The sequence below is a fragment of the Bos indicus genome, chromosome X, assembly GCF_029378745.1.
Source record: "Bos indicus isolate NIAB-ARS_2022 breed Sahiwal x Tharparkar chromosome X, NIAB-ARS_B.indTharparkar_mat_pri_1.0, whole genome shotgun sequence".
Taxonomy (NCBI): Eukaryota; Metazoa; Chordata; class Mammalia; order Artiodactyla; family Bovidae; genus Bos; species Bos indicus.
The window spans coordinates 45307691-45451869 of NC_091789.1; the positions used below are offsets into that span (position 1 = coordinate 45307691).

Consider the following 144179-nt stretch of genomic DNA (forward strand, 5'->3'; position numbering starts at 1 on the left):
GTGATTATGGTTTCAGTGTGTTTGCTCTCTGATGACCTCTTACAATACCTACTGTCTTACTTGGGTTTCTCTTACCTTGCACGTGGGATATCTCTTCATGGCTGCTCCAGCAAAGCGTAGCTGCTGCTCCTTACCTTGGACGAGAGGTATCTCCTTACCACCACCCCTTCTGACCTTGAACGTGGAATAGCTCCTCTAGGCCCTCCTGTGCCCGCGCAGCCAGTGTTCCTTGGAGGTGGGGTTGCTCCTCCTGGAATGGTCATCATTACTATCTTTCTAAATTTCAAATATATGAATTAATATATGTATTGATGTTTTTCTTTCTGACTTAATTCACGCACTATAATAGGCCCCAATTTCATCCACCTCATTAAAACTGATTCAAATGCATTCCTTTTAATAGCCAAGTAATATTCCATTGTATGTATGTACCATGGCTTTCTTATCCATTTATCTGCCAATGGACATCCAGGTTGCTTCCATGTCCTGGCTATTGTAAACATGGCTGGGATGAACATTGGGGTACATGTGTCTCCTTCAGTTCTCATTTCCTTTGTGTGTATGCACAGCAGTGGGATTGCTAGGTCGTATAGAAGTTCTATTTCCAGATTTTTAAGGAATCTCCATACTGTTCTCCATGGTGGCTGTACTAGTTTGCATTCCAACCAACAGTGTAAGAAGATACTTTTTTCTCCACACCTTCTCCAGAATTTATTGTTTGTAGACTTTGTGATAGCAGCCATTCTGACAGGCATGAGATGATACCTAATTGTAGTTTTGATTTGCATTTCTCTAATAATGAGTGATGTTGAGCATTTTTTCCCATGAGTTTGTTAGCCATTTGTATATCTTCTTTAGAGAAATGTCTGTTAGTTCCTTAGCCCATTTTTGTATTGGGTTGTGTATTTTTCTTGAATTGAGCTTCATGAGTTTCTTGTATAATTTTGAGATTAATTCTTTGTCAGTTGCCCACTCCAGTATTCTTTCCTGGAGAATCCCATGGACAGAAGAGCCTGGTAGGCTATAGTTCACGGGGTTGCAAAGAGTCAGACACAACTGAAAGAAATCACTTTTTTTCCTTCTTTCTTTCATTTGCTATTTTTTCTCCCATTCTGAAGGCTGTCTTTTCACCTTGCTTATAGTTTCTTTTATTGTGCAAAAGCTTTTAAGTTTAATTAGGTCCCATTTCTTAATTTTTTATTTATACCCATTACTCTGGGAGGGTGGTCTAGAGAATCCTGCTGTGATTTATGTCAGAGAGTGTTTTGCCTATGTTTTCCTCTAGGGGTTTTATAGTTTCTGGTCTTACATTTAGATGTTCAATCCATTTTGAGTTTATTTTTGTGTATGGTGTTAGATAGTGTTCTAGTTTCATTCTTTTACAAGTAGTTGACCGGTTTTCCCAGGACACTTGGTAAAGAGATTGTCTTTTCTCCGTTGTATATTCTTGCCTCCTTTGTCAAAGATAAGGTGTCAATAGGTGCTTGGATTTATTTCTGTGCTTTCTATTTTGTTCCACTGATCTGTGTTTCTGTCTTTGTGCTAGTACCATACTGTCTTGATGACTGTTGCTTTACACTATAGCCTGAAGTCAGGCAGGTTGATTCCTCCAGTTCCACTCTTCTTTCTCAAGATTGCTTTGGGTATTTGAGGGTTTTTTTTTTTTTGTAATTCCATACAAATTGTGAAATTATTTGTTTCAATTCTCTGAAAAATACCGTTGGTAGCTTGATAGGGATGGCATTGAATCTATAGATTGCTTTGGGTAGTATACTCATTTTCACTATATTGATTCTTTCGATCCATGAGCATGGTATATTTCTCCATATATTAGTGTCCTCTTTGATTTCTTTCACCAGTGTTTTATAATTTTCTATATATAGGTCTGATATTTCTTTAGGTAGATTTATTCCTAAGTTTTTTTTTTTTCTCTCACGATGGTGAATGAAATTGTTTCCTTAATTTCTCATTTTGTTTTCTCATTGTTAGTGTATAGGAATGTAAGGGATTTCTGTGTGTTAATATTATATCCTGCAAGTTTATTATAGTCATTGATTAGCTGTAGTAATTTACTGGTGGAGTCATTAGGGTTTTCTATGTAAAGGATCATGTCATCTCCAAACAATGAGAATTTTACTTCTTCTTTTCCAGTCTGGATTATTTTTCTTTCTTTTTCTGTTCTGATTGCTGTGGCCAAAACTTTCAAAACTAAGTTGAATAGCAGTGTTGAGAGTCGGCGTCCTTGTCTTGTTCCTGATTTTAGGGCAAATGCTTTAAATTTTTCACCATTGAGGATAATGTTTGCTGTTGGTTTATTATATATAACTTTTATTATGTTGAGGTATGTTCCTTCTATGCTTGCTTTCTGGAGTTTTTTTTTTTTTTTTAATCATAAATGGATGTTGAATTTTGTCAAAGGCTTTCTCTGCATCTACTGAGACAATAATGTGGGTTTTATCTTTCAATTGGTTAATGTGGTGTATCACATTGATTGATTTAAGAATGTTGAAGAATACTTGCATCCCTGGTATAAAGCCCACTTGGTCATGATGTTTGGTCTTTTTAACATATTGTTGGATTTTGTTTGCTAGCATTTTGTTAAGGATTTTTGCATCTATGTTTTTCAGTGATTTTGGCCTGTGGTTTTCTTTCTTTGTGGCATCTCTGTCTGGTTTTGGTATTAGGGTGATGGCGGCCTCGTAGAATGAATTTGGAACTTTACCTTCCTGTGCAATTTTCTGGAAGAGTTTGAGTAGGATAGGTGTTAACTCTTCTCTAAATTTTTGGTAGAATTCAGCTGTGCAGCCATCTAGTTCTGAGCTTTTGTTTGTTGGAAGAATTCTGATTATGGTTTTGATTTCTGTGCTTGTGATGGGTCTATTAAGATTTTCTATTTCTTCCTGGTTCAGTTTTTGAAAGTTATACTTTTCTAAAAATTTGTCCATTTCTTCCAAGTTGTCCATTTTATTGGAATATCGTTGCTGATAGTAGTCTCTTATGATCCTTTGTATTTCTGTGTTGTCTCTTGCAATTTCTCCATTTTCATTTCTAATTTTGTTGATTTGATTGTTCTTCCTTTGTTTCTTGATGAGTATGGCTAATGGTTTGTGTATTTAGTTATCTTCTTGAAGAACCAGCTTTCAACTTTGTTGATTTTTGCTATGGTCTCTTTTCTTTCTTTTTCACTTATTTCTGCCCTAATTTTTGTTATTTCTTGCCTTCTACTCACCCTGGGGTTCTCCATTTCTTCCTTTTTTAGTTGCTGTAGGTGTAGAGTTAGGTTATTTATTTGATTTATCTCCTGTTTCTTGAGCTAACCTTCTACTGTTACGACCCTTCCCCTTAGCACTGCTTTTACTGAATCCCATAGGTTTTGGTTGTTGTGTTTTCATTTTCATTCATTTCTACGCATATTTTGATTTATTTTTTTATTTTTTCTGTGATTTGTTGGTTATTCAGGAGTGAGTTGTTTAGCTTCCATATACTTTTATATTAATATTTTTTCCTGTAGTTTACTTCTAATCTTACCTCATTGTGATCAGAAAAGATACTCAAGATGATTTCAATTTTTTTGAATTTATCAAGGCTAGATTTATGCCACAGGGTGTGATCTGTCCTGGAGAAGGTTCCATATGCACTTGAGAAAAAGGTAAAATTCATTTCTTTGAGGTGATATGTCCTATAGCTATCAATTAGGTCTAACTGGTCCATTGTATCTTTTAAAGTTTGTTTTTCCTTGCTAATTTTCTATTTAGTTGATCTATCCATAGGTGAGAGTTGGGTATTAAAGTCTCCCACTATTATTGTGTTATTGTTACTTTCCCCTTTCATATTTGTAAGCATTTGCCTTACATATCACAGTGCTCCTATGATGAGTGCATATATATTTATAATTGTTATATCTTCTTGGATTAATCCTTTGATCAATATGTAGTGTCCTTCTTTGTCTCTTTTCACGGCCTTTATTTCAAAGTCTATTTTACCTTATATGAGTATTGCCCCTCCTGCTATCTTTTGGGCTCCATTTGCATAAAATATCTTTTTCCAGCCCTTCACTTTCAGTCTGTATGTGTCCCTAGTTTTGACGAGGGTCTCTTGTGGACAACATATATAGGGGTCCTGTTTTTGTATTCATTCAGCTAGTATTTGTATTTTGGTTGGGGCATTCAACCCATTTACATTTAAGGTAATTATTGATAAGTATGATCCTGTTGCCATTTGCTTTGTTGTTTTGCATTCAAATTTATAAACCTTTTCTGTGTTTCCTGTCTAGAGAAGATCCTTTATCATTTGTTGGAGAGCTGGTTTGGTGATGCTGAATTCTCTCAGCTTTTGCTTGTCTGCATAGATTTGATTTCCCCTTCATATTTGAATGTGATCCTTGCTGGATACAGTAATATGGGTTGAAGGTTTTTCTCTTTCATCACTTTAAGTATGTCCTGCCATTCCCTTCTGGCTTGAAGAGTTTCTACTGAAAGATCAGCTGTTACCATTATGGGGATCCCCTTGTGTGTTGTTTGTTGTTTTTCCCTTGCTGCTTTTAATATTTATTCTTTGTGATTGATCTTTGCTAATTTGATTAATATGTGTTTTGGGTGTTTCACCTTGGGTTTAAGCCTCTTGGAACTCTCTGAGTTTCTTGAACTTGAGTGGCTATTTCCTTCCCCATTTTAGGGAAGTTTTCAACTATTATCTCCTCAAGTATAAAAGGAATCCAAATTGGAAAAGAAGAAGTAAAACTCTCACTGCAGATGACATGATCCTCTACATAGAAAACCCTAAAGTCTCCACCAGAAAATTACTAGAACTAATCAATGATTATAGTAAAGTTGCAGGATATAAAATCAACACACAAAAATCCCTTGCATTCCTATACACTAATAATGAGGAAACGGAAAGAGAAATTAAGGAAACAATTCCATTCACCATTGCAACGGAAAAAATAAAATACTTAGGAATATATCTACCTAAAGAAACTAAAGACCTATATATAGAAAACTATAACACTGGTGAAAGAAATCAAAGAGGACACTAGTAGATGGAGAAATATATCATGTTCATGGATTGGAAGAATCAATATTGTGAAAATGAGCATACTACCCAAAGCAATCTATAGATTCAATGCAATCCCTATCAAGCTACCAATGGTATTCTTCACAGAGCTAAAACAAATAACTTCACAATTTGTATGGAAATACAAAAAAAACTCAAATAGCCAAAGCTATCTGGAGAAAGAAGAATGGAACTGGAGGAATCAACCTACCCGACTTCAGGCTCTACTACAAAGCCACAGTCATCAAGACAGTATGGTACTGGCACAAAGACAGAAATGTGGATCAATGGAACAAAATAGACAGCCAGGATATTAATCCACACTCCTATGGACACCTTATCTTTGACAAAGGAGGCAAGAATATACAATGGATTAAAGACAATCTCTTTAACAAGTGGTGCTGGGAAAACTGGTCAACCACTTGTAAAAGAATGAAACTAGAGCACTTTCTAACACCATACACAAAAATAAACTCAAAATGGATTAAAGATCTAAATGTAAGACCAGAAAGTATACAACTCCTAGAGGAGAACATAGGCAAAACACTCTCCGACATACATCACAGCAGGATCCTCTATGACCCACCTCCCAGAATACTGGAAATAAAAGCAAAAATAAACAAATGGGACCTAATTAAACTTAAAAGCTTCTGCACAACAAAGGAAACTATAAGCAAGGTGAAAAGACAGCCTTCAGAATGGGAGAAAATAATAGCAAATGAAGCAACTGACAAACAACTAATCTCAAAAATATATTAGCAACTTCTACAGCTCAATTCCAGAAAAATAAATGACCCAATCAAAAAATGGGCCAAAGAACTCAATAGACATTTCTCCAAGGAAGACTTACAGATGGCTAACAAACACATTAAAATATGCTCAACATCACTCATTATCAGAGAAATGCAAATCAAAACCACTATGAGGTACCATTTCACGCCAGTCAGAATGGCTGTGATCCAAAAGTCTACAAGCAATAAATTCTGGAGAGGGTGTGGAGAAAAGGGAACACTCTTACACTGTTGGTGGGAATGCAAACTAGTACAGCCACTATGGAGAACAGTGTGGAGATTCCTTAAAAAACTGGAAATAGAACTGCCTTATGATCCAGCAATCCCACTGCTGGGCATACATACTGAGGAAACCAGCACTGAAAGAGATACGTGTACCCCAATGTTCATCGCAGCACTGTTTATAATAGCCAGGACATGGAAGCAACCTAGATGTCCATTAACAGATGAATGGATAATAAAGCAGTGGTACATATACACAGTGGAGTATTACTCAGCCATTAAAAAGAATACATTTGAATCAGTTCTAATGAGGTGGATGAAACTGGAGCCTATTATACAGAGTGAAGTAAGCCAGAAAGAAAAACACCAATACAGTATACTAAAGCATATATATGGAATTTAAAAAGATGGTAACAATAACCCTGTGTACAAGACAGCAAAAGAGACACTAATGTATAGAACAGTCTTTTGGACTCTGTGGGAGAGGGAGAGGGTGGGATGATTTGGGAGAATGGCATTGAAACATCTATAATACCATGTATGAAACGAGTCGCCAGTCCAGGTTCGATGCATGATACTGGATGCTTGGGGCTGGTGCCCTGGGACGACCTAGAGGGATGGTACGGGGAGGGAGGAGGGAGGAAGTTTCAGGATGGGGAACACACGTATACCTGTGCGGATTCGATATTAACAAAACCAATACAATATTGTAAAGTTTAAAAATAAAATAAAATTATAAAAAAATAACCCTTAACAATTAAAAAAAATTTTTTTCTCATGGCCTTTATTTTTGTCTTCTTCTGGGACTCCTATGACTAGAATGTTGTGGCATTTAACATTGTCTCAGAGGCCTCTGAGGTTGTCCTCATTTCTTTTAATTCTTTTTTTCTCTTTGTTTCATTCATTTCCACAATTCTCTCTTCCTCCTCACTTATTCTGTCTTCTACCTTAGTTATTCTACTTTTGCTTCCCTCCAGAGTGTTTTTGTTCTCAATTATTGCACTATTCATTATTGCTTTACTATTCTTTGTTTCTTCTAGGTCCTGTTTAAACTTTTCTTGCATCTTCTCAATCCTTGTCTCCAGACTATGTGTAACTCCATTTTATTTTCAAAAATTTGGATCATTTTTCTATCATTATTCTGAATTCTTTTTCAGGTAGACTCCCTATCTCCTCCTCGTGTTTGATTTGGTGTACTTTCATCATGTTCCTTTCAGTTCAGTCACACAGTCATGTCCAAGTCTTTGCGACCCCATGAATCACAGCACCCCAGGCCTCTCTGTCCATCACCAACTCCCGGAGTTTACCCAAACTCATGTCCATCGAGTCAGTGATGCCATCCAACCATTTCATCCTCTGTCGTCCCCTTCTCCTCCTACCCCCAATCCCTCCCAGCATCAGGGTCTTTTCCAATAAGTCAACTCTTCGCATAACAAAGTATTGGAGCTTCAGCTTCAACATCAGTCCTTCCAATGAACACCCAGGGCTGATCTCCTTCAGAATGGTCTGGTTGGATCTCCTTTCAGTCCAAGGGACTCTCAAGAATCTTCTCCGACACCACAGTTCGAAAGCATCAATTCTTCAGTGCTCAGCTTTCTTCACAGTCCAACTCTCACATCCATACAGGACCACTGGGAAAACCATAGCCTTGACTAGATGAACCTTTGTTGGCAAAGTAATGTCTCTGTTTTTTAATATGCTGTCTAGGTTGATCATAAATTTCCCTCCAAAGAGTAAGCATCTTTTAATTCCCTGGCTGCAGTCACCATATACAGTGATTTTGGAGCCCCCCAAAGTAAAGTCTGACACTGTTTCCCCATCTATTTCCCATAAAGTGATGGGATCAGAGGCCATGATGTTAGTTTTCTGAATGTTGAGCTTTAAGCCAACTTTTTCACTCTCCTCTTTACGTGCTGAATATTTCTCTGTCTTTTCACCTTTTTTATGTTGCTGTGTTTGGGGTGGTCTTTCTGTATGCTGTAAGTTTTTTGTTCCTCTTTATGGTGGTGGTTCCTCCTTGTGGGTAGGGTTGGACAAGTGCCTTGTCAAGGTTTCCTGGTTAGAGAAGCTAGCATCAATATTCTGGTGGGTGGAGCTGTATCTCTTCTCTCTGGAGTGCAACGAAGTGTCCATTAGTGAGTTTTGAGGTGTCTATGGATTTGGTGTGACTTTGGCCTGCCTGTATTTTTGTGCTCAGGGCTTTGTTCCTGCATTGTTGTAGAATTAGGTTGATGTGTCTTGTTGTTAAACATTTTGGCCCTTGGATGGAGCTTGGTTTCAGTGTAGGTATGGAGGCTTTTGGATGAACTTTTTTTGATTAATGGTTCCTGGAGTCAGGAGTTTTCTGGTGTTCTCAAGTTTTGGATTTAAGCCTCCTGCCTCTGGCTTTCAGTCTTATTCATACAGTATCCTCAATACTTCTCCATCCATACAACACCAATGATAAAACATCTAGGTTAATGGTGAAAAGACTCTCCACAGTAAGCGACACCCAGAGAGGTTCACAGAGTTACATGAAAAAGAGAAGAGGGAGGAGGGAGATAGAGGTGGCCAGGTGGAGAAGGGGGGGAATCAAAAGGGACGAGAGCAATCAAGCCAGTAATCACACTCCCTAAGTAAAAATGGATACCGAAGATTGGATTCTTAAAGGTACCAAATTGATAAAAATACCAAAAAGCAAAGATTAATAATCTAGAGTAGAGGTTATACTCTCAAAAATTCAACATTAAAAAAAAAACCAAAAAAATTGCAAAAATTATATGAAAAAAATGAAATTTTCTTTAAAAAGAGTGTCTTTTTTCAAGGAAACAGTATGTTTGAAAAATTAAATTGAAGTAATAAAGTATTCTTAAAATTAAAAAATTATAATAGTAAAGTATATCTAAGAAATTCTTTTTATTTTATTTTTAAACTTTACATAATTGTATTAGTATATCTAAGAATTTCTGTGGAGCTGTTGAGGAAAGTGTGTGGTCAATTCAGTTTCAGATAATTCCTTGTTCCACCTTATACTTCTTCTCAAGTTCTGTAGGTCAATTCCAGTGTAGCCATTGCTAACTACAGGGTTTTAATGTGTTGCACCTGTCACTTCCAAAGCCATTCCCTCTTTGTTTATTTTGGCTTCCTCTTTTTGCAAGTCTCTTCAGTATCTAACGTTCGCCTTGACACAAGGCGGTGAAGGTGATCATTTATTTAGGCTCACTTGTTCAATTGTGCTGCGAGGAGGGATGAACACTGCAAACAAATATCACTGGTGAGTCTGGGAAGTGCTCACTGTCTGGGCCACACTGGGTTTCTCCCACTCATGGTGTGTGTGCTTTCTTGGTCTACATTGCTCAGGCTCCAGGTTGGTATGCTGGAGAATTGTCTAAGGTGGGCCCTGGGTTGTGTGCACTTTCAAGATCTATGCCACTCAGGTTCAGGTTCTCGGTTACTTCACCAAGGCACAGACTTAGTTGGGCCTGCGAAAAATATTTCATTTTAAAAGTTTCCTCCATGTCAGTACTAGAATCTTAGAGAACTTTAATTGTGATAATACCCTAATTTATATGATTTGATCTCTTGTACGTAAATTATACATTGTTCTCCCTTCTCGTATACCTGTGGCGGATTCATTTCGATATATGGCAAAACCAATACAATATTGTAAAGTTAGAAAATAAAATTTAAAAAAATCATAGATGATATTTTCATTTTATGCCATCAGTTTTCATATTCACATAGATTATCTTCATATTTGTCATATTGTATTTGGGATCATTCCTTTTTTTGCCTAATTGAATCACTTAGAGTTTTCAATCAGAGAAGGCGATGGAACCCCACTCCAGTACTCTTGCCTGGAAAATCCCATGGATGGAGGAGCCTGGCAGGCTGCAGTCCATGGGGACACTCAGAGTTGGACACGACTGAGCGACTTCACTTTCACTTTTCACCTTCATGCACTGGAGAAGGAAATGGAAACCCACTCCAGTATTCTTGCCTAGAGAATCCCAGGGACAAGGGAGCCTGGTGGGCTGCCGTCTATGGGGTCGCACAGAGTCAGACACGACTGAAGCGACTTAGCAGGAACAGCAGCAGCAGAGTTTCCAATAGAGCCTCTTTTTTGAAAAAACCTTCTGTAAATATATTCAATTTACCCCTTGCTTCTGAAAGACTTTCACTTAACATGTAAATTTAATTTATAATTATATTCTCTCAGAATTTTGATATTATTCTTCAATATTCTGGCTTTCATATTTGTTCTTGAGAAGTCAGCTATATATCCTTTCTTTTAAAAAAAGATGATATTCTATGTTTTTTATGGCTGCCTTTAAGTGTGGGAGAGGTGGTTTTTCTTCAGTTTCATTCTCCTATGTCCAGTTTTACAATTATGCTTAATTTTTTTTATTTTGCATAATTTCCTAACATATGAAAAGCAGAGAAAATGGTTTAATTAACCTTTATGTATAAACATCATCCCCCGTCAATATATCTCAACTTATGTCTAATCTTGCTTCAGCTAGACCTGTAACAACCACCATCACCATTCAACACTATTATTTTGAAGCAAGTTCAAATTATCATTTTATAAAATAAAGTTAGCATATGTAGGTAAGTGCTCTTTTATAAAATCATAGTAACTTTTTCACAGATGCAAATTTTAATAATATTTTCTCAGTAATTTCTCAGTGAGTGCAAGAGCTTGGAGTTTCTCAGGTTGTCTTTGAAATGTGTTTTTCTTCTCTTAAACAATTTGAATCAGCATCAAACAACAACCATATATATAGCTGGTTGATAGTGTTTCTTAAGTCCATTTTAATATGTAGTTCCTTGTATCCTTTTCCCTACAATTCGCTTGTTGAATTAACCAGGTTCTTTGTACTTACATTTTTTTTAAATAGCCTGAATTGTATATTTTCTTTAATTATCATCTTTGGGACTCATTAGGCTGTCTGAATCTGTAGATGATTTTCTTTCATCAGTTTAGTGGATGTATCAGTCATATTCCCTTTAAGTATTTCCTTTGCCACATCCTCTCTTTTCTCAGCTTCTAAAACTCTGACATTTTGGTAATAATATTTGTGTCTTTTAGCCTCTCATTCTTCCAAAGAAGATTTGGACTTGATTCTGCCAAGCACCAGAATGAAAACATTACCCAGTCAGAAAAAAAAAAATTAAATTCCAAATTTTATTTTTTGAACCACCCAGGTAGTTCAAAATTTAGGTTACAAGGCCACATGATGATGGGCTTGCTGTTATAAATCATTAGAAGAAGCATAATTTTTCATTTCAGTTAGCATGCTGGTTCAAGACATGCAAGTTTCCTTTGTATTCCCTGGAAAGTAGAGGTTTATTTCTAGTATATATTTTATACTAAGGATGGAACATTTGGGAAACTCAATTTATTTAGAGTGGGAATAATTACTGTGTCAGACTCCAAGTTCTGGTGGTTCTAGGCTTTATTCCTGTACGCTTTTTCCCTTATAAGTCAGTAAAAATAGAAGTACAAGTTCTTCTGGTATAGCAAATATCCTGATAGCAGGCTTATTTCTATTATTTTAATTATTTTCTAGAATTCGAAAATTCCTAGTTTCTTATCAGCTTATGGATGATTTTAGGTTTTTTTTATAAGTGTATTTCATCTACTCTAGTTATTTTCAAAGAAAGGTAAGTCAGGTTGCACACATGTACAAAATGAATAGTGAATAGTGAATCGTGGTCTTGCATACCAGCCTTGGCTTTGAATGCCTTTTTTTTTTTTTCCTAAGGGATTGATATTTTCTTCTCCTTTCAGTTGCTGGCCTGGCCTTTAATAGGAATCTTGGATACAAAATATCACACAACTTTATCTATAGGGTTTTTAAAAAAATGTTAAAGTGTATTATCCCACTGGAAAAAAGAAAATCACTTCACTAATGTCAATTTACTCCCTACTGCTCTATTTTTGTGCCTGCTTTAATGCTGAATCATAAATATATATATATATATATATATATATATGTATATATATATACATATATATTTTTTTTCCTTTGGTGATGGCTTTTAAAATCATACAGGTGCAAAACCTAGCTCTCCAATTCTTCATGCTTTCTTGCTATCATCGTTAGTGACTGTTCATTTGGTTTGTCTATATTATCAAATCTGCCCAAAGGGATGTATAACTCTTTAAAAGAATACATATTTTAAAATTCTCACATTGCTTCATTAAACTTCTCATATTAATCAGTTACATGATCTTGTAAGTAACATAACCACTGTGCTTTATTTTTCTTTTGTGAAAAAGTGGAAACATTAATCTTAGCAGACAGCAGCACATCAGGCTAACCTGTCCACCATCTCCCGGAGCTTGCTCAGACTCATGTCTTTTGAGTTATTGGTGCCATCCAACCATCTCATCCTCCATCATCCCCTTCTCCTCCTGATGTCAATATTTGCCAGCATTGGGGTCTTTTCTAATGAGTCAGCTCTTCGCATTAGGTGACCAAAATACTGGAGCTTCTGCTTCAGCATCCGTCCTTCAACGAATATTCACAACTGATTTCCTTAAGGATTGACTGGTTTGATCTCCTTGCAGTCCAAGGGACTCTCAAGAGTCTTCTCCAACATCGCAGTTCAAAAGCATCAATCCTTTGGTGCTTAGCCTTCTTTATGCTCCAACTCTCTCATCCATACATGACAATTGGAAAAACCATAGCTTTGACTAGACGGACATTTGTCAGTAATGCCTCTGCTTTTTAATATGGTGTCTAGGTTTGTCATAGCTTTTCTTCCATGGCTGCAGTCACCATCTGCAGTGATTTTGAAACCCAAGAAAATAAAATCTGTCACTGTCTGCATTGTTTCCCAAACTATTTCCCATGAAGTGATGGAATTGGAAACCATGAGCCAACTTTTACACTCTCCTCTTTCACCTTCAGTAAGAGGCTTTTTATACAGAAATATCTCTAAGTCATGAAAGGTTAAAATGAATACAACAATAGAGATATAAAATGCCATTGGAGTATGGTGGAAAGAAAAATCAGTTCTGATTGAAATTAACTAGTTCTGACTGATATCAGCAGGGACTAATAATGCTACTTGTAAGCAATATAAATATTCTTAATAAAACAATAAAAATATATTTCAAACTGGAGATACAATTAACACTCTTGCAAATTATTTTTTCCTATTTAGTTGCTACATATATGTTTTAAACATTTTACATTATCTATAATACTTTTATATATCTCTGTGGGTAAAAAGTATAAAATAATGCTTGATCTCAGTAGTGAAATGCTAGATAAGAGCAACAAATATTTTTGACTATAGAAATTCAAGCATGTTGTCATTTCAAACAATAATATTCATATTTCTAGAAAATTAGGCATTGAAAGGCACTTAGAGGTCATTATTACATGAGAAACCAAGACCCAGAAAAGTGTACTGATTTAGTCAAATCTCACAATGGATTATTTGGCAAGAATTAGATTTAATATTTCCATCTGAGTGCTGTCCATCAAGCTGTTTTACATGAGGAAGGCAAGTTTGTTTAACGAACCATATTTCACAGCTAATGTTAAAAATCAATTATAAAATTTAAAAAGTTATTTTATACAAATGGATTGTCAACATTTAACTCATAATAAGGTTTGTGGAACTCAACACTGAAACTCTGAGACAGTATCAAAAAATTATCTGGATGTTCTTTTGACAAGTTATTTGTTAGAAAGCATTTTTGAAAAAAAAATTAGTAGCATTTTGTAATATGTGCTGGCAGCTTTCTGATTAAACTGTCAAAGTTGGTCAGGTGAAGAAGGTATATAGAACTTGAGTTTTGAAAAACTTTAAAAGGAATCCACACCTTTAAAATCATTTATCTTCACATTATCTCTGCAATTTAAAAACATATATTGATTTAAAAATCTAGGCATTCATAGTTTCCAAATAAGATTAGCTACTGCCTAGTAAAGTAGAAGAAAATATCATGTCTAAGGTCAGATTTGCAAAAGAAGATACTCTTGTGACTAAATTACTCAGAAGTAGTTATCAAAATAGCTAAGATCCATTTTCTTTGTGTATACATAGAATTAAAACAGGTTGGTTAAAAGTGTGGGTATGTTACTCTAGACAGTCAGATTATTTCTTTAAGAGTACTATTTGTATTGAGTTTTTAATGACAAGAAGGATATATATTGGCAAAAAATAAAGAAAAAATAATTAGCAAAGATAGAGGATATAGTTTTAGGAAACTTCTTGATAAGCTTCAAATAGAAAATGAATACAAATAGTGCAATATGGCTACAAATATAAATCTTAATATACATTATCTAATAATATGCTCTTTCTCTTCAAGCAGAATGTAATATAATGTGTCAACTGATGAATATTTGTAAAGTATCATCATTGGTCAACATGCCTTTTTGACTAAAAAATTATAATATATGAAATAACATTTACTGGAAGCAAGAGAAATTATTTGAAACTGGGACTTAGTTTTTTCAGAAAAAGTTTTAAAATATTTACTATACATATTCCTATACAATACTCATCCATTTTTATAATGGAAAATAATTATAGAAAGAGAAAATGCAATTTTCTTGTCCTGAATATCTCCACATTGAATTCATATTGGTTTATATGTGTGCTAAAGATATTAAAATACTCATGGATAAAAATGAAGTTGTTTTAAAAAACGAAGGACTGTTCAGAATCTTTTGTTATGATAGCTGCTGCTGCTGCTAAGTCACTTCAGTAGTGTCTGACTCTGTGCGACCCCATAGACAGCAGCCCACCAGGCTCTCCCGTCCCTGGGATTCTCCAGGCAAGAACACTGGAGTGGGTTGCCACTTCCTTCTCCAATGCATGAAAGTGAAAAGGGAAAGTGAAGTCACTCAGTCGTGTCTGACTCTTAGCGACCCAATGGACAGCAGCCTACCAGGCTCCTCCATCCATGGAATTCAGGCAAGAGTACTGGAATGGGGTGCCATCGCCTTCTCCGTTGTTATGATAGAGTTGCTAAATTTATTTGACCATTAGACACATATGGGTCTACCTTGGTGAGTCAGTGGTAAAGAACATGTCTACAATTCAGGAGATATAAGAGATGCTGGTTTGATCCCTGGGTCATGTAGATCCCGTACAGGAGGACACAGCAACCCACTCTGGTATTCTTGCCTGGAGAATCTCATGGACAGAGGAGCCTGGCAGACAAAGTCCATAGAGTCACAAAGGACATGACTGAAGTGACTGAGCACACATGCACAAACATATACATTTTCAAATTTGAGTCATTAACATCTCCCAGAATATTATTTCATGAAACACCTGATTAGCTGATAAAAATGCAGTCCAAGTAGTTCACCTAACAGGAGTGGAAATGGAGATCCACAGACCTTAACTCACTTCACCTCTCAGCAGCTATTAGATTTCTTCTGTAGCTGTAACACATGTATAAGCTTAAAATAGCACGCATTTATTATATCACAGTTTCTGTATATCAGAAATCCAGGTGGGTTCAATTGGAGTCTCTCCTTAGGGTCTTACAAGACTAAAATCAATATGCAGGCAGGTCTAGTCTCCTATCTAAAGCCTTAGGGGGGAAATATGCTTCCAAGTTTATTCAGGTCAATAATAAAATTCATTCTCTGTGATTGTAGAACTGAGGTCCTTGTTTCCTTCCTGACTGCCAACTGAGACTGGCTCTCCACTCAACAGGCTACACACCTTCTTTCTAACATCTTCACCATCTTCAAAGCAGAAGCAGAACATCAAGTTCTGTTTTTTCAACCTCTTCTTCTGTTAGAGAAAACTGTTTTAAAGGATGCATGTGATTACATTGGGCCTACCTAAACAATTAAAGATATTCCGCCTATCTTCAGGTCAACTGTGCCATGAGTTCATGCCTGTTAAGTTGCTTTAGTCATGTCTGACTCTTTGTGACCCTATAGACTATAGCCCACCAGGCTCCTCTGTCCATGTGATTCTCCAAGCAAGAATACTGGAGTGGGTGGCTGTGCCCTCCTCCAGGGGATCTTCCTGATACAGGAAATGAAACCATATCTCTTATGTCTCCTTCACTGGCAGGCAGCTACTATTACCATTAGCACCACCTGGAAAAAGCAGCTGTGCCATATAGCAAAATAATAACAAGGTTGAGCTCTCATAATATCAAAGTGCTTCAGGGATTAGAGAGAGGGAAAATCAGGCCATTTTAGAACCCTGCCTATCTAGAGCTAAAACTAGAACCAAAATCTCTTTACTGTGAACCCACTATTTTCTCTTATCTTGTTTGAAATCAGTAAATGGATTTTATAAATATTTGATTCATTGAATTAAATTATAGTTTATGTTATACTTAGGATTTGCATGTTTAATCTGAAGAAGGATTGTGATCAACATTTTCTCTCAGAGTCTTGCTCTTTCATTATAAATAGATTTCTAAACAGATTATCTGTTTGTTATTTTTAATAATCATATTTTGTTTTCTTTCTCATTTCAAAGAAAATGAAGTGGCATACTATTTGCATTATTGTAAGGAAAATAAATGTCAATAATGGCCACAATGCAATTCATTCATTTGTAGGCATGAAAATTTAAAGTAATTAGTTTCTTTAACTGCTCCAGTAGAATGACTAATGAATTAATTATAAAAAAGAAGTAACATAAGTGTTAATTAAGCAGCCAAATGCTGTTTCTATGATCATTTACATGACTGCAGTAATTTTTATGATTTTTTTAATTACTAGTATCATTTTTGGATATAGTATTACAGTTGTGACTTATTTCTTCTATTAAAATAATAATAATAAAGTTTTTATTATTAGTGTAACAATTTTCTAAAGTGGAAAATGTCTTCTACAAAGGAAACTGAAGGATAATTTTGTTAATACACAAGCATAATTCTCAATCTTAAAACAAGTTATAGTGAATGTCTCATAATTTTTAATCTGTTCAGCATTTCTTCCACTTTTTCTAGTAACCTCAACTTCATTCTGTGGGTAACTAGCCCTTACCCATGCTGTGGTTTCAACTGTGTTGACAAAATAGAACCTAATATCTTGATGATAATGATGACCATCTGACTTAGTCCTGATAATTTATAATAACCTATTTCCTTGGTCTCAATAATTTTCCCAAAGAAAGGCACCCAGAACAATCAAGTATTTTCCTCAAAGTTTTATGTAAATACAGGAAAATAATATTTTCTACTTTATCTGGGATTGCAGGCTAGAAACACATAATCCCAGATCTATGTGCAGATATATTATCTCCCAACTTCCATTACCACACAGAGAAACCTTGTTTTAATAAAAGAAGTGGGTTAACACAAAATGTAGAGCTATGAGTTAGAAATAAAAAATGAGCAAGTGGTAGACTGAGACAGTTGACAGCATGGTTTTATACCTTAAAATTTTATTCTTTGACTTCTCAGTTGCATGAGCCAATGAATTACTTTTTGTTTCTCTTACAGATTTGCAATGTGTAACCAAGAGATCACTGACTATCACCATTGGGTGCGTTTATCTTAGCAAATTGAATTGGATGACAGTTTGACTTGAAACCAAGAAGGACAATACCATTACTGTCGTGTCCTTTGTCCGATCCACCATCATTTCTCACTTTGATTACTACAGTAGGTTTCACATTGGTCTCTTTGCTTCTACACTTGCTCCTACAGACTATTTTCAACATGGAGACCATAAACCTTATTATGTCATTCCTCTGCTCAAACCTTGTTGATCGATGGTCATCACTATTGAAATCTAAATTAAGTATATTAAGGAAATATAGGTAAGTGTTGTTTCTTAAACTTTAGTATGTGTCAGAATCTTGAGAATTATTGGAATGTATATTCCTGGACCCTTACCAAGAAATTTTAAATCAAGAGATTTAACATGCTTTCCATATTCCATCCTTTATGTAACACTGAGCTATATGGATGGAGAGGCTAAAAAGTATTCTACCAGCAAAAGTGTGGTGACTTTACAAAAGCATTTGCTAGGTTTTGGAAATGATTTATTCCTTTCTAATAATTTATTCTTCATAACTCAATCTTTATTGTACACAGAAAAATATAATCCATTTTTAATTTTTATTTGTGATAGGTTACCTTGCAGTCAATGACCTTCCCAGATGGCTCAGTGGTAAAGAATCCACCTGCAATGCAGAAGACTCAGGTTTGATTCCTGGGTTGGGAAGATACCCTGGAGGAAGAAATGGCAACCCACTCCAGTATTCTTGCCATGATAATCCCATGGATAGAGCAGCCTTGAGGGCTACAGTCCATGGGGTTGCAAAGACTCAGACAAAACTGAGTGACTAAGCATGATATTCTTTCATCCTCACCTTCAGTATTTTTCAGTTTTATATGTAACTCTGTTATGTATCCTTTTAGCTTATCCTCACTAACTTGATCTTCTAAGTTAATTACATTTCTAATTAGTTTTGTCCTTAACTCTATCGTGATTTTGTATGTTCAAGACTGAATTGAACCAATTTGTTGACCAACTGTCGTCTTACAAGACTTTGTTTAAGGTATTCAGCTTCTACATTTGGGTTTCTTAGTCGCACTGCTTACTTTTTAATATATCTACTTATTTAACTAATTTTCTTGGCTTTTGACCCACTGATGTTCCATTTGTATCTAGATTCTGCACTAATAATTCTTCTTTTATTCTTGACTCTAAAAAAGCAATGCTTAAAAGTTAGGTTCTTTAGTCTCTTCAAAAACACACAAAAAAGTGACTTCTCTCGTGGTCCAGTAGTTAAGACTCTGTGCTTCCACTTAGGGGCATGGTTTCAATTTCTGGTAATGGATCTAAGATCCCACATGCTGCATGGCCCAAAGAAAACACACACACACACACATAAAATAATCGCTAACTTGCATCTTTAGTTTTATTTCATTGTTGATTTTATATAAATTTAAAACACAAATCTAGCTTTTTAGTGAATTTTAACTCATTTTCAGCTGAGTCATTTGAACAATTTATTTTTTGGTTGTAACCAAGATCATTCTGTTTTAGAATGCAAATAGCACACGTAATTTTATTTAAACAATTTTATAATTACTGTATTTAAAAATATAAAATTACACACCCCATGACTTTTGTGAAGTTTAGCCTCCAGTACACAAATAGGATATAAACCATTATACAACTAAATCATATGTATATGATGAAATTTACTAAAAGTGAAGCTGCATCTTAATTATTTATTCTTATTCCCCAAAAGTCATTCCAACAATTTTTGCTGAAATATGTTATAAGAGAGAATCCTTAATATAAAATACTGAAAAGAATTTGGTATATATAAACATAGTTCTGAGGAGAGTTTTTCCAAATACCTTCTTACCTGGGCATTGTATGGAAAAGTTGCTAAAGGTAAGGCAATATGGGAATAAGACTTATTGAAAACAAGTAAGGAGACTTATTCTGTGAGTAGATAAACACAAGGCATATGTCATTATCAGTTTATTATAATTCATAAAAATTTCCAGATATTAAAAACGGATCTGATCAAAGCCTGAAGATGTTGCTTTTCCAGGCAAAGAATTATATTGTGGTCAGAACTCTATTTAGAGTAGGGGATACTGTAAAATGAGTGTTTGTTTCTTTATAAACATTTAAACAATGTAAATTTTAACATCTTTCACTGCTGAAGATAGTTTAGAGAAACAGAGGCAAGTTAGAGCAAAGAAATTAGAACATGACCCAATACTGTGTAGTAGATGTAAGCATAAGTTCATAGATCACTGATGCTATGAATGTGACCCCAATTTCTGTGCTTTAATATTGCACATTTCCGTTTGGAGGATAGACCCATCAAACTGTAGAATCTCATTTTTGAGCGGTGGGAACAATGATACTGATAGATTAATGCCAGGGACCATACTAACTGCTTGCATTAGCTCTAAGAGTGAACCATAAAAGTCTTGGAATATTTTTATTTCCTACCTTTAAAATGGAGATTTTTTGTGAGTTTTGTGTTTAATGATGGGCACAGAACAAGATGGCAGTGATCAATGTCATTCCAAAGAAAAACAGTCTTTTGGACTCTGTGGGAGAGGGAGGCGGGGTGATTTGGGAGAATGGCATTGAAACATGTATATCATATGAGAAACGAATCGCCAGTCCAGGTTCAATGCAGGATACAGTCGGCTTGGGGCTGGTGCACTGGGATAATCCAGATGGATGGTATGTGGAGGGAGGTGGGAGGGGGGTTAAGGATTGGGAACACGTGTACACCCATGGTGGATTCATGTTGATGTATGGCAAAACCAGTACAATATTGTAAAGTAATTAGCATCTAACTAAAATAAATAAATTTAAATTTAAAAAAAAAGAAAAACAAATGCAAAAAGGCAAAATGGTTATCTGAGTAGGCCTTACAAATAGCTGAGAAGAGAAGAGAAGTTAAGGCAAAGGAGAAAAGAAAAGATATACCCATCTGGATGCAGAGTTCCAAAGAATAGTAAGGAGAGACGAGAAAGCCTTCCTCAGTGATCAATGCAAAGAGATAGAGGAAAACAATAAATGGGAAAGACTACAGATCTCTTCAAAGAAACTAGAGATACCAAGGGAATATTTCATGCAAAGATGGGCACAATAAAGGACAGAAATAGCAAGGACCTAACAGAAGCAGAAGATATTTTTATTTTTATAATTTATTTATTTTTATTGGAGGCTAATTACTTTACAATATTGTATTGGTTTTGCCATACATCATCATGAATGCATCACGGGTGTACATGTGTTCCCAATCCTGAACCCCCCTCACACCTCCCTCCCCATACCATCCCTCTGGGTCATCCCAGTCACCAGCCCCAAGTATCCTGTATCCTGCATCGAACCTGGACTGGCAATTCCTTTCTTATATGATATTAAACATGCATCAATGCCATTCTCCCAAATCATCCCACCCTCTACCTCTCCCACAGAGTCCAAAAGACTGTTCTACACATCTGTGTCTCTTTTGCTGACTCACATACAGGGTTATCCTTACCATCTTACTAAATTCCATATATATGCGTTAGTATACTGTATTGGTGTTTTTCTTTCTGGCTTACTTCACTCTGTATAATAGGCTTCAGTTTCATCCACCTCATTAGAACTGATTCAAATGTATTCTTTTTAATGGCTGAGTAATACTCCATTGTGTATATGTACCACAGCTTTCTTATCCATTCGTTGCTGATGGACATCTAGGATGCCTCCGTGTCCTGGTTATTATAAATAGTGCTTGTAATGAACACTGGGGTACACGTATCTCTTTCAATTCTGGTTTCCTCGGTGTGTATGCCCAGCAGTGGGATTGCTGGGTCATAAGCATAAGATATTTTTAAAAGGTGGCAAGAATACACAGAAGAACTATACAAAAACGATCTTAATGACCCAGATAACTACAATTGTATGATCATTCACCTAGAGCCAGACATGCTTGAGTCTGAAGTCAAATGGACTCTAGGAAGGATGACTAGAGACAAAGTTAGCAGAGGTGATGGAATTACAGCTGAGTTATTTTGAGTCCTGAAAGATGATGCCATTAAACTATTGTAGTAGATATGCCAGCAAATTTGGAAAACTCAGCAGTGGCCACAGGACAGGAAAAGGTTAGTTTTCATTCCAACCTCAAAGAAAGGCCATGCCAAACTATGTTCAAACCACTGCATTCATCTCACACACTAACTAAGTAGTGCTCAAAATTGTCCAGGTGAGTCTTCAACAGTATATGAACCGAAAACCTCCAAATATTCAGACTGGTTTTAGAAAAGGCAGAGGAACCAGAGATTAAATTGCCAACATCTGTTGGATCATGGAAAAATCAAGAGAGTTCCAAAAAAAACATATGCTTCTGCTTTACTGACAATGCCAGATAGCTCAGTTGGTAAAGAACCAGCCCTCAGTGCAGGACATCCTGGCAAGATTCCTGGGTCGGGAAGATCTGCTGGATGAGGGATAGGCTGCCCACTCCAATATTCTTGGACTTCCTCTTTTGGCTTAGCTAGTAAAGAATCTGGAGAAGGCAATGGCAACCCACTCCAGTACTCTTGACAGGCAAATCCCATGGACCAAGGAGCCTGGTAGGCTGCAGTCCATTGGGTCGCTAAGAGTTGGACACGACTGAGTGCCTTCAGTTTCACTTTTCACTTTCATGCATTGGAGAAGGAAATGGCAACCCACTCCAGTGTTCTTGTCTGGAGAATCCCAGGGACAGCGGAGCCTGGTGGGCTGCTGTCTATGGGGTTGCACAGTCAGAGACAACTGAAGCGACTTAGCAGTAAAGAATCCACCTGCAATGTGGGAGACCTGGGTTTGATCCTGAGTTGGGAAGATCCCCTGGAGAAGGGAAACACTACCCACTCCAGTATTCTTCCCTGGAGAAATCCATGGACTGTATGGGGTTGCAAACAGTCAGACACAACTGAGCGACTTTCACTTTCACTTGCTTTCAACGCTATTGTTTGTGTGGATCACAAGAAACGGTGGAAAATTCTTCATGAGATGGAAATACCAGACCGCTTTCCTGTCTCCTGAGCAATCTGTATGCAGGTCAAGAAGCAAAAGTTAGAACCGGCCATGGAACAATGGACTGGTTCCAAACTAGGAAAGGAGTACATCAAGACTCTATATTGTCACCCTGCTTATTTAACTTATATGCAGAGTACATCATGAGAAACGCTGGGCTAGAGGAAGCACACACTGGAATCAAGATTGCCGGGAGAAATACCAATAACCTCAGATAGGCAGATGACACCACCCTGATGGCAGTAAGTGAAGAACTAAAGAACCCCTTGATGAAAGTGAAAGAGAAGAGTGAAAAAGTTGGCTTAAAGCTCAACGTTCAGAAAACTAAGAGCATGGCATCTGGTCCCATCACTTCATGGCAAATAGATGGGGAAACAGTGGAAACAGTGGCTGAATTTATTTTCTGGGATCCAAAATCACTGCAGATGGTGATTGCAGCCATGAAATTAAAAGACTTACTCCTTGGAAGGAAAGTTATTGCCGGGGTCCAGCCCCGGTGGATCCAGGGAATTCGAAGCTGGGATGGCGTCAGCGAGGATCAGGAAACAATTGCTTAATTAAATGTTAATTAAGGATATAAAGAGTAATAGAATGAGGATAGCTCAGTGAGGAAACTCAGTGGAGAAAAGAGGCTGAATAATTCAGCCAGAAGGTAAGAGAAAGAACGACATGGTGAGACCAAGTTTCGGTGAACACGGCCCACACTTTATTTTCCAAAGTAGTTTTTATACCTTAAGTTATGCATAGAGGATAATGGGGGAAGGGGTAGAGTCATGCAGTAAGCCAGGCTTTCTTCCTGCAAACTTATCATATGCAAAAGCTTAGGTGATTTGCATCATCTTCTGGCCCAGAGGCCTTTTTCTCTAAAGGTGATTATTCTAAAGTCAGGTGCCAGCCTCCAAAAAGCATTAGATAAAGTTGCATTCCTACAGAGCAAAGGTGTGGTGGGCTATAACAAGAAAAAGAATTAATTCAAGGGTCCCAGGTTACAAACATTAAAGCTACTATTTACACCAATTATATTAATCAATACACTGCCAGGGACACAGCAGATAAGGGATATGGAGTCTTAGCAGCAAACATTGGCCCAACAAGTGAAAATCCCTTCACCAATACAATTTCTATCAATCTTTTAACTGCTCAAAGGAATCTGTATTTAGACAGTTTAGAACATCTCATGCCTTTCACAGTTTGGAGGCTCTGAGCAATCACATGTGGCCGGAAAAACCTATTCAGGCAGGCTAGAGGACTTCCAAGGGAGTTTGTAGGTTGAAACACTGTCACACCCAGGAATTATTAACTGGAGCTGTAAGCTAACTCTTTTTTCAGAGAGGTAGTGGGGGACAGCCCCCCGTAAAGTCAGAGGTGTAGGTGAAAGCACAAAGCAGAAAGTAGGCAGACTCTGGTTTGGGGGGTAGATTGCTCGAGAATTTCCAGGGAGACTCCTGAGGCTTGATCCCACCTTTGCGTATGCCAAGCCTCCTTCCTCATGACCTTTGCCAGGGGCAGAGCTCGCTCCCCACAAGTTATGACCAACCTAGACAGCATATTAAAAAGCAGAGACATTACTTTGTCAACAAAGTTCCGTCTAGTCAAGGCTATGGTTTTTCCAGTGGTTATGTATGGGTGTGCGAGTTGGACTATAAATAAAGCTGAGTGCCAAAGAATTGATGCTTTTGAACTGTGGTGTTGGAGAAGACTGTTGTGATTCCCTTGGACTGCAAGGAGATCCAACCAGTCCATTCTGAAGGAGATCTGCCCTGGGATTTTTTTGGAAGGACTGATGCTAAAGCTGAAACTCCATAACTTTGGCCACCTCATGCAAAGAGTTGACTCATTGGAAAAGACTCTGATGCTGGGAGTGATTGGGGGCAGGAGGTGAAGGGGACGACAGGATGAGATGGCTGGATGGCATCACTGACTCGATAGACGTGAGTCTGAGTGAATTTTGGGAGTTGGTGATGGACAGGGAGGCCTGGCGTGCTGCGATTCATGGGGTTGCAAAGAGTCAGACACGACTGAGTGACTGAACTGAATTGTACTGAAGGAAACTCTTATGCTTTTAATTTTTTCGTTGCTGTAATCTTCTGATCTCATTACAATCAGTTTTCATTTCAGAGTCATAATCCACCTCATAATAATACACTGTTCATAATACTTTGCCTATTATACTCATTTTACTATTTATTTTGTTTTTAACAAGCAGCATGCAAATTATATTATTCATTGCAGTATTATATACTATCTTCTTCCATTTAGAGAAGAGTTAATTGTGTAGTTATTACTGGATCTCAGACTCTGGCATGGTATTTTATTAAATTCTCCTGTACTGAGAAGCCCCAGTTCTTCTGCAAGTAATAGTCATTCTTTCAGAAATCAGTTATATAAGCCACAGTAAACAAAAATTATTTTATTCATTAATCCAAGAATTAGTCAATATTTTTTACCAATTACTATATACTTAGTACTAAGTACTACTTATTAAAGATAAGATAAATGAAGTCTCTGCTTTTATCAGCTTTACATTCCAATTATCACTGTCCTGTCCCATTTTTTTAAATTTAATTTTATTTAACTTTACAATATTGTATTGGCTTTGCCATATATCAAAATGAATCTGCCACAGGTATATATGTATTCCCCATCCTGAACCCTCCTCCTTCATCCCTCCCCATACCATCCCTCTGGGTCATCCGAGTGCATGAGCCCCAGGCTTCCAGTATTGTGCATCAAAACTGGACTGGCGACTCGTTTCATATATGATATTATACATAACATACATAATTGTGAAAGTTTTATTTCATGTGGAATAAAGGCACATCATTTTTAGTTTATTTAATATGCAAACAAATACTGGACTTATGCATTTTCTTCCTCACACACCTCTAATTTTTCTCTACAAATAAGCAAAAATAATCTTTATACCATGTAAATAAAATTATATCATTCATCGTCTTCAAACTCAACACATCATTTAATGCACTTAGAATAAAGTCTAGTGGCTTACAGGAACTCCCCTAAGCTTTTAGCCACTGCTGCCTTTTCAACCTCATCTGATGTCACTCTCTTTTTTTAGTTTTATGTGCCTGAACCACAGCAGTTTTTCTGCTTCTTGAATATGTACATGTTGGTCCTTCTGGATGGAATGTTCATTCACAGGCTTTTAATATGGTTAATTTCTTTTAGAAATCATCTCCTATAAGAAGCCTTCTCTGGGACAGTCTAGCTTTTCTCCATTGTCTCTTTCAGCTCTTTTTGTTAAATAACAAATAGCAATTGACAATTCTACATTTATTTGTTTGCTTAATGTCTGCCTGCCCCATTAGACTAAGCCCCATGTGGGCAGGAATAAGGTCTGTTTCATTCATTACTGTATGGTTAGCACTTAGCATGGCACTGACATGGAAGAGATTGTTTAATAAGTAAATGACTGAATGATTGAATGAATGAGAACCCGTGGTTGGGGATGTGGCCCTTCATTATAGTATTTTTCCTCCCTATGAAAGAATTTTAGACTGATATCATTTCATCACCTTTTTCAGGAACCCAATTCAAAGTTCAAAAACAATACTTACTTCAAAATACACATATTTTTTATAAATGGTTTATGAGCTTAAATCCAAAATTTATGCTGATACAGTGAAAAATATTTTAGTCTGTAGATATTTTTCATATATGCTGAAAAACACAGAGTATGTCTTCAACAAACAGATTAAAATGAATCAGTAGTATTTTAAAAAATATTTTTATACATACAATCATTACGGTACCCATGAAGTTTCCAGAAATAACTTGTTCCATGTGATTTAAATTTCTTTGGATGTTTTGGGACATAAGGGTTGTCTGTAGAAAGAATAATATTAAACAATCATTGAAGAGAACTCCACCCCTATATTTCTAAAGATGTAACCAAGGTCTAAAGTAAATGTCTCCCAAAGTTTTGACCTTAAGACACATATCTTCCATGTAACAGTTCCTAACTAGCCACACTTTAAATCATATCCCTTTTGTCAAGAATTTATAATCTGCTCTGTGCATGATTAAGCACATGATTATGAGCTAGTTTACATTTTTATGTGTTGATCTCTTTGTGTATGCAGAGATCACTCTGCAACCAGTTTTCATTCTCTTTGGTAGAAAACTATGTTATATTTCTTTTGCATACTCCAAAGCTCTGGTATGGCACTGAGCACACAAAGAGTGCAAAACACTCTTAATTAATGTATGTGTTGGTTGTGAATCTTAATATTTTATGTGCAAATTAATATATGTACAAAGACTTGCACACTCTTTAAGATCTAAAGAATTCTACAGGAAGAAAAGTTATACACAGACATATAATATGCATTTTTATTTGTGTCAAATATAGTTTGTCTGTCTTATTTAAATAAAACCCTAATAGATGGCCCCTATTGAAATTTTAAACCAGTCAATCCTAAAGGAAATCAACCCTGAATACTGACTGGAAGAACTGACGCTGAAGCTGAAACTCCAATACTTTGGCCACCTGATGTGAACAGCTGACTCACTGGAAAAGACCCTGATGCTGGGAAAGATTGAAGGCAGAAGGAAAAGAGGTGACAGAGTATGATGTGGTTGGATGACATCACTGATGCAATGGACATGAACAAGGGCATACTCTAGGACATGATGAGGGACAGGGAAGCCTGGCATGCTGTGGTCCATGGGATCATGGAGAGTTGGACACAACTTGGCAACTGAACAACAATTGGAATTTCAAGCCCTGGCCGTTACAGGAAAAATTTTTTTCCCAGTCCATGTGATAATTGCAATTTCTTTGGTATATTAGGAATCCTATATGTTTGTTTCTTTAGGAAGAGGTCAGGGAAGTGAGTAGAAAAGTACATTGAGCCTCCTAGCAATTTTGACCTCATATTTTCAAGTCTTCATCTTGTCCAACAGAAAGGGATACAGTTAATACTAAACTATTTGCCTAAAAGAAGGAGTTTAAAAAATCAGACTAATTATTTCATGTGCTACTGTCAGGGATTAGACTGCAGAGACTATCAGCATTAAATCTTATGCTATTTCTGGTCAACAGACCCCCTGGAAGAGTGTAGCCAATGTTTCAATTTGGTTTTTGATTAAATGCACATTTTGTTGTTTCTTCACATATGCTATTTAATTTAGTCTTCACGTAAGCTCATGATTATATCTACTTAAAAAAAATGAAATTGCAGCTCAGAGAGCTTGAGTAACTTGCTACAGGTAATGCAGTAATCAAGCTTTTGGGATCCTATATTTACCCTTATTTTTTTCCCAAGACATGAGAGGTACGTAAGAAGAAGCAGCATTTTATAAAAGTATGCCCCAAATCAGCAAGATGTGGAAGAGAATAACACCACTGGTGAGAAAACTTCATCTAATCCCATTCTAAACACACAAAAGCAGGCCATGAATGGCTTTAGACAAAATTTTTAAGCATTACAAGGATCGTCAATACTGTTGGGCACTTAAAATGTCAGTAGTTAATGCCAACCTTGGGGAGGAAATTGATTGGTTTAATAGTTTCCCAAGGTGACAAGAGTCATCTGCAATCCAGTAGTGAATTCTAATGTGAACTGCCTGGAAGAGAAATAAAACAACATAATAGAGGTCATTTGTTAATTGCTTCCTAACTTAAAGTGACAGAAAACCATGTAAAGCATTTCTAAATCTCTTGCAACATAAACAGTCCTTTGAACTATTTAAGTTAATGTAGGACATAAGATATGTCAATTAGAAAGATATTGTGGAATTCAGAATTAAGAATTGCAAATAGTCACTTCTTCATATGTATTTTTAAGTGCAAAGCATAGCATATTAATCAGATGATGTCTAAGTGTAATCAATTAAATATTTGTTAGGACACTTGAAAGAAGTTTTCAGCAAGGAACTTATAGAAATCCCATTTCTAAATACTTGAGGGAATATATAGTTTTTCAGGAACTGAATGCTGTTTGTGTATTAATCCATCAGAAATTATTACCAAGTTTCAGTGTTACATTTAAGCTGACTTTAACCTGACAATTCCTTTGCCGTCCAGTAATTAGGACTCTATGCTTTCATTTCTGAGGCCAGGGTTCAATCCCTGGTCAGGGAACTAAAATCCTACAAGTTTATCTTGGAATAACAGAATATGGAAGCATGATGCTGTATAACATGACTTCTGTTAACCCTCTTCAAAAAATAGGCCTTGGAGTCAAATAAGTTAGGATTTTTTGGTTTCATTTGCAAAGGTTTTTAGCTTTGTGCTGGGCATTGTGTTAAGCAATTCATTTACTTTACCCTAATTTTCCTATCAAATTATAAAGCAAATTATTTTAAATTACTTATGTTCAATGTGGAAATAAAGGCTCAGGTGAATAAAAGAGTGGCCCAAGATCACCAAGCTGTTAACAAGTAAAGCCAGGGGCATTCCCTGACTTTCCAGTTGTTAGGACTTTGTGCTTTCACTGCTGAACGACTAGACTCAGTCCTTGTCCTGGTCAGGAATTAAGATCACACAAGCCACAGCATGGCTGAAAAACAAATGGACAAACAACAATGACCACAACAACAGAAAACAACAAATAAAGTCAGGATTCTAATCAAGATGTATTTGAACCTATTACTTATAATTTAATCTTTGACATTTGTAGCAGGTGCTGCTAGTGCCCTGACCCAAATCCTTGAAAATAATTTCTAGACACATTAAGGTCTTCCTGTAACTCTGTTTGAGGTGTTTTCTAACCACGGGAGCCATTCAGGGGGCAGCAGTCATATCACATTTATAAATTATGTGGATTATGAGCAATGTGAATAAAGAAAAGATTCTCCACTGAAAATGAGGTATATATGTCTGAACTGCCTTGCCAAGACATCAGTGAAGGAGTTAGAAGCCAAAAAATGATGGACATGCTAGAAGGGATTAACTATGGGAGACCATAAAACTTATCATCTGAACATCTTCCTCAGCAGGCTCCAGAGGGCACTCTCTCCACCAAAGTAGTGAGGAATCATTTGACTGATTACTGGAAGTCTGGAATGAGCAAGATTTGAAGATTGAAGATCATGAAGTCAGAGAGAGATAAATGTGACTGAGACTACAGGAGTAGGAACAAAGTGTGCAGATCATTGTCTCAAGTCAATGCTCACCTGACACCACTGTAGAGGAGGCATTGAGCAACCGAGTGGATTGAATGACTGTTTTAGTGGATTTCTTCTAGTTTGTCTTCTCTCCCACCCAATGGCTTAGAGAATAAAATTATGAATACAGTAATCATAGTATAGGTTTTTTAGGCCAGCCTTAAAAAATCACCTCGAATTTGGTGGCTAAAAACAGTGGAAATTTATTTTCTCACAATTAAGGAGATCAGCTGTCCAAAATCAAGATATCAACCAGGTTGTCCTCTCTCCCAAAGCTTTGGATAAGAATTGATTTTGTACCTCTTTCATGGCCTTTGGTGACTGCTGGCAATCTTTGGCTTTCATTGGTGTGTTGCTGCATTACTTCCATCTCTGCCTCCTTCACATTGCCTCCTCCTCCCCTGTCTATGTCTCTACTGTGTGTCTCATAACACACTTGTTAGTGAATTCAGAGCCCACACCGATAATTCACACTGATCTCAAGTTCCTTATCTTAATTGCATAGGCAAAGATAATTTTTCCAAATAATGTAACATTTACAGGTTCTAGGACTCTGATGTGGACATATATTTTGAGGGAGGGGTTGCTATACAACCATGACACATGGTAACAAAAGTGGCATTTATGCACAGGCTCAAAAGCATGGACTCAATCTCATCAAGGCTAATTTACCTATTTCCACTGCTAAATATCTGATCCGTAAACAGCAAAGACTGAGACTGGGCTCTTAATATAGCAAGCCCTTCTAAGAGAACAACAACCAGACACATGGTGGGAAGTTGATTACATACAACTCTTTCCACAAGAGAGGATGGTCCTTACTAAGAGTGACATGAATTCTTAGTATGGATGTTCATACTGTTTCTGTTAGCATTACTACTCAGGGACGCACAGAGTGTCAAATTTACCCACCCTGAGCTCCACATAATACAACCTTGGAACAAGGGGACAGTTTTGCTGTTGTTTGCTTGTTTATCTGTTTTTAGCAAAAATGCTGCCGCAATTAGCACATGATCAAAGAATTCATCGCTTATACCATATATTATATCACCCAGAAGCTTCCAGCCTTATGGAACATTAAAACAATCTCTTGATGGTGCGACTAAGGTACTGGCTTGGAAATAATCTCAGATGTTATACTCTTCTTAAGGATATAATTTATCCCTTAAGCTAATGTAAATTTTATCATGCTGTTCCCCTAAAGATAGAACACATGATTTAGGAACAAAGTGGTAGGAGTAGAAATGGTACACTCGCCAGCACTGAGGAATTTATTATTTCTTTTCCAGCAACTTTAGGTTCCATGGTCCCTGCTTCCCACAGAAGGAGCTTCCATTAGTGAACACAAGAAGAGGCCTATAAAATCAAAATCTATGGCTGAAATGGGTCTTTTTGGGTTTCTTCTACAAGTAGAACAGTAGCAAAAGAAAGTCTTACATACCAGTAGCGGTAATTGAAAGTTATTTCACAAAGAGCTATGATTACTGCACCAAAATGGGGATAGTCATTGAGATTCCATTTTGTGCTTCCATACTGGATATTAATAGGAAGAGAAAAATTGTAGCAATGACAGACTGATAAGAACAAGGTATCCAGAAGGCTTAAATCTTGTAGAGATGAAGGTCTACGTCTCTCAACTTGGCAGACAATTCAGATCAGGATTGTATTCTGAAGATAGGGAAAGAAAATCTAGAATTTATGGTAAAGCAAAAGAATAACATCAGGAAAATTATAGCATCAGGTACTAATGGTTATCCCATTTACCCTTCTGTTGTATTCCTTTTTTTTTTAATTTTATTTTATTTTTAAACTTTACAATATTGTATTAGTCTTGCCAAATATCGAAATGAATCCGCCACAGGTATACCTGTGTTCCCCATCCTGATCCCTCCTCCCTCCTCCCTCCCCATACCCTCCCTCTGGGTCGTCCCAGTGCACCAGCCCCAAGCATCCAGTATCGTGCATCGAACCTGGACTGGCGACTCGTTTCATACATGATATTATACATGTTTCAATGCCATTCTCCCAAATCTCCCCACCCTCTCCCTCTCCCACAGAGTCCATAAGACTGATCTATACATCAGTGTCTCTTTTGCAGTCTCATACACAGGGTTGTTGTTACCATCTTTCTAAATTCCATATATATGCGTTAGTATACTGTATTGGTGTTTTTCTTTCAGGCTTACTTTACTCTGTATAATAGGTTCCAGTTTCATCCATCTCATTAGAACTGATTCAAATGTATTCTTTTCAATGGCTGAGTAATACTCCATTGTGTATATGTACCACAGCTTTCTTATCCATTCATCTGCCGATGGACATCTAGGTTGCTTCCATGTCCTGGCTATTATAAACAGTGCTGCGATGAACATTGGGGTACACGTGTCTCTTTCCCTTCTGGTTTCCTCAGTGTGTATGCCCAGCAGTGGGATTGCTGGATCATCATCCAGTTTTTTAAGGAATCTCCACACTGTTCTCCATAGTGGCTGTACTAGTTTGCATTCCCACCAACCGTGTAAGAGAGTTCCCTTTTCTCCATACCCTCTCCAGCATTTATTGCTTGTAGACTTATGGATCGCAGCCATTCTGACTGGCATGAAATGGTACCTCATAGTGGTTTTGATTTGCATTTCTCTGATAATGAATGATGTTAAGCATCTTTTCATGTGTTTGTTAGCCATCTGTATGTCTTCTTTGGAGAAATGTCTATTTAGTTCTTTGGCGCATTTTTTGATTGGGTCATTTATTTTTCTGGAGTTGAGCTGTAGGAGTTGCTTGTATATTTTTGAGATTAGTTGTTTGTCAGTTGCTTCATTTGCTATTATTTTCTCCCATTCTGAAGGCTGTCTTTTCACCTTACTAATAGTTTCCTTTGTTGTGCAGAAGCTTTTTTTGTTAAGAAATTACAACTGGAAACTACTGTAAAGGATCTGTGATAAGACAGAGTGTACATTAAGTGAGACATGAGTGTATATGAGTGGTGTAAGGGTAAGACTGTAGCAAATGCTATCTTCCTCCTATTCATACAATTCTCGAGACTGTCTGAAGACAAAAGATGACTTCCTTCAATTCTATGACTTGGAATTATTTTTGGCATCACTCCAGGATTCTTGCCTGGAGAATTCCATGGAGAGAGGAGCCTGGTAGGCTACAGTTCATGGGAACACAAAGAGTCGAACATGAGTGAGTGACTATCACTTATTCACAGTAGTTTTCTTGCTCTCCACCACATCTGCCATTACTTCCTCCACTGATGTCTTGAATCCCTCAAAGTCATCCATGAGGGTTAGAATCAATTTCCAAATTCCCTTGAATGTAGCCATTTGAACCTCTTTGTGGAATAGAGTTAGGTGCTTGCTTAGGATTAGACTTTGGCTCAAGGGAATGTTGTGACTGGTTTGTTCTTCTAACTAGACTACTAAAACTTTCTCCATGTCAAGAATAAGGATATTCTGCTTTCTTATCCTTCGTGTATTCACTGGAATGTCATTTTTAGTTAGCTTCAAGAACTTTTCTTTGCATTCACAACTAGCTGAACTAGCTAGCTGTTTGGTTCAAGAGGTTTAGGTTTAAACCTATCCTGGCTTTTTACACGCCTTCTTCACCAAGCATATTTCTAGTTCTTGATTTAAAGTGAGAGCTGTACAACTCTTCTTTTTATTGTGAATATTTTGAGGTCATTGAGAAGCTCTATACAGTCAGCAAAAATAAGACCTCAAGCTGATTGTGGCTCAGATCATGAGATCTTTACTGCAAAATTCAGGCTTAAATTGAAGAAAGTATGGGTAAACACTAGACCATTCAGGTATGACCTAAATTAAATCCCTTAGGATTATACAGTAGAGGTGACAAATAGATTCAAGGAGCTACATCTAATAGACAGTGTGCTTGAAGAACTATGGACAGTTTGTAACGTTGTAAAGAAGGTGGTGAACAAAACCATCCCAAAGAAAAAGAAATATGATAAGGCAAAATGGTTGCCTAAGAAAGTCTTACAAATAACTGAGAAAAGAAAAGTGAAAGGCAAAGAGGAAAGTGAAATATATACCCAACTGAATGCAGAGCTGTAGAGAATAGCAAGGAGAGCTAAGAAAGCCTTTTTAAGTGAGAAATGCAAAAAAAAAAAAAAAAAATAGATGGAAACAATAGAATGGGAAAGACTAGAGATCTCTTCAAGAAAATTGGAGATATCAATAGAATATTACATTCAGAAACAGACAAAATAAAGACAAAAGTGGCAAAGACTTAACAGAAGGATAAGAGATTAAGAGGAAGTGGCAAGAATACACAGAAAAACTGTACAAAAATGTCTTAATGACCCAGATAACCACAATAGTGTGATCACTCACCTAGAGCCAGACATCCTGGAAGGTGAAATCAAGTGGGTTTTAGGAAGCATTACTACCAACAAAGCTGGTGCAGGTGATAGAATGCCAACTGAACAATTTCAAGTCCCAAAATATGACATTGTTAAAGTGCTGCATTCAATATACCAGCAAATTTGGAAAACTCAGTGATAGTTACAGGACTGGAAAAGGTCAAGTTTTGCTTACAATTTCAAAGAAATGGTAATGCCAAAGAATGTTCAAAATACCAGACAATTGTGGTCATTTCACATGCTATCAAGGTAATACTCAAAAATCTTCAAGCTAGGTTTCAAGAGTATGTGACCCAAGAACTTCCAGTTGTGCAAGCTGGGTTTAGAAAAGGAACCAGAGATCAAATTGCCAACGTCAATTGGGTCATAGAAAAAAACAAGTGAATTCCAAAAAATCTACTTCTACTTCATTGACTACATGAAGGCTGTTGACCGTGGATCACAGCAAACCGTGAAAAATTCTTAGAGATGAGAATACCAGACCACGTTACATTTCTATTGAGAAACCTGTATGCAGATCAAGAGGCAACAGCTAGAACCAGACATGAAACAATAGATTGGTTCAAAATTGGAAAAAGAGTACAGCAAGTTTGTATATTGCAACTCTGCTTATATAACCTATTTATAGAGTGCATGTGTGCTCAGTCGCCTCAGTTGTGTCTGACTCTTTGCAACCCTATTGACTGTAGCCCGCCAGGTTCCTCTATCCATGGGATTCTACAGGCAAGAATACTGGAGTGGGTTGCCATGTCCTCCTCTAGGGAATCTTCCAGACCCAGGGATCAAACCTGCATCCTCTGGAACTCCTGCATTGCAGGTGGATTCTTTACCTACCGAGCCACCTGGGAGACCCCTATATGTGGAGTACATTATGGGAAATGCTGACAGGATGGATAATTCTGAAGCTGGAATTAATATAGCTGGGAGAAATAACAATCTCAAATATGCAGATGATAACACTCTAATGGCAGAAAGTGAAGAGGGACTGAAGAGCCTTTTGATGAGGGCAAAAGACAGGATTGAAAAAGCTGGTTTAAAATTCAGCATTCAGAAAACTAAGATCATGGCATCTGGGCTCATCACTTCATGGCAAGTAGATGGGGAAAATGTGAAAACAATGGCATATTTTATTTTCTTGGGCCCCAAAATAACTGTGGATGGTGACTTAAGCTATGAAATTAAAAACCCCTTGCTCCTTGGAAGAAAGGCTATGACAAACCTAGATAGTGTATTTAAAAGTAGAGACATCACTTTGCCAACAAAGGTCTGTCTAGCCAAAGGTATGGTTTTTCCAGTAGTCAGGTACGGATGTGAAAGTTGGACTATAAACAAAGCTGAACACCATAGAATTTATGCTTTTGAACTGTTGTGTTGGAAAAGACTCTTGAGAGTCCCTTGGACTGCAAGGAGATCAAACCAGTCAATCCTAAAGAATATCAACACTGAATATTCATTGGAAAGACTGATGCTGAAGCTAAAGCTCCAATATTTTGGCCACCTGATGCGAAGAACTGACTCATTAAAAAAGGCCCTGATGCTGGGAAGGATTGGGGGTAGGAGGGTTCAAAGGTAACAGGGGGTGAGATAGTTGGATGGCATCATCAACTCAATGGATATTAATCTGAGCAAACTCAGGGAGTTAGTGAAGGACAGCAAAGCCTGAAGTGCTATAGTCTATTGGATTGCAAAGAGTTGGGCATGACTTAGTGACTGAACAGCAACAACACTGTGCTATTAATTGGTCTATTTTCAATATTTCTGTGTTTCAGAGAATATGGAGGCCGAGGAAAATGAGAGAGATGGGAGAATAGATAGTTGGTGGAGTAGTCAGAACACACACATTTATTAAGTTAGCTATCTTATGTGGGCACACTTTCTGACACCCTTAAAGTAATTAAAATAGTAACATCAAAGATCACTGATCATAAAATACCATTAAAATATGATAATAATAAATGTATATGTTGCAAAAATTACCACAATGTGACACAGAGATACAAAGTGAATAAATCTTGTTAGAAAAATGGTATCGATAGGATTGTTTAATGCAGGCTTGCCACAAGTCTTCAATTTGTAAAAACCATGATATCTGTGAAGTTCAATAAAAAGAAGTACAGTAAAATGAGGTATGCCTGTACCACGTAAACATTAATCAAAATAAAGCAGGAATGGCTATATTAGTATCAGATAAAGTAGACATTAGAGCAACAACAAAAATAATTACAGTCAAAGAAGAACATTACATAATGATAAAAATGATCAATATACCATACCAGAGAGAGGTACAATGATCTTAAATGTCTGTGCAACAAACAATGAAGGTTCAAAATAGATCAGTAAAAACTGATAGAACTGAAAGCAGAAATAGACATTCACAGTTGTAGATGATGACTTCAACACCACATTCTCTGCAATTAATAGAACTACTAAAGAGAAAAATCAACAAAAATATAAAATGACCCAGAAACACATCAAATAATAGAATCTTATTGATGTTTAAAGAACAGTCTACTCAACAACAGCAGAATACACATTTGTATATTATTTCTTAGTCCATAATGGTATCAAACTAGAAATCAAAAGCAGGAAAAAAAGGAAATTTTACAAAAACAACATAATCCTAAACAGTACATGGAAATACACTGTATTTCCTAAATATATGTTGGAAAATTCTTGAAGAATTAAAGAAACAATAGAGACAACAGGAGATATCAGTGAAAATAAAAACAGGAAAATAGTAGAGGAAATCAATGCAACAAAAAATTGACAAACCTCTAACAACAAGTGGTACATGAAAAGATACTCAACAATCTCTAATCATCAAGGAGATGCAAATCAAAATCACAATGAGATATAACCTTATACTTGTCAGAATAGTGATTATCAAAAGGACAGAGAATAATGTGTTGATGTAGATATAGAAAAAAGGAAACCCTTGTACACTCTTGATGCAAAGGTAATTAGTACAGCCATTATGGAAAACAATATGGAGGTGCCTCAAAAAAATTAAAATAGAGCTACTGTATGCTCTGGCAATTTCATTGCTGGGTATATATATGAAAATAACAAGAATACAAACTTGAACAGAAATATGCAATCCCAAATTCAATGCAGCATTATTTACAACAGCCACTGATAGATGAATGGATGAAGAAAATGTGATACACATATACATACACATGCACAGAGGAATATTATTCAGCTTTTAAAAAGAATTAAATCTTGCCACTTGCAACAACTTAGAAGGGCCTTGAGAGTGTTACACTAAGTGAAATAAGTCAAAACAAGAATCATAGGATCTCAACTATATGTGGAATCAAAACAAAACAGAACAATAAGCTCATATTTAAGGAAAACAAACTGGTGGTTGTCAGAAGTGAGAGGATAGGTGGACGGCCAAAATGGTTAAAGGGGGTAAAAAGTACAAATTTCCGGTTATAAAATAAGTAAATCATGGTGATGCACGGCACAGGATGGCAACTATAGTTAGTAATACTGTATTGCCTATTTGAAAGTTTCTCTAAGAATAAATCTTAAAATTGTCAGTACAAGAAAAAATTCTGTAATTATGCACAGTAATAGATGTTAACTCGACTTATTGTGGTGCAATATATACAAATATTGGTTGAATCATTATGTTGTATATCTGTAAATATTACAGTGTTGTATATCAATTATAAACTCAACACTAAACCAACTAAGATCATGGCATCCTGTCCCATCATTTCATGGCAAATAGAAGGGGAAAAAGTGGAAACAGTGCCAGATTTTATTTTCTCAGGCTCCAAAATCACTTCTGATGATGACTTCAGCCAGTAAATGAAAAGATGCTTGCTCCTTGGAATGAAAACTTTAACAAACCTACACAGTGTATTAAAAAGAAGAGACATCATTTTGACAACAAAGGTCTGTATAGTCAAAGCTATGGGTTATCCAATAGTCATGTATGGATATGAGACTTGAACCATAAAAAACACTGAGCACTGAAGAATGGGTGCTTTAGGACTATGGTGCTGGAGAAGGCTCTTGAGCATCTCTTGAACATCAAGGAGATCAAACCAGTCAATCCTAAAGGAAATCAACCCTAAATATTCATTGCAAGGACTGATGCTGAGGTTAAATCTCTAATGCTTTGGCCACCTGATGCCAAGAGTCAACTTATTGGAAAAGACCTGGATACTGGGAAAGATTGAAGGAAAAAGGAGAAAGGAGTCATAGAGAATTTAATGGTTAGATAGCATCAGAAATGGACATAAAATTGAGGAAACTCTGAGAGATAGTGGAAGATAGAGGAGACTGGTGTGCTGCAGTTCACAGGGTCACAAAAAGTCAGACTCGACTTAATGACTGAACAACATATAAATTATATCTCAATAAAAATTTCACCAAACTTTTCCCTAACTTATCATTAAAAATATGTCCACAATAAAGCACTACAGATGTGATATTACTTTATGTGGTATTTAACAATTAATGCAAATAAATCTATATACACAAACCAGAAACAGACTCACTAATAGATGTAGAAAACAAACATTCTTATCAATGGGGATAGGGAGGAAAAGAGGGACGTATTAGGAGTATAGGATTAACATAGTACGATACATATAACAGATAACAAATATTGTTTACTGTATAGCAGAGGGAATAATATTCAGTATCTTGTAATGACCTATAATGGAATACAATATGAACAAATATAACTGAATCACTTTGCTTTATACCTGAAACTAACACAATATTCAGTTCAGTTCAGTCGCTCAGTTATGTCCGACTCTGCAACCCCATGAACCGCAGCATGCCAGGCCTTCCTGTCCATCACAAACTCCAGAAGTTTACCCAAACCAAATCGAGTCGATTATTTCATCCAGCCATCTCATCCTCTGTCGTCTCCTTCTCTTCCTGCCCCCAATCCCTCCCAGCATCAAGGACTTTTCCAAAGAGTCAACTCTTCAGGTGAGGTGGCCAAAGTATGGGAGTTTCAGCTTCAACATCACTCCTTCCAATGAACACCCAGGACTGATTTCCTTTAGGATGGACTGGATGGATCTCCTTGCAATCCAAGGGACTCTCAAGAGTCTTCTCCAACACCACAGTTCAAAAGCATCAATTCTTTGGTGCTCAGCTTTCTTCACAGTCCAACTCTCACATCCATACATGACTACTGGAAGAACCATAGCCTTGACCAGACAGACCTTTGTTGACAAAGCAATATGTCTGCTTTTTAATATGCTATCTAGGTTCGTCATAACTTTCCTTCCAAGAAGTAAGTGTCTTTTAATTTCATGGCTCCAATCACCATCTGCAGTGATTTCGGAGCCCCAAAATATAAAGTCTGACAATGTTTCCACTGTTTCCCCATCTATTTGCCATGAAGTGATGGGACCAGATGCCATGAACTTCGTTTTCTGAATGTTGAGTTTTAAGCCAACTTTTTCACTCTCCACTTTCACTTTCATCAAGAGGCTTTTTAGTTCCTCTTCACTTTCTGCCATAAGGGTGGTGTCATCTGCATATCTGACGTTATTGATATTTCTCCTGGCAATCTTGATTCCAGCTTCTGCTTCTTCCAGCCCAGTGTTTCTCATGATGTACTCTGCATAGAAGTTAAATAAGCCGGGTGACAATATACAGCTTTGACATAGTCCTTTTCCTATTTGGAACCAGTCTCTTCCATGTCCAGTTCTAGCTGTTGCTTCCTGACCTGCATACAGGTTTCTCAAGAATTAGGTCAGGTGGTCTGGTATGCCCATCTCTTTCAAAATTTTCCACAGTTTATTGTGATCCACACAGTCAAAGGATTTGGAATAGTCAATAAAGCAGAAATAGATGTTTTTCTGGAACTCTCTTGCTTTTTCGATAATCCAGCAGATGTTGGCAATTTGATCTCTGGATCCTTTGCCTTTTCTAAAACCAGCTTGAACATCAGGAAGTTCATGGTTCACTTATTGTTGAAACCTGGCTTGGAGAATTTTGAGCATTACTTTACTACCTTGTGAGATGAGTGCAATTGTGTGGTAGGTTGACTATTCTTTGACAATCTGCTATAGTTCAATTTTTAAAAGATGTATTGCACCTCTTTACTCATTTTCTTTTCATTATCACTCTACCTAATTTCTGATTAAACAGGTAACATAGTTTAATGGAAAAAAATAAATACAGAATGCCACAAGCAATATCATTTTCATAAATTTGACATTGAATTTCTCAAAAACCACAAAATTACAAATTTCACAAAGATAAATTAGTCAACATAAACAGCTTTTAACCATTAATAAAATTGAAATTATAATTTTAATTTTCTCAAAAAAGAAATTTTTAAGTTGAGATGATTTCATTGGGGAATTATATCAAACATTTAAAGAAGTATCATATAATACACACTGAAATACTGAAAATGATAGATATAGATGAAAAAAAATCAAAGAAGGCCTAAATTAATTGAGAGACATGTATTGGAAACTTTAACATTGTAAAGATGCCAATTCTACCCATATCTATCTCTGCATTTATGCATTTCCTATCACAATAAGAAATTTTTTATAGTTATACACTACCTTATTATTATATTTGTATGGAAAATTGCTAAAATTATATTGACAAGGAAGAAGAAAGTGGGTAAAAGCATTTAACTTGATATTAAATTCTATTATATAGCTACAATATTTAAAATAGTGTGATATAACAAAGGGACAGATTCATAGATCAACAGAAGATAATGGAATATCCAGAAGTAGATCCACACAAATATGCTCAATCCAATCATCTTTAAAAAAAAAAAAGTTGCAAGAGCACTTCAATGGAATAAGGGTAGCCTTGTCAACAGATAGTACATAGAAACTGGACATCACTAAGAAAAAATGATCATGTATCTAAACTTCACATTTTATACAAGATGAAATTTTTAAAAATGGATCATGAACTCAAATAAAAAATATAAAACTATAAATATTTTAGGAAAAGAACTATGCAAAACATCTTCAGGATCTAGGGGTAATGAGGAATTCTTAGAATGGACACCAAAACACAACCTACAAAAAGAAAAATAATTATAAACTGTATCTCATAAAAATTAAAAACTGACATTTCTTCTAAGTAGATATAATGATTGCAAAGAAACACATTCAGTTCAGTTCAGTTCAGTTGCTCAGTCATGTCCGACTCTTTGTGACCCCATGAATCACAGCACACCAGGCCTCCCTGTCCATCACCAACTCCCGGAGGTCACTCAAACTCACGTCCATCGAGTCAGTGATGCCATCCAGCCATCTCATCCTCTGTCATCCCCTTTTCCTCCTGCCCCCAATCCCTCCCAGCATCAGAGTCTTTTCCAGTGAGTCAACTCTTCGCATGAGGCAGCCAAAGTACTGGAGTTTCAGCTTTAGCATCATTCCTTCCAAAGAACACCCAGGACTGATCTCCTTTAGAATGGACTGTTTGGATCTCCATTAAAAGATGGTAAATATCATCACCCACTAGGAAAATGCACATAAAATCACAATGAGATACAATGAAATACTAATAAGAAAGGCCAAAATTTTTTAAATAGTATTAACAAATGAAAGAGAAAAGATATATCATCCATAGAAGAATTGCAATTTTTTTTATGTTGATATTCTCCCATATATGTATTCTTAAGAATCTCTTAAAATACAAAATCACTATTGGAAACCCAATGGTGAGTAATCAAAAGAATTGAGTTTGTCAGGATCTGCCGGGGACCAGCCCCGGCTGATCCAGGGTATTTGAAGGAGAGACGGCGTAGGCGAAGATCAGGAAACAATTGCTTAATTAAATGTTAATTAAGGATATAAAGAGTAATAGAATGAGGATAGCTCAGTGAGGAAATTCAGTGGAGAAAAGAGGCTGAAATAAGGATAGCTCAGTGAGGAAATTTAGTGCAGAAAAGAGGCTAAATAATTCAGCCAGAAGGTAAGAGAAAGAACAACATGGTGAGACCAAGTTTCGGTGAACAAGGCCCGCACTTTATTTTCCAAAGTAGTTTTTATACCTTAAGTTATGCATAGAGGATAATGGGGGAAGGGGTAGAGTCTTGCAGCAAGCCAGGCTTTCTTCCTGCAAACTTATCATATGCAAAAGCTTAGGTGATTTGCATCATCTTCTAGCCCGGAGGCCTTTTTCTCTAAAGGTGATTATTCTAAAGTCAGGCGCCAGCCTCCAAAAAGCATTAGATAAAGTTGCATTCCTACAGAGCAAAGGTGTGGTGGGCTATAACAAGAAAAAGAATTAATTCAAGGGTCCCAGGTTACAAACATTAAAGCTACAACTTACACCAATTATATTAATCAATACACTGCCAGGGACACAGCAGATAAGGGATATGGAAAGTTAGCAGCAAACATTGGCCCAACAAGTGAAAATCCCTTCACCAATACAATTTCTAATCAATCTTTTAGCTACTCAAAAGAATCTGTGTTTAGACAGTTTAGAACATCTCATGCCTCTCACAGCTGGGAGGCTCTGAACAATTACATGTGGCCGGAAAAACCTATTCAGGCAGGCTAGAGGATTTCCAAAGGAGTTTGTAGGTTGAAACACTGTCACACCCAGGAATTATTAACTGGAGCTGCAAGCTAACTCTTTTTTCAGAGAGGTAGTGGGGGACAGCCCCCCGTAAAGTCAGAGGTGTAGGTGAAAGCAGAAAGTAGGCAGACTCTGGTTTTGGGGGTATATGCTGGAAAATTTCCAGGGGGATTCCTGAAGCTCGATCCCGCCTTTGCGTATGCCGAGCCTCCTTCCTCATGACCTTTGTCATGGGTGGAGTTCCTCACGCTGGCTACTGGCAGTGATAGAATTCCAGTTGAGCTATTCCAGATCCTGAAAAGTGCTGCACTCAATATGCAATATGCACTCAATATGTAATATGCCGACTCCCGGCAAGGATCAACATTTTTTTCAAAGGAAATTGAATAGACTAAAATATATCAGAGTGCCTTGTTCATAGCAAGTGTAAGAAATTTTTGGTATTTTTTTTACATATGTATATGTACACTGCTTGACATGTGTGATACGTTTTTCAATGAGAATTTAGGTCAACTAAGTTTAAAAGCTAGTTCTTGAAGATATTCTTCCATCACAGGATAGATATAAGTCCAAATGATGAGTACATATCATGTTCTCAGTTCAGTTCAGACGCTCAGTCTTGTCTGACTCTTTGTGACCCCATGGAATGCAGCAAGCCAGGCCTCCATGTCCATCACGAACTTGCAGAGTTTACCCAAATTCGTGTCCAATGTGTCGGTGATGCCATCCAACTATCTCATCCTCCGTCGTCCTTTCGCAGCATCAGGGTTTTTTTTTTTTTTTTTCTTCAAATGAGTCAGCTCTTTGCATCAGGTGGCCCAAGTATTGAAGTTTCAGCTTCAACATCAGTCCTCCCAATGAACACCCAGGACTGATCTCCTTTAGAAAGGACTGGGTGGATCTCCTTGCAGTCCAAGGGACTCTCAAGGGTCTTCTCCAAGTTCAAAAGCTTTAATTATTCTGTGCTCAGATTTCTTTTTTTTTAATTTTTATTTAATTTTTAAACTTTACATAATTGTATTAGTTTTGCCAAATATCAAAATGAATCCACCACAGGTATACACGTGTTCCCCATCCTGAACCCTCCTCCCTCCTCCCTCCCCATACCATCCCTCTGGGTCGTCCCAGTGCACTAGCCCCAAGCATCCAGTATCGTGCATCAAACCTGGACTGGCATCTCGATTTCTTTATAGTCCATCTCTCACATCCATACATGACAACTTGGAAAACCTTGGACTTGACTAGATGAACCTTTGTTGGCAAAGTAATGTCTCTGATTTTTAATATGCTGCCAAGGTTGGTCATGACTTTTCTTCAAAGGAGCAAGGGTCTTTTAATTTCATGGCTTCAGTCACCATCTGCAGTGATTTTGGAGTTCAAAAAAATAGTCTGCCACTGTTTCCACTATTTCCCCATCTATTTGCCATGAAGTGATGGTACCAGATCTCTGTTTTATGAATGTTGAGCTTTGAGCCAACCTTTTTACTCTCCTCTTTCACTTTCATCAAGAAGCTCTTTAGTTTTTCTTCACTTTCTGCCAAAAGGGTGGTGTCATGTGCATATCTGAGAAATATGTGCATATTTCTCCCAGCAATCTTGATTCCAGCTTGTGCTTCTTCCAGTCCAGCGTTTCTCATGATGTACTCTGCATATAAGTTAAATAAGCAGGGTGACAATATACAGTCTTGATGTACTCCTTTTCCTATTTGGAACCAGGCTGTTGTTCCATGTCCAGTTCTAACTGTTGCTTCCTGACCTGCATACAGGTTTCTCAAGAGGCAGGTCAGGTGGTCTGGTATTCCAATCTCTTTCAATATTTTCCACAGTTTATAGTGATCCACACAGTCAAAGGCTTTGGCATAGTCAATAAAGCAGAAATAGATGTTTTTTTGGAACTATCTTTCTTTTTTGATGATCCAGCGAATGCTGGCAATTTGATCTCTGGTTCCTCTGCCTTTTCTAAAACCAGCTTGAACATCTGGAAGGTCATGGTTCATGTATTGCTGAAGCCTGGCTTGGAGAATTTTGAGAATTACTTTACTAGCATCTGAGATGAGTGCAACTGTGGGGTACTTTAAGCATTCTTTGGCATTGCCTTTCTTTGGAATTGGAATGAAAACTGACAGTTTCCAGTCCTGTGCCCACTGCTGAGTTTTCCAATTTGCTGGCACATTGAGTGCAGCACTTTCACAGCATCTTTTTTAAGGATTTGGAATAGCTCAACTGGAATTCTATCACTTCCACTAGCTTTGTTTGTAGTGATGCTTCCTAAGGCCCATTTGACTTCACATTCCAGGATGCCTGGCTCTAGGTGAGTGATCACACCATCTTGATTATCTGGGTCATGAAGATCTTTTTTGTACAGTTCTTCTGTGTATTCTTGCCACATCTTCTTAATATCTTCTGCTTCTGTTAGGTCCCTACCATTTCTGTTCTTTATTGAGCCCATCTTCTGTGTATTCTTGCCACATCTTCTTAATATCTTCTGCTTCTGTTAGGTCCCTACCATTTCTGTCCTTTATTGAGCCCATCTTTGCATGAATTGTTCCCTTGGTATCTCTAATTTTCTTGAAGAAATCTCCAGTCTTTCCCATTCTATTGCTTTCTTCTATTTCTTTGCATTGATCTCCGAGGAAGTCTTTCTTATCTCTTGGCTATTCTTTGAAGCTCTGCATTCAAATGGGTATATTTTTCCTTTTCCACTTTGCCTTTCCCTTCTCTTCCTTTCACAGCTATTTGTAAGGCCTCCTCAGACAACCATTTTGCCTTTTTGCTTTTCTTGGAATGGTCTGGATCACTGCCTCCGATACAATGTCAGGAACCTCCCTCCATAGTTTTCAGGCACTCTGTCTATCACATCTAATCCTGTATCACTTCCGTTGTATAATTGAAAGGGATCCAATTTAAGTCATTCCTGAATGGTCTAGTGGTTTCCCTACTTTCTTCAATTTAAGTTTGAATTTGGCAATAAGGAGTTCATGATCTGAGACACAGTCAGCTCTCTTTCTTGTTTTTGCTTACTGTATAGAGCTTTTCCATCTTTGGCTGCGAAGAATATAATCAATCTGATTTCAGTGTTGACCATCTGGTGATGTCCATGTGTAGAGTCTTCTCTCGTGTTGTTGGAAGAGGGTGTTTGCTATGACCAGTGCATTCTCTTGGCAGAACTCTATTAGCCTTTGTCCTGCTTCATTCATTACTCCAAGAATAAATTTGCCTGTTACTCCAGGTGTTTCTTGACTTCCTACTTTTGCATTCCACTCCCCTATAATGAAAAGTACATCTTTGGCAGGGGATAATTCTAAGATATCTTCTTTATCTTCATAAAACTGTTCAACTTCAGCTTCTTCAGTGTTACTGGTCTGGGCATAGACTTGGAATATCGTGATATTGAATGGTTTGCCTTGGGAATGAACAGAAATCATTCTGTCACTTTTGAGACTGCATCCAAGTACTGCATTTCTGACTCTTTTGTTGAGTCTGATGGCTACTCCATTTCTTCTAAGGGATTCTTGCCCACAGTAGTAGATATAATGATCACCTGAGATAAATTCACCCATTCCAGTCCATTCTAGTTCACTGATTCCTAAAATCTCGACGTTCACTCTTGCCATCTCCTGTTTGATAACTTCCAATTTGTCTTGATTCATGGACCTAACATTCCAGGTTGCTATGCAATATTACTCTTTACAGCATTGGACCTTGCTTCTATCACCACTCACACCCACAACTGAGTGTTGTTTTTGCTTTGGCTCTGTCTCTTCATTCTTTCTGGAATTAGTTCCCCACTGATCTCCAGCAGCATATTTGGTACCTAATGACCTGGGGAGTTCATCTTTCAGTGCCCTATCTTTTCGCCTTTTCATACTGTTCATGGGGTTCTCAGTGGAGGAATACTGAAGTGGTTTGCCATTCCCTTTTCTAGTGACCACGTTTTGTCAGAACTCTCCACCATGACCCATCCTTCTTGGGTGGCCCTACACGGCATGGCTCCTAGTTTCATTGAGTTAGACAAGGCTGTGGTCCATGTGATTAGATTGGTTAGTTTTCTGTGATTGTGATTTTCATAATCTGTGAAAAAAATCTGAGGGCAGATTTTCTGTCTGCCCTCTGATGGAAAAGGATAAGAGGCTTATGAAAGCTTCCTGATGGGAGAGACAGACTGAGGTGGAAACTGGTTCTTGTTTTAAGGGGCAGGGTCATGCTCAGTAAATCTTTAATCCAATTTTCTTTTGATTGGTTGAGCTGTGTTCCGTCCCTACTATTTACCTGGGGCCAAACTAAGGTCCGTCTAGTCAAGCCTATGGTTTTTCCAGTAGTCGTGTATGGATGTGAGAGTTGGACTGTGAAGAAAGCTGAGCACTGAATTGGTGCTTTTGAACTGTGGTGTTGGAGAAGACTCTTGAGAGTCCCTTGGACTGCAAGGAGATCCACCCAGTCCATTCTAAAGGAGATCAGCCCTGGGATTTCTTTGGAAGGAATGATGCTAAAGCTGAAACTCCAGTACTTTGGCCACCTCATGCAAAGAGTTGACTCATTGGAAAAGACTCTGATGCTGATAGGGACTGGGGGCAGGAGGAGAAGGGGACGACAGAGGATGAGATGGCTGGATGGCATCACCGACTCGATGGATGTGAGTCTGAGTGAATTCCAAGAGTTGGTGATGGACAGGGAGGCCTGCAGCGCTGCAATTCATTGGGTCGCAAAGAGTTGGACACGACTGAGCGAGTGAACTGAACTGAAACTATTGTGGAGGTAATGAAGATAATGGTGACCTCCTTCAAAAGATCCCAAGCATTTAATGAAACAGTCCATGCCCCCAACCCTACAGCAGGCCACCACCAACCCACTTCTTCACTGGAGATTCCCAGACACCCACAGGTAAGTCTCCTGTGTGGTCATTGTTCCTTTCTCCTGTTTCCTGGTTCACAAGGCTCTGTTGTTCCCTCCAACAATTTATTTCCCATTACTATGTAAGTTCTGTCAGCTCTATTGTGGGGTTAATGGCAACCTCCTCCAAGAAGACTTATGTCATATCCAAGCCCAGAGTCCCTGTCCCTGCGGCAGACCACTGCCAACCAGTGCCTCCACAGGAGATGCGCAAACATAGTTCTGTCTCAGTCGCTGTGGAATCCCTGGGTCCTGGTGTGCACAAGGTTTATTTGAGCTCTCTCAGTGTCTCTGGTGGTAATGGGGTTTGATTCTCAACATGAATTTGCCCCTCCTACTTTCTCTCTGGGACTTCTCCTTTGCCCTTTGAACTGGGGTATCTCCTCACAGCTGTCTCAGTGCCATCCGTCTTACTGGGGTTTCTCTGACCTTGGACATGGTGTATCTCCACACAGCTGGTCCAGAGAAGTGCAGCCACTGCTCCTGACCTTGGACGTGGGGTATCTCCTCTCCGCCACTCACCACTCAAGCACTGCGCAGCTGCCACTTGCTGCGCCAGCACTGCATAGCTGCTGAAATCACGTAAAACTACCAAGAGAGATATCAAGCTAGCAGTTGATATAAGGATACTTATTTTAGTGCTGTTCATTGCAGAAACTGCTGGAAATTGCTGATGAATGTATAGAGCTCATCTATAGTGATTTCTCACTCATCGTCCAAACCTGCTGGTGACTGCATTTTTTCCATCTTTTATTTCTAGATACCTGAAAAGGATTATGTCAACAAACATTTACTGAAGCACTATCCATGATTACTTAGAACAATTTTGGCAGCATAATTCTTGCATTTCTATTTATTCTTCCCAAGAAACATGAGACTGCTCAGAAATGGAGATGGGAAACTTATATGCATGAAAATGTTGAAGATTGAATCTTAGGAGCCCATTGTTGAAGAGGGGAAGAAAAAGAGCCTATGCTGGGTGATTAAAAAATAAACTTCAATAGTCTTGTGACTATTCAACTTTAATATTCCACAAAAACTTCAATAGTTTGTATTCATTTATTATCCTCTTTGAAAACAAAATTTAAGATGTATATCTTAAATTTCATGATCAAATAGAATTAAGTTAAAAACGCTGAAGAGTCATCCATGTTGGCCTCCAATAACACACAATTTTATAATTTGAGAAAGCTAAAAAATATCATGAATATGGGACTTTTCTACTTTTTAGAGGAATGGAGCCAGCACTTCTAGGAAACTGGTGTTCCCAAGTACATAATGAGGAGTTTTGCAGACACTAAAGGCCTAATTAAACAGTTAAGAATCAGAAGTTAACAATCATCAGAAGATTGTAGTATGTACATGTAAAATATAGATGTTTTTAATATGAGTGGGATAAACTAAGTGACAGAATTTGGAGGGAAAAAAAATGAAGGAAAGACCAGAGACAGGGGGAAAATAACTTTACAAAATAGGCTCCACATGAGATGTCATTAAGGAATTGAAAGTTAAAACAACAATGAGATGCCACTATATAGCTGCTGCTACTGCTGCTGCTGCTGCTACATCACTACAGTCATGTCCAACTCCGTGCAACCCCATGGACAGCAGACAACCAGGATCCTCTGTCCATGGGATTCTCCAGGCAAGAATACTGGAGTGGTTTGACATTTCCTTTTCCACTATATAGCTATTAGAATGGCAAAATATCCAGAACACTGTCAGCCACAAATGCAGGTGAGGATGTGGAACTATAGGAACTCTCATTGATTTCTTATGGGACGACATAGCTACTTTGGAAGTCAGCTGGGCACTTACCATATGATCCAGCAATTTCACTCCTTGCTATTTACCAAATTAGCTGTAAACATATGTCCACACAAAAATCTTCACTTGGATTCTGACAGAAGCTTTATTTGTAATTCCCAAAACCTGAAAATAATCAAGATGTCCTTCAGTCAGTAAGTGTATACATAAACTGATTCGTCCAGAAAATTTTGGATGGATAAAAACATAGTCTTATTTCATCAAAAACATCACAATGCAGTGGAGTTGGCAAATGACATTCAATCTCAGTAGCTCTGGAAGAAGGTCTAATGTGTTTTTATTTGTGGGAAGGAGTGTCACTTCCCTTTGGTGTACTGGCAAACAACTTCAAATGTGTCATTAAAAATGACTCTTGAAGGTGTTGAAAGCATTTTTGGACTATGTAAGGAGAATCTATTTTAACGCACTGCATGCATATTAGTGTTACCTACACTTTGGATCATGTATATTCTCATATGTAGCAATAGTTTCATGGAATACCATTGTCCTTTGCCCTCTTACTACCTCAGGGCAACAACACATAAATGTATATATTAGCCTGTCAGAAATCCAGAAATACAAAATTAAAACCACCAAACCAATAAATAGTAAGAGTTTAGTGTGCATATAAGAACAGTTCACCAACCAGTAGCATTCAAATTTAAAACTGATATGAAGCTCAGGAGAATGATGTTACAGGATGACTTATGAAGTGAAAATGAGGAAGTTGTTTAACCTTTACTATGATTGGTTGTTACAGCGAGGGTTTCCAGACAGTAGGGAATTGGTTAAAAATCATCATCTTGGGACTTTCCTTGTGGTCCAGTGGCTAAGACTCCCTGCACCAATGCAGAAAGCTTGGGTTCCATCCCTCATCAGGGAACCAGATCCCACATGCTACAACTAAAATTTGCATGTGTGTGTGTGTGTGTGTGTATTATTAGCCACTCAATCATGTCTGACTCTTTGCAACCCCATGGACTGTAGCCCACCAGGCTCTTCTGTCCTTGGGACTTTCCAGGCAAGAATACCTGCGTGGGTTGCCATTTCCTTCTCCAGGGGATCTTCTCAACCCAGGGATTGAACTCAGGTATCACACATTGCTTGCAGATTCTTTACAGTCTGACCCACCAGGGAAGAGTTTGCATACCCTAAGTAAAGATCCTGCATGCTGCAACAGAGATCAAAGATCCTGTTTGCTGCAACTAAGACCCAGTGCAGCCAAATAAATAAATGATTTTTGAAAATTCAGGCTTCCTTCATAGCTCAGTTAAAGAATCCACCTGCAGGTTCGATGCAGGATACAGGATGCTTGGAGCTGGTGCACTGGGATGACCCAGAGGGATGGTATGGGGAGGGAGGTGGGAGCGGGGTTCAGGATGGGGAACACTTGTACACCCATGGCAGATGCATGTTGATGTATGGCAAAACCAATACAATATTGTAAAATAAAAAAAAAATAATAATAATAAAAAAAATCCACCTGCAGTGCAGGAGACCCTGGTTCAATTCCTGTGTGGGGAAGATCCGCTGGAGAAGGAATAGGTTACCCACTCCAGTATTTTTGGCCTTCCTTTGTGGTTCAGCTGGCAAAGAATCTACCTGCAATACAGGAGACCTGGGTTCAATCCTTGGGTTGGGAAGATTCCCTGGGGAAGGGAAAGGGTGCACACTCCAGTATTCTGACCATGGAAAAATCAATATCTTATACCATTTTTAGAAAGATGACTTAAGTTCCCTGCCTAAGTTTCACTTATATTCATGAAACAGGTTACCTTTAGTTTTGCTCATGTGGCTTAAATGGTTTTATCTGCTAAGGAAATTTCCAGGTCTGGTCTCTAATTTTAACAAGCTCAAACAATTCCATTTTGCTTTATCTTTGACATTAAGTCACTTTTTTTTAAGAGAACAATTTGCATGTGCAGCAGTAACATAATTATCACCTTAGCAAGAATATAGCTCAGGAATTTAAATATAACTTCTGGAGTGATGGAGTTAGACTCTCTCTCCAGCAAAACTGCAACCTATTTGGTAAAAATTATAGAAAACATTCATTTAAAATCTATGGAAACTGCCCTAAGGGCATATAGAAAATGGAAAACTTTCTTGTGAGAAAATTTACTAAATCTCAGTAAGAAAAAAACATGAAACTCTGACATTTGAGCCATGACCTTCTGCTCCATTACTCACCACCTACCAGGTGTTTAGGTGGTCTATTAGGACAAAGAGTCAAACTGAAAGTAATAATCAATCATTTATTCACTTACTGTAGTAGTGCAGGCAAGAGATAAAGGAAAAATGTGCTGCTTCCCTGATATTCCATTTTTTCCCCAGGGAAGTACACAGGGTGAGCATCAGTTAGATGGCATGCAGTGCAAGTAATGGGAATGATGGGAATCATTTCTCTTCCAAAGAGCCCTGAACCAAACATTCTTTTACTTTATGGACCTTGAGAACTATGGCTCAGAAGAAGGGGAAAGTCTAGAAATGAGTCAGATGTCAAAAGTACTGGGTCAGTGAAGGGAAAAAATATCTAAGTCAAAGAAGCCTTACAAGGAGGTCTTAGCAGAAGTGCCTGAAAAGAGCCTCAGTGGAGGTCCCCAGATATGAAAGTCTCTGAATGGAGGCACGTTAGCTAGGAAGGCATATATGTATATGAGCATGGCTGACCCAGGGGTTACCTTAGTCCTTGATTGAAACTGTCTCTACACTGTAATCTGTTGACAGTGCACAACATCTCAGGTGGAGAGGGTAGCTTTCCTCCCTTGTGGTCTGCCAAGCAAAGGCTTTGCATTGCCTGTAGTTGGGTCTGAAAGATTACACACTGAGTTTCATATACAGCTGTACTCTTCAACTCCCAGCAACTCTACAACACTACTCTGGGTGTGTGTGCCGTCAAGAAGACAAGCTCTCTCTTTGCCTACTTCCAGTATGGAGCTACAGTTCAACCCTGGGAAAGACAAGCAGTATGCACTATTCATTCTCTGTCCCCCAGCCACATACATATTGTACAAACTTACTTTCAAGTAAGCAGCTATAGCAAGCTGAGAATACTGTGGGCTTCTGTCCTAATGTTCTTATATGGTCGAGGTTCCATGTCAGAAGGGCAAGCCAAGTAGAAGAAGAATTTTCATTCACTCCCCACCGTACTTAATTGTAGAACTGGATTATCATCCCTAAAAGTGAGGGACCCCAATCTCTATTCCTGTGGAGTGGTATAGAATTTATGACTAGGACGAAAGTGGGTCATATGGACAAGAATCTCTAAGTCTCTGCCAAAAAGGATAGATCTTATTCAAAACATTGAGAACTCTTTGCCTAAGGGCAGTGTTTGGGAATGTGAATTGGTACAGTAACTGTGGAGAACAGTACGGATGTTCCCTAAAATCAGTGCCAACATATGATCCTGCAATCCCACTCCAGGGCATATATCTGGAGAAAATCATAAACTGAAAGGATACATGCATCCTGAGGTACATTGCAGCAGTGTTTACAATAGCCAAGACATGGAATCAATCTAAATATCTATCAATAGAGGAATGGATAAAGATGTGGTACATATATACAATGAAATATCACTTTGCCATAAAAAGAATGAAACAACACCATTTGCAGCAAAATGGATAGAACTAGAGATTATTATACTAAGTGAGGTAAGTCAGACAAAGACAAATATCATATGACAACCCTCATTTGTGGAATTGAATTCACAAAAAGAAAAGAAACAAATGAACTTATTTACAAAACAGAAACAGACTTACAGATGTTGAAAGCAAACTTAAGGTAACCAAATAGGAAACGTGGGGGAAGGGATAAATCAGAAGCTTCAGATACACACACACACACTACTGTATATAAGATAGATAACCAAAAAGGACCTACTCTATAACACAGGGAAGTCTTCTCAATATTCTGTGGTAATCTATATGAGAAAAAGAATCTAAAATGAGTAAATTACATGTATATATCTAGCTGAATCACTTTTCTCTATACGTGAAACTAACACAACACTTTAAATCAGATATATTACCTCCTCCAATTTTCTTTTTTATAACTCATCTCACACTCTAACAAAATAATGCTTAAAATTCTCTAAGCTAGGCTTCAACAGTACGTGAATCAAGAACTTCCAGATGTTCAAGCTGGATTTAGAAAAGGCAGAGGAACCAGAGATCAAATTGCAAACATCCGCTGGATCATAGAAAAGGCAAGGGAATTCCAGAAAAAAACATCTACTTCTGCTTCATTGACTACGCTAAAGCCTTTAACTGTGTGGGTCACAACAAACTGTGGAAAATGCTTCAGGAGCTGGGAACGCCAGGCCACCTACCTGCGTCCTGAGAAATCTGTATGCGGGTCAAGAAGCAACAATTAAAACTGGACATGGAACAATGGACTGGTTCTAAATTGAGAAAGGAGCATGTGAGGTATATATTGTCACCCTGCTTATTTAATTTATATACAGAGTACATCATGCAAAATGCCAGTCTGGATGAAGCACATGCTAGAATCAAGATTGCCAGAAGAAGTATAAATAACCTCAGATATGAAGATGACACCACGCTAATGGCAGAAAGTGAAGAGGAACTAAAGAGCCTCTTGATGAAAGTGAAAGAGGAGAGTGAAAATGTTGTATAAAAATCAACATTCCAAAAAATAAGATCATGGGATCCAGTCCATCATTTCATGGCAAATAGACAGGGAAACAATGGAAAGATTGACAGATTTTATTTCCTTGGGCTCCAAAATCACTGGAGATGGTGTCTGCAGTCTTGAAATTAAAAGACACTTGCTCTTTAGAAGAAAAGCTATGACAAACCTAGATATCATTTTAAAAATCAGAGACATTACTTTGCCAACAAATGTCAGTCTAGTCAAAGCTATAGTTTTTCCAGTAGTCACGTATGGATGTGAGAGTTGAACGATAAAGAAAGCTGAGCACCGAAGAATTGATGTTCTTGAGCTGTGGTGTTGGAGAAAACTCTTGAGAGTCCCTTGGACTGCAAGGAGATCAAACCAGTCAGTCCTAAAGGAAATCAACCCTGAGTATTCATTGGAAGGACTGATGCTGAAGGTGAACCTCCAATACTTTGATGCGAAGAACTGACTCATTGGAAAAGACCCTGATAGTGGGAAAGATTGAAGGCAAGAGGAAAAGGGGATGAGGATGAGATGGTTGGATGGTATCACTGAGTCCATGGACAGGAGTTTGATCAAGCTTTAGGAGTTGATGATGGACAGGGAAGCCTGGTGTGCTGCCTTTCATGGGGTCGCAAAGAATCAGATAAGACTGAGCAACAGAACTGAACTGAACTGTTTTTTTTTTTTTTAATTATAAAAATGAAACAGGGGAGTTTTTGGTGGAAAATCACCACTAACATAAAGGTCTGTTACTCCATTTTGTGAGCTAAATGATGGACAAGTCAGAACTTTAATGTTTAATATACCCTCTATTAGTCTTAAAGATGTCAAATTTTGGGAAATAAAGTATATGCTAACCTTAATTTAAAGGCTAATAAATAAATTTTAAAAATAGATAATAAATAATACAATAAAAAAATAAAGGCTAATAATTGTTTTATATACATGTTCTCTGGTGGCTTAGATGGTAAAGAATCTGCCTGCAATTCAGGAGGCCCAGGTTCGATCCCTGGGTTGAGAAGATCCCCTGGAGAATGGAAGGGCTATCCACTTCAGTATTCTTGTCTGGAGAATTCCATGGACAGAGGAGCCTGGTAAGCTACAGTCAGTTGCAAAGAGTCAGACATGACAGCAAATAACACTCTACAGGTTTCTGTCTTGTCTATTGTTATATCTCTGTATAAAGGTAGGTATTACAGGTTCAATACAGAAAACCTTGGTAGAATAGAAACATCTATACCTTGAACTTCCCTTAACCAAGGCTAATGCAGTCACATGAAATATGGAGTTTGCCATAGTTATCAAGGAGGATGATAAAAGATTAGAGACAATAGTCCTACAAAATTGTTCTTGGAGTCTGTGATAAATTCATAAAATCTAATAGTTGAAAGAACCACTGAGCTTTATATTAAAGCTTATGAAAATAAAATGTTTCATCACTGGCTAATGCATTTAAAATTCAGTGCTATGTCAATATCAAGCAAAATTGTTCCTGAAAATAACTTTGGCAGAGTTTTGTTTTAAAAATCTAGCTATACTATCATGACTATCATGACTTTTTCATATATTACTTAATATTATTCCAGGCAATCCTGATTGCAAAGTAGGTAGATGAGAAGTATTTGATTTATTTTGGATCATTCTAGCTGGCATTAAAAAACAAACAACAACAACAACAACAAAAAACTGCTATGATGTAGAAAATCTTTATCTGTGCAAGTACAATGATTTAGAAGCAATTTAAACAGGGTTTCTTTAGTTGCAAGACTTCTCAGTGTATTAACATGCTAATTTTACATATTATGAATCTCCAAGAGAAGGGTTTAATAAGCACCATTTCCCATTTAACAAAATGAACCTTTGCTCTTGTACTTCTTTGCCTTGAATAATAATATTCTGTCTGTTACAACTAAAAACTAAATCTCATACATGTATTTCTAATCCAGAATTGGCAAAACTGTGACAAAACCTAATTTCAAGAGTCAATGAAAATATATGACCAAGTAATTATAAACTCCATTACATTATTGGACTGTACTTGTCAAGTTTACCTCCTATAGCTAATGCTTTATCTGGCTTAATCTCACTTTTTAAAATATCTTACTCAACCAGTCATTACAATAATGTTTTAAGCATCTGGATTTTTATAAGATGCATAAAATATGTGCATATCTAATCATGCCTTAGAAGGAGCTGTTAAGGCTTTATGTTGGGGACCATTTTTCCTACTTTAGCCACTCACTGGTACAGTGCAAGTGAGTATTTGGTTTTCTGACTTGGGCAAAACATAGTGATAAGGAATTTAGGAGAGCAGACTATGATTAGAAGTCTAGTCAGGTTAACAGTTGAATTCAGGAAAGGTTGTCAATCTTTCAGACTAAATTCTAAAATCATTACCCTGGATGACCATGACTGCCCTATGTGCTGAATATTGATTTTCTTCAGCAGAGCTGCTTGTTAGTGTGACCTAATTTGCCACAGAAAGGACTTGCTTCCCTACACTTTTTAGCATTTCTTTTGTCTTTCTTCTTTTCAGCCATCCAACTTCATCCTCACTTTGAATAGAAGCCTGAGGATCATTCACTCTCTTAGAATGTACCTGTCAGAAAGTGTATTGATTCAGTATTTGCAGGTTGTCCTAGGCTGTTTTTTTTATTTGCTTGTTTGTTTGTTTTACCTTTGTTGTTTTTAAGCCTCAGGATTTACACCTCTTCCCTGATGATCAAGTCTTATTTGTTAAGATTAAGGAAGACTCACATGTATTATGGATTGGATTGCTCTTGAGCTTTAGTGGGATATATTTGTAAACCTATATTCAAATAAGAAAGAAGTAAGAAAACAGGACTGTATACTTGTTTGTTCTGGATAATGATGTGAAATTGCACCCATTCACTCTCTCTCTCTCTCTCTCTCTCTCTCTATATATATATATATATATATACACACACACACACATAAATAAAGCTGAAGAAATGTCAAATTCACGTAACTAAATGTTTTAATTACTATTGTAAATTTCCCTAAAGGGCCAATCTGCATGAATTTATTCTCCATTTCTTCTTGAAAATACAATAAAAACCTTATTATTTCCCCTGCATTTATGTACATTTTTACTGTACTTGTGTGTATTTATCTACTCTGTCATTCACTCTAAATCAAGCCATAAAAAATTGACTTCATAAAAATGTCTATTCAATCCTACCACAGAAATTTAAATGGGGGGAAAAAAATAACTTAAACTGTGATTTCTCATCGACTGGCATGTCATTGCAAAAGTACATGTTTAGAATATGCTGTCTTTTGAAATGCATTGATACATCTCTAACAGTTTTAGTGTCATATGAACTTCACTTTCAGCTCTAACACATTGAATTGTTTCAAATTGTAACAGGCAAATGAAATTCAAATACCTCTCAAGAGACATATTTTGAAGTTCTTTCATTCTGTACATTTAGTTTTCTTTGTAAGTTATTTGAATACAAATTATATGCTGCTGCTGCTGCTAAGTCGCTTCAGTCATGTCCAACTCTGTGCAACCCCTTAGATGGCAGCCTACCAGGCTCCTCTGTCCCTGTGATTCTCCAGGCAAGAATACTGGAGTGGGTTGCCATTTTCTTCTCCAACAAGTTATACGACTAAAGCATTAATTTATTTGATGTAACAATGATATCAATTTTTAGTGGAGCTATTAATTTGATTTACAAACTGTTGCTAATGTATTTGAATCAATTAAGCATCCAACTATAAAAAACCAATTAGGTAAAATGACTTTTTAAAGGAGTACCTTCAACAGTTCCATAATATTTGACAGAAGGATGCACAAATTGTTGGTTAAAAAGTCTGAAGCTGCAATCACCTGAAATGAATATTGTAAAGTAAAAATAAATAAATAAATAAATAAATAAAAGATATACTACTTTAAAAAGTACTATTTTGTCAAATTATACTTAAGAACACTTTTTAGAAATGACTGCTCAGGTCTTAAAATGTAAGCAAATTTCTAGCTAATATGGTAAAACATGCCCTTATGAAACATCACAATGAAGGTACAAAAAGTTTCAATTTACAAGGACAAATAAAATAGAAAAGGAGGAAATAGACAACAGCATTTTAGAAGTATTGACAGAGTTTTGGTGGATGGAATGGTAACTGACTCTGTTGAGGTAGAAAGCTGAGACCTAAGGACTACAGGAAAGAAAGTGACCAAAAACACACATACCCGTGCCTTATTGACCAATAATGCTGCTCTCTCACAGAAGCTTTTTCTATATATTGCCTCTTTGTTTAGTGTATTTAGCCAAAAATCCATGTCTACAAAATCATGAATATTATTATTTCAGCATTAAAAAGTATTTTTATTATTCACTCAATGAGAAGAGACCTTGCCTATTAAAAACAATCTTTTTAAATTATGTATTTCCTTAAGCTACCACCCTTTTTTCATCTATTAACAGCTAGTCTCCTCTATTCCTTAATTGAATATAATTGATTTTTGTCTTTATCATTCAATTTAAACTTCTGTTCTGTGGTCACTAGTGACTTTGTGTCTCTAATAAACATTTCTCAGTCTTCATCTTTCTTGACTTCTTAGCAGAATTTGATTCTCCTGACTACACTTTACATTATGAAATATTCTTGTCCCTTGTCTTCCAAACAAAAACCACACAGAGCAACCCCTCTTTTCTAACTTTAGAGAGTTTTCATTTCCCTAACAGTTCACTTCTTTTCTATCTTCATTGCAGGCTCATTTTCTCTATCCATTAAGTCAATATTGCAGTCCATCCACTTTGAATGGCAGGCCCTCTTATTCTCTCATTTTATATTCTCTCATGCAAACTCCCTAGGTCTGCAACTGTCCTAACTATTTATATGCTGTCCATTCTCAAATCTTTATCTTCATCATAGGACTTTCTTCTGTAATCCATATTTAAGAATGCTTTATCTAACTAGAATATCTTCTAGGTTGTTTCTAAGGAAATTCAAAATATTACAGGACCAAGATGAAACTGGGTGATCCTCCATGCCTGAACATGATCTTCTTTCATCATTCTCTTTTTGATTTAGTGGGTACCACCATAAACCTAGAAATATAGGAGTTAGCCCTGACAACTAATTTTCTCTCTCTGCTCCTTCTTCCACAATGTCATCAAATCCTGTTTACCTCCCAATATCTTTCAGACACATCCATGTCTCTCATTCTCCATTTCCATTTCTCTTCCTGATTCTAAACTACTAAAAAAATTTCTCTTGAGTTAGTACTGCAATCTTCTAACTCCTGACTTCTGTTCAAGACCTTTCTACACTTTTCATAACACTGAAGCCAAAATGATATTAAGAAAATGCAAATCTCCTTAGGTAACTCACTACTGAAAATCCCTAAATAGTTTCAAACTGCTATTACAATACAGACAAAACCTAACATAGTTTATATGGCCTTGTATGGTCTGGATTCTACCTATTCTTCCAGTCTTATCTCAAACCACAGTCTCCCTTGCTCTCCTCATCCCACATTTAAGCTATTTAAATGTGCTTTCACTGTGTCTCAAAACAAGGCATTTGTGTATGCTACTAGCTTGTTTCACAGCTTTTCACACATCCATCTGCTTCCAATAATCATTTATAGACATCTTTTCATTCTTCAGAGCTCAGCTCAAATACAACTTTGTCAAAAGTATTTCCCTAGTTAACCTCATTTGTACCCTCAAATCTACACCCCTCAAGTCTAGGTCAGATTACTTCACTATAGATTCTCATGGTGCTATATTTATTCGGATCTTTTCCCTCTGTTATTAGACATTCATTAGTATGATTATTTGATTTTCAGTTTATGTCACTAGATTTAAGCTCATTAGGGCAACAACTATGCCTCGTTAGTTCACTGATGTCTAACACCTTGCACCCTGATAGACACCTTGCCTGATAGACAGTAGGAGCTTAATAAATATTTGCTTAAAATTCTATTAAATACTGAATTGATGTGTTTGGAGAAAGAGTTTTGTGTCTCACACATAGGGATCCTGAGATCAATGAAGAATCATTCTATGGTAAGCCCCTATGGATAGCATTAGTAAACTTGAAAATGGGTTAATATAAATTACCCAATAAAACATAGAAAACAGATTGAAAAAGAGAGAGAATAGAGTGCCCAAGAGCTACGAGACAATAAATATCTGAGACATAATTATGAGACAAATTATCTGACATACAGATAATTAGAACACAAGAGGAGAATTGACAGTAAATAGGCTGGAAAGAAATATTTGGAGACATATTGGTCAAGATTTTTCTGAAAATAATGAAAATATTCAAACCACAGTTCCAGAGATCCCTTCTTCAAGAAGATACTTTACTGTTGTTGTTGTTGAGTTGCTAAGCCATATCTGACTCTTTGCCATGTGATGGACTGCAGCATGCCAGGCTTCTCTGTCCTCTATTATCTTCAGGAGTTTGCTCTAATCCATGTCCATTGAGTCAGTGATGATATCTAGCCATCTCATCCTCTGTCACCCCCTTCTCCTCCTGCCCTTAATCTTTCCCAGCAATGGGCTCTTTTCCAATGAGTGGGCTCTTCACATCAGTGGCCAAAGTATTAGATCATCAGTCCTTCAGCATCAGTCCTTCCCGTGAATATTCAGAGTTGATTTCCTTTAGGACTGACTGGTTTGATGTCCCTTCAGTCCAAGGGATTACCAAGAGTCTTCTCTAGCACCACAGTTCAAAAGCATCAATTCTTCAGCACTCAGCCTTCTTTATGGTCCAACTCTCACATCCATACATGATTACTGGAAAAACTGTAGTAGCAACCTGTTGTAGGTTCATGTGTCACATAAGGATAAAATGTGCAACAGTAAAATCACAAAATATAAGGGGGTGGTGTTAGAAGCATATTGTCAAAGGATCCATACAGTACATGTAAAACAGTATAATATTTTTGAAAGTATATGTGATTAAAGATATAGATTGCAAACATCAGAATAATTCTTCAAAATATTAAAAAACCTTACAAATAATGAGTCACTACTGGAGATAAGATGCAATAATAAAACACTCAATCCAAAAGCAGACATAAAAAGAGGGGAAAAAAAGAAATATAGAACAGATACAATGAAGAGAAAACATATAGGATCCTGTTGGTTTAATGTCAGCCATACTAATAAAAGGAAATAATGACATTAGGTGTAAATGTTCTAAATCAGGAGTTGGTAAGCTACAGCCCATAGGATAAATCTGTTTGTTGTCTATTTTGGTAAACAAAGTTTTATTAGAACACATCTATGATCACACCTTTACCTATTTTTGTGATTGCTTTCATGGAATAACAGTAGAATTAAGTATTTTGGAAAGTGGTATAAGAACTGCAAACTTTAAATATTTATTGTCTGTCCCTTTATTTAAAAAAATGCTTGCCAAACTATGGTTTAAACAAATAAATTAATGACATTGGCAAAGAGAATACTGTAAAGAAAAGATACAACTATATTCTGTCTATAAAGAAACTATTTTAAATATGAGGGGATTAAAAAAATCAATGCCACGCATGAATTAATCAAAAAAGAAAACTAACATTTCTATCTTAGACAAGTAAACTTCAGAAGAATAAAAATATCAGGGATGAAGAGAGACATGACCTCATGGTAAATAGATTGATTTTCCAAGATGACATAGCAATCCTAAATAGTCTGATTCACCAAGATGACATAGCAATCCTAAATGTATATGCATCTAACAGAATTTAAAAATACATGAAGAAAAATTTGATCAAACTAAAAGGGAGAAATAGGATAGTTCACCATTATGTTGGAAACAAATCCTTTTCTTTCAGTAATCATGGAACAAGACAAAAAAAAAAACCCAAAACATAATCTACCAATTTGATATTTACAAACACTACATCTTAGAATAGATCATTTTAAAATGCATATAGAAGATTCACCAAGATAGAGCAAAGTATGTTCTATAGTACAAAACTCAACAAATTTAGAGAATTGAAATCATATGAAGTATGTTCCTAACCACAGAGGAATTAAACTAGAAATTGCTTGCAATCATTCTGTACCTGTACAACCATTTTTTTTCACTTTCAGCACAACATTCAGCAGATTACAAGAGCTATTTAATGATTTATTGTAAAATAGTCTTTGTGCTAAATGATTTCACCCAACTGTAGGTCAGTTTAAGTGTTTTGAGTATGTTTAAGGAAGGTAGCTTGAACTAATGTTTGGTACCTTAGGCACATTAACTGTATTTTGCACTTTCTACTTACAACGTTTCTAATTTACAATAAATGTATTGGGATTTAGTCCCATCATAAGTCAAGGAAGATCTGTAGTAGAAAATAAGGAAGGTCTAAAATCAATGATCTAAACTTCCAACATAAGAAAGCAAAAGGAAAAGAGTATTTTGAACCCTAAGGAAACAGAGCAAGGGAAGTAATAATAATGAGGATAAATTTATGAAATTAAAAAATTGAAAACAGAAATGAATGGACAAAATAATGAAAACAAAAGTGGACTATTTCACCATATTAATAAAATTGAGAATTCTCTACCCAAACTGATCCACAAAAAGAGACAAATAACATTAACCCATAAATTTGACAAAATGATAAGAAATGTATAAATTGGTGAAAGATAACTACTGCATGAGAGAAGGCAGTGGCAACCCACTCCAGTACTCTTGCCTGGAAAATCCCATGGACGGAGGAGCCTGGTAGGCTGCAGTCCACGGGGTCGCTAAGAGTCGGACACGACTGAGTGACTTCACTTTCACTTTTCTGCATTGGAGAAGGAAATGGCAACCCACTCCAGTATTCTTGCCTGGAGAATCCCAGGGATGGGGGAGCCTGGTGGGCTGCAGTCTATGGGGTTGCACAGAGTCGCACACGACTGAAGCAACTTAGCAGCAGCAGCAACTACCACATGACAGTCAAGAAGAGATAGATAAATTGATGATTTAAATTTATAGTTAAAAATACTTCTGAATTAAAAAAAAAAGCTCACTTCTCATGTGTGTTTCTCATTTATTCTCACACTACTATCAAACAATGCTTCTGACATCTGATGTGTGGGTTTCATTCCCACAGCGAGCAATTCTCTGTGACATCAGTTGAATATTTTATGATTTAACTACATTCTGACGCTATCTACCCGAAGACAGTGTCAGATACCATAGGTTGAGAGTTCAGTGCTGTGAGACTGCACATCACTTCAGGTGCCAATGACAAGTAGTAGGTCTCCATGTTATCTACAACTTCTGTCTAATTTGGTTTCAAGTCAGAAGTTCCCATGACCTCCTTTTCTTCAGATTTGATTATTAGCTAGAAGAGCTCACAGAACTCAGGGAAGCATTCACTTACATCTAACAGTTCATTATATAGTAAAGGATAAAAGCACTACTATCACCCAGGGAATTCTAAGGGATTTAGGAACTCTGTGTCAAGAGTGAGAGTCAAAGACCAAAATATGAGAACAAAAGATGCTCCTAGTGCTTTTATAACTTAGGACATTACAAGGGTTTTGGCAGTTCTACTTCAGGTACCAGAGGTCTAGATCAATGCATGTATTTACTATTATCTCACATTTTCCAATAAAAAAAACTTTAGATAGAGGAGGCCTCACTAATGAAGTATACCCATCCTTGAAAAGATAGTAGTATCAACTCTAAAAATGTTCTGCACCACACAAGAGAGCAAAGATTTAAAGCTGCTTTCATGCAGACAACAGTTCAGTTCAGTCTCTCCGTAATGTCTGACACTTTGTGACCCCGTGGACTACAGCGCACCAGGCTTCCTTGTCCATCACCAAATCCCAGAGCTTGCTCAAACTCATGTCCATCAGATTGGTGAAGCCATCAACCATCTCATCGTCTGTCGTCCCCTTCTCCTCCTGCCTTCAATCTTTCCCAGCATCAGGGTTTTTGCAAGGAGTGAGTTTTTCACATCAGGTAGCCAAAGTATTGGAGTTTCACCTTCAGCATCAGACCTTCCAATGAATATTCAGGACGGATTTCCTTTAGGATGGACTGGTTTTATTTCCTTGCAGTCCAAGGGACTCTCAAGAGTCTTCTCCAACACCACAGTTCAAAAGCATCAATTCTTTGGCACTCAGCTTTGTTTATGGTCAAACGCTCACATCCATACATGAAGAATGGAAAAACCATAGCTTTGACTTTGTTGGCAAAGTAATGTCTCTGCTTTTTAATATGATCTCTAGGTTTGTCATAGCTTTTCTTCCAAGGAGCAAGTATCTTTTAGTTTCATTTTTGCAGTCATCATGGTTGCAGTCGTTTTGAAGCCAAAGAAAATAAATCTGTCACTCTTTCCACTGTTTCCCCATCTATTTGCAAGGAAGTGATGGGACAGGATGCCATGATCTTAGTTAAATAAGAAGGGTGGCAATACACAGCCTTGATGTAATCCTTTCCCAATTTGTAACCAGTCAGTTGGTCCATGTCCGTTTCTGTTGTTTCTTGACCTGCATACAAATTTCTCAGGACGAAGATAAGGTGGTCTGGTATTCCCATCTTTTTAAGAATTTTCCACAGTTTGTAGTGATCCACATAATCAAAGGCTTTGGCTTATTCAATAAAGCAGACTTTTTTCTGGAATTCTCTTGCTTCATCTATGAACAAATGGATGTTGGCAATTTGATCTCTAGTTCCTGTCTTTAAAAAATTCAGCTTGAACATCTGGAAGTTCTCAGTTTACATACTGTTGAATTCTTTCTTGGAGAGTTTTGAGCATTACTTTGCTAGAATGTGAGATGAGTGCAATTGTGCATAGTCTGGACATTCTTTGGCATTGCCTTTCTTTGGGATTGGAATGAAAACTGACCTTTTCCAGTCCTGTGGACACTGCTGAGTTTTCCAAATTTGCTGGCATACTGAGTGCAGGACTTTCATAGCATCATCTTTTAGGACTCGAAATAGCTCAACTGGAATTCTGTCACCTCCACTAGCTTTATTTGTAGTGATGCTTCATAAGGCCCACTTACACTCAAGGATGTTTGACTCTAGAGTGAGTGATCACTGACCTAGGTGAGTGACCACACAACCGTGGTTATCTGGGTCATTAAGTTTTTTTTTTTTTTTTGTATAGATCTTCTGTGTACTGTTGCCACCCTTTCTTAATATTTTATGCTTCTGTTAGGTCCATACAGTTTCTGTCCTTTATTGTGCCCATCTTTGCATGAAATTTTCCCTTGGTATCTCTAATTTTCTTGAAGTGATCTCTAGTCTTTTCCATTCTATTGTTTTCCTATATTTCTTTTTATGATCACTGTCAAAGGCTTTCTTATCTCTCCTTGCTATTCTTTGGAACTCTATTCACATGGGTATACCTTTTCTCCTTTGCCTTTAACTTCTCTTCTTTTCTCAGATATTTTCAAGGTCTCCTCAGACAACCACTTTGCCTTTTTGTATTTGTTTTTCTTGGGGATGATCTTGATCCCTGCCTCCTGTACAATGTCACAAACCTCCACCCATAGTTCTTCAAGCACTCTGTCTATCATATCCAATCCCTTGAATATATTTATCACTTCCACTATATAATCTTAAGGGATTCGATTTAGGTCATACCTGAATGTTCTAGTGGTTTTCTGTACTTTCTTCAATTTAACTCTAAATTTTGCAATAAGGAGTTCATGATCTGAGCCACAGTCAGCTCCCAACCTTGTTTTTGCTGAGTGCATTGAGCTTGTCCATCTTTGGCTGCAAATAATATAATCAATCTGATTTGGGTATTGACCATCTGGTGATGTCCATGTGTAGAGTTGTCTTTCGTGTTGTTGGAAGAGGGTGTTTGCTATGACCAGTGTGTTCTCTTGGCAAATTTCTGTTAGCCTTTGCCCTGCCTCATTTTGTACACCAAGGCCAAACTTGTCTGTTACTCTAGGTAACTCTTGACTTCCCACTTTTGCATTCCAATTCCCTATGATGAAAAGAACATCTTTTTTTTTTTTTTAATGTTAGTTCTAGAAGATCTTGTAGTTCTTCATAGAACCATTCAGCTTCAGCTTCTTTGGCATTTATGGTTGGGGCATAGACTTGGATTACTATGATAGTGAATGCTTTGCTTTGGAAATGAACAGAAATCATTCTGTCAGTTTTGAGATTGCAGCCAAGTAGTGCTTTTGTTGACTATGAAGGCTACTCAATTTCTTCTAAGGGATTCTTGCCCACAGTAGTAGACATAATGGTCATCTGAGTTGAATTCATCCATTCCAGTCCATTTTAAATCACTGATTCCTAAAGTGTTGATGTTCACTCTTGCCATTTCCTGTTTGGCCACTTCCAATTTACCAATTCACGGAGCTAACATTCCAGGTTCCTATGCAATAATGTTTTTTACATTATTGGACTTTACTTCCATCACTGTCACATCCACAACTGGGTGTTGTTTTCACTTTGGCTCCGTCTCTTCATTCTTTCTGGAGTTATTTCGCCACTGATCTCCAGTAGCATATTGGGCGCCTACTCACCTGGGGAGTTCATCTTTCAGTGTCATATCTTTTTGCCTTTTCATACTGTTTATGGTGTTCTCAAGGCAAAAATACTGAAGTGGTTTGCCCTTCCCTTCTCCAGTGGACCATGTTTTGTCAGAACTCTCCATCATGACCTGTTCATCTTGGGTGGCCCTACACAGCATCGCTCATAGTTTCATTGAGTTAGACAAGGCTGTGGTCCATGTGAACAGTTTGTTTAGTTTTCTGTGATTGTGGTTTTCATTCTGTCCGCCCTCTGATGAATAAGCTTAAGAGGTTTATGGAAGCTTCCTGATGAGAGATAATGACTGTGGTGGAACTTGGGTCTTGTTCTGATGGCGGCGGGGGGGGGGGGGGGCTCTGTAAATCTTTAATCCAATTTTCTGTTAATGGGTGGGGCTTTGTTCCTTCTCTATTATTTGGCCTGAGGCCAAACTGTGGACCCATGCCTCCACCTGAGACTCCTGGACACTCACAGGCAAGCCTGACTCAGTCTCTTGGGACACTGCTCCTTTCTCCTGGCTCCTGGTGTGCCCAAGGTTTTATTTGTGCTCTCCAAGATTCTTTATCCACAGTCCCGTGGAAGTTCTGTAATCAAATCCCACTGACCTCCAAAGTCAAATTCGCTGGGGGTTCTTAGTCCCTTTCCTGTATCCCCAGGTTTGGAAATCTGTTGTGGGTCCTAGAACTTTATGGTGGCTCTTTGGTAGGGCTCATGGCAACCTCCTCCAAGAGGATTTATACCACATGCTGTGTCACCCAGGTCTGCTACAACCAGAGCTCCTGTCCCTGTGGCAGGCCACTGCTGACCCTTGCCTCTTCCCTTAGACTATAACTAAACAAAAGCATTAAATCAAAGTTATAAGCAAATATATTTCACTAATACAGACACAGAAATACACAACAAATATTATGAAGTCACATTATTAATGCCGAAATAGGATGATAACTTAAGATGAACTGAAGTTTATCCCTGGAATACAAAGTTAGTTCAACATTCAAATATCAAACTGTATGAGATATCTCCTAAAAGGGAGAATAAGGAAGTCTGTGTATCCACTCTTCCCTAAAAGCAATGAAAATACTAGCATTGTGAAATCAGCTTTTTGAAAATTCTTTAAATTAACCAAATGCAACAGTTTCAAGTGTATTGAAGAAAAACTGTTGAACCTTGCTAAGAAAAGCAAGTTCTGTAATATTTTTACTTAATCTCTTCTCATCCCCTTGTATAGCTCTATCAGTTCAGTTCAGTCTCTAAGTCATGTCTATTTGAGACCCCATGGACTTCAGCACACCAGGCTTCCCTGTTCATCACCAACTCCCAGAGCTTGCTCAAACTCATGTCTGTTGAGTTCGTGATGCCATCCAACCGTTTCATCCTCTGTTGTCCCATTCTCTTCCTGCCTTCAATCTTTCCCAGCATTAAGGTCTTTCCCAATGAGTCAGTTCTTCACATAAGATGCCCAAAGTATTGGAGTTTCAGCTTCAGCATCAGTCCTTACAATGAATATTCAGGACTGATTTCCTTTAAGATTGACTGGTTTTATCTCCTTGCTGTCCAAGGGACTCTCAAACATCTTCTCCAACACGAGTTCAAAAACATCGATTCTTTGGTGTTCAGCTTTCTTTATAGTCCAATTCTGACATCTATACATGACTACTGGAAAAACCATAGCTTTAACTAGACTGACCTTTGTTGGTAAAGTAATGTCTGCTTTTTAATGTGCTCTCTAGGTTTGTCATAGCTTTCCTTCCAAGGAGCTAGCATCTTTTAATTTCATGTCTGCAGTCACCACCTGCAGTGATTTTGGAGCCCAAGAAATAAAGTCTCTCACTGTTTCCATTGTTTCCCCATCTATTTGCCATGAATAGATGGGACTGGATGCAACTCTAGCTCCATAGTTACCTTGAAACCCTTCAGTTTTTACAGTGTTAGCTATGAACGCTAGATATACTTCTCATAAAATAGGAATAGCATCTCATCAAATGCAGAATATCAATAAAGATATAGAAAATGTTTAAAAATTTCATTCTAGAGTTGAAATGAACAATAATTGCAATGAAAAATTCACGAAAGGAGTTCAACATCAGAAACAACTAAGAATAAGAAAGAATGAGACTCAGAGAAATGCAAGACAATGTTTATGTGTCAACTTATGGGTAATGAGAGTTCTAGAAGATAAATCAAAGGGACAGGAAAATATTTTAAGAAGTGATGTCTGAAAAATTCCTAAATTTGATGAAAAACATTTATATTTATTCACACATCCAGGAAACAAGTTTCAACTATGATAAACTAAAAGATAATCACACCTCTAAACATCACATTCAAGCATACTCAAGATTGACATATTGAAAGAGCTGAAAGAAAAAAGGATTGTTCTTTTAATCACACCTCTAAACATCACATTCAAGCATACTCAAGATTGACATATTGAAAGAGCTGAAAGAAAAAAGGATTGTGAACCAAGTATTCTATGTCTAGTATGACTGTATATCAGAAATTAAAAAAGAATAATGTATGAATAAAAGCTGAGAGAAAACATTCTTAGCAGATCTGCCCAGCCCACAGGAAAACTAAAGTGAATATCTCAGGCTGAAATTAAAGGACACAAGACAGTAATTCCAATTCATGTGAAGAAGTATAGAACACAACTGAAGGTAGTTATATATTAATAGGTAACTATAAAAAATAGCATAAATGTATTTTCATTCATAATTATTTTCTTCTCATATCTGAATTAAAATGTAATCCTTAAAGTCATAGTTATGTTAATACAACTATGTTGAAGGGCTTATAATGTATGAACATGTAACTTGTACAACAAAAATAATAACAATGAGGCTAAAGGATGAAGCCATAAAGGAATAAAATTTCAAAAATCAAGCCCTCATGTTTAAATCCAATTGATTAAAATCAGTTCAGTGGAGGTGTGGGGGAGGGATCATCTTTTTCAACAAACGGTGCTGACACTTTATACCTTACACAAAACTCACTTTAAAATGGATCAAAACCTAAATGTGAGTCCTGAAAATAGACAACTGCTAGAAAACAACCTTATGGGTTTTTGTGACTTTGGATAGAGCAGTGTACTCTTAGATATGACATCTAAAATACAAGCAACAAAGGAAACAATAAATTTGGCTTAATCAAAATTTAAAACTTTTACATAAATCAACTTCAATAAAAATTTAAACTTTCATGCTTCAAAGAACACGGTAAAGCAAAAATACAACTGAAAAATGAGAGAACAAATTTTCAAACCACATGTCTAACAAAAGTCTAGTATCTAGAATATGTTAAAAAAATTCACAACTGATAAAAAGCAACTCAGTTTTAAAAAGGACAAAGGATTTGAACAGACATTTATCAAAAGAAAATAAACAAATGGCCAATAAGCACATGAAAAGACAATGCCATTAATTATTTGGGAAATAACACTACAAATCACAATGAGATACTTCTTCACAACCATTTGGATGGTTGCAATCAAAAAGAGAAGCACTAACACATGTTGGCAAAGATGAAACCCTCATAAATTTTTTGGTGGCAATGTAGAGTTGTTATGCAGAAAACAATTTTGCAGTTTCTTCAAAAGCTAAACATATCATAACCATATAACTCAGAAAGTTTGCTCCTAGGTATATAAGCCAAGATAAATAAAAAACATGTGTTCATGAAAACACTTATATATCAATGTTTGTAGCAACATTAATCATAATAGCTAAAAGGTGAAAAAATATTCACATTTACCAACTGATGAATGAATAAGCAAATGTGTTATATGGGTCCAATTGAATGTTACACAGACATGAAAGGAAATGAAGTACTGATTCAAACTGCAACATGGATGAACCTTGGGAACATTATACTAAGTGAAAGAAGCCAGATACAGCAGACCATATGCTACATGATTACATTAATTTGAAATATCCAGACAAGTCAAATTCACAGATGAATGAAAATAGGGATTAATTTTAAATTGGCATCTGCAGTAACAAATGAAGTGCACCCTGCAGCACCTCCCAGCTCTTCAGGTTCAGTGCCATTTCCTCGCCTGGCCTAAAGGTCAGTCCAGTCCCAACACCCATCAGAAGGGCTAAATCTCCACCAATTAGAGGCCACAAATTCCAATCTCTTGCCTAGGCCTGGCCCAATCCAGGTGGTGGGCTCCACAGGCTCTCTTCAGAAGATTCGCAAAGTTCAGAAGCCACCGCTGGGCTTCCCCAGTAAGAAGTGGAAGAGGAGCTTCAGGAACCAAGACACAATGGAACACACAATCACAAGACTGTGATTCCAGGAATGCCTACATTTATCCCCCCTGTACTTACTTGGGAACAAGAAAAATCTTATATAGTGCAACTGCAGCTAGAAGCCCTGACTTGTAAACTGCGCACAGGAGACCTGGGCATCTCCTCTAACCTGGGGGACACGTCCCCTTCCCCAGAGCCCATCTACAATTGTGAGGGGAAAGAGGCTTAACACTCGTGACTTCCATACCCATAAGAAGCTTGAGGAGGAACAAAATAACATCGTTGCCAAAATGGCTTCCCTCAACCCTGATTTCAAGCCTCTTACAGATTAAAAACCTCCAGCAACATGTGTGTGCAATAAAGTAATGATCCCACAATATGAGTATCCAGAAATCAGCTTTGTGTGGCTCCTAAGTGGGCCCAGAAGGAATACCTTGAAGAACACAGAGAAGGAACGTAATGCCAAGATCTTGATTGCAGGGAAAGGCTCTGTGAAAGAAGGGAAAGTAAGGATTAAAGATAGCCAGATGCTGCCAGGAGAAGATGAGTCCCTTCACACCCTGGTGACTGCCAGGAGAATGTGAAAATAGCAGTGGAGAAGAAACATCCTGAAGCAAGATATAGATATCCCTGAGGACCAGAATGATCTACAGAAGGTGCAGCTTCGAGAGCAGGCTCGCTTGAACAGGACACTTTGCGAAGATGATAACAGAATCTTTAGACCCTGGCAGAGCTTGGAGACCCACAACATTACCACAGTGTGTATGAAGTGTGGAGGCTGGTGACCCTTAGTTAGCTCAGAGTAAAATTCAGATGATACCTGGAAAGTGCACTTGTGGACTCTGGGGTCTATTGCCTGCATCAAGGAAAATATATGATGACACTGCCCACTGCTGTTGCATCTCTCTGGTCCTCTTACCCCATGCCAACACCAGCTGCAGCTTCTGACACCCCCTCCATCCAGCAGCAGTATGGCTTTCAGAACCCCCTTGCCAGGGTGGCAAAATACAAGGACTACCACCACCAGCACTGTCCCACGGTGCATTCTTTCATGGAAACAGCAACATCCAGCTGCCACAGCTTCTCCAGGAGCCCCTCACATGCAAGGCAACCCCACTGTGGTGCCCCTGTCTCCAGGGATCCAGCCACCTGTGTTGCCTGGTGTCCCTCTGCCTCCACCGCATCCACCACCTGGTTACACATATATGTAAGGCATGATATATGAGCATGAAAATGTTTTAAAGCAGATATAGGATGATGGTCACACCACTTGGAAAAATTACTTAAAATCATTAAACTGTACACTAGAAAATAGTAGATTTTGTGATTCATAAACTATACCTCAATATATTTGTTAAAAATCAATTAATATAAATCAGCATATCAATGGATTAAACATAAAACCAAGAGCTCCACACAATTGGTTTAGGAAAATCACTTGAAAAAGTTCAAATGCATTCATGATATAAGTTTCAGGAAGCAAAATACAAAGAAAGATCTTTAAGGTGATAAAGGCATCTACAAAAACTTGTAACTAACATCAAATTTAATGTTCAAAAATGGAAAGTTTTCCCCCTTTTGGATATAGTACAAGAATGCCTATTTTCATCATTCCTACTCAACATTGTACTGGAAGTCTTATCCAGTTCAATAAGGATAAATAAAATAGATGGGAACAGAAGAAATAAATTGTGTTGCTTAACCAAAGTTGTGATTATTTACTTAGACAAGCCCACAGCTAACATTATGCTCGATAGTGAAAAGTTGAAATTTTTTCTCTAATATCAAGAACAATACAAAGATGCTTATATTCATCACTTATATTCAACATAGTATTTGAAAGCCTAGTCAGGGAAATTAGGCAAGAAAAAGAAATGAAAGTCATCCAAATTAAGAAGGAAGAAGTAAAATCTCTGCAGATTATATGATTAAATATATAGAAAGTCTACCAAAAAGCTATTAAATGTAATCAACAAATTAAATGAAGTTTCAGGATACAAAATCAACTTACAAAAATCAGTGACATTTCAATACACTCACACCAAATTATCTGCAAAAAAATTTTAAAAAGACCCATTTTGTTTACAATAGCATCAAAAAGAATGAAATATTTAGAAAGAAATTTAAATGAGAAGATAAAGGTCTGTACAGTGAAAACTCTTCAGGGTTGAAATCTTAGAAGACACAAATAAATGAAGTGATATCCCATTTTCATGGATTAAAGAATTAATACATTTAAAATATGCATATTACCCAGGACCATCTATAGATTCATTGCAATCTTTATCAAGATTCCAATGGGATCTTTTACAGAAGTAGAAAAACATCCTTAAAATGTGTTTGGAATCACAGAAAAACCCTGAATAACCAAAATAATCCTGAGGGATAAGAAAGTTGGAGGCATCACACTTCCTTATTTCAAACTATATTACAAAGCTATAGCAATCAAAATGGTACAGTACTGCATGAAATCTGATAGATTAACCAATAGAAGAAAACTGGGAACCCAGCAATATATATGTAGTCAACTAATATTTAACAGGGAGCTAAAACCACTCCATGGAGAAAAAATACAGTCTCTTCAATAAATAGTGTTGGGAAAAGTGGATATTCACATGCAAAAGAATGAAACTAGGCCCCTTTCTTATAACACAAGGGTTAACTTAAAATTTATAGTGTAAGTAAGACCTGACACTATAAAACTCTTAGAAGAAAAGTATAAGAAGAAAGCTCCTTGACATTGGTCATGGGAACAATTTTTTGGATATGACACAAGCAATAAAAACAAAATTCAACAAAACTATATCCTATCAAAAACCTTCTATATATCAAAAAGCAATATACAAAATGTAAAGATGACCTACAAAATTGGAGAAAGTATTTATATTTTCCAACCACAGACAAAAAGAACAAAAAATAAAAAAGCAAACAAACAAAAATAATCTGCCCAAAGGACCTGGGTAGAAACTTTTTCAAAGAAAATATTCAAATAATCAATAGGCATATGAAATAGTGCTCAAAATCACTAATCATGAGAGAAATATTAATAAAAGTCACAATACACAATAAGATATTAGCTCACAATTGTTAGGATGACTATTATCAAAATGACAAGAGAAAGCAATTGCTGGAGAGGATGTGGAGAACAGTAAACCCTTGTGCCTTGTTGGTAGGAATGTAAATTGATGCAGCCACTATAGAAAATAGTATGGAGGATTTAAAATTTTACAAGTAGAACTGCTATAAAATCTATCAATTCTACTTCTGGGTATATGAAGGAAATAAAAGAGCTATATTGAAGAGATATTTGCACTCCCATATTTACTGTAATATTATTTGCAATAGTTAAGACATGAAAACAACTTAAATGTTCACTGAGGAATGAATGGATAAGGAAAATGTGACTATATATATATATATATGCACATACATATATATATCATGTATACATATGATACACACATATATATACACATATATCATGTATACATATGATACATACATACATATATATGTATATATATACAAAAAAGAAGGAAATTATTTGCAGCAATACAGATGAAGCACAAGGGCATTATAGAGGAAGACAAGTACTATATGAGCTCACTTATATGTGGAATCTTAAAAAAACAAATTCACAGAAACAGAAAACATATGAGGTATTTGCCAGAGGCTGGGGTGTAGGAGAAAGATACAAGAATTCCATTATAAGATTAACAAATTCTGGGTATGTACTGTGCATCATGTTGACTACAGTTAACAGTACTATACTGCATATTTGAAAATTGACAGTACATCTCCTGACAAGAAAAAAGTATTTATAATGTACAAGATGATGGACATTAAACTAAAATTATTCTAGGAAACACTTCATAATGTATACAAGTATCAAATTATATTTTACACTTTAAACTTATACAATATATTATATGCTAATTATAACTCAATAAAACTAAAATAAAAGTGCCATTAAACTAACACATAAAAACAAAAAAACAAAATTCTAGGTATAGATTTTAAAAAATTATGTTCAAAGTATGTATGGTGAAATCTACAAGACACAGATTTTCAAAAATTTATATAAATACAAGTATAGCATTTTCATGGAAAATACTCAATAGTGATGTCTAGATGTTATGCAATTCTAATCAAATTCTAAGTAGAAAATTTAGTTGAATCACATTTGATTCAAAAATTGTATGGAAAACAGAGAAAGTAAAATGGCCAAAACAAAACAAAGATTAAGGGCTCATACTACCTGATTTTAGGTAACATAAATCTACAGTAATCAAGACAATGTGGTATTGAACAAATGATTAATGCATATATCAGTGGAAGAGATCAGAAAGCCAAAAAATAAATTCACACATATATGTATTAAAAAGATACAAAAACAATTTGATCAACATAGAATAGTGTTTTCACTAAAATGACAAATATTAGTAAATATCTCTAGTCAAAAAAAGAAATGCAACTAAAGCTAGACACACACCTCACATCATATACAAAATTTACCACAAAAATCGATCCTAGTTACCAAACATGTTAACACACACAGGTAAAAACATTTGAGGGCCTGACTTGGCAAAATTTTCTTAGTTAAAACATAATCTTTGATCAACATTAAAACTTCTTTTTTTTACTTATACAAAAGTGTAAAAGGGAATATTTGCAATTCACATATTAGACAAAGAATTAACAGAACAGAAAAGAACTCTCAACAGATAATAATTTTTTGAAAAGCCAATAAAAAATGTGTAAAAATTTGGATAGGCACTTCACCAGGTAAAGTATATGGATAGCAAATTGCCACATGAAAGGTATGCAGCACAATTAATCATTGTGTGCATGCTAAGTCACTTCAGTTGTGCCTGACTCTAGTTGTGTCTGGACTGTAGCCTGCCAGGTTCCTCTGTTCATGGGGATTCCCCAGGCAAGAATACTGGAGTAGGTTGCCATGCCTTTCTTATGTTTTACGACTTGTGTCTCTTGTGTCTCCTGCATTGGCAAGTGGGTTGTTTACCATTAGTGGTAACTGGGAAGCCCCAGTTAGGAAAATGCAAATTAAATCACAATGAGATATCATTCCAAACCTATTAGAATGTCTAATAAAAGTCTGAATACCAAACTGTAAAGACATGGAACAACCAGAAGTCTCTCTTTCCTAATGGGAATGAAAAAATGATATAGTCAGTTTGGAAAACTGATTGGCAGTTTCTTATATTGTTATATATGCATATTTTACATAATGTAATACATACATTACCTATGCTTACAATCTCACTTCTAGGTATTTGCCCAAGAGAAGTAAAAACTTATGTTCATACAAAAACTTGTATGTGAATATTTGTAGCAGCTTTAGTATCAATCAGTTAAAAGTGGAAACTGCATCAACTGATGACTATATAAACAGTGATAACTTCACATGATAGAAAGATTCTCAATAAAAAAGGAAAGAATTAATTATACACAAACATCACATAGAACTCTCAAATGCCTTATACTAAGTGAAAGAGTCTGACTCAGAAAGCTACATATTATAAATACAATTTATATAGCATTTTTGTAAAAGGTAAAACTGTAAGGATAGAACATTATCAGTGGTTGTCAGAGGCTGGCATGTTGGGAAGGGTTGACTAGAAAGGTATAGGATGGAATTGCTCTCCTTGATGAAGCTTCTGTATCTTGACTTTGCATGTCATATGCATTTTTCAAGTTCATAAAACTGCATACTAAAAAGGATGAATTTTACTCAATATAAGTTATGCCTCAGTAAATAAGACTTCAAAATGTAATGTGATATTACCAAAAAAAAAAAACCTCTGGCATTCAATCAGTGCAATGCAGTCATATCTCAAGTACTATTAAAGAACCTCTAGTAGGAAAGATTATTGTCTTTTACTCTACATATAAAAATATTTTCACCTTCTGCCTTTATCCTATTTTATTAGTTAGAATAGAAATAAAATTTTAAGAGCTATTTCAGGTTGTTTAAATATAAAGATGGTTTCTTCTCAAATACAAGTCAAATACAATGGATATCTGTATAATTGAAGAGGCAGCTATATCTTTAAGAATTTTTCTGGCAAATCATAGGCAACTTGTTAAAAGTGTATATGGAAATTCTAAGTGAGTGATTTGGTTTATAAAGCAAAGCAAGAAAAACTTGCAGTCCTTTCCCTCTGCATTTTGAAAGAATTTTGTATTGTTTGGATAAAAACACGTTTGCCTTTATAGGGTCATTTCTGTTTGGTCTCTAGGGACTATGGATTGAATATTTCCTTCTCTCAGAAAATCACTATTCTACAAACTGATCACACAAAACCATCTTAACTATCTCATAAGTCACAAACAAGGAACCAACTTCCACACAAATTATATTGTTTGACATTACTTTCTATTGAATTTCTTCTTTGCCTTATTTAAAAAAAACGGAAATCAATTAATGTCAGTTAAGGCAAGGCCATGGATCATAAGCAAATGGCCATAACTGAAGACTGAACTCTCACAAGGAAAAATATGCTCTTTGAACAATTAACATGGAATGCTATAAAACAAATATAACCGAGGCTTGTGACAAAATGTTTCTTATACACAAATGATCAAACAATTAAATTATGCAATATTTCCTATAGCTGAAACATTCAAGACCTTTAAAATAAAGTGCTTAAGTTAAAAATAAAATCCCACTAAGGATTTTAATCCTACAGGGAATATCCTGTGATAACCTATAATAGAAAAGAATCTGAAAAAGAATATATATAACTGAATCACTTTGCTGTAAACTAGAGTCTAACACAAAACTGTAAATCAACTACACTTCAATTTAAAAAAAACAATTCTAAGAAGGGAGTAAGCAAGAAGTCTTTATGGAGGAAGTGGCATTCAGTGTGAGGACTTAGATAGTAGGCAGGGGAAGCAGGAGTGGCTGGGCTGAGGAGCTGGTGGAGGTGAAGGGGAGGGGCAGTACATTGTCCCATGAATACTAGAAAAAAGAATTCTATTTATAAGAAAGTGGACTGGGACGACCCAGAGGGATGGTACGGGGAGGGAGAAGGGAGGAGGGTTCAGGATGGGGAACAGATGTATACCTGTGGTGGATTCATTTTGATATTTGGCAAAACTAATACAATTATGTAAAGTTTAAAAATGAAATAAAATTTAAAAAAAATATAAAAAAATAAAAAAGCTTCAAAAAAAAAAAAGAAAGTGGAATTATTTTTTAATTATCCAATAATCCTGCGAATATCCCTAAGACTGTGTTTTTCTAGCTGAATTTCTGATAATTATTTTATTCATTTAAACTCTGTAGGATTTAAACTTATACGCATTTCAACTAGTAGAATTAGACTAGTTGAACTAGTTTTCAACAAGTACAAAAACACAGTAAACCTATTAAAATCCTTACATAGATATTTCTAAAACAAAACAAACAAGCAAACAAACAAAAACTTAGTGTCTAAATCTGGTCACATTCTTTATATTTAATATATGAAACCTGAAATTCCGTGAACAAAGGCATAATTTGTAAAAAATTTTGTAAAGTCCAAGGAGATGAATTATCTGTATGTTACAGAATTTCCAAATGAGAATTATATACATATATATGTATATGTATATAATTTTATAGATATATGTGTGTGTGTGTGTGTGTATGTGTGTGTGTGATTTTTCACTGAAAGTTTTCAGAAACAAAGATAACTGGCATACTTCGTAATCTAATATACACTATTTTAACACACAGCAAACCTAACACAATTATTATGACAAAATGTCTCTTTTGTTTCAGTGAAAGTGAAAAGTGAAAGTTGAAAGTCGCTCAGTCGTGTCTGACTCTTTGTGACCCCATGGAATTCTACAGACTAGAACACCAGAGTGGGTAGCCTTTCCCTTCTCCAGGGGATCTTCCTAACCCAGGGATTGAACCCAGGTCTCCCACATTGCAGGCAGATTCTTTACCAGCTAAGCCCCAAAGGAAGCCCAAGAATACTGGAGTGGGCAACCTATCCCTTCTCCAGCAGATCTTCCTGACCCAGGAATTGAACTGTGGTCTCCTGCACTGCAGGCAGATTTTTTACCAGCTGAGCTATGAGGGAAGCCCCTGCACATATTATATTTTCTCTTGTGCTGTGTGTGCTGTGCTTGGTTGCTTAGTCAGTTCAACTCTTTTCAACCACAGGGACAGTCTCTAGCTCCTCTGTCCATGGAATTCTCCAGGCAAGATTATTGGAGTGGATTTTCATGCCCTTCTCCAGAGAATCTTCCCATTCCAGAGTTCGAACCCAGGTGTTCCACATTGTAAGCAGATTCTTTACCCACTGAGCCACCAGGGAAGCCCATATTTTCTATTAGTGCCCAATATTTCTCCTTCATCACATCATATTATAGCCATACTGAATATCTTTTAGTCTAACAAATGTTTTACTCTTTTTGACTTACAGCCTTCATATATGTGGTTCTCTCTGGCTAGAAGATCTCAACTCTCCACTCCCACCCCCAATACCAGCTCCATTTTGCTAAACCCTTTGGAACTTTTACTCCAACTCACTCTGCTAAAATACGGCTTCTTGCAGGAAAAATTTTATTGCTAGTGTGTTAGCTCCTTTGTTATACATTTTTATAGCTAATGTTTCCCTTTCTTTTAAACATGCATCACACTTGTAGTGATTTGTAAATGACTATATTTCCCATTTGAGTTTTTACTTTATGAAGAGTGTCTCTAGTGTTTACAGCAGAATTCTCACATAGTATTGTATATCAATATTTGTTGAATGAAAGAATAAATGGATGGTGCACAATAAAGAACATTTTACTAATTGCTGTGGAATCCGTAAGGAGTGGGACTATGTCAGTTAAAGAAAATGTATGAGATATAAGAAGTTTATTAACAAAAGCAAAAAAGCAATAAACACACATAAGAGACATCTGGAAAGCACTTATCAGAAAAAAAATGCCTATAGAAGAGGGTTTAAGTAGAAAAATGGTGATACCTAAGGGTGAAATTTAGATTTGAGGCAGAGTCTGTATCACATAGAATGCTGTGATAAACCAAAGAAGTTTGTCATTTAGTTTGAAAGAGATGGGAGGCCATATCATGAGGTAGGGAGTGACAAGATCATGGTTGCAAATTAGGAAACAATATTGTAGGATCATTTAGTCTGGGGAAATATCAAAGTTATATTAATGTTAATGTGTTAATGTTATGTTATGTTAATATTAATGTTATATTATGTTAATATTAATGTTAATGTTATGTTAATATTGTGTCATTCACTCTTACTCCATAACTCAGATTATCCCCAGTTTATAGAAATTAGGAATGGGCCATGGAATTAGTTACCTATTGAAGGTTCTGCTACTGCTGTTACTTTTAGCTAACATTCACTCAGCACTTACTTAGAGGTCCAGAACTATTTTATGACATAATGTGTATTATGTGTATTACAAAAGTAAATCTTTAAAACAATATTTTGAGATATGATCTCTTATTATTCTCACATTTCAGATGATGAAAATGAATCTCTGAGAGGCTATTTAACTTGTCCAAGGTATGCAGGAGATGTGAAGGTATATTGAAATCCTTTTTTTTTTTTTTTTTTTTTTGAAAGGGGACACATATGATTCAGTAAAGACTAATGTCTGATGGACATAAAATAAGCAAGTTTTGAAGAAGGGAATGGCAACTGAAGAAGGAAATGGCAACCCACTCCAGTGTTCTTGTCTGGAGAATTCCATGGACAGAGAAGCCTGGCAGGTTGCAAAGAGGGGTTGCAAAGAGTCGGACACAACTGAGTGACTAACACACTCATAAGCAAGCTTTATCCTGGGCATGGGTGGTAACTACCATTCCAAGCTACCAGAGTGACGGACACTTTGTGATTTACCTAATATTCTAATAAGATGTTATTGAATGCACATACTATTGATATTAAGGGCTTATTAACTGCTTCATTTTTACTCTGCTCCCTATATAATAGGCAGTACTAAACACAGTTTGTACTTTGTTCTTATGTTGCGCAATTACTACCATGCATCTCAGCATTACACAACCCTGATTGAATACCAATAATTAAGTACATGCTTATTTACAATGAATTATATTTAATAACCAAAAATTTATATTCACTTGCAGATAGGATAACTCTTAGATTAGTATTTCTGAAATGCACTGGGATATTAATGGGTCTCTGCTGCATGTTTGTACAAGAATCTCATCAGTTTAATGCACACTGGCTTGAATAAAAATGAATTAGATTTCTTTACATCATGCCTTTTCAGAAATATTTAGTATGTAAAGATGTAATACCACCAGGTAAGTCAATATATTGTATTTATGTGTGTATGTGTATGGGCTTCCCAGGTGGTGCTGGTAGTAGAGAACTCACCTGACAATGCAGGAGATGTAGGAGATGCGGGTTCAGTCCCCTGGGTCAAGAAAATCCCATGAATGAGGTCATGGAAACCCACTCCAGTATTCTTGCCTAGAGAATCCCATGGACAGAGGAGCCATACAGAGGACATGACTGAAGCAACTTAGCATGCACACACGCATGCATGTATGTATATGTACACAAATGAATAAAATGCTGATTTTTAAAGACACTAAAAAAGTCATGGAATTTGTTTTTTTCTATCATTGGTTATCTTTGAAAAAAAATACTTTCAAGAGATCAGTGAACATATAAACAAAACTGTAGTAAATAGAGATAGTAGTATAGCATGATTTGGAGAAATAACCAAAATCAGAAACAATAATATTTATTATTGTTACTATTGTAGCTGTTGTTCATATTGTTTTAAAGCTGAAGAGACATTATCATATTTGAAAATCATAAGGTACCACTTGAGGGACTAAAAACACAGTGAGTGAGTGAGTGGGTAGGCAGATAACTGGTGGATAAAAATTAGGAGATAATAAGAATGTGGTCAAGAGTACACAAGAATAAGTAGAGTTGCAGTTTCTAAAAGGAAAAGAAAGTGAAGTCACTCAGTCGGGTCTGACTCTTTGTGACCCCATGGACTATAGCCTACCAGGCTCTTCCATCCATGGGATTTTCCAAGCAAGAATACTGTACAAAAGAGGGCATACAACCTATATGTTCAACTTAATATTTATAAAGTGAAAACTGATATAACCATATTCTGGTCAAGAAACAGAATATTGCCAGTACTTAAAAGCTTCACATTCACCCTCACTCAACTAAATAAGCTTCTCCTACTTAGAGAAAACAAGAAGCCCAATTTTCATAATAATAATACACTTTCTTTCATTATAGTTTAATCATCTATGTAGGTATCACTATATAACCTAGATTATTTTTTCTATCTTTGAAATGTTTATAATGCGGATCATACATTATACACTGTTCTGTGTTTGTCTTACTTTGCTTAGCATTATGCTTGTCAAATTCACCCATATTCCACACAGTTTCAGTTCTTCTCTTTTCGTTGCTCTATAATGTTCTGTTTGCCAGTTATACTACTAACAAATACTTGGATTATTTCATTGTTGACTGGAAGAAAAATTCATTAGAGAGTTGCAAGTTCAGTTTTATCTAAGATCTTATCAAAGTCTATAGCCCAGAAAACAACCTCTCAAATAACTGAGAAAATGTTCCAGAGAAACATGGTTTTCAGGAAAATTTTATATTTTTTCAGAGCAAAGGACATCAAGCATGACAGGGATATATTTTTTTAAGATTTCAGAAGAAATAGATTAGCATGAACACAATGAGTTAGCATTACGTTGGCATTTGGGAAAGGAATCTTATCTTCCAAAGAGTACTAGAAAGGGCATCACAGGAAAGGAGTAGTTTAACTTCAAAGTGGACATTATCAGGATACTGCATTCTCTTGTTCCCACTAGGTGGAGCTAGTGGTAAAGAACCTGCCTGCTAATGCAGAAGACTTAAGAGACGCAGGTTCAACCCCTGAGTCGGCAAAATCCCCTGGAGAAGGGAATGGCAACCCATTCCAGTATTCTTGCCTGGAGGATTACATGGACAGGGGAGCCTGGTAGGCTACAAATCCATAAGGTCGTAGAGTCAGACATGACTTAGCATGAAAGTCAAGCTGCCTTAGCACACAATTTGACCTGCCTGTTCAGGTCAAATCATGCATAAGCCAGAATGGTTTCCTCTTACTGACCTCAATATGTGAAAATTTCTTCCATCATCATGTTGCTTATTGTGAAAAATGACACCATGTAGATACTAATATATTTCCCAGTGCATATGAGAGTTTTAAAAATATTTTCCTCTTAGTGAGATAACTGGATAATAGGATCTGCATATCTTGGGGAGATTAATAACCAATTATCTCACACAGTGTGCCAACTTAGATGCCAGTCAGTGTTATATGAAACATCTCTTTGCAGCACATCCCTGTTAGCATCTGATATAGACTGGCTTCATAGTTTTTGCCAGTCTAATGGAACTGCAGTGCTATTTTTTGTTATTTAGAATTTGTATTTGCCTGATCACTTATCTGTATGTAGGACAGTAAGCAGAAGTTAGAACTGGATATGGAACAGCAAACTGGTTCCAAATAGGGAAAGAAGTACGTCAAGGCTGTACATTGTCACCCCACTTATTTAACTTATATGCAGAGTACATCATGAGGAATGCTGGGCTGGATGAAGCACAAGCTGGAATCAAGAATTCTGGGAGAAATATCAATAACCTCAGATATGCAGATGAAACCGCCCTTATGACAGAAAGTGAAGAAGAACTAAAGAGCCTCTTGATGAAAGTGAAAGAGGAGAGTGAAAAAGTTGGCTTAAAACTCAACATTCAGAAAACGAAGATCGTGGCATCTGGTCCCATCACTTCATGGCAAATAGATGGGGAAACAGTGGAAACAGTGACAGACTTTATTTTTGGGGGCCCCAAAATCACTGCAGATGGTGACTTCAGCCATGAAATAAAAAGAACACTTACCCCTTGGAAGAAAAGTTCTGACCAATCTAGACAGCATATTCAAAAGCATTACTTTGCCATCAAAGGTCCATCTAGTCAAAGCTATGGTTTTTCCAGTAGCCATGTATGGATGTGAGAGTTTGAACCATAAAGAAAGCTGAACACCAAAGAATTGATGCTTTTGAGCTGTGTTGCTGGTAAAGACTCTTGAGAGTTCCTTGGACTGCAAGAAGATTTAATCCTAAAGGAAATAAGTCCTGAATATTCATTGGAAGGACTGGTACTGAAGCTGAAACTCCAATACTTTGGCATAGATGTGAAGAGCTGACTCATTTGAAAAAAGCCTGATGCTGGGAAAGATTGAAGGTGGAAGAAGGGGACAACAGAGGATGAGATGGTTGGATGGTATCAACAACTCTATGAACATGAATTTGAGTGAACTCCAGGAGTTGGTGATGGACAGAGTGGCCTGGTGTGCTGCCGTCCACAGGATTGCAAAGAGTCGGACATGACTGAGCAACTGAACTGAACTGATTGATCACTTATGAAGTTGAGTACATTTTCCCTAGTTTATTGGCTATTTGGGTTTTCTTTTTTATGAAACATTGATTCTAATAGTTTTGCCAATATTTCTACAGAGCTGTCTTTTTGTCTTTGTTGAAGTTACTTTCACGTTTTCCATATTAACCCTTTGTTAATTTTATATGTTACCAATAACTCTACCAAACTTGAGCTTGTACTTTACTCATTTTATGATATAACTTGATGAACAGATGTTCTTAACTTTTAGTGATGATGAGTCTAGCAACATTTTGTATTACATGTGTGTGTGTGTGTGTGTGTGTGTGTGTGTCTTGTTTAAGAAATCCTTGCCTGCCTTATGATCATTACAAAATTATGTTTTATCTCCTAAACTTTTCAAAATTTTACTTTTCAGATTTGAGATTTTAATCTACCTGCACTTCATTGCTGTGTCTGACTACATGTTGGAGTCCTTTTTATGTGTATATGAATTGCCCTGAAAGCATTTGCTGAAAAATACATTATTTTCCCCTAGTTTGTATTCAAAATGCACCATACATGTGTCCATATATGTAAGAATATGTTTCTGGATAGAGTTGTATTCCATCCTACTGGTCTATCTTTGTGTAATTATCACACTGTCTTAATTACTATAGTTTTGTAATGAGTCTTAGTATATAGCAAGATCACATCCTCCATATTGTTCTCCTTTTTTGATAAAGACTTGGCTATTCTTGACCCATGGCGTATCCTGTTAAATTTTAGAATAGTATTTTCACTTCTGCAAGGAAGTTTTATTGGAAGATATATGGTATTTCATGGAATTTATACATCAATTTGGGAAACAATTGACATTTTTATAGTACTGAGATTTCCTGGCAAATATATGATACAGCTCTCTATTGAGTTATATTTGACTTTTACTAATACGAGAAAAAATTCCTTCTAGAGGTTTACACTTTTAAAGACACCCATACATGATTGACATCTGAATGTTATTTTGAAGGCTTTCTTTTAAGTTGCATATTTTGTTTGTTGCTAGCAATTTTTCAATTTATACTTACATTGATTTTTATCCAACAACCTTGACAAAGTCTTAATTATAATAGAATTTATAAACACAAATTCTGTATCATCCTTTTTTCCAGTTCTCATGCCTTTCTTTTTCTTTGCCTACTTCAGTTGTTAGCACATCCAGTGCAATGTAGAATGGATACAGTGGCAGTAGCTCTCCTTGTATTGTTAAAAATAAGAAAGGTAGAACTTTCATTATATATTTACATTTATTAAGTTTATTGTATAATGATCTTGTATTTTGCAATCTTGTTCTAATATTAATAGATTTTTAGTTGATTCTTTAGGTTTTTCTATATAAAAATCATGTTATCTGCAAATATAGTTTTACCTCTTCTTTTCCAACTTGTATGTTTTTATTTCATTTTCTTGTCTAATTTTTCTGGCTACAACCTGCAGTACAGTGTTGAATGGAAGTAGCAAAAGCAAGCGTCTTGTTTAATTCCTGAACCTAAGAAGAAAACATTCAGTATTTTGACATTAAGTATAAAGTTTCTAGTGGAATTTTTGTTGATACCATATATCAGGATAAGTCCAACTTGATCATGGTAAAAATCCTTTTTATTTGCTGCTGGATTCAGTTGGTGAGTATTTCATTGAAAATTTTTGCACCTATTTTTCATAGGGAATATTTATCTGTAGTTTTCTTGTGATATATTTGTCTGGGTTTGGAATCATTATTTGACTCATATAATAAGTTAAGAAATATTCTGTACTATTTATCGTAAGATTTTGTGACAGATGGGTAGTATTCTTTTAAAGTTTTTGATGTGCTGTGCTTAGATGCCCAGTCATGTCTGACTCGTTGTGACCCCATGGATTGTAGCCCACCAGGCTCCTCTGTCCATAGGGATTCTCCAGGCAAGAATACTAGAGTGGGTTGCCATGCCCTTCTCCAGGGGAGAGAATTCAGCAATAAGGCCATCTTCTCCAAGGCTTTATTGGTAGGAATATTTTACATGACCAATTCAAGCTCTTTATTTATAAATCTGGTCAGATTTTCTATTTCTTCTCGAGTTAGGATCAGTAGTTTGTATCTTTCTGAAAAGTAGATTTTGTAATCTATGATATACATTTTTATTTTATAATAAAAATAAGTTCTCATCAAATTACTGTTTTAAAAATTTACAGTGTGTGCAATTCAGTGGATTTTAGTACATTAGAAATGATGTGCAACCTCTCACCACAATCTAATTCTGGAACTTCTACATCAAACAAAAAAGAACACTTGCACTTGATATTAATAGTAATCCCTCAAACCTACCTAAGTTATTAGAGTCTAAAGTTATCCAGTGCTTTTTCTTTCTTCTTGGAAAAACAAGTAACCCAGTGTAAATTAAACTCCATCAAAAACACCTCCCAGCTTGTAAGCTATTTCTTTTATGTCTTTCTTTCTCATTCTCTCTTTTCAAGATCAAAAATTACTATTATAAGTCAATGTTTATTTCATCTCACAAGTTTATGATATCCTTTAAGGTGCTTCTGATTCCTTTTATCTCAGACCTTCTACCCAGGTCACTTTCCTTTAGAATATCTTTTAATGTTAATTAGAAAACTATATCCTATAGTTTTATTTTTTTGAAATGTGTTTATGCCATTCTTATTGTTAAAACATATTCTTACTTGGTCAGAACTCAAGTATTAACTTTCTTTTTTCCAAACAATTTGGGAAAAGTATTCCATTGTTAGTAGCAGTGAATTAGCTTTCAGTAAAGCTTTTACTCATTTGAAAGTATTCTATCTGCTTTCAATTCTACTCAGCCAGACAACCAGGAACTTATTTATAGCTGAACAAGTGGTATCTATTACTCATTGCAGTGGGGGAAAATACGCACCATGGAGAATTATGGGGTATCTGAGTAAGCAGATGCAAAAAAAAAAAAAAATTACTGAATATATGAATTGGGCTTTGACTGGGTGATTTGGAGGAAATTCTAACAAAATGGAGGTTAATTATATACTGACTACTACTGTAATGTGAGATCATTTGTAAGATTGCATATATCAATAAATTTTATTTATAGGATAGAGACTAGAATGGGGTTAACATTATAATTGCTAAAGAAGTGGCACTCATTCATGTTGATCAAGAGAAGAATTTTTTGTTACTTATTAGTTTTATAGTGCCCCACCCCATTTTTTGTTGTTCTTTGTTTAGAAAAATTTATGAAGCAGTCTTATTTTATCTCATTTATCAAGGTCCCAAAGTAACCATGTCTGAGGTTAATATTTAGTGACATTATTTTTAATAGGAAAATGGCACGACCTAGTTGTGTGTGTCAGGGCATATCCTGAATGACATAATCTGCTGTCTGTTTTTTTTTTTTGTTGTTGTTTATTTACTATTATCTCTGGAAAATTTTAAATCTTTATTTTAATCCATAGTGTTCTATGGATTAAAGCTCAACATTCAAAAAACTAAGATCATGGCATCTGGTCCCATAACTTCATGGCAGATAGATGGGGAAACAGTGGAAACAGTGACTGACTTTATTTTCTTGGGCTCCAAAATGACTGCAGATGGTGACTGCAGCTATGAAATTAAAAGACACTTGCTTCCTGGAATAAAAGCTATGGCCAACCTAGACAACATATTAAAAAGCAGAGATGTTACTTTACCAACAATGGCCCATCTAGTCAAAACTATGTTTTTTCCAGTAGTCATATATGGATGTGAGAGTTATACCATAAAGCAAGCTGAGCACTGAAGAATTGATGTTTTTGAGTTGTGGTGCTGAAGAAGACTCTTGAGAGTCTCTTAGAAAGCAAGGTGATCAAACGAGTCAATCCTAAAGGAAATAAGTCCTGAAAAGTCATTGGAAGAACTGATGCTAAAGCTGAAGCTCTGATACTTTGGCCATCTGGTGAGAAGAACTGAATCTTTAGAAAAGACCCTGATGCTGGGAAAGATTGAAGACAGGAGAAGAGGGGACAATAGTGGATGTGATGGTTGGATGACATCACTGACTTGATGGACATGAGTTTGAGGCAAGCTCCAGGAGTTGGTGATGGACAGGGAAGCTTCATGTGGGCAGTCCATAAGGTTGCAAAGAGTCAGACATGACTGACTGACTGAACTGAACTAGAGGAAATGGAAAACAATAAAAAGTATATGAATAAATATACAATTACAACTTTTAGTAAGTGTCATTAATGAAACAAATAGGGTTCCATAATACAATGAAAAGAAACCACAGAATGTTTTAAACAGGGAAGTAACATGGTGTAATTTTTGTTTTTGTTTTTAAAAGGTCAAAGCATCAGATTGTTAGCTGTCTCACAATATCTATTCCTCCATTTTTTTAAATAACAAAGACTTGACTGGGCTACAGTCAACTAATGAAATTTTGATTTCCCAACTTCCACATTCATCTAGATGTGGCCATATGACTAAGTTCAGGCCCATGGAAATGGTAATATAATATAGGTCACTTTTAGGACTTCTTCTTAAAAGGAATGAGCATTCACTTTCCTGAGCTGTTTCTTTCCTCCCTATTCTCTGGCATCTGATAAAAACTTGGAGACACTGTTTTGAGCCCAGAGATGAAAGCTAAATATTGAGAACACAGAGCTGGTGTTCCAGTCTTGGACTGCTTATACCTGAAGTGTTACATGAAAGAGAAATACAGATACATCTTATTAAATCCACTGTACTTTGGAGTTTCTTTGTCATAGCAGCTTTGTGTAATGACTAATAGCTTCTTTGTGGAGAAGGAATTGTTCATGGCCAATAGTGGAATTGGGAAAATCCATTTGGAAGCTATTGCAGTAATTCAGAAGATAGATAGATGATGGTACTTGAAATAGGATGGTGGTAATAAATGTTGAGAGAAGTGGATGGAATGGTGATATGTTTGAGAGATAAAGGTAACATGAACTGCTGAAAGGTGGAATCTGGGATTGAGGGAGAATAATGAGTAAAGAATCAGTCTAAGTTTTCTAGCTATTGATTGAAATGAGGAAGTATAGATTGGGAGACCACAAAGTTGTGTGGGTGGTTTGAATAAGCAGTAAAATCAAAAGAAGCAAGGGAGAGAAAATTGATCAATAAGTTGTCCTCTCTTCTGTGAAACTTTCCCTAATTTCCTGGGCAGAATTAGTTATAAGCTTTATATATTTTCATGGCATTTTTGTGCATGATTTCATAAGAACATTTATCAAATTGAACTAAATTTTTCAGTTGTATATCTCCTTGAGTGCAACAGACCTTGTAAGCATTCATCTTGACACCTCTAGGTTCTATCAAAGTTTTCAAGGACATATTAGATACTCAACAATTTTATTTCCTTTTTTTTTTGAAGCAGTGTTAGTAGTAATGCTAAGGCTAATTTTTTTAAATTTTATGTCTATTTTTGTTAATTTTTCTTTGCTTTTCCTTTTTAATTTTTTGGAAGATTTGGCATACATAAAATAATAAGATTTTGGCACACATAAAAAATGATTATATGGTACAGATGATCATAAATGATACATTTCTTCATCTTTGCACTTTCTACTTTGAAAATAATATTTAATTAGAAGTATTGATAAGTAGTAAGGATTAATTTGGAAAATGGAAATAGCAGTCACTTCATATGTGTGGCTATAATGAAACAAAGCAAACCTAGAACTTGAAGTTATTATGAATATATATACAACTACATTAATTTGAATGAACTAGAAGGCATTTACGTAAGTTGTATAATTGAAAAAGCTCATGGAAAGCAGAAGGATGGCAAACTCTGGATTCTACTGAGTTTGAAGCTGATATTTTAAAAGACGACAATTTAGCAGTGGGTTTTCTGATAGACTTCAGTTATGAGAGGCCTGTGAAAAATGCTTGTGGAAGTAACTTCAGGCAAAAAGGGATAAAGTCTGAGGAGCCAAAATACAAGCTAAGAAGTACGAACTTGGTTATTTTAAACAAAAGTAAAATACTTCAGAAATACACTGAGACATAAATTCTAAAATCAGGTTCACAATGATTGTAGGTAAGTTGGTATCATGTGTTGAGTAATATTCCTGATTCTTTCACATGACTCTTCTGTAGGATAGTTTCCAATATATTCTGGAATTATGGTATTTAAATTCTTTTCTAAGTAACTGTTAGAAAAAATGAATGAGTTCTTTTATACATACATTTCCTTTTGAATATAAGTAGAATAAACCTTAGTATGTAACCTTAATTCTCTAAGACAAATCTGCAGTTTCCTCAAATACAGAGGAGAGTTCAGTTCAGTTCAGTCTTTCAGTTGTGTCTGACTCTTTAGGACCCCATGAATCACAGCACACCAGGCCTGCCAGTCTATCACCAACTTCCTGAGTTTATCCAAACTAAAGTGCATTGATTCGGTGATGTCATCCAACCATCTCATCCTCTGTCGTCCCCTTCTCTGGCTGCCCTCAAACTTTCCCAGCATCAGGGTCTTTGCAAATGAGTCAGCTCTTTGCATCAGGTGGCCAAAGTATTTGAGTTTCGGCTTCAACATCAGTCCTGACAATGAACACCCAGGACTGATCTCCCTTAGAATGGACTGGTTGGATCTCCTTGCAGTCCAAGGGACTCTCAAGAGTATTCTGCAACACCATAATTCAAAAGTGTCAATTCTTCAATGCTCAGCTTTCTTTATAGTTCAACTCTCACATCCATAAATGACCACTGGAAAAACCATAGCCTTGAACAGATGGACCTTTGTTGACAATGTCTCTGCTTTTTAATATGCTGTCTCAGTTCTGTTCAGTTCAGTCACTCAGTCGTGTCTGGCTGTTTGCGACCCCATGAATTGCAACATGCCAGGCCTCCCTGTCCATAACCAACTCCCGCAGTTCACCCAAACTCATGTCCATCGAGCCAGTGATGTCATCCAGCCATCTCATCCTGTCGTCCGCTTCTGCTCCTGCCCCCAATCTCTCCGAGAATCAGTCTTTTCCAATGAGTCAACTCTTTGCATGAGGTGGCCAAAGTACTGGAGTTTCAGCTTCAGCATCACTTCTTCCAATGAACACCCAGGACTGATCTCCTTTAGAATGGACTGGTTGGATCTCCTTGCAGTCCAAGGGACTCTCAAGAGTCTTCTCCAACACCACAGTTCAAAAGTATCAATTCTTCGGTGCTCAGCTTTCTTCATAGTCCAACTTTCACATCCATATATGACCACTGGAAAAAACATAGCCTTGACTAGACAGACCTTTGTGGGCAAAGTAATGTCTCTGCTTTTGAATATGCTATCTAGGTTGGTCATAACTTTCCTTCCAAGGAGTAAGCGTCTTTTAATTTCATGGCTTCAATCACCATCTGCAGTGATTTTGGAACCCCCCCAAAAATGAAGTCTGACACTGTTTCCTCTGTTTCCCCATCTATTTCCCATGGAGCGATGGGATCAGATGCCATGATCTTCGTTTTCTGAATGTTGAGCTTTAAGCCAACTTTTTCACTCTCCACTTTCACTTTCATCAAGAGGCTCTTTAGTTCTTCTTCACTTTCTGCCATAAGGGTGGTGTCATCTGCATATCTGAGGTTATTGATATTTCTCCTGGAAATCTTGATTCCAGCTTCTGCTTCTTCCAGCCCAGCGTTTCTCATGATGTACTCTGCATAGAAGTTAAATAAGGAGGGCGACAATATATAGCCTTGACATACTTCTTTTCCTATTTGGAACCTGTCTGTTGTTCCATGTCTGGTTCTAATTGTTGCTTCCTGACCCGCATACAGGTTTCTCAAGAATTAGGTCAGGTGGTCTGGTATTCCCATCTCTTTCAGAATTTTCCACAGTTTATTGTGATCCACACAGTCAAAAGCTTTGACATAGTCAATAAAGCAGAAATAATTGTTTTCTAGAACTCTTTTGCTTTTTTGATGATCCAGCTAATGTTGACAATTTGGTCTCTGGTTCCTCTGCCTTTTCTAAAACCAGCTCGAGCATCTGGAGTTTCATGGTTCACATATTGCTGAAGTCTGGCTTCACAATAAATTGCATTGTTAGGCTTCTCAGGTAGCTCAGTAGTAAACAATCTCCTGCCAATGCAGGAGACACAAGAGACACTGGTTTAATTCCTGGATTGGGAAGATTCCCTGGACTAGGAAATGGCAAACTGCTCTAGTATTCTTGCCTGGAAATTCCATAGATAGAGGAGCCTGGTATGTTACGATCCTTGGGGTTGCAAAGAGTCAGACAGGACTGAGCACACACAGATACACACACACACACACACACACAATTGCATTATTGTCTCCAAATGTTTACTCTCCTTTTTCCTAAAAGGATTATACATTTCTGCAAGCAACATTAATCATGAGCTAATATAATAATACACATTGTTTTTTACGCAACAAATATTGAGTTACTTGTTATTGTAGTATAACTAATAAAAACTAACTAAAAGAAAATGCATAGACTCAATTTAGAATGCAAGAAGAAAGATTACTTAATTTCATTACCCTTTTGTTGCTGTTCAGTCGCTAAGCTGTGTCTGATTTATTACCTTTATTAGCTTTTAAAAGTATGAACTAAAATATGAAAATATCAAATTAAACTGAAGGAAAGTTTTAGATGCTTTGAGATGGAATAACTGGAATCCAGAGATGACATGATGTTCCTCTGTTCAATTCAGTTCATTTCAGTCCCTCAGTCATGTCCAACTCTTTGTGATTCCATGGACTCCAGAATGTCAGGCTTCCCTGTCCATCATCAACTCCCAGAGTTTACTCAAACTCATGTCTATTGAGTTGGTGATGACATCCAACCATCTCATCCTCTGTCATCCCCTTCTCCTCCTGCCTCCAGTCTTTCCCAGCATCAGGGTCTTTTCATATGAGTCAGTTCTTCACATCAGGTGTCCAAACTATTGGAGTTACAGCTTCAGAACCCGTCCTTCCATTGAATATTCAGCTCTGATTTCCTTTAGAATGGACTGGTTGATGTCCCTAAGATGTTAATAAATTCCTGTTTATTAATACTGCTATTGTATATAATTTACATGATTAAAATATATAGAGAGTAGCTCTCTATAGCTTAAAACTTCTCACCATAAGAAAAAAAACGTATCTATGGTATGGTGACATATGTTAACTCGACTTATTGTGGTGGCCATTTCAAAATATATTCAAATACCAAATCATGCTGTGCACTTGAAACCAATATAATGTTATATGTAATTTAATGCATGTAAAAGACTATGATATGGTAGCATTAAACTAGAAATCAATAGTAGAAAGTGTGTATATTAGTCACCCAGTTGTGTTTGACTCTGCTACCCCATGGAATGTAGCCCACCAGGGTCCTATGTCCGTGGGATTCTCTACGCAAGAATACTGGGGTGGGTAGTCATTCAGGGGATCTTCCCAACCCAGGGATAAAACCTGGGTCTCTTGCATTGCAGGCAGATGCTTTATCTACCGAGCCACCAGGGAAGACCATCAACAATAGAAAGATAGCTGACATATCCCCAAATTCTTGTACATTAAATAAAGATTTCTAACTGACACATTGGTCATACCTGTATGTAGGTCAAACAGCAAAAGTTATAACCAGACAAGGAACAATAAACTGGCTCAGCACTGGGACAGGAGTACCTCAAGGCTGTATATTGTCACCTTGCTGATTTAATTTATATACAGAATACATCAGGCGAAATACTTGGCTGGATGAAGCACGAGCTAGAATGAAGATTGCTGAGAGAAATAGCAATAACCTCAGATATGCAGATGATACCACACTAATGGCAAAAAGGGAAAAGGAACTGAAGAGCGTCTTGATGAAAGTGAAAGAGGTGAGTGAAATAGCTGGCTTAGAACTCAACATTCAGAAAAGTAAGATCATGACATCTGGTCCCATCACTTCATGGCAAGTAGAGAAGAAACAGAAAAAGTGACAGACTTTATTTTCTTGGGCTCCAAAATCACTGCAGATGGTGACTGCAGCCATGAAATTAAAAGATGCTTGCTCCTTGGAAGAAAAGCTATAACAATCCTAGACAGCATATTAAAAAGCAGAGAAATTGTTTTGCTGTCAAACGTCCATATAGTAAAAGCTATGGTTTTTCCAGTAGCCATGTATGGATGTGAGAGTTTGAGCATAAAGAAGCCTGAACACCTAAGGATTAATACTTTCAAGCTATGTTGCTAGGGAAGACTTTTGAGAGTGCCTTGGACAGAAAGGAGATCAAGCCAGTCAATCCTGAAGGAAATCAGTCCTGAATACTCATTGGAAAGACTGACACTGAAGCTGAAGCTCCAATACTTTTGACCACCTGGTGTGAAGAGCCAACTCATTGGAAAAGACTCTGATGCTGGGGAAGATTGAGGGCAGGAAGAGATGCAGGCAACAGAAGATGAGATAGTTGGATGGCATCCTTGACTCAATGGGCATGATTTTGAACAAACTCTGTGTGATAGTGAAGGACAGGGGAGCCTGGCATGTTGCAGTCAATGGGGTCACAAAGAATTAGACACATGCCACTGAACAACAACAAATAAACATTTCTGACCAACACTTTGATCCAAGAAAAAATTTCAAGAGACTTTAAAAATATTTTGATAAATGATAAGGAAAATGCAATGAAAGTAGTAATGATAAGGAAAATGCAATGAAAGTAGTGATTATAAGGAGATATATAGCATTGATTTACTATATTAGTAAAAAATAAAGATCTAAAACCAATAATCTAAGCTCTCACTTTAGGAATCTAGATAAAGAAGAGAAATTTAAATCCAAAATAAGTAGAGAAAAATAAACTATAATAAAAATTTGTACAGTATCAATGGAATTGAGAAGATGAAATTAATAGACAATAGGGACTTCCTCAGCAGCTCAGTGCTTAAGACTCCCCAGTTCTACTGCAAGGAAAGTGGATTTGATCCCTGGTAGAGGAACTAAGATCTCACATCCCACATACCTTACAGTGTGATAAATAATAATAACAAGAAAACCAAATATGCTTCTTCAAAAAGATCAATTAAATTGATAAATTTCTTGTTTCAACAATAATACCTTTGAAGAAATATGGAAATATGGTGAAATTGGACACATTAAAAGAGAGATACCAATCGAGTTGGGACACTGACCCAAGAACACATTGGTATAACTTAGGTCAGAAAATGTTTTGCCTGTGTTTTCTTTTAGTTTTATGGTGCCATGTTTTGTAGTTGAGATTCTAAGTCATTTTGAGTTTGTTTTTGTGTATGGTAAGAGGGTGTATTCTAAGTTCATTGATTTACATGCAGCTAACCAACTTTCCTAGCATCACTTGCTGAAGAGACTGCAGTTTTCTCATTTTATATTCTTACATCCTTTGTTGAAGATTAATTGACTATAGGTGTTTGGTTTTATTTCTGGGCTCTCTATTCAGTTCCATTGACCCATATGTCTGTTTTTGTGGCAATATCAATACAAACAAAAGCAAAAAGAAACAAATGGGACCTAATCCAACTTACAAGCTCTTGTACAGAATAGGAAGCCATAAACAAAGTGAAAAGACATTGTACGGGATGGGAGAAAGTATTTGCAAATGATGCCACCGACAAGGCTTAATTTCCAAAATATACAAACAGTTTAACAGCAGCAGCAACAACAACAACAACAAAACAACTCAATATAAAACATAGACAGAAGACCTAAATAGATATCTCTTTAAAGGACATTCAGATGGCCAACAGGCACATGAAATGATGCTCAATATTGCTAATTATTAGAGAAATGAAAATCAAAACAACAGTGAGGTATCATCTCACACTGATCAGAATGGCCATCAATAACAAGGTTACAAATAACTAATGCTGGAGAGGTATGGAAGAAAGAACTTTCCTATACTGTTGGTGGGAATGTAAGTTTGTGAGGCTACTATGGAAAACAGTATGGAGGCTCTTCAAAAAATCATTTAAGAAAAGTCCATATAATCCAGCATTCCCATTCCTGAGCATATATAATTAAACAAGATACATCCACCTCTATGTTCATAACAGCACTATTTGTAGTAGCCAAGGCAAAGAAACTATGCAAATATCCATCAACAGTGTAATGGATAAAGAAAATGCAGTACATACATACAATGAGATAATATTCAGCCATAAAAAAAGAATAAAATAATGCCATTTGCAACAACATAGATGCAACTGGAGATTACCATACTAAGTGAAATAAGTCAGAAAAATAAAATACCATATGATATCACTTATATGTGGAATTTAAGATATTACATGAACTTATCTACAAAACAGACATGCACATAGAGAACAGACTTGTGGTTGCCAAAGTGGAGGTGGGGAAAGGGATGGATGGATTGGGAGTTTGGGATTGGATTAATAGATACAAACTATTATATATAGAAGGAATAAACAACAAGGTTCTACTCTATAGCACAGAGAATTATATTAAATATCCTGTGCAATATTGGAATATTGCAATAATGGAAAGCAATAATGGAAAGAGTATATATAAATGAATCACTTTTTTGTACAACAGAAATTAACACAACACTGTAAATAAACTATACTTGAATAAAATAAACAAACAGTCATACCTTCCTAAACAATGCATAAGTCAAAGAAAACAACTATTATTACTTTGAACTAAAAGAAAGTAAAAATACAATTTATTAAAATGTGTGGATGCAATGAAAGCTTAGAGAAAAGTTTACCTCACTGAATACATACTCTAGAAAATAATAAAGATCTAAAATTAATTATCTAAGCCTCTATCTTAGAAAATTTGAAAATGAAGAGAAAATTAAATTGAAAAGATTCAGAGGGAAAGAGAGAAAAATTAGAGCTGAACTGAATGAAATTGAAAACAGAAAATCAACAAGGAAAATCAATAAAAAACCAAAGCTGCACACTTTTAAAAAATATAAAATCAAGAAGGCTTTAGTAAAGCTAATTTAAAAAAAAAGAAAACACAAATTACTAATATCAGAAATGAAAGACAGTGTTGTCACTACTGAGCTCATTAACATTAAAAGGATAATGAAGAAATACTATGAACAACTCTATGTCTACACATTTGATAACTTTAGTTGAAAATTTTCTTGACAGATAAAATTTACCAAAACTCATAAGAAGTCATAGAGAATATGAATCAGCCTATATCTTTTTTTTTCAGCCTATATATTTTAAGAAATGTAATCAATAATCAATCAACTTCCAAAACTGAATGCACTAGGTCCAGATGGGTTCACTGGTGAGTTCTACCAAATTCTCTATAATATCTTTCAGAAAATAGAAGTGGAAAGAGTATGTCCAAACCTATTTTATGAGGCCAGCATTATCCTAAATTTAAAACCAGATAAAGACATTACAATAAAAGAAAACTATATACCAATATCTCTCATGAACATTGATGTAAAATTTCTCAGCATAATATTGGGAAATCAAATTGCATGTATAAAAAATTACACACTATGACCAAGGTGAATTTATCCCAGTTATGCAAGTGTGGTTCAACATTTGAACATCAATTAATGCGTTTCATCACATTAACAAGCTAAAGAAGAAAAATTGCATGATCATATCAATAGATACAGAATATACATTTGACAAAATATAACATCTATGATTAAAAACTCTCAGCAAACTAAGAGTACAAAATAATTTTCTAAACTTGGTAAAGAATATCTTCAAAAAACCTCCAGCTGACATAATACCTATGAATGAATTTTCTCACTAAGATCAAGAACAATAGAAGAATGTCCCCACTCACCACTCCTTTTCACTCCTGGATCTAATAAATGATTATAGCAAGGTTGCAGGATACAAAGTTAGTGTAAAGAAATCTGCTTTCCTATATATCATAAATGTACAAGTAAAAATTGAAATAAAAAGAGCAATAACATTTACATTAGCCCCCAGCACAGAACACTTATGTATAAATCAAACAAAATATTTCTAAGATCTATATGAAAGTGAAAGTGATATTTGCTCAGTCCTGTCCAATTCTTTGCAACCACATGGGCTACAGTCCATGGGATTCTCCAGGCCAGAATACTGGTTGGATAGCCATTCCCTTCTCCAAGGGATCCTCCCAACCCAGGGACTGAAGCCAGGTCTCCCACATTGCAGGCAGATTCTTTACCAGCTGAGCCACCAGGGAAGTCCAAGAATACAGGAGTGGGTAGCCTATAGCCTATCTTTTCTCCAGTGGATCTTTCCAACCGCAGTAAGTTATTTTTTAATATCAATAAACTGATTTTTAAGTTTATTTGCAGAGGCAAAATACAACATTGAAGGAGAAGAACAAAGTTGGAGGACTGACACCACCCAGCAAGACTTGCTATAGTGCTAGAGTAATCAAGACTGTGTGGTATTAGCAAAAAAAAAAAAAAAAAGAGAGAGAGAGAGAGAGAGAGAAATAGAATAGATAGCTCAAAAATAACTTCTTTAAATATAATTAACTGATCTTTGACACAGGATCAACATACAATGAAGAAAATATTAGTTATTTCAAAAACTGGGACTGGAAAAACTGGACATCCAATATAGCAAAAGAGTGAATCTAGTCACAGACCTTATATCTTTCAAAAGAGTAACTCTACATGATTACAACCTAAATGAAAAAACTGTAAAATTCCTAGAAGAGAACATAGGTGAAAACCTAGATCACTGGGTTTTGGTGATTAATATTTAGGTACAACATCAAAACTACAATTCATGAAGGAAAGAACTGATAAGCAGGACTTCTGTAAAAGTAAAATAATCTCTGCTCTTAAGGGGGGAAAAAATAAAACACTTTCAAGAGAATGAAAAACAAACAACAGACTAGAGAAAATGTTTGCAAAAGATATACCTGATAAAAGACTGCTACCCAAAACATACAAAGAACTCAAATCTCGACAATAAGAAAAAATGGGCCAAGGACCTTAACAGACACTTCACCAAATAATAAATACAGTGGGAAAATTAGCATATGAAAAGCTACTCCTCATCATATGTCTTCAAGGAAATGCAAATAAAAACAACAATGACATATCACTACACATGTATTGAAATTGTTAATACTTGAAAAGCTGACAATATCAAGTTCTAGTGAAGATGGTGGAGCAAGGGCTTCCCAGGTGGTGCAGTGATAAAGAATCCACTTGCCAATACAGGAAATACAAGAGATGTGGGTTCAATCCCTGGGTCAAGAAGATACCCTAGACTAGGAAATGGCAACTCCAGTATTCTTGCCTGGAAAATTCTGTGGACAGAGAAGCCTGGTGGGCTACATTACATGGGGTCACAAAGAGTTGGCTACAACTGAGCACTCATGGTGGAGCAAAGCGATTTAGGCATCATGGTAGCCTGAGTCATTCCTTTATTAAAAAGTGGGCATCCATAAATGAATTCACTCTGTACATTATACCAAAACACCCAGTTGGTTTCTACTCACAAGTGCATTTGGAAGTGGTGGGAAAGAACCTCAGTGAGGGTTGCACATCCAAAGGAGTCAGTAAGCCTATGCCACCCCCACTTGCCAAGATTAGGAAAATGTGCCAAACTGGTCAGATACCCATTGGTGAAATAATTTGTGAGAGTCCAGTCTCCCTAATGGGAAAATCTGGCATATTGTCAGAGTGGGAAGTAAATGAGTTTAGATAGAGAAGGGAATACTTTTTAAGGGAGCATCCTGTCTCAGGGTGACTCTGCAAGGTACTGGACTTTTGGTAGCATCAGTGGCAACCTCTCCATCAGATGAGGTAGAAAAAAAAGTGGTGAGTAACTTCCCAGCTACTCCAGTTGTGTAGGTTGTGGCTGGAGAAACTCATTTCTGTCCTGGCAACAACCAGGTTTCTGAGGAGGTTACATCCATGCCTGGGGGAACGGAAAGGAAAGGGAAGAAGGCAGGTAAGAATATCACAGGAAACTGAAGGAATGTGTTTCCTGGTGAATGCTTTGGGACTTCAGCAGAAGGTCTGCTCACAGACCTCTTTGGGTCTGTTCCACTTGGGGATCTCTCTCACTAAGTACATAGGCATCCATAAAGCCACAGATGCTGTCTATTTCCCACCTCCTACCCTCATACTGACTCCTTGTGAATTCTCCAAAGTGCATTCTTGAGAGCCAGCTCCAGTAGGAGAAACTATAGTATGGTTTCTTGAACTCCTGTCATATTTGCATTGAAATCAGCAGTATGCAGCAAAGATAGTCACACTCACTCCTTTCAGGAAGTGTCTAGAATTTGCACATATATCCACTTCCAGCTCTTTGACCAGAAATATATTATAAATATACCAATCCAGAAGGTAATCCATATATATTCAGAACAACCTTGTACTCAGCTTAAACTGGGGCCATTGTTAGATGGGAAGAATAGATAATAGGGAACGATTAGTCATTATTATTATTACTATCATAATTTATATAACAATTTACCATAGAAAATCCCTCTTGTGAATATACTCATACCCTATCAGAGAGGCTAAATGAGTAAATGGAAACATGAACTCTAAATACTTCAATCCTACAATTGAGCCTGCACTTAACAATGGTGAAACCAATTTAAATATTAAGTGGTTATCCAGATAATTTAACAAAAGCTTTCTATTTTATAGAAAGAAACTTTAATATTGTCTGTTTAATAAAATGCAAAAGAAAAATTGAATGATGGCTGCTTTTCCATGTAAAAACAAACTAAAACAAAAAACACTTTATTCTTAGTTATATTACTCATTGTTTAACATTAATTGAATATCGAGAATATGAAATATCTTTTTTCCTGATTAAAAGATATTAATGATAAAGAAATCCTGATACTTTGTATCACCTGAAAACAGATTCCAAACCAAGATTAGCTGTATAAGACATTTATTAGAAGAGGTAATAAGAATGGGTCTTCCCAGGTAGCTCTAGTGGTAAAGAACTTGTCTGCCAATGCAAGATTTATGAGACAAGGGTTCAATCCCTGGGTCAGGAAGAGCCCTTGGAGGAGTACATGGCAATCCATTCCAATATTCTTGCCTGGAGAATCCCATGGACAGAGGAGCCTGGTGGGCTACAGTCCACAGGGTCGCAAAGAATTGAGCATGACTGAAGCTACTTAGCACACAAGCATGTAAGCAGAATAGGTGGAAAGAGAGCATTTAAAGTGCAATGCAGGTCTGACAACTGTGGAAGGAGACTGGGAAGAAAGCAAGTTTGGGTAGAAAGTCTTCAAAAACTGTTTTAGAAAAGTTGATGAGGAGTTCTTCATCCAAAGTCACCTGTTAAAGAAATCTCATACACTGCCTTAGTACTCCAGTACCCTTTCATTCTCAGTCATTGGTTAGCAGCAGGCAATGGGAAATGCAGCTTTGGTGTGAACATGGTGGATTTGGTACAATAACAGGTTGGACCACTAGTCGATTATGCTCCGCATGTAGGAGATCTGAATGGTACATCTATATTATTGCCACATTTCACCCTTTGCACAACAATTTTCTGTTGCCACTCCATATCCAAGGGTTTCACAGCTGTCATTTCAACCAACTGTGGATTGAAACTATTTGAAAAGAAAATCCAGAAATTTCCAAAAAGCAAAACCTTAATTTGCTGTGTGCTGGCTGTCAACACTTTATGTAGCATTCACATTTCGTTAGGTGTTATAAGTAATTTAGAGACAATTTAAAGCACACAGGAGGATGCATATAGGTTATATGTAAATACTATGCCATTTTATATAAGGGGCTTAAAGATACTTGGATTTTGATAATTGATGATTTTCTTAGGACAGATCCACCATGAATACTGAGGAATGGTTTCTCCATGCACATTCAGGAAGGAGTTTCTCCATGGTTCCATGAGCCACTGTTACTTAGGAGAAAGTTAGAATACAGAGGGAAATGAGATGAACTACAATCACTGTAACCATAGTTTGTCTTGGTGCCATAACACTTCCTCTTTCATTCTCTGTTTTAAATTTTTCTCACTCTCAATTATCACCCTGGTAAGTCTTAGTGGCTCATCTGGTGGTGTGATCCAAACCCACATTGCTTAGAGTTACTAGTCTTTGGTAATTATACCATTCTCGGGCTTGGATGGCTACACCTCTACCTACAATCATAGTTACAATGGGGCAAGAAAGTGCCAAAGTCACCCAGATAGAGCACATAGGTTCTCCACATATTCCTCCCTGATGCTATTATGACTCCTCTTGTTTTCTGTGGGTTCCTAGACAAAAAGAGTTAGAAGTGCCTTGTAGTAGCTATAGCTTGTATTGACAATTATATCCTTGTCATGTTCAATGGCAGGAGCAGGACTAACTTTAGGGAATTATAGGTACAGCACAAAATCCTTCACTATTTCATTAAGATTGATAGTAAATGACTTCATCCTGCTTCAACTCCTTGGTTCCAAGACTCATAGAATTTTCCTGCTGGGGACACAGCATCATATAGTGGTGTGCTATTTAATGCATACACCACATTATTCCAGAGTTTTCTTTCCAAGCTTTAACTCAGATGTGCTTTAAAGTACTTTTATTACTCTATGTAGTTGGCTGCTTCTTGATGGTGCAGTATGTGATATGATCAGTAGAATCCATATTTGTGGGGCCACTCTCATACCTCGTTTGCTGTGAATTGGGTCTTCTTGATGGATGCTAAGTTATTTGGGATTGTATGGCTTTGGATAAGGAATTCTGTAAGTTTCCAGGTAGTACTGCTTGCTGAGCTTCTGCAGATAAGAAAGGCAGACTCAAACCCAGAATATATGTTTCTTCTCTGTGACAACTAGTCTCTGTTTCTTATAAGATAAAAAGGGTTTGGTCTAGTCAACTTGATACCAAGAGGTTGGTTGGTGTCTTTGAAGAACAGTGCCATATGGAGGACTCATCATTGCTCTCTTTTGCTACCAGATTAGACATTCAGAGGAAGTGGTATTTAAATCAGCCTTGGTAATTGAGAACTGATGTTGTTGGACCCATATGCATTCTCTATCTCTGCCCTTATGGCCATTCTGTTGGTAAGATCATTGTGCCAGTTCCAGGGTGACCATTGATAAAGGCTGATGAATACATGACTGAGCAACAAAACTGAACTGAACTGATGAATATCAATTGGCCAAAGCATTTTACTACTTTTTGCTCAGTATCTCTTCCATGGTAGGTGTTAATGTTTGTTATAAAAATATTCACATTTTGTTCCCATTCCCATATGTCCATCCACAGGCCTCTACCTATGATCCCCTTATTAGTAATCTTCCAATCCTTTTATTTCCAGGCCTCTGACCTTATGGCCAGTTCTTAATTTTATTTCAATCACCTCCAGAACAAATCAGGATAGAAAAATATATCCTTTTCCATGTCATCTAATGGAAATATATTTTACAGGTGTTTGGCATTAAAATCACATTGTTGTTATGTACTTCAGTTCTAGAAGAGGATGTGACTAATATATTGCTTTTATGTCAGTAGTAAATAAAATTTGATCATTGTGTCATTTTTACATATGTATCCAAGATAACATTTTTTAGGTAGTGGTCATTTGTGAGTCCATTTCGGCTCTGACATTGGCTCTATTTCTTTTGCAGCCATTATTCAAATGAGCACTCCCACAATAATTGCTACACATTGTTTCATCCTCAAATTAGTCCAAATGGAATGAGAAAATATAGCCCCTTTTCAAATTAATCTAGGTTCCAAGATATGACAGGATGAAATATATTCAACATTTTCTTATTTTTTGAAAAATTCTCTAATTGTATTTTGATATTTTTGACACTATTCACATGATATGATTCTAAAGTTGTGAAGCCAATTATAAACCAAATAAAAACAGTTCTTGATTTTTAATAAGCTTTCACAAATACTAACATTTTGAAAATACCCAAGTAGAAAATTGGGTATCAGACAGCAACAAGACTTTCACTTCACACAGTTATATTAACTAAAATTTCTTCTAAAAGTTTCCCTCAATAGATTAAACATTTTTCACATCTGTCAAAATTTGACATACCATATCAGGAAATATTCAGAGAAAATTTGCTTTATATTCTCTTTTGTGCAGTTCATCACTTCTTCTATTTATCTGGCATATGTTGAAATCTTTGAAATATATGCCATAGCATTTTTATTTTCCAGGAAAGGAATATCTACTTTATTTGAATAGATATAACATTTTACAGAGGCTAAATATTTATTTTATCTGTGCTAGTTTTAGACAAAATTATTTTAAGTTTTGTAACAATACAAAGACTTCTCACCTGCTTCCAAACTTATGTTAATTGTATTTGCATTTCTGATAATTACTTATCTCCCCACAATATCTCATGTATAAATTGATTATCTTAAACCCTGATATACAGTAACCTTATGTAACACACATAAACAAAATCTAGAAAATGAACTCAGAATTAATTAAGCCTCCTGAGGTTAAAAAAGAATTTTGACATATAATATCTGAACTACAAGCATAGTAATTGACATTCAGATAAAGGAGATAATACATCTGCATTTTCAAAAAGGCATCTAAGAACTTTCTTGAAAGTCTTAAACTTAAATTCTTTAGGTTTTGCTGATTTATTTCAAGCAAAACAAACTATGTTAAATCTCTGAAATAAGACACAATAGCCAGCAATTTACAATGTAAAGGCAATGATTTTTCCTTTAAAGATGCCAATCGATTCTCTAGTCATGTATTTAAATTATATACATGTATATTATATAAGCATGTGAGATGTGAATGTGTGCTACGTTACTACAGTTGTTTCCAACTCTGTGTGATGCCATGGACTGTAGCCCATGAGGCTCCTCTGTCCATAGGACTCTCCGGGCAAGAATACTGGAATGGGTTGCCATGCCCTCCTCTAGGAGATTTTCCCTACCCAGAGATCGAACCTGGGTTTCTTGCATTGCAGGTGGATCCTTTACCACTGAGCTATCAGGGAAGCTCTATATAAGTATATACAATCTATAATAATATATGTATATATAATATACATATTAACTAAATCAGCTGCATTTATTTTGAAAACATTTATTTTGAAACATTTTAAGTTTCTTTCTGCTAAATATATGTCAAATCAACAATCTAGCAAAATTAATAGTTAACAGCTTCTTAGAGTACTAGATTGGTCTTTTAAAAATATGGTGTTCTGTCACATGTATACTACATAGATTGTATATAACTACAATATATACTACCCTGATTTTCTTATGTTACATACATAATTTTGTTTTAAAGTAGAAAAATGTGCAATGCCCCCAAAAGGTGTAATATATTCTTATAGAAACAAATAAATACTCTCACTATTGTATTTAAAATAAGTGTGAAACATTCTGCGAGCTACAAATAATTAGTAAAAAAGACAGGGAGATCATTAGGAATAACATTAGTGTGTAGCAGTATAGTGGTCATTTGTAGTGAGAGGTGACCTCTTGGTCTATTTAGGAGTAAATAGTTCTTTTAAATCAATTTCTTTTGACAGGAGACTCTTAATGCCTACAGTAATTTCTGCCTCTAAATTGAGCAATTTCCACAGATATTTTAAATTTACCAATACACACTTATTTTGTAAAGATTCTTCCTTTGGTTATCTATGGAATAAATTCTAGATATCAACTCAAATGCCCTGCTCCTATCAATGTGAAATTAAATGAGGTAAGTTCTAATCCAACTAACAGAAACTATTTCTGCAACAAAGGACCAACATTCAAGTAGTTTCTCAGATATACACTGAAGGACTTCCAAGAAATAACATGAGTTGCATATGTGTGTGTGTTTGTGTGCTCAGTCACTCACTCATGTCTACCCCCTGGAATGTAGCTTACCAGGCTCCTCCACTCATGGAATTTTCTTGGAAAGAATACTGGAGTGAGTTGTCATTTCCTCTTCCAGGGTATCTGCCTGACCCAGGGACTAAACCCTAATATCTTATGTCTCCTGCATTGGCAGGTGGATTTTTTACCACTATACCACTTGCATAGCTAACAATAAAATATATATATATATATATTTAATGGTGGTTTAATACACTGCAAATCAAAACTACAATGAGGTATCACCTCACACCAATCAGAATGGTCATTATAAAAAAAAATCTACAACAATAAGTGCCAAAGAGGTTGTAGAGAAGAGGGAGCCCTCCCTGAACTGTTGGTGAAAATGTAAATTGGTACAACCACTATCGAGAATGCTTCCTAGTGGCTCAGTGATAAAGAATCCATCTGCCAATGCAGGAGATATGGGTTCGATCCCTGGATAGGAAAGATCCCCTGGAGGAGGAAATGTCAACTCACTCCCTGGGAAACCCTGGGAAATCCCATAGACAAAGGCGCCTGGTGGGTTACAGTCCAGGGGTTCACAAGAAGTCAGACATGACTTAGCAACCCAACAACTATGGAGAATAGTACAGAAGTTCCTTTAAAAAAATTAAATAGAGCTACCATATGGTCTAGCTATCTCATTCCTGGGTATATATCCAAAGAAAATAATTCAAAAATATTCATGCACCACAATGTTCATTGAAATATTATTTACAATAGACAGGGCCTAAGTGTCCATCAACAGAGGAATGGATCAAGAAGATGTGGCAAATATATACAATGGAATATTACTCAGCCATATAAAAGAATGAAATAATAAAAACATGGGTGGAGCTAGGGCTTATCATATTGAGTGAAGTAAGTTAGACAAAGAAAGACAATTATCATATGATATTGCTTGTGTGTTTTCCCAGTAGTCATGTATGGATGTGAGAGTTGGACTATAAAGAAATCCGAGCTCCAAACAATTGATGCTTTTGAACTGTGGTGTTGGAGAAGACTCTTGAGAGACCCTTGGACTTCAAGGAGATCCAACCAGACCATCCTAAAGGAAATCAGTCCTGAATATTCATTGGAAGGACTGATGCTGAAGCTGAAACTCTAGTACTTTGGCCACCTGATGCAAAGAACTGACTTATTTGAAAAGACCCTGATGCTAGGAAAGATTGGAGGCAGGAGGAGAAGGGGACAACAGAGCATGAGATTGTTGGATGGCATCACGGACACAATGGACATGAGTTTGAGTAAACTTTGGGAGTTGGTGATGGACAGGGAGGCCTGGCGTGGTGCAGTCCTAGCGGTCACAAAAAATTGGACATGACTTAATGACTGAACTGAACTGATTGCTTATGTGCAGAATCTTAAAAATGGGTGCAAAATAACTTACTGACAAAACAGAAATAGAGATACAGATGTAGAAAACAAATGTGTCCAGAGTTAAGGGGAGGAATACATTGGCAAAATTAGAATGACATATACAGATTACTATAAACACGATAGATAACTAAAAAGGTATTTCTGTCTAGCACAGGGAAACCTACTAAATACTCTGTAATGCCCTATGTGGGAAAAGAATCTAAAAAAGAATGGACATATGCGTATAACTGAATCACTTTGCTGTACACTGAAAACTAACACAATATTGTAAATCAACTATACTTCAATAAATTTCTTTAAACAAAATTATACTTTAGAAATACTGACTGTTTCAATTGCTTGTTTTCAAAGTTGGGACCAATTTTGGACTACTTCTATGTTCTCTCTTGGTGCCCATTGATATTTTTATAATGAAAGCCTTGCTCCTTGCTCAATGAGCAAGACTTCATGTCCATGTCTTCACAGCAAAGAACAAGATGAAAGTTTCTTTAGTGTCTTAAATGTACTCTCTGCCTTCCAATACTCCATACATACAATTTAAATTATTGATCAGAATCTTATTTTAGCCAATCTTTATCTTTTCTATTTGACAACTGTTCATATATTTGTATCTAAGAAAACAGTGATTCAGACATGCTGTATGTTTAGTACTAAAGCATGTGCCTAAGTCCAAACCCTCAAAGATCCTCTCAAAAACCCCAGGGCAGTTTTTCTTCACATTTGCCCTAACCTTGTTTACATTTGAGTCCAACATTGACTTAGTTCATTTATGTATAATGAATGTATTATTGTTTTCTCTTGATGTATTCTTGAGCTTCTATTTATCACTAGATGACATGTAATTATGGCCTTCTTATCTCTGTTTTGTATCATCTCTGAAATTTGACCTTGGTAGTATGAAATACTTAACAATATTCTTTAATAATTTGGTATGCATTTTGAGTTACTTTTGAATATTCGTATGTAATTTTGACCAAAAAATATGCCTTAGACTTCTAGTTTCTGATTCCACAGGCAAGGAGCTTGAAAGTCATCAGTCCTAACAACAAGTAAAAAGATGAACAGGCTGAAAAATCTGGATCCATAAGACAAGGGAGCATACAGAACAAACTGCTACCATCCAACCTGAAGACACAGAAATGTGAATGTAGGAATTCCAGGTTATCAAAGCAGAGACTCATGAGAGGAAAAGTCCAAGGGAACCAGTGTCCTGATGGGAAAACCTGAACTGATGAATTGCTGGAGATTGTGTGAAGAACTACGAGAGTTAAAATTCCAGGAAGACTCATTTATAGGGAGACTCACAAAATATTGAGTTACCTCCAGGAGTTCAAACAGGTTCCCACAGTAAACAGCAGAAAAATCTCACAGGTTTCTGGAATGGGTAAGAGGAAAGAATTAAATTTGAAATATGCCAGAGCACTCTGTTCTTAAAGAGGTTAGCCTCAAGGGAAACTAGCTAAAAAGAGCTTGAAAGTGTTAGTCACTCAGTCCTGTCCAATTCTTTGCAATCCCCTGGATTTGGTCCCTAGGCTCCTCATCCATGGAATTCTCCAGGCAAGAATATTGGAATGGGTTGCCATTTCCTCCTCCAAGGGATCTTCCTGACCCAGAGAATGAACCCGGGTCTCCTGCACTGCAGACTGAATCTTTACTGTCTGAGCCACCAGGGAAGCTGAAAAAGGAGCTTAATCAGTTAGCATTTTTCAGAGCCTAACTGACCAGGGAAAAAGGAAATACTCAACTGCAAGCTTTAGCCTTCTATGTGAAGAAGGGAAATGCCCTATTTCAGTGCATTCTCATTATTGTGTCCAAGCTAAAAGGGTAGAAAAACAACTGAGAAGTGCTACGTTCACAGTATAAGCACACAAAATGATTAGGTCCAAATCATAGGGCTGAAGAATACTTCCTATCACTTCATGACTCATCAAAACATTACTAAAAGACACTCTGTGATGACCTAGAGGAGTAGGATGGAAGGAAGGAGGGAAGGGAGGCTCAAGAGAAGGTGGTATATGTATAATTATGGTTGATTTGCACTGTTGTATGGCAGAAATCAATACAATATTGTAAAGCAATTTTCTTCCAACTAAAAAATAAATTAAAAAAACTTCATATTTACAGCAAACTCCTTTTACATGCACATCATAACTAGAATCAAGAAAAAAATTACAAAACAAAAGCAAAATAACAACACAATTTGAACAGAGAAAACATTCATCAGAACAGACATTGTAGGGATGTTGCAGTTATCACATTGGGAACTAAATAACTATGATTAACATGCTAAGAGTGCTAATGAATAAGCTAGACAACTTGCAAAATCAGATAGGCAGTGTAAGCAGAGAGAAGGAGATCCTAGAAAAGAACCACCTGAAAAAAATTCCTAGAGATCAAAACCAGTGTAACAGAAATGAAGAATGCTTTTAATGAATTTATTCGTAGACTGAACACAGCTTAGCACAGATTTTCTGAGCTAGGGAATGTATGAATAGAATCTTTTAAAGCCTAAAAGCAAGGAAAAAGATGAAAAAAACAAAAACAAAACAGAATATTCATTGACCGTATACAATGATATAACATATACACAAAGGGAATACTGGAAGAAGAAGGGGAAAATAACAGAAGAGATATTTGAAAAATAATGATTGAGAATTTCACAAATTAATGATAGACACCAAACTACAGATTCATATCAGAGAACACCAAACAGAATATGATGGGAAAAATAAAACTACACCATAGCATATTATTTTCTGTTACAGAAAATCAAAAATAAAGAAAATATTCTTAAAGAAGCCAGAGGAAACAAGCAACATGCCTATAGAGAAGCAAAGATAGTAACTACATCCATCTTTTCCTCTGAAACTATGCGAGGAAGAGGGTGAAGTGAAACATTTTCTGGCTTATTTCTTTTATTTCCGTTCAGTTCAGTCTCTAAGTCGTGTCTGATTCTGCAAACCCATGGACTTCAGCAAGCCAGGCTTCACTGTCCTTCACAGTCTCTCAGAGTTTGCTCAAAGTGATTTCCATTGAGTTGGTGAAGCCAAGAAACCATCTCATCCTCTATCCTGCTCCTCCTGCCTTCAATCTCTCCCAGCATCAGGGTCTTTTGCCAATGAATTAGCTCTTCTCATCAGGTGGCCAAATTATTGGAGCTTCAACTTCAGCATCAGTCCTTGCAATGAATATTCAGGGTTGATTTGTTTTGGGATTGATTGGTTTGATCACCTTGCTGTCCAAGGAACTCTCAAGAGTTCTCTCCAGATCCACAGTTTGAAAGCATCATTCTTCAGTACTCAGCCTTCTTCATGGTCCAACTCTCAAAGCCATACATGACTACTAGAAAAACCACAGCTTTGACTATATGACATTTGTCAGCAAAGTGATGTCTCTGCTTTTTAATACACTGTCTAAATTTGTCATAGTTTTCCTTCCAAGGGGCAAGTGTATTTTAATTTCATGGCTCCAGTTATGTCTGAAGTGATTTTGGAGCACAAGAAAACAAAGTCTATCACTTTTTCCATTTTTTCCCCCCATGTATTTGCCATGATATGATGGGATCAGATGTCATGATCTTCATTTTTTGAATGTTGGGTTTTAAGGTAGCTTTTGCAGTCTCCTCTTTCACCTTCATCAAGAAGCTCTTTAGTTCCTTTGTTTTCTGCCACTAGTGTGGTGTCATCAGTATATCTGAATTTTTTTAAAATATAAATGTATTTATTTTAATTGGAGGCTAATAACTTTAAAATATTGTATTGGTTTTGCCATACATCAACATGAATCCACCACGGGTATACACGCATTCCCCATCCTGAACCCCCCTCCCGCCTCCCTCCCCATACCATCACTCTGGGTCATTCCAGTGCACCAGCCCCAAGTATCCTGTATCACGCATTGAACCTGGACTGGCGATTCACTTAATATATGATATTTTACATGGTTCAATGCCATTCTCCCAAATCATCCCACCCTCTCCCTCTCCCACAGAGTCCAAAAAACTGTTCTATACATCTGTGTCTCATTTGCTGTCTCGCATACAGGGTTATCATTACCATCTTTCTAAATTCCATATATATGCCTTAATATACTGCATCAGTCTTTTTCTTTCTGGCTTACTTCACTCTGTATAATAGGCTCCAGTTTCATCCACCTCATTAGAATTGATTCAAATGTATTCTTTTTAATGGCTGAGTAATACTCCATTGTGTATATGTACCACTGCTTTCTTATCCATTCATCTGCTGAGGGACATCTAGGTTGCTTCCATGTCCTGGCTACTATAAACAGTGCTGTGATGAATATTGTGATACACGTGTCTCTTTCAATTCTGGTTTCCTCGGTGTGTATGCCTAGTAGTGGAATTGCTGGGTCATAAGGCAATTCTACTTCCAGCTTTTAAGGAATCTCCACATTGTTCTCCATAGTGGCTGTACTAGTTTGCATTCCCCCAACAGTGTAAGAGGGTTCCCTTTTCTCCACACCTTCTCCAGCATTTATTGCTTGTAGACTTTTGATAACAGCCATTCTGAGTGGAGTGAAATGGTACCTCTTTGTGGTTTTGATTTGCATTTCTTTGATAAAAAGTGATGTTGAGCATCTTTTCATGTGTTTGTTAGCCATCTGTATGTCTTCTTTGGAGAAATGTCTGTTTAGGTCTTTGGCCCTTTTTTTGATTGGGTCATTTATTTTTCTGAAATTGAGCTGCTTGTATATTTTTGAGATTAGTTCTTTGTCAGTTGCTTCATTTGCTATTATTTTCTCCCATTCTGAAGGCTGTCTTTTCACCTTGCTTATAGTTTGCTTTGTTGTGCAGAAGCTTTTAAATTTAATTAGGTCCCATTTGTTTATCTTTGCATTTATTTCCAATATTCTGGGAGGTGGGTCATAGAGGATTCTGCTGTGATTTATGTGGGAGAGTGTTTTGCCTATGTTCTCCTCTAGGAGTTTTATAGTTTCTGGTCTTATGTTTAGGTCTTTAATCCATTTTGAGTTTATTTTTGTGTATGGTGTTAGAAAGTGTTCTAGTTTCATTCTTTTACAAGTGGTTGACCAGATTTCCCAGCACCACTTGTTAAAGAGATTGTCTTTAATCCATTGTATATTCTTGCCTCCTTTGTCAAAGATAAGGTGTCCATATGTGCGTGGATTTATCTCTGGGCTTTCTATTTTGTTCCATTGATCTATATTTCTGTCTTTGTGCCAGTACCATACTGTCTTGATAACTGTGGCTTTGTAGTAGAGCCAGAAGTCAGGTAGGTTGATTCCTTCAGTTCCATTCTTCTTTCTCAAGATAGCTTTGGCTATTCGAGGTTTTTTGTATTTCCATACAAACTGTGAAATTATTTGTTCTAGCTCTGTGAAGAATACTGTTGGTAGCTTGATAGCGATTGCATTGAATCTATAAATTGCTTTGGGTAGTATACTCATTTTCACTATATTGATTCTTCCAATCCATGAACATGGTATATTTCTCCATCTATTAGTGTTCTCTATGATTTCTTTCACTAGTGTTTTATAGTTTTCTATGTATAGGTCTTTAGTTTCTTTAGGTAGATATATTCCTAAGTATTTTATTCTTTCCGTTGCAATGGTGAATGGAATTGTTTCCTTAATTTCTCTTTATGTTTTCTCATTATTATTGTATAATAAATGACCCAATCAAAAAATGGGCCAAAGAACTAAATAGACATTTCTCCAAAGAAGACATACAGATGGCTAACAAACACATGAAAAGATGCTCAACATCACTCATTATCAGAGAAATGCAAATCAAAACCACTATGAGGTACCATTTCACACCAGTCAGAATGGCTGTGATCCAAAAGTCTACAAATAATAAATGCTGGAGAGGGTGTGGAGAAAAGGGAACCCTCTTACACTGTTGGTGGGAATGAAAACTAGTACAGCCACTATGGAGAACAGTGTGGAGATTCCTTAAAAAACTGGAAATAGAACTGCCTTATGATCCAGCAATCCCACTGCTGGGCATACACACTGAGGAAACCAGAAGGGAAACAGACACGTGTACCCCAATGTTCATCGCAGCACTGTTTATAATAGCCAGGACATGGAAGCAACCTAGATGTCCATCAGCATGTGAATGGATAAGAATGCAATGGTACATATACACAATGGAGTATTATTCAGCCATTAAAAAGAATACATTTGAATCAGTTCTAATGAGGTGGATGAAACTGGAACCTATTATACAGAGTGAAGTAAGCCAGAAGGAAAAACACCAATACAGTATACTAACGCATATATATGGAATTTAGAAAGATGGTAACAATAACCCTGTGTATGAGACAGCAAAAGAGACACTGATGTACAGAACAGTCTTATGGACTCTGTGGGAGAGGGAGGGGGTGGGAAGATTTGGGAGAATGGCATTGAAACATGTAAAATATCATGTATGAAACGAGTTGCCAGTCCAGATTCGATGCACGATACTGGATGCTTGGGGCTAGTGCACTGGGACGACCCAGAGGGAGGGTATGGGGAGGGAGGAGGGAGGAGGGTTCAGGATGGGGAGCACATGTATACCTGTGGCGGATTCATTTTGATATTTTGCAAAACTAATACAATTATGTAAAGTTTAAAAATAAAATAAAATTTTAAAAAAATGTCACTTTTTGCCTTCAAACTGCTATGGTGAAAAGCTGTCAGACAAAACACCTCTGTTGCCATGACAAAAGAGTCACATGTAGGGGGAAAACAATCTAAGAGAGTGTTCATGTGTAAATATAGATAAAAGTGAATAAATAAAAAAAAATGACACCATAAATTAGTGTGAGGGCTTTAAAATAAATCATAGTAAAAAAGAGATAAGGAAAGAAATAGAATATAACCATGGCTTCATTTAGTTTTTTGTTTATTTCAGTCTCTCAGTTGTGTCCAATTCTTTGTGACCCCATGGACTGCAGCACGCCAGGCCTACCTGTCCATAACCAACTCCTGGAGTTTACTCAAACGCATGGCCATTGAGCTGTTTATACCATCAAACCATCTCGTCCTCTGTCGTCCCTGTCTCCTCCTGCCTTCAATAATTCCCAGCATCAAGGTCTTTTCAAATGAGTCAGTTCTTTGCATCAGGTGACCAAAGCATTGGAGTTTCAACTTCAACATCAGTCCTACCAAAGAACACCCAGTAATGATCTCCTTTAGGATGGACTGGTTGGATTTCCTAGCAGTCCAAGGGACTCTCAAGAGTCTTACCCAACACAACATTTCAAAAGCATCAATTTTTCTGTGTTCAGTTTTCTTTATAGTTCAACTCTCACATCCATACATGAATACTGGAAAAAACCATAGGCTTCATTAGATGGACCATTGTTGGAAAAGTAATGTCTCTGCTTTTTAATATGCTGTTTAGGTTGGGCATAACTTTTCTTTCATGGAGTAAGTGTCTTTTTATTTCATGGCTGCGGTCACCATCTGCAGTGATTTTGGACCCCCAAAAATAAAGTCTGCCACTGTTTCTCCTGTTTCCCCATCTATTTGCCATGATGAGATGGGACCAGATGCCTTGATCTTAGTTTTCTGAATGTTGAGATTTAAGCCAACTTTTTCACTCTCCTCTTTCACTTTCTTCAAGAGACTTTTGAGTTCCTCTTCACTTTCTGCCATAAGGGTGGTGTCATCTGCATATCTGAGGTTTCTCCCGGCAATCTTGATTTCAGCTTGTGCTTAATCCAGCCCAGCGTTTTTCATGATGTACTCTTCCTATAAGTTAAATAAGCAAGGTGACAATATACAGCCTTGACGTACTCCTTTTCCTATTTGGAACCAGTTGTAACTGTTGCTTCCTGAGCTGCATACAGGTTTCTCAAGAGGCAGGTCAGGTGGTCTGGTATTCCCATCTCTTTCAGAATTTTCCACAGTTTACAGTGATCCACACAGTCAAAGGTTTGGCATAGTCAGTAAAGCAGAAATAGATGTTAATAATCAATAAAGAAGAAATTGATAGTTTTCTGGAACTCTCTTGCTTTTTCTATGATCCAACGGGTGTTGGCAATTTGATCTCTTGCTCCTCTGCCTTTTATAAATCCAGCTTGAATATCTGGAAGTTCACCGGTCACGTATTGTTGAAGCCTGGCTTGGAGAAATTTGAGCATTACTTTGCTAGTGTGTTAGATGAGTGCGATTGTGTGGTAGTATGAAAATTCTTTGGCATTGCCTTTCTTAGGGATTGGAATGAAAACTGATCTTTTCCAATCCTGTAGCCACTGTTGAGTTTTCCATATTTGCTGACATACTGAGAGCAGCACTTTTCACAACATCGTCTTTCAGGATTTGAAATATCTCAACTGGAATTCCATCACCCCTACTAGATTTATTTGTAGTGATGCTTCTTATTGCCCACTTGACTTAACATTCCAGGATGTCTTGCTCTACGTGAGTGTGAGTGTTCACAACATTGTGATTATCTGGATCGTGAAGATCTTTTTTGTACAGTTCTTCTGTGTATTCTTGCCACCTCTTCTTAATATTTTCTGCTTCTGTTAGGTCCTTACGATTTCTGTACTTTATTGAGCCCATCTTTGCATGAAATATTCCCTTGGTATCTTTAATTTTCTTGAAGAGATCTCTGGTATTTCCTATTCTATTGTTTTCCTCTATTTCTTTGCCCTGATCACTGAGGAAGGCTTTCTTTTCTTTCCTTGCTATTCTTTGGAACTCTGCATTCAAATAGGTTTATCTTTCCTTTTCGCCTTTGTTTTTCACTTTCCTTCTGTTCATAGCTTTTGTGAGGCCTTCTCCAACTTTTTTGCATTTCATTTTTTTGGGGATGATCTTGCCCCTGTCTCCTGTAAAACGTCATGAACCTCCATCAATAGTTCATCAGGCACTCTGTCTATCAGATCTAGTCCCTTAAATATATTTTTCACTTCTGCTGTATAATTTTTAGGGATTTGATTTAGGTCATACATGAATGTTCTAGTGGTTTCCCTACTTTTTTCAATTTAAGTCTGAATTTGTCAACCACAGTTAGCTCCCGGTCTTGTTTTGGCTAACTGTATAGAACTTCTCCAACTTGGCTCCAAAGAATGTAATCAATCTGATTTTGGTGTTGACCATCTGGTGATGTCCATGTGTAGAGTCTTGTCTTGTGTTGTTGGAAGAGTGTGTTTGCTATGACTTGTGCATTCTCTTGGCAGAACTCTATTAGCCTTTGCCCTGCTTCATTCTGTACTCCAAGACCAAATTTGTGTGTTATTCCAGGTGTTTCTTCACTTCCTACTTTTGCATTCCAGTTCCCTATAATGAAAAGGACATCTTTTTTGGATGTTAATTCTAGAAGGTCTTGTAGGTCTTCATAGAACTGTTCAACTTCAGCTTGTTCAGGGTTACTGGTATAGACTTGGATTATATACAGGGGTATAGACTTGGATTACCATGACATTGAATGGTTTGCCTTGGAAATCATTCTGTCATTTTTGAGACTGTATCCAAGTACTGCATTTTGGTCTCTTTTGTTGACTATGATGACTACTCCATTTCTTCTATGGGATTCTTGCTCACCGTAGTAGATATAATGGTCGTCTGAGTTAAATTCACCCATTCCAGTCTGTTTTAGTTTGCTGATTCCTAAACTGTCCGTATTTACTCTTGCCATCTCCTGTTTGATCACTTCCAATTTTCCTGGATTCATGGACCTAACATTCCAGGTCCCTATGCAATATTGCTCTTTACAACATTGGATCTTGCTTCCATCACCAGTCTCATCCATAACTGGATGTTGGTTTTGCTTTGTCTCCGTCTCTTCATTCTTTCTGGAGTTATATCTCCACTAGCCTATTGGTCACCTATCAACCTGGAGAGTTCATCTTTCAGTGTCCTATCTTTTTACCTTTCCATACTGTTCATGGGGTTTTCAACGCAGAAATACTAAAGTGGTTTGCCATTCCCTTCTCCAATGGACCACATTTTGTCAGAACTCTCCACCATGACCTGTCCATCTTGGGTTGTCCTACACAGCATAGTTCAAATTTTCATTGGCCTTTAGGCTTCTCAGCCTTTTGGCTAAGATCAAGTGTGTAATCATGGTTAGAACATGATTAAGTTCTAGAAATTTCTCTAAGTATCTGAATACATCGGGTGTCTTTCTTATATTGGGTCCTTGGTAGTTTTAATATCACCAAGATAGAAAATACATGATTATGAACATTGCAGTGGTTCTCAGTGGACAGGAACCTCCTCTCCCTTGACCTCTTATTTCCATAAAGAGACATTTTGTTTGAAACTATTCCACTGGCCTCTATTTCCATGCATCACTCACTTAGTTCTTCTTATGTGCCAGGTTGAATACAAGGTACAGTCTGGTGGAGTCTTTACAGTATAGTAAGCTCAGTAAGGTAAACTTTGTTTTGAAGTTCAGAATTTCCTGTCTCTGATTCTATTATGATGAAGGGTAGAGAGGAGAATATTAGAAAAACAGTTTGGCTGTAAATCCAAAACCACATCATCTTATCATTAACATGATAATAGTTTACACTCTGTCTGACTCCTGTGTCTTTCAAATGGTATCGAAATTTGGTGGGCAAGAGAGAAAATATTTTTTTTAATATCTCTATAAACTGGCATTATTTGGGTTAGTTATATTTGTCACAGTTTGCATTCAGTGCTTTATAGAAATTCTCTCATTTATACTTCAAAATACATTTCTTAGGTAAACTATAATTTTCCTTGTTTTATAGATCAGAAACTTGAGACTCAAAGAGATTATATAATACACTCAAAGTTGCATGACTAAAAACTGATGGAGCCAAACTTGACTGTCTCCAAAGCCCACACTCTTATTTATTATAGTATACATGTTAAGCAATGTGTAAAATTATTAATATTTCTGGAGGGAGAGAAAGAAGAATTCTTCATTAATCTATTTAATATTTTATATGCAATAAAATTTCTTTTCTATTTCTAGGTCAAATTGTACTAGATATGTGGTTTCCTAATAAGAAAAGGAGACACCTTCATTCAATTCCCTGTATCCTCTCATTATAGAACACCTCACCTAGTCTCTTGTCTTCTTCTGTATGATAGACATGATCCTTAGAGTAGCCTATGGAGACTGTTTCAAAGAATGAAAGCAATACTTAGAAATAGTAATTGTAGGTAGAGTGATGTGATGGGCAATATTGAATTGGTGACTTACTTTCTTATCCTCTATTCATGAAAGTCTGTCAAGAATGTAAAAGACAGCCTGTCCTTTTATTACAAAAGAAGAAAAAACAAATAACTAACACTGGGTGAAATTATTTATCAAATTACAAACAAGGGCACCATACTAAAAAAAAGGGTTTTTTTTTCATGAAATTATTAAACTGAAGTGCCATCTTAATTCTCCTACATAAAATATGCATATAGAAGCAGTACTGTGATCCTTCCTGACAAATCAAATGAGCTACATGACAGTCTTTATATCTTTATAAGAAGCAAGACCTAGTCATTAGCTTGCTACTATTGTACTAGCCAGACAATTTATTTTCAAGCACTTGTCAGTAGAAAAAAATTTACATTCTCTAGGTACTCACAATGGCACTGACATTTACTCAGAGTAAATCTAACATGGATTGGCTCAGTACAGCTCAGAATGACAGACATGACATTTACTGCTTCTGTACTTTAACCAATATTGTGAAGATAAGGTCTTGGATGTTCCATGGAATTGATGAAATATAATGTCAAAGCTAATGGATAGTCTACTTACCTCTATGATAAGTTCTAAGAAAAAATAAATTAAGGGCCTGTCTGTTGGTGTACTGTGGGAGAGAAAACTAAGTGAATAGAAATATATTTTCATCCAATTACTCGAAATATTTCTACTTATTGATAAGTTTATATTTCTTTTCACATCTATAAATTTGTTCTACTGAAGCAAGCTATTTCTCACTTCCATATGTTCTTCAAATATTCTTTACTGTTTCACAATCAATAGGGAAAGAAAGTCTCATTCTTATGTAGTCTCATTCTATAAGAATGAAGTTGTCTGTCACTGTACCTTTCTCACTCTCTGCCTTTAAAAATACATATATCTATAATATGATAAGTATTATAAACATTCTTGTATGTAAAACAAATATATAATTAAAAGTTTCCTTTACACTTGTTACATAAAATTCCATTGACAATATCATTCATTTCTTTTCAAAAGATATATCTGTACATATATATTTTTTTATTTCTTGAAAATTAAACTCTTTTGCTGAAAACATCATGCATTTAAATTGTAGTGTGGGTTACATGTTAGATAATATTTTAACTATAATCTTAGTCAATAGATAAGAGAATAATTAAAACTCTGATCTCTCCTTCCTACTTAAATCTCATTGAAAGTAATGGAAGTATTTTACACTCTTTCATAAAGAACTTTTTTTATTTTTCTTACAATTGGGATGATATTATGTTTCTCAGTTCTCAGCTATCTCTGAAAATTCCCACTCTCATTGTCACTAATGATCTATATTTCCCTTTGCATCTCACTTTTTACTGAAATAAAGCCAAGATAAATGTCTTTCTTCCAAAGTACTCAGAAGCTGTGGACCTATTTCCATGAGGATATCAGCAAACAAAGACATGATTCCAGTAATCTTGGATGCATTGACTAAATAAGAGTAACTTTCTGTCCAGATCCATTAAATATGTTAACAGTCTTTTGAATATTTTCTTGAATATTTGAGGCCAAGGACATATCCTTGAGTGTGAAGTCAAGTGGGCCTTAGGAAGCATTACTACTAACAAAGCTAGTGGTGGTGATGGAATTCCAGCTGAGCTATTTCACATCCTATAAGATGATGCTGTGAAAGTGCTGCACTCAATATGCCAGAACATTTGGGAAACTCAGCAGTAGCCACAAGACTGGAAAATGTCAGTTTTCATTTCAATCCTAAAGAAAGGCAATGTCAAAGAATGCTCAAACTACTGCACAATTGCACTCATCTCACACGCTAAGAGTTGGACGCGACTGAGTGATTTCACTTTCACTTTCCACTTTCATGCATTGGAGAAGGAAATGGCAACCCACTCCAGTAGTCTTGCCTGGAGAATCCCAGGGACAGAGGAGCCTCTTGGGCTGCCGTCTACGGGGTCGCACAGATTTGGATACGACTGACGTGACTTAGCAGCAGCAGCAGCACATGCTAGTAAAGTAATGCTCAAAATTCTCCAAGTTAGGCTTCAACAGTACACGAACCAAGAACTACCAGATGTTCAAGCTGGATTTCAAAAAGGCAGAGGAACCAGAGATCAAATTCCCAACATCTGTTGAATCATAGAAAAAAACAAAAGAATTCCAGAAAAACATCTACTTCTGCTTCATTGACTACGCTAAAGCTTTTGACTGTGTGGATCAGAACAAATCGTGAAAAATTCCTCAGGAGATGGGAATACCAGACCACTTTACTTGCCTCTTGAGAAATCTGTATGCAGGTCAAGAAGCAACAGCTATATATAGACGTGTAACTGTGGACTCGTTCCAAATTGGGAAAGGAGTACATCAAGGCTGTATCTTGTCACCCTGCTTATTTAACTTCTATTCAGAGTACAGCAAAATGCCAGGTTGGATGAAGCACAAGCTGTAATCAAGATTTCTGGGAGAAATATCAATAACCTCAGATATGCAGATGACACCACCCCTATGGCAGAAAGCAAAGAGGAACTGAAGAGCCTCTTGATGAAGGTAAAAGAGGAGAGTGAAACACACTGGCTTAAAACTCAACATTTAAAAACCGAAGATCTTGTCATCTGGTCCCATCACTTCGTGGCAAATAGATGGGGCAACAATGGGAATAGTGAGAGACTTTATTTTCTTGGGATCCAAAGTCACTGTGGATGGTGACTATAGCCATGAAATTAAAAGATACTTGGTCTTTAGAAGAAAAACTATGACCAAGCTAGACAGCACTACTCTGCCAACAAAGGTCCAACTAGGCAAAGCTCTGGTCTTTCCCATGGTCATATACAAATGTTACAGTTAGACCATAGATTAGGCTGAGAATTGATGCTTTTGAGCTGTGGTGCTGGAGAAGACTCTTGAGAGTCCCTTGGACAGCAGGGAGATCTAACCGGTCAATCCTAAAGAAATTCAACTCTGAATAGTCTTTGGAAGGACTGGTGCTGAAGCTGAAGCTCCAATACTTTGGCCATCCAATCCGAAGAGCCAATTCCCTGGAAAAGACCCTGATATTGGGAAAGATTGAGGGGAGGAGGAGATGGGGCAACAGAGGATGAGTTGGTTGGATGGCATCGTCGACTCAGTGGACATGAGTATGAGCAAACTCAGGAGATAGTGAAGGACAGGGAAGCCTGGAGTGCTGCAGTCCATGGGATGCAAAGAGTTGGACATGACTGACTGAACAACAAAGTACCTATCCAAGTCAGGAAACCAGTAATGATTTCTTCTCATGGGTAATAGTAGGTGCATCCAGGAGGGAAGATATTTGTCTCAATTATTAAGGATATCTTTTGGCTGAAATTTATTTTGTAGTTTTTATATGTTCATTTCCATTTCATATTTTAATTGTATATTTAAATATATGAATTAGGTAAGATGTGGAAAAAAAATTGGGACTCACCTTTATTAACATATGTTTCTTAGAATAACTGAAGAGAGACTATGTGTTTTCAAGGTTGCTCCTTAATCTTTCACCCAATATACAGGATTATTTAGCTTTACATTTTTTTACCATATGCTTCCCTTGTGGTTCAGACTGTAAAGATCTGCCTACAATGCAGGAGACCCAGGTTCGATCTCTGAGTCAGAAAGATCCTTCTCTACCATAAACTTATAAAGAGCACACAAAAATAAACTAAAAAGATTTATGTCAGTTGTTTAACCTCATAATTCTTTTAGTACACCTCAGCTTTATCCTTCTGAGCAAACAGGAGTCTAGAATTGTGATTCGGCTTTATCTCTTTGCCTGCATTGTATAAGTAATAATTTTCTCTATCACTTACTTTAACTATGTTTCCTAATTCTTAAATCATTTCATTGTTTTAGTTAACAAGGGATTCAAATTCATACATGTGATTTGCTAATATAACAAAACATACAAACAAGCACAAATTAGCATTCAATGACTAAATTCTAAATGGTGTCTAATTCTATGACACCATTCTAAACAGATGGTGCCTAGAAAGCAAACACCTGCAAGTCATCTGGACCACAGTGACTCCAGTGACTGAAATGAAAATTAGGAATAACCCGAGCCAGAATATCTGCATTCTGTGCTAGTTGGCTGAAGCCAATAGACTGAATATAGTAAATACACTTTGTCTTACATGCCAACTCTGATCATCTGATTGTGGATGCATGGTGTGCTGTGCAGAAAAGAAATGTATACCAATCCTCACCAGGAAAGAACATCATAATTGAGTTGATGGGGCTATGACTCTGGGTATGAACTATTAAGAAACCTGCAAAATAGTTGCTATTTCAAAGCTAGGCATAAGTTACAAATAAACACGTTTCTTTATATAAGTAAAGTCAGAGTCATGAATTCTGATACTGTGTATGCATGCATGGGTGCACATGTGTGGGTGTTCTACCATTTTTAAGTTTGGGAAAAAGTTGTATTTTTTATTTTACATTGTTTCCATTTGATCACTGGAAATAATCTTGCATTTGAATCTTTATGGGTTATGTTCAAATGCATGCACATACATACATTTAATGGCAAAAGAACATTAATCACAAAAGTGTTCAGAGTATATCCTTAAAACTTATGAAGAAAAGAGGTAATTTTCTGTAGCAGCATGTTTACTAAGTATCTTATTCTTTAACCAGAAAACTCCATCTTATAACTATGATATTTCTTCTGCCACACTCACCTCCACTTCATAGTTAAAGAAGAAATCAATAGATTGGGAGGAGGTAAGAGAAAGAGAGATTAAATTGCCAACATCCACTGGATCATTGAAAAAGCAAGAGAGTTCCAGAAAAATATATATTTCTGCTTTATTGACAACACCAAAGCCTTTAACTGTGTGGATAACAACGTACTTCTTCAAGAGCTAGGAATAGAGACCACCTTACCTGTCTCCTGAGAAATCTGTACGCAGGTCAAGAAGCAACAGTTAGAACTGGACATAGAAAAACAGGTTGGTTCCAAATTGGGAAAGGAATATGTCAAGGCTGTATCTTGTCACCTGCTTATTTAGCTTCTATGCGGAGTACATTATGTGAAATGCCTGGATGAAGCATGGATGAATGCTAAGTATCCAGGATGAATGTCTGGATGAAAGCTGGATGAAGCACAAGCTGGAATCAAGATCACTGGGAGATATATCAATAACCTCAAATATGGAGATGACACCATCCTTAGGGCAGAAAGTGAAGTTCTAAAGAGCCTCTTGATGAAAGTGAAAGAAGAGTGTGAAAAAGTTGGCTTAAAACTCAACATTCAGAAAACTCAGATCATATCTGGTCCTACCACGTCATGGCAAATAGATGGGGACACAATGGAAACAGTGACATACTTTATTTTCTTGGGTTCCAAAACCACTGCAAATGGTGACTGCAGCCATGAAAGTAAAAGATGCTTGCTCCTTGGAAGAAAATCTATGACCAACCTAGGAGAAATAAAGAAAGAAGGGCTTCCCTGGTGGCTTAGAGGTTAAAGCATCTGCCTGTAATGTGGGAGACTTGGGTTTGATCCCTGGATTGAGAAGATCCCCTGGAGAAGGAAATGGCAACCCACTCCAGTATTCTAGTATTCATGGATAATCCCATGGACGGAGGAGCCTAGACAACTTGGACAGCATATTAAAAAGTGCAGACATTATTTTGCCAACAAAGGTCTACCTATTCAAAGCTATGGTTTTTCCACTAGTCATGAATGGATGTGAGAGTTGGACTATAAAGAAAGCTTAACAATGAAGAACTGATGCTTCTGAACTGTGGTGTTGGAGAAGACTCTTGAGAGTCCCTTGGAGTGCAAGGAGATCCAACCAGTCCGTCCTAAAGGAAATCAGTCCTGAATATTCATTGGAAGGACTTATGCTAAAGCTGAAACTCCAATTATTTTGGCCACCTGCTGTGAAGAACTGACTTATTGAAAAAAATCCTGTTGCTGGGAAAGATTGAAAGTGGGAGGAGAAGGGGATGAGAGAGGATAAGATGGTTGGATGGCATCACTGACTCAATGGACATGAGTTTGAATAAGCTCCAGGTGTTGATGTTGAACATGGTGTGCTGAACATGCATCCTGGTGTGCTGCAGTCCATGGGGTCCCAAAGAGTTGGACATGACTAAGCAACTGAGCTGAACTGAACTGAAGAGAAACAGAGATACAGAAAGACGAGACAGAATGAGAAAAAGGAGGGAATCTAGGAAGAAGAGGAGGAAAAGTGAAATAAATCTGTGAGAGATCTCTTGAAGAACCAGTTAGTGTTTACCATGAAACTACCTCCCAGAAAGAAGGGCAAGAGTTTTAATTCCTCATGGAACACAGGGAAATACATAGAAACTTCTAAATAATGGTTGTAAACACAGGGTAAATTTGCTTATAGCATGATGCTTTGATTATATATGGCTAAATAATTGATGTTCTTCCTGTGTGTCTCAGAGAATTATGAAAAGCTTTTTTTTTTACATTTTATTCTGATTTGAGGCTATCACATTAAGGTAACTTAATGAGATGTTTACAGCTGCCTAAAAATTGTATAAGACATCCCATCTTGTACCACACTAGTGTACTACTTGATTCAAAATGATTTTTTTCATGGTTTCACTTCTGCCAGACTTTGCTTAAGTCATTCTGATTCTACCTATTTCTATAATAGTAGAATAGAGCTCTAACCTTGCCAGAAAATTTCCTCTGTGGTCAAATATTAGTTTTTCTATGTATCTTAACTTTTTTTTTTTTCCTAATGGAATTTAAGGCAACGGTTAGAACTGGACATGGAACAACAGACGTGTTCCAAATAGGAAAAGGAGTATGTGAAGGCTGTATATTGTCACCTTGCTTATTTAACTTATATGCAGAGTACATCATGAGAAACGATGGACTGGAAGAAATACAAGCTGGAATCAAGATTTCTGGGAGAAATATCAATAACTTCAGATATGCAGATGACACCACCCTTATAGCAGAAAGTGAAGAGGAACTCAAAAGCCTCTTGATGAAAGTGAAAGTGGAGAGAGAAAAAGTTGGCTTAAAACTCAACATTCAGAAAATGAAGATCATGGCATCTGGTCCCATCACTTCATGGGAAATAGATGGGGAAACAGTGGAAACAGTGTCAGACTTTATTTTTCTGGGCTCCAAAATCACTACAGATTGTGACTGCAGCCATGACATTAAAAGATGCTTACTCCGTGGAAGGAAGGTTATGACCAACTTAGATAGCATATTCAAAAGCACATTACTTTGCCAACAAAAGTTAGTCTAGTCAAGGCTATGGTTTTTCCTGTGGTCATGTATGGATGTGAGTGTTGGACTGTGAAGAAGGCTGAGTGCCAAAGAACTGATGTTTTTGAGCTGTGGTGTTGGAGAAGACTCTTGAGAGTCCCTTGGACTGCAAGGAGATCCAACCAGTCCATTCTGAAGGAGATCAGCCCTGGGATTTCTTTGGAAGGAATGATGCTAAAGCTGAAACCCGAATACTTTGGCCACCTCATGCGAAGAGTTGACTCATTGGAAAAGACTCTGATGCTGGGAGGGATTGGGGGCAGGAGGAGAATGGGACGACGGAGGATCAGATGGCTGGATGGCATCACTGACTCGATGGACATGAGTCTCAGTGAACTCCGGTTGTTGGTGATGGACAGGGAGGCCTGGCGTGCTGTGATTCATGGGGTCACAAAGAGTTGGACATGACTGAGCAACTGAACTGAACTGAACTGAATGGAATTTTCATGAACGAGTCTTTAAATGCATGTATGTATATGTGTGTGTATCTATATCTATATCTATCTATCTATCTATATATATATATGTATATCTTTGGCTGCGTCACTTCCTACAAGTATTGCTTGTGGTACACAAGATCATTTTTGTTGTTTTTCCAGCACAGAGACTTCTCTTCTCTACTTATGGCATGTGGGCTCAGTAATTGTGTTGCAGGGTTGAATATTATTCAGAATATTATTCTCAGTAATTGTGGGGTTGAAAATGAAATATTATTCAGATTTTCCAATTCAGTTCAATTGCTCAGTCATATCTTACTCTTTATGACACAATGAACTGCAGCACACCAGGCTTCCTTGTCCATCACAAACTCCCAGAACTTTCTCAAACTCATGTCCACCAAGTCGGTGATGCCATCCAACCATCTCATCCTCTGTCATCCCCTTCTCCTCCTGTCTTCAATCTTTCCCAGCATCAGGGTCTTTTCAAATGAGTCAGTTAATTCACGCACTTGTTAATGGCTACAAAAAAGAGATTAACTGATCCCTTCCAAAGCCTGGCCCTTCCCAGTTATATTTCACAAGACTTTTTACTTTACTGTCCCTCTACCTTTTGACTTTAGCTACTCTTTGCCTCTCTCTTTGGTTTTATTTAAGAAACTGTCATCCAGACCCCAACAGGATGATTACTTTGAGACATTAGTCTGCCACCTTTTGAGTCAGCCAGCTTTTTGAATAAAACTGTATTCCTTGCCTCAACATCTCACCTCTCAGATTCATTGGCCTATCATGTAGTAAGCAGAGCGAGCTTGAAGTTGGTAAGTAATGTTGAAAATTTTGATCATTTAACATAACTTTCATTTTATGAGAAAGAAAGATGTTCACATTCATGTAAATTGAATAGTGTAAACAAGATGGGGCTGAAAGAGCCCTTTTATATCTTGTAAAAATATAATACAATGTTCATGTATGTCCTCAAATGGACCTTATCTCCAAAATTTTTGCTTTCATTTGATTTAAACCAAGTTTAATATATGGTCAGGTTTGCATTTATAAAGAGACACAATGGGGAATGGGTCTAACTCTTTTGTGAATAACATTATCGTTGTTCAGTCACTAAGTCGTGTAGAACTCCTTTTGACCTCATGGACTACAGCACACCAGGCTTCCCTGTCCTTCACTATCTCCAGGAGTTTGTTTAAACCCATGTCCAATGAATCGGTGATGCCATTCAACCATCAAATCCTCTGTCACCAGCTTCTCCTTCTGCCCTCAATCTTTCCTAGCATCAGGGTCTTTTCCAATGACTTGGCTCTTCACATCAGGGGGCCAAAGTATTGGAACTTCAGCTTCAACATCAGTCCTTCCAGTAAATAGGGTTGATTTCCTTTAGAATTGACTGATTTGATCTCCTTATTGTCCATGGGATTCTCAAGAGTATTTTCCAGCACCATAATTAATGGCATACACATAAGGAGTTCTTGTTCTTTGAATTAATATGTAAGATCAACAATTAATTGAGCTGCAAAGTTAAGCAGTATTTGTAGAGAGCTGAAGTTAAATAGTACTTGTCAAGAGTCATCTGTTTCATTTGTCCGTTCACTTTATAATTTTCATTTACTTAAGCCTGTATCAGGTAGCTAATTAACTGCAACTTTGTAGTATCATTTTGAGCATGCAATATGTTAAAGTGACATTTTATTTGTTTCTATTTGTGCAGCACCTGCACAAAAGGGGGGAATAAATATATAATATAATTCCTGGTGACTCAGTGGTAAAGAATAAACCTGACAATGCAAGAGACATGAGTTCAATCCCTGGGTCAGGAAGATCACCTGGAGAAGGAAATGGCAACCCTCTCTAGTACTCTTGCCTGGGAAATTCCAAGGACAGAGCCTGGCGGGATACAGTCCATGGGGGTCAAAAAAGAGTGGGTCACGATATAGCCACAGTGTAACAACAACAAGAACAATGTAACAGTACTTTTTTCCTTTCAAACAAATAATGATTTTTATATTGAAATCAAGATATATTGACATTTTTCTAGTGAGAAATACAGATTATGCAAAAAAAAATTTTATTTTAGTCCTGAAGTATAGATAAAGGGAAAATTTGCCTCCACATAGGAAGAATACTCGTTGACATAAATTATAGGAATACTTTTTCAAATCGGTCTCCTAAAACAAAAGAAAAAAAAATAAACAAATGGGCTTAATTAAATTTTGCAACTTTTTCTCAGCTAAGTAAGCTGCTTTCAATACAAAAATACAACTTACCAAATGGAAGAAACTATTTGCAAATGGTATTACCACTAATTGGTTAACATCCAAAATAAACAGTCATAGAACTCAATATCAGAAAAAAACCAAACCCAATAAAAAAATGGGCAGAAGTCCTAGAGAGATATTTTCTCAAAGGAGACAAACAGATTGCTAACAGGCATATGAAAAGATACTTAGTATCACTATTAAAAATGCAAATCAATATAACAATGAGGTATCACCTCACATCTGTCAGAATGACTATCATCAAAAAGTCTATAAATAACGAATGTTGATAAGGTTGTGGAAAAAAGTGAATACTTATACATTTTTGATGGAAATGTAAATTGCTGCAGCTTTATGATGAGCAGTATGGTGGTTTCTCAAAAAACTAAAAATAGGACTACCCTACGATCCAGAAAATCTACTCAAGAGTATATGTCCAGGAAAAACAAAAGCATCAATTTGAAAAGATACATGCAATTCAATGTTCATAGCAGCACTTTTTACAGTAGTCAAGGTATGGGGCAACCCAAGTGTCCATTAACAGAGAAATGGATACATATAGGGCAATATTACTCAGCCATAAAAAGAATAAAATTCTTCCATTTGTGGCAACATGAATCAGTCAAGAAAATATAATGCTTAGTGTAATAAGTCAGCATCAACTTTCAGGATTTGGAATAGCTCAACTTAAATTGCATCACTTCCACTAGCTTTGTTCCTCATGATGCTTCCTAAAGTTTACTTGACTTCACACTCCAGGATGTCTGTCGCTAGGTGAGTGACCACACCATCTTGCTTATCTGAGTCATTAAGATCTTTTTGTGTAGTTCTGTATATCCTTGCCACCTCTTCTTAATGTCTTCTGCTTCTGTTAGGTACATACCATTTCTGTCCTTTATTGTGCCAATCTTAGCATCAAGTATTCCCTAGGTATCTTTAACTTTCTTGAAGAGACCACTCGTCTTTTCCATTCTATTGTTTTCCCCTATTTCTTTGCATTGATCATTTAGGAAGGCTTTCTTATCTCTCTTTGCTATTCTTTGGAACTCTGAATTCAAATGGGTATATCTTTCCTTTTCTCCTTTGCCGTTCGCTTCTTTTATCTAGTGCCTTCTTTCACCTAGGCCTTTCACCTAGGGCCAGACATTCTGGAGTGTGGAGTCAAGTGGGCTTTTGGAAGCATCACTACAAACAAAGCTAGTGGAAGTGATGGAATTCCAGCTGAGCTACTTCAAATCCTGAAAGATGATGCTGTGAAAGTGCTGCATTCAATATGCCAGCCAATTTGGAAAACTCAGCAGTGGCCACAGGACTGGAAAAGGTCAGTTTTCATTCCAATCCCAAAGAAAAGCAATGCCACTCGATGGACATGAGTCTGAATAAGCTCCAGGAGTTGGCGGTGGACAGGGAAGCCTGGCATGCTGCAGTCCATGGGGTCACAAATAATCGGACACGACTAACCGACTGAATTGAATTGACATATAATGTTATCGTTTCATGTGTATAACACAATGATTTTATATTTGTATACACTGCAAAATGATCATCACAAATCTATTTACCCTCTATCATCATACAAAGTTAAAAAAATGTGCAATATTTATGCTTCTTGAAATTGTCTCATTTTAAACTGGAAACCATTAAACTATGGCCCAAAATGCTGTGTAGAACCTATAGTTCCCTAAACTGTTTATCATCCCTACAGAAATTAGTTCTTAATCCTTTAAACTTTTTCTCCTTCCTATTTATCCTCATCTCCTTTGCTATTTCTTCCATTCTTATGTGTTAATTACCATTTATATGCTGAAGACACCCATATTTAGTTCTTAAAGCAGGACCGATTATATGGACTCTTGACATATGTCTGTTTATTCATCATTTTCACTTAGATGTTTAATAAATATCTCGTCTACCATATCTTAAACTGAAATACCGATCCCAAATCCTTTCACTTCATCACACACCACATCATTGAAATTTACATGATCTATGAATCTGATCATTTTTCATCATATCTTAAAGTCATAAAACACCAAGACCTCTCATTTGATTATTGCGAAAGCATTCTACAAAATTTCTCCACTTCTTCTGTTTTCCAGGTAGCAGCAAGAGTGACCCTGTTAAAATACAAAGCAGAAGGTGTAACAAATCAAATATTCAAAGCCCTGTACTGTTACCAATCTCAATCAGAAAAATGTTTTCTTTGTCATTCCATATGTAACTCTATGCCATCTGTCCTCCACTTTCTCTTAGTATCCTTTCCTCACTCACTTTCATATAGACTAATTAATCTTAGGCATTAATTTGTGTCCAGTGAAAATTAGGCAAGACAGCATCAGATGTACAAGAGATTTATTGGAGGAAGGAGGTGAAGAAGTCAGGAGAACAATCGGACCGTGGTGCAGATCTGACACCTGTGAGAGTATGGGCTTAGTACAAACACCTTGGTGGATATAGAAGATTGTAGTTGGAGCCATACACAAGGATGAGCAGCATATTTTCATGATTATCACAAATTACTCTACAGTATCCCTTATCTTTGCTGCACCTTAAGTATTCTAGCTGGAATGATCCTCTCTTCTATGGGTACAAAGTTTGATAACTCATCTCTTCTAAAAACCTTATTCAAATTTCACTTTATAAACTAGGGCTACCCTAATACTTTTATTAAAGCATAGTTGATTTTAAATACTATATTAGTTTAAGATGTACAGCACAGTGATTCAGTATTTTTTACAGATTATACTCCCTTAGAAGTTATATAAGACAGTGAATATAATTTCCTGTGTTATACAATATATGCTTGTTACTTATTTGTTTTATACATGGTAGTTAGCATCTCTTAATCCCATAACCATAAGTTGCCCTTCTCTCTTTGCCTATACCAGCTGGTAAACAGCTGTTTTCTGTATCTGTAAGTCTGTTTCTATTTTGTTAAATACATTTGTTGTTAATATTTTTTAGATTTAACATATAAGTGATACCATATAGTATGTTTTTCTCTAACTAATTTCACTATTTCATTAAGCATAATATTCACTAGGTCTACATGTGTTACTACAAATGGCAGAATTTTATTTTTGTGTATGTGCCTGAACATCCCGTTATACATATATCTGTTTATCCTTTGGTGAACACTTAGATTGCTTTCATATCTTGGCTATCATAAATTGCACTGCTATAAATTCCATGGATCTTTTAAAAAATTTTTATTTTATATTGCACCATAGTTGATTAACAATGTTGTGTTGGTTGCAAGTGTACAGCAATGTGATTCAGTTATAATATACATGTAGCTATACTTTTTCAAAATATTCCCCATTTAGGTTATTATGGAATATCAAGCAACATTCCCTGTGCAATGCAGTGGGTCCTTGGTTGTCTATGCTTTAATTTTTTATTTAATATTGGAGTATAATTGATTAGCAATGTTGTATATTTTCTTGGAAGGATTTTATAGTATTTTGCATAAAAAAGAAAAAAATAGTGTGATTCAAATGAATTTCATTACAGATGTACAGTAAAGTGATTCAGAAATACATATACATGTATCTATTATTTTACCAATTTTTCCCATTTAAGGTATTGCATAATTATTTTTACAATGATTTTTTTAATCATTTCCATTATTTATTTTATTTTTTCCATTCTTTTCAAATTGTTTGAGCCAGTGAGGCATTCTGCTCATGACAAAGGTCATGAGGAAGGAGGCTCGGCATACGCAAAGGCGGGATCGAGCCTCAGGATTCCGCCCGGATATTCTCTAGCATTGTCCCCCAAAAAACCAGAGTCTGCCTACTTTATTGCTTTGTGCTCTCACTTCTGACTTTACTGGGGGCTGTCCCCTACCACCATCTCGCTCTCTCTCTGTCAAAGAATTAACTTACAGCTCCAATTAATAAAGTTCCTGGGCAATTAGGAGTGTTTAAATCCAAACCCCTCAGATGGCTCTCTAACTCGCCTGACAAGTTTACCCGGACTCCTGCAGCTATGCATACGATTGTTTACAGTCTCCTAGCCTCCAGAGGCACGGGAAGCTTAAGATATTCAAATAGCTTAGAGCCTCTCAGAGAGTTAAAAACTGTCAGAATAAACTAGTAAAGGATTTCATTGATGAGTCAATGCTTGTTGCCAAGTTTTCACATCCCCTGAATTGTATCCTTGAATGTGTATTAATTAATAGTTGGTATATAGTAAAAAATAAGTAGTGGCCTTGGTGTTAGTAACTTTAGACCCTTAAGGTAATAAATTCTTTCTTTGTTGTAAGCCCATTACACATCCGCCCTATAGGAATGCAATTTTATCTTTGGAAGATGGTGCCAAACCTTAAAATAATTACTCTTAGAGAAAATAAGTCTTTGTTGATAAGTCCTTGTCAAGAGTCATAAAATGTTAGTAGGCCTTCTGGCCAGAAGATGATGTAAATCACCTAAACCATTTGTGTACGATAAATTTGCAGGAAAGAAACCTTGGTTTTTGATAAGAATCAAAGACTGCTGACTTTGCATCCCCTATTATCGTCTATGTGTAACTTAGGGTATAAAAGCCCCTGTTAAAAATAAAGCTACGGGCCTTGTTCACCAGCGCTTGGTCTCCCCATGTCATTCTTCCCTTTAACTTCCAGCTGAGTCTCCATCTGGAGCGCGGAACCCACCACGCTTACTAATTATGCCTGGGCTTCTAAGACCCACTCGAGAAGGTGTCTAGGGTGAGGCACCTTCCACTATTTGAGAGGGCGCCTGCGGCCTAGGTAAGTGGTGCAAACTTCTTGTCTTGAAGTTTTATTGGTCTCCCGCGTAAACCAAGCTACTCAGCCTCTTTTCTCCACTGAATTTTCCTACTGAGCTATCCTCATTCTATTGTTCTCTATATCTCTAATTAGCATATAAATAGTCGCCTAGGCCATCTCTCCTTCGAATACCCTGGATCAGCTGGGGCTGGTCCCCAGCAGTTTTTCTATTTAGCCTATTATTTATTTTAAATATAGCAGTGTGTACATTGGGGGAAACAGAGAATCTTGGGGGGCAAAACAAAGCCTTGTGTGCACCAGGACCCAGGGGAAAGGAAGAGTGACCCCATGAGAGACTAAGCCATACCTGCCTATGAGTGTTTGAGGGTCTCTTCAGGAGGCATTGGTGAGCAATGTCTTGCATGGGAACTGGGGTACTGGCAAAAGAAGTCCTGAGAAGCATGTGTTGGCATACGTCCTTTTGCAGATCACCTTTAGTCCTACCATAGAGTCTGAAGACTCCAGGACTGGGTTGCCATAGGCTAAACAACTAAACAGGAGGGAATACAGCACCACCCATCAGCATAAAATCAGATCAAAGATTTACTGAGCATCCCCCTGTCCACCAGAGCAAGACCCAATTATCCCTACAGCCAGTCCCTCTCATCAAGAAGGTTGAACAAGCCTTTTATCTTCATCCATAAGAAGGCAGACAGAAAAAGCGAGAACTACAATACCACAGCATCCAGAACAAAATTCACAATAACAAAAATATAGCCAAAATTCCAAAAAAGCATTGGACAAAGCTGCATTCTTATAGGGCAAAGGTGAGGTGGGCTCAATCAAGAAAAGAATTAACTCAAGGGTCCAAGGTTACAAACATTGAGGCTACTACTTACATTTCTATACACCCATTGTATCAATCAATACACTGCCAAGGACACAGTAGGTAAGGAGTATGGAGACTTAGCAGCAAACATTGGCCCAATAAGTGAAAAAACCTTTCACCAATACAATTTCTAATCAATCTTTTAACTACTCAAAGGAATCTGTGTTTAGACAGTTTAGAACATCTCCCGCCTCTCACAGTTGGGAGGCTCTGAACAATCATGTGGCCGGAAAAACCCATTCAGGCAGGCTAGAGGATTTCCAAAGGAGTTTGTAGGTTGAAACACTGTCACACCCAGGAATTATTAACTGGAGCTGTAAGCTAACTCTTTTTTCAGACAGAGATAGTGGGGGACAGCCCCCCTTAAAGTCAGAGGTGTTGGTGAAAGCACAAAGCAGAAAGTAGGCAGATTCTGGTTTTGGGGGTAGATGCTCGAGAATTTCCAGGGGGACCCCTGAGGCTCGATCCCGCCTTTGTGTATGCCGAGCCTCCTTCCTCATGACCTTTGTCATGGGCAGAGTGCCTCACGCTGGCTCCCAGCAGTGATAGAATTCCAGTTGAGTTATTCCAGATCCTGAAAGATGATGCTGTGGAAAGTGCTGCACTCAAAATGCAATATGCACTCAATATACAATATGCCAGCTCCCGGCACAAATTGATCACATGGATAACAGCTTTGTGTAACTCAAAGCTATGAGCTATGCCATGCAGGGCCACCCAAAAGGCATGGGTCACAGTGGAGAGTTCAGACAAAACATGATTTACTGTAGAAGGGAATGGCAAACAACTTCAATATTCTTGCCTTGAGAGCCCCATGAACAGTATGAAAAGGCAAATAAATAAATAAAATAACACCAGAAGATGAGTTGCCCAGGTTGGTAGGTGTCCAATATGCTACTGGGGTAGAATAGAGAAATAGTTCCAGAAAGAATGAAGAGGCAGGGTAAAAGAAAGGACAGTTGTGGATATGCCTAGTGGTGAAAGTAAAACCTGATGGTATAAAGAACAACATTGCATAAGAGTCTAGAATCTTTGGCCCATGAATCAAGGTAAGTAGAACCTGGTCCAGCAGGAGATGGTAAGTGTGAATATCCGCATCTTAGAAATCAGCGAACTAAAATGGACAGGAATCGGCAAATTAACATTTAGATTACCATTATATCCACCACAGTGGACAAGATTCCCTTAGAAAAAATGGAGTAGCCATCACAGTCAACAAAAGAGTCCAAAATGCAATACTTGGAAGCAATCTCAAAACAACAATGATCTGGGTTCAATCCCTTAGAAAAAATGGAGTAGCCATCACAGTCAACAAAAGAGTCCAAAATGCAATACTTGGAAGCAATCTCAAAACAACAATGATCTGGGTTCAATCCCAAGGCAAGCCATTCAATATCACAGTAATCCAAGTCTATGCCCCAAACTCTAATGCTAAAGAAACTGAAGTCAAACGGTTCTATGAAGACGTACTAGACCTTCTGGAACTAACTAAAAAATGGTGTCCTTTTTGTCATAGAAAACTGGAATGCAAAAGTAGGAAGTCCAGAGGTATCTGGAGTAACAGGCAAGTTTGGCCTTGGAATACAACATGAAACAGTGCAAAGGCTAATAGAGTTTTGCCAAGAGAACACACTGGTCATAGCAAACAGCCTCTTCCAACAACACAAGAGATTACTCTACACATGGACATTACCAGGTGATTCATACCAAAATCAGATTTATTTTATTCTTTGCAGCCTAAGATGGAGAAGCTCTATACACTCAGCAAAACAAGACCTGGAGGTGACTATGGCTCACATCATGAGCTTCTTATTGCGAAATTCAGGCTCAAATTAAAGAAAGTAGAAAAAAAGACTAGATCATTCATGTATAACCTAAAGCCTTATGATTACTCAGTGGAGGTGACAGATTCAAGGGATTAAATCTGGTAGATAGGGTGCCTAAAGAACTATCGATGGAGGTTTGTAACATTGTACAGGAGGTGGTAATCAAAATGACCCACCCCCAAAATAAATGCAAGAAGGAAAAACAGTTGTCTGAAGAGACCTTACAAATAGTTGAGAAAAGAAGAGAAGTGAAAGGCAAAGGATAAAGGAAAGATATCCAACTGTACACAGCGTTCCAGAGAATAGCAAGGAGAGATAAGAAAGTCTTCTCAAGTGAACAATGCAAAGTAGAGGAAAACAATAGAATGGGAAAGACTAGAGATCTCATCAAGAAAATTAGAGACACAAGCAGAATGATTCACACAAAGGTGGACACAACATAGGACAGAAAGGGCAAGGACCTAATAGAATAAAAGAGATTAAGAAGACGTGACAAGAATACACAGAAGAACTATACAAAAAAGGTCTTAATGACCTGAATAACCATCATGGTATGATCACTAATGTAGAGCCAGACATCCTTGAATGTGAAGACAAATGGGCTTTAGAAAGAATTACTGTGAACAAAGCTAGTAGGGTGATGGAATTCTAGCTCAGCTATTTCAAATCCTAAAGGATGATGCTGTTAAAGTGTTGCACTCAATATACTAGCAAATTTGGAAAACTCAGCAATGGTCACAGGATTGGAAATGATCAGTTGCATTCCAATCTCAAAGAAAGGAAATGCCAAAGAATGCTCAAACTACCATATAATTGTGCTCATTTCACAGGCTAGCAAGGTAATACTCAAAATTCTTCATGCTAGGCTTTAACAGTACATGAACTGAGAGCTTCCAGATGTTCAATCTGGATTCAGAAAAGGCAGAGGGACCAGAGATCAAATTGCCAACATCTACTGGATCATAGAAAAAACAAGGGAATTTCAGAAAACATATACTTCTGCTTCATTGACTACTCTAAAATCTTTGACTGTATGGATCAGAACAAACTGTGGAAAATTCTTAAAGAGATGGGAATACCAGGTCACCTTATTTGCCTCCCTAGACACTTATACGCAGGCCAAGAAGCATCATTTTGAATGGGACATGGAACAACGGGTTAGTTCCAAATTGGGAAAGGAGTGTGACAAGGTTGTATATTGCAACCCTGCTTATTTAAATTATATGCAGAGTACATCATGCAAAATGCTAGGCAAATAAATCATGAGGTGAAATCAAGATTGCCAGGAGAGATGTCAATAACCTCATTATATTCACATAACTCCACCCTAATGGCAGAAAGCAAAGAGAAACTAAAGAGCTTCTTGATGAAGGTGAAAGAGGAGAGTAAAAATGTTGGCTTAAAATTCAACATTCAAAAAACTAAGATCATGGTCCCATCACCACATGACAAATATATGGGGGAAAATGGAGACAATGAAAGATTTTATTTTCTTGGGCTCCAAAATCACTGTGGATGGTGACTGCAGCCAGGAAATTAAGACACTTGATTCTTGGAAGAAAATCTATGAGAAACCTAGACAAGATACTAAAAAACAGAGAAATCACTTTGCCGACAAAAGTCCATATGATCAAAGCTGTGGTTTATACAGTAGTCATGCACGAATGTGAGAGTTTGACCATTAAGAAGGCTGAATACCGAAGAATGGATGCTTTTGAAGTGTAGTGCTGGAAAAGACTCTTGAAAGTCCTTTGGTCTGCAAGGAAATTAGACTGGTCAATCTTAAAGGAAATAAACCATGAATATTCATTGGAAGAACTGATGCTGAAGCTCCAATACTTTGGACCTCTGATAGAAAGAGCTGACTCATTGGAAAAGACCTTGATGGTGGGAAAGATTGAGGGCAGGAGGAGAAGGGGACAACAGAGGCTGAGATGGTTGGATGACATCATTGACTCAATGGACATGAATTTGACCAAACTCTGGGAGATAGTGAAGGACTAGGAAGCCTGGTGTGCTGCAGTCCATGGGGTCACAAAGAGTAGGACAGGTCTTAGTGAGTGAACAATATATGCTTCCTCTTTACCCACTTTGATTAGAATCTTTATCATAAATGGATGTTGAATTTTTTCAATTTTTTTTCCTGCATCTACAAAGGAGATCATGTTATTATCTCTTCTTTGGTTAATGTGGTGTACCATATTAATTGGATTGCAAATCTTGAACCATCCTTGTTTCCATGGAATAAGTCTAACTTGATTATGGTGTATGACCCTTTTTATATATTGTTGAATTCCATTTGCTGATATTTTTGAAGATTTTTGCATCTATGTTGATCAAGGATACTGACCTATAACTTTCTTTCTTTTTTTTTTTTTGGTAGTGTCTTTGGTTTTGGTATCATGGTAATGTCTGCCTCCTAGAATAAATTTAGGTGTGTTCCATTCATCTTCAATTTTGTGGAACCATTTGGGAAAGATATGTATTAGTTCTTCTTTATATGCTTATCGGCTTCCCTGGTTGCACTAGTGGTAAAGAACCTACCTGCCAATGTAGGAGACATAAGAGACAGGAGTTAGATCCCTCCCTGGGTTGGGAAGGTCCCCTGGAGGAGGGCATGGCAGGTCACTCTGGTGGCTCAAAGAGTAAAAGAAAAATCTCCCTGCAATACAGGAGACCCTGTGTTTGGTTCCTTGGTTGGGAGGATCCTCTGGAGGAGGGAATGGCTACCCATTCCAGTATACTTGCCTGGAGAATTATATGGAGAGAGGAGCCTGGCAGGCTACAGTCCATGGGGTCAGAAAGAGTCAGACACAACTGAGCGACTACCCAAACATATATATTTTATCACTTGCTTTGTTTTTATTCTGCCTTTCCCACTAGATAGCATAAAAGCACCTTGAGGGCTATGACTTTCTTTTTTGTTCAATGTTATTTCTGTAGGATTTAGGATATTTCATTGTACATAGGTATTCAGTAAATATGCATTGAATGAATAACTAAAATCCTTCTGTTTAAAACCTTCAAATGGCTTCTCCTTTACATGTGGAATAAAAGCCAAACTCTTTGCTAAGTTTTTCAAGGCCTCACATTATCCTTTTTTCTTATTTCTTAGCATTTTCTCCTCACTTACTATGCAACAGCCAGATGATTCTCCAAGTATTCCAATTCTTCCATATTTACTTCATATGGCTATACTTTTGCCTCTTCCTGCAATTCTCCCTTCTCACTCTCCAACAACTTCTATTCATGTGGCTGTTTGTATTTAATTTTTGGCCTTAATTTAAATGCTACCTCTTCAGAGGGAATTCCAGGGTGCTGTCATGTGTGTCTTTCTCTCTCTTGTTTTCTTTATTATAACACCTTGTTCATTTCATTCAAAATAAATATCACAATGTCTAGGTTGTTTTTGTTGTTGAACTTATTTACTTACATATTTAGTGTTTCTCTGTATAAGGAGTAAATTCCAGAGGACAGCAAGCTTGTTACTAAAGTATATAGCTAGAAGTTAACACAGCGACTGCTACCTATTGATAACCCTCTCAGAACAGTTATTTGCTAGGAATAGAAGTGGTTAAGAATATAGAGCTTTAGGTCAGTACTCCCAACCTTGTCACTAGCTATTATATATGAGGTTAAACTAGTCATCTAACCTTATTTTATATTGATACATTCACTTAACAGGGCTGTGATGAGCACTGAGATAATTATGGAAATCACTTACCCAGAGCCTACCACATAACCTGCATTGAATTTGTTAACTGATATTGTTCATTAATTGTGTTATTACTGTCATCATTTTTAGATACTTCCATAATTGAAAGGATTAAATAAAATATTTCTTGGTAAGGACAAAGGTAGAAAACAAAAGATGTTTCTGTAAGTTCTGCAAAAGAATGAAAGAGACTTGAAAATTAGATTTTCCTTTCCTGCTTTTATTTGATATACACATTTTTCATTATATATGTTTATTATATTAAAAATAATTATTATTTCATAAACATCATTTATGTTTTTGTTGGAGATTCTCAAATTTTAATAGATTGAAAGCTTAAGAATATCTATTTTAGTTAAAACACAAGAAAATATATAAAAAATATACATCTCTTTCTGGAGGTGTATTTGACACTAAAGTTGTTCAGAATTTAGAGAAAACAATGGTTAATGAGTAAAGTCCACATTCCATAGTTGGCCTTAGAATAATTGGTTGTCTCACACTTCTCCACAATTTGTCATCATTAGGCATGCTATAGCTGTCACATGGTAGTATCCATCCATTTTACCTTGCCAAGATTTATGGACACATTAAACAGACTTGTTCAAATTCCTGAAAACCATATTTTAGAAATTATCAGTGAAAATGAAATATGATTTTCCAGAAACTGATATTTCCATTTCTTTATTATCTCAAAATAAACCAGAATACTAAAAGTCACAAAATGAATAAAATATTTCTTAGCTATAAAATAGACATTGGATGATGAGTAATAATGCTTTCACTATAGTATTTCTCTTTGGAAAATATTTGTTAATATTCTCTTTTCCCTGGGTTTATTTCACATGAGATGTTTCCCAGAAGAACTTCAGATGGACTATTTATTCTAGTTTCTGCATTTTTTTATATTAGTGGAAGTATTTTTGTTTCTTTGTGAATGCATGACACTGATAAAAGCTGTTTTTCCTATTACACAACAGGTGCTCTAGTTCTTCAATAGTATCTATTAGATAATAAATTGTTAATATATATATAAATGTAAAAATGTAACTCCAAATGGAAAGTGAAATAAAAAGTCTGACAAATCAATGAGAAAACCAAAGGTAAATATTTGTATAGATATAGATATAGATATAAATATATATATCTTAGTTTGTTTTTCACATATATGTGATATATTTATAAATAGATACACACATGCACTGTATATATTCTTGTCTATAACCTAATTTTGCCTAACATAACCTTTTAAATTTATGTGGCTTTCTGAAAACATGACCATAGTTATAATAACCTAATTTTTTCTATTAAAAGGATGTAATATGATTTATTTAATGATTACAATATTATTTGGCATAATCCCATTCTAAAGCTGATAGTTCCTACTCAATTCTACTATTAAAGCCATGCAGAAATATTGGCTCTGATGTTTTGCAAGAAACCAGAAATCTGTGTTTTTTGTTATTGTCAGAAGAGCTTATCCCTGTTTCATGGGACAATATATTTTCATCCTTCTAAGGGTAGTATATTGCTTTTTATTGAGATATAGTTTACATGTGACATTGTGTACATTTAATGTGTACAACATATTAATGTGATGTATTCATATATTGTACTATGATCAACATTGTAATGACAGTTAGCATAGATAAAGCAGTGCAGTTTATTCTAGTAGCAAAGCTACTAGTACTTTGTTAATCTTTAAAGGCTTCATCCTTTTGCTCCTCTCCTTTTATATTTTTGACATCACAATTTACTTTTTTTTATGCTGTGTATTTGTTAAAATATATAGTCATATATTTTTAATATTCATTTTCTTTAACCTTTATACTATAGTTAATTGGTTAACCTAGCTACTTAATACAGAATTACAATTTTCAAATTCTATTTTTCACCTTTGCCTCTGTGTTGTATATGTTTTCAAGTTGATGATAAGCATCTTTACATTTTCACTTGAAGGAACTCCTTTCAGCATTTCTTGTAAGTCAGGTCCAGTGGTGCTGAACTCCCACAGCTTTTGTTTGTCTGAAGGATACATTTACATGATAAAGTATTATTGATTGGAAATTTTTATCTTTTCACATTTTTAATATTTTTTTCTACTCTCCTAGACTGTAGAGTTTCTTCTGAGAAATCCACTAATAGCCTAATTGAGGTTTCTTTGTAGCTTAGTTTCTTTTCTCTTGTGGGTGCCTTTAAGATTATTTATCATTAATTTTTGGCATGTCAATTATAATGTGTCTTGGAGAAGACTTTTTTGCCATGAGATAATGGAGTGGTCTACTAGGTATGACACCATCCTTATGGCAGAAAGTGAAGAAGAACTATAGAGCCTCTTGATTAAAGTGAAAGATGAGAGTGAAAAAACTAGCTTAAAACTCAACATTCAAAAAATTAAGATCATGGCATCTGGTCCCACCACACCATGGCAAATAGATAGAGAAACAATGGCAACAGTGACAGACTTTATTTTCTTGGGCTCCAAAATCACTGCAGATGGTGACTGCAGCCATGAAATTAAAAGACACTTGCTCCTTGGAAGAAAAGCTATGACCAGCCTAGACAGTATATTAAAAAGCAGAGACATTACTTTGCCAACAAAGATCTGTCTAGTCAAAGCTATGGTTTCTCCAGTAGTCATGTACAATGTGAAAGTTGAACTATAAAAAAGCTAAGCACCAAAGAATTGATACTTTTGAATTGTGGTTTTGGAGAAGACTTTTGAGAGTCCCTTGGACTACAAAGAGATCCAACCGGTTAGTTCTGAGGGAAATTAGTCCTGAATGTTCATTGGAAGGACTGATGCTGAAGCTGAAGCTCCAATACTTTGGCCACCTGACGCTAAGAACCAGCTTATTGGAAAAGACCCTGATTCTGGGAAAGATTGAATGTTGGAGAAGAAGGGGACAACAGAGGATGAAATGGTTGGATGGCATCACCTATTCAATGGACATGAGTTTGAGCAAGTTCCAGGAGTTGGTGATGGACAGGGAAGCCTGGCCTGCTGCAGTCCATGGGGTCGCAAAGAGTCGGACATGACTGAGAGACTGAACTGAAGTGAACTGAACTGAGTAGGTATGTGGACTTGTATGTTGTGTGTTTAAGTCATTTCCCAAGTTTGGAAAGTTCTAAGCTATTATTTCTTTAAACACAATGTCTGCCCTCTTCTCCTTCTGGGACATGGATTATTGTAATATGTCCTTTGTGACTGATTCCAGTAACTCTCCCATGGTTCCTTCACTTTTTAAAATCTTTGTTCTCTCATCTTCTAACTGAATTATTTCTATATTCTTATCCTCCATGTTATGTATTCTTTCTTCCATCTCATCTGCTCTGTTAATGGTGTTCTTTACTGCATCCTTTGTTTCATTCAATTAATTCATCAGCTCCAGAATTTTTGTTTGGCTCTTTTTATAATTTCAACTTCTTTATAAATGACTTATCCTGTTTATTAATTTTGTTCCTGATTTTGTTTTATTGTGTTTCTGAGTTTTCTTGTAGGAATGATCAGTTTTTTGTGATATCACATTTCCTTGAATTTTATAGTTTTTGTAGGTATGTACTTCTCTTTTCACATTTGAAGTAGCAGTTACCTCCTTATCTAAGTTTTTATATCTTATTTCATTCTTACATTTCAATAGACTGGCTGTTAGAAACTTTTCTTTTGTATTTCAGAAGGTGGTACTACAGCTCATTTGTTGTTTTTCCCTTGCCCACTGACCTTGATTTATTATCTAGTATCCTCTGAATCTACTGAACAGGCTCTCCCAGATGTACTCCAGAGTATACACAAGTAGCTGATAGTAGCATGGAAGAAAGTGTGGGTTTCACACTTGTAGTTCTGGGGGTGTCTATGGGCATAGTAGGGAGATCCTCTGTGGGTGTATTCCCAGAAGTTTATGGGCAGACTTCCTTGTGAAGTCCAGAAACAGACAGCAAGAAATGCATTGCATTAATGGCCTTTGATATTCTTCTCTGCTTCCTTTACTTTCTTTTCCCTGTGTCCAGTCATGAAAGTCCCTCCTCATAAAAAAAAATAGTGTTGGGCAGAAATATATTTCCCTAGTTGCAACTCACATAACTGAGATAACCAGATGGTCAGTTACTTTTTTGCTTTCTACCCTCTCCATGGGAGAGGTCACTACTTTTCACCTCAATCTGCCAGAAAATTTACTGATGCTGCTATCAAAAGCTTAGCTCCTTGCAGTATCACCCTGGGAAGGGGGACAGTCCTGGTGAATTCCTTCCTCTCTGTGTGTCCAGACTCATCCTTATCCTGCTCTTAGTACATTGTGGAATCCCCCCGAAGTAGGCTGGACCTCTACAAATTCTCTCTTGTCCTTGGATATGTTCCCAGTTTTGCACTTTGCAGTTTTCCTCCCAGACCTATTCTGGTGAGTGGAGCATGAAACAGGCTCATCAGGTCTTGAAGATCCACAAGCCTCACCAAGGTTTGATTTGTTTATTTTCTAATGCATAGGTGGGCTATAAACCTTCCAGTTACCTTGGCATAAGGTGTTTCTGTAAATTATGGAAGTCTAATAAATTGCTCCAAAACAGGTTAGAAGGCAAAAAATAAATGACTTATGCTGCCATGATACGGGCACCATACTCTGGTATTACATTGCTTTTAATAAATTCTCTTTTTAATTGC

General features: G+C 36.7%; 1 pseudogene; it reads left to right on the forward strand.

Moving 5' to 3' along the window:
* The first annotated feature begins 20168 nt into the window (after window positions 1-20168).
* On the forward strand, window positions 20169-71457 carry LOC139181504 (splicing factor 1 pseudogene; annotated as a pseudogene).
* The last annotated feature ends 72722 nt before the right edge of the window (window positions 71458-144179 follow it).